Source organism: Akebia trifoliata, chromosome 10 (genome assembly GCF_017979445.1).
Source record: "Akebia trifoliata isolate Shusen 1 chromosome 10, ASM1797944v1, whole genome shotgun sequence".
In the NCBI taxonomy this organism is placed as follows: Eukaryota; Viridiplantae; Streptophyta; class Magnoliopsida; order Ranunculales; family Lardizabalaceae; genus Akebia; species Akebia trifoliata.
The window spans coordinates 21430067-21571387 of NC_141384.1; the positions used below are offsets into that span (position 1 = coordinate 21430067).

The 141321-nt window shown below is 35.1% G+C and overlaps 1 protein-coding gene across 2 annotated transcripts; it reads left to right on the forward strand.

Annotated features, from left to right (window-relative positions):
* Nucleotides 1-44239: 44239 nt before the first annotated feature.
* On the forward strand, nucleotides 44240-83260 carry ATZW10 (centromere/kinetochore protein, putative (ZW10)). 2 transcript variants are annotated; one of them, XM_086456289.1, is made up of 13 exons: nucleotides 44242-45069; nucleotides 45408-45569; nucleotides 47708-47860; nucleotides 48242-48475; nucleotides 48591-48710; nucleotides 58726-58818; nucleotides 72842-72937; nucleotides 79078-79206; nucleotides 79291-79368; nucleotides 79516-79674; nucleotides 81455-81608; nucleotides 81703-81785; nucleotides 82881-83260. In XM_086456289.1, exons 1-13 carry the CDS (start codon nucleotides 44377-44379, stop codon nucleotides 82968-82970), a joined length of 2244 nt encoding a protein of 747 aa, XP_086312415.1. In that variant the 5' UTR covers nucleotides 44242-44376; the 3' UTR covers nucleotides 82971-83260. The 2 variants fall into 2 exon arrangements, with proteins under 2 accessions (XP_086312416.1, XP_086312415.1); XM_086456290.1 differs by lacking the exons at nucleotides 81455-81608; nucleotides 81703-81785; nucleotides 82881-83260 and having other exon boundaries at nucleotides 44240-45069; nucleotides 79497-79625.
* The last annotated feature ends 58061 nt before the right edge of the window (nucleotides 83261-141321 follow it).

Genomic DNA, 141321 nt, shown 5'->3' on the forward strand with positions numbered 1-141321 from the left:
GGTCCAATTAAACCACACAAACAAAGGTATACATAGGGCTGTCAACGAATAGATATTCGATCGAATAGTGTTATATCCGAATTCGAATCCAAAAATTTTTAGTACTATCCGAATTCAAATTCGAATCCAATTGAATATCACTAACGAATATTCGAATTCGTATCCGAATAAATTATCGGATATCCGATATTATCCGATTCGAATATAAAATCTACAATTCGAAAATTAACCAAAAATATCCAAAATTTGTCTGAAAAAAAACAAAAAAAATCAAATGGGTTTTGAGAGAGAGAGATTTCGACCAATTCGACCTGTCAATGGACGCCAATGCCGAAGGTGAGCCTTTGAGAGAGATTCCGACAGTGATCACGAGGGGTTGAGATCGTGGAAAACGATGAGGGATGAGGGCTGAAGACGATTAGGTTTTATCCTGTGTGTGAGTAAAATTCCACCTATTCGAATCTGTACAAAAATTGATTTTCTTATTTTTTCAACTCCATTCGAATCTGAATAAAAAAAATGGGGTTTTATTCTACGTGTGTGTGTGAGAGAGAGAGAAATGAAGTATCATTGATGCTCTTCGGCCGGAGAAGACGATGGTTGCCGACCGGAGAAGGAGCTCGCAACCTCGCACGGTCGAAACCCCACCCTCGTTCCGTTTACTTTGACTGGTTCGTGTGGTTTAGGGTGAGAGAAGATTAAAACAAATTAAGTTTTTGTTGTAAAAGAGGAATACACAACATATATAAATGTTTTGTTGTAAAACATGAATACAGAATACATATGTCATATCGGAGTGGATATTATCGAATCAGATATCGCAATATCCGAATTCGTATCCGAAATTCATTCGAATTTTAAAATAACATCTGAATCCGAATCCGGTATCCAAATTTTTTGGATAATATCCGATTTTTTGAATTTGAATTCGAATTTCAGCAATCCATTGACACCATTAGGTATACATCTATCAGAAAAAAACATATCCATATAGTTCAATTCAAAATTAGAATATGCACATCTTAAGCATATATGAACGAATATAACATGGAACAACTGATCCAATCCAATATTGAAACAAGCACACAATTTTTTTTTTTCCAAATCAAATGGATTTCTTTTTTCTATGGTCCAATCAAGATGATAATTCTCGATTATGAAAAATTATGATCATCCTGAAACATTTGAGAAATTTCCATACCTTTTTTCCATTTTTTTTTTTTAAACAAATGTTTTTTTTTTTTTTTTGAAAAAAGAAAAAAAAAACTACTATTAAGGGAACCTAAAAATTGCCCAATAAACATAAGATTCTATTGCCACACCAACTTATACATTTGCTATTAAAGAAAGAATTAACCGTTGTGCTGTGTTCCATGTAAAAATCGATGTGACAATAGGGACTCAAAATAAATAATCAAAGAAGAAAACATTCTTAACACCCAAACAGAGAGGGTTGCCAACACACACAACCTATGCACCATGATTAGAACAACAAAATTCTTTTTTTTTATATGTGTGTTGCTATCAGCAACATCAATTCAACAATTTTCTGTTTCTTTTTAAACCAAACAAAGGAGCACGTTTGCTCTTTGTTTTCTTTAAAAGTATGGCTGCCAACACACACAACCTATGTACCATGATTTACAACAAAAAAAATCTCTTTTTTTTTATATGTGTGTTGCTACCAGCAACATCAATTCATCACTTTTCTATTTCTTTTTGAAACCAAACAAAGGAGCACGTTTGCTCTTTAGCCATGGAAGGCGACAGTGCCATTTTCTTTCCAATATTCGAGAATCGTGCACACGAATAATGGATTAAAAGAATAATCGAAGAAAACCTGGCCCTTTGGTGAGATGTTTTAAAGGTAGGAAACGTTGTTCCTTGAGTTAAAGAGATCCGGAAAAAAAAAGTTTGAGTCCTTGTTTCAAATCGAAAAACTAAATCCGATTTGTAGAAAAAGAAACGACACAAATTGTTTTGATTTTTTTTTTTTTAAAGAAAATTTTCCTTCGATTGAGATCTTACCCGTTCATTTAGAATCGAGAGTTTCCGGTCGATCAAAACCAGCGAAGTCTGAAGTTCTTTTCGATAGATGAAGGAGAGACCAACTTCTGGCGGGTCGTTCGAGATCGGGTCGGTTTTCAAAGAAATCGATGATTTTATGTTCTGTATCTTTCCATCAACATGAATCGAGAATTCTCTCCGAGTGTTTGAGGTCTTAAACCGATTAGGATGGAGGGTTCTGATAGATCGGATAAGGAGATTGAACTGATCGATCTTTAATTCAAACCGGCCGATTAATGGAAAAAAACTGGTTTTTTTTTTTAAATCAATTAACAATAACTTTAAACCGATGGGGCTGGTTTCAATGGATTGGATCAAAGAGACTGATCAGATTGAGTTGGCTCTCCAGCCTGATGAAGACGATGAAATGGGTATAAAATTAAGGAAGAAGATAGTGTGTACACTTTTAAAGACAAAGTTTTATTTTTGGCACACCAAACATGCCATCAAGTTGTTGTTGTTAACAGAACCTCAAAAAGAATTTTTTTTTAATTTCCGTCTTATTGTCAATTGTCAACACGCTAAAATTTAAAAAATAAAAAAATAAATAACAACTATTGTCGAAGGATACATCGCATCCCCTTAAACGAAAATTTTGTTTATATATATATATTTTAAATGCTTAAAGATAGAACCCTAAGACAATAAAAAAAAATTTCAAGATTCATTAGTCATCACTCTATCCTCAATTAAATCTGTTGAACTCTTTATCTATTTAGGGTCATTCTAAATAACCCTCTGTTGAACCATAGGAAAATTACGTGCCAAATAAAAATATTCAAAACTGAATCAATAGAGAATAATATAAAAAGAATAAGATATCCCGATAAATAAAAATGGGTTATCAACCATTCTCATGTCCTCAACCTCCTGATATCATGCCTTATTTGGGTTTATCCCAAATGTCCCTTAAACAAGTCATAGCAATTAATTCAAACAACGCCGAGAGAGTGCAATAGTCCTAACAAATAATCGAATCAAGTAAACAAAAAACAAAAATAAAGTAATAAAACACTAGGTATAAATGGCAATATTCCCAAACTTGGGGTTTTCACGTCTGATCCTCAAAAATCCCTAGTGGAGTCACCATTGAACGCTTCCTCGATCTGTTGGGTGCGCGGATCCGTTTATGACCTTTGAGGTTTGGGAGTCGCCACCTAGTTATTATGGTCTAGGAATCGAACTTGGACTTTAAACGGATAAATCAACTAATCTACTACAAAAAATACTTAATCCAGGGATCACATTACGGGATTGGAAGGTGTTAGGCACCAACCCCGCCCGGCAAACGCCGGTCTCTACTAATTCCCAAATAAACTATATTGCTAAAAGACCTTAGTAATAAATATATATATATACATTTTCGATGACAACGATCTTGTTCCCTCAAATCTGGTAGAATAGTTCTCTATATTATACTCCTTGCTTTGTTCAATCGTTGGATTCACTTCAGATCTCCAAGGCAAGGTATTTCTTTCTTAGATCTGGATTCTTCGGATTTTTTTATAGATTTCTGGGTGTTTTTAAAGGGCTTCTAGGTGTTTTTCGAGCTAAAATTGAGGTATGAGTGTTAGGCAAAGAGTTAGGACTTTAAAATTAGGGCTTATGGGAGGCTAGGAGAGCTTTTTGACCTACTTCTCTTAAGGTTTATTATTTGATACGAAAATAGGTTGTAGGGACCCCTATTTATAAATTTTTTGAGTACTTATTTTGATAGAGTTAGTGTTTAATTAGAATTGTTTTTAATAGAGTTATAATTTAATTAGAATTATTTTAGGTAGAGTTATTATTATGTTAGAATTCTATTAAATAGAGTTATTATTTAATTATGATTGTTTTAAATAGAGTTATTATTTAATTAGAATTCTATTAGGGTTTTGACTTTTAGTCACACTTGACTGACTTTAAAATTTTGACTTTAGTCTTACTTGATTCACTTTAGCCTTACTTGATTGACTTTAATTTCTTGACTTTAGTCTTACTGGATTGATTTTAAGATTTTGGAGAAACCCCTTTTATTATATATTTAATTTTTTGGGCCCTCAAATGGAGGGGTCATTTAATAAAGATCTGGGCAACCATCAACAATTTTGCCTAAGAGCCTCATTGATCGATTTTTTTGGTTAAAAATTTTAAATTAATTTTATTAATGTTTCACTTTACTTTATTTAATGTTTTATTTATTAATTTTAAAATTTTAAATTTTTTAATTGGAAAATTACCGTTTAAATTTTTTAATTGGAAAATTACCGTTTTGCCCCTGAAGAGAATTTTTGCGTTTCAAGTCGGTTTTTGATGTTCCAGGATGTTTTAGAATCGATTTTTCGTAAGAAATTCAATGGGAATAATGGTTTGTGTTATTTATGAAATTTTTTGTGTGAAATGGTGGTGAACTTTATAAGGGGCATTTTCATAATTTTGTCAAATTTTGTGAAAATTGGTGAAATGATTTCTTTGGTTTCGATTTGTTGTTTTATGTGTTTGAAAGGGTTTTCCTAAGCGTAACGTAGGCTCTAAGGATGTTTTGAGATTAGGGGTATTTTGGTAATTTGATCATTTTTAGTGATTTTTATCATGAAGCTTCTTTTTGTCTAAAAATGATGATTTTTAAGCTTTTGGAGTTATATTTTCCTAACGTAGCGTGGTTTCTACAGTTTTGCTAATTTGAGATACCTCATCCGGATTTCTGAAATATATCTGGTAATAAAATAAAGCATTGCAATAAACATCCATCATTAGGAACCGTTGCGATCGGATTGACGAGTCGATTAATCAGGCGGGTGCGAAAATGGGGTGTCTACAGACGGTCAAGTTATCGTCAAACAAAACAATAGGTAAACTACCAATTTCATCCCAAAATTTATATAAATAATTTTTTTAAATGAATTTACTATTTATCGTCACTTTAAATCATCCAAAAACCATCTGTGACTTCAAAAAAAATTATTTTTTTCGACTTTCAAATTCAGATTCGTCACAAATAGTCTGTCTTTGATTTTCAACATAGAAATGAAAAACGTCAACAACGTCGTTCTCTACAAAACCCAATAAATTTCCTTTTGTTTTCTCTTATTTTCATCTCGTATCATTAAAAATCAGTCGTATATGATACGAGGGTTTCAAAGCTTCTACCCTAGATTTCATCTATTTTAAGGCCAAATAGTCTTCCGTCGTAGAAGGAAGAAATGACGATGACATCGAAATTTTTGAAACCACCGAGTCAAATTCAAAAATCAATCATCTCGATGTTTGAACCACCTCAATTTTTATGTCGATCTTCTCGATTTTTGTGCTTCAATTCTATCACTTAAAGATTGTAAGGATTCTCAATTTCTATTAGTAACTGTAGATTTATGAAAATTGCATTTAGGATTTTTATCAAAAATTTGTATTGGATTTAAAAATTGTAGAACTCTTTTTGTTATTTCAAATTCATGCTAAAACTAAAACTTGTATATTTGATATATTTAATTGTATTTTATAACAAATTATAAGTGAGTAGGATATTTCACCGAGTTATTTTCATTAATTGGGTCCTATATATCGTTCGGACCCCTTTTTGATTTAAGTTTTGTATTTTTTTCAATATTATTGAAAAATGAATTTCATAATTGAAAAAATAATTTAATATTTAGTGAACTCATATTGAGTTGATGAATATCAGAAAGTGAATATTTTTTTTTGAAAAATTGATAACTACGAAAATTTGAAAAAAGAAAAAAGGGGGTGAAACGGCAATATGTCAGAATCAAACATAAGGGGTGATGTCTAAATTTTACATCCAAAAAGATGGGATGTCACATCCTGTGCACATGCCAAACTGGGTCCATGATCAGTTGGGATAGCGGTGTGGTAGAAATGCTACACATGGTAGGCTCCTAGAGCTGACACGTGGCTATAGGTAGAAAATACAGTCAATGAGTGATGTATGTATTTTACATTGTGTGTTGTGTGTAGATTGATGAACGGATATCCAGGGATAATATTATTTGTAACATGTTTATTTATGTTCTGTTAGCGCGAGGCGCTGTTTACTTTTCTATTCTGTTATTTATTTTAAGCCGAGTGACCACAATTGCATGGTAAGAAACTGGATATCCATTCTCAATCTTGTATTGTTAATTTCTCTTTTATTTTTAAATAAAAATAATATATATAGCTATTTTGTGAGTTGTTAAATAGTCTATAAATTTCTAAAGAGATAGTATAATATATCATCTATAGTGGTGTACTATCCTAGCATGTACGGTAGGGACAACCAAACTCATACGTGATATGGGATGCGTATGAGAGTGAAGTTACAACCAGAATCAAGATTTATTCTTCTCTATCTTTACCAGTGAACTTGTAATGTAAAGATGTTGTATACGAATGGATTGTATATTTAGGAATTACATGCACGCCTGATAGGCATAAACGAAGATGATTAGTCAGTGCTGACTAACAATCTATAGTAATCAAACGTTGTGACACATCGAAAAGAGCCTCATTGCTTACAGTCACGTCAAACGGCTAGTCTGAGTTGAATAAATAGTCAACCAAGCGGGATAAATACAGTGATCGATCACAAAATCAGGAACTAAAAGCTAGTAAGGAATTGTAACATCATGTCCCGATTGGGAGCGATCCAGTTGTGAATCCCAATTCTCTAATTCCACTATTCCACCATTGTGTATTATGTATCTATTACCTTATTTTGATATACAAAATGAAATACATGTTTGATGTTTTTATTTGGTCAATTATATTTGTATAGAAAGAAAATGTTATAGTAAGTATTGTTGATGATGTAATATGAGTTTTAAAATGTTTAGTTGCTCATCCCTAGCTATATGTATCAATTAATCATAGTTTCTTTTGTAAAACTTTATATATGTTAAAATGATTTAGCATATTTATTTATTCATGTTAAGAGAGGTTATTGGCAGAAATTTTTTATTTCCCTATTGGGTAACCATTGTTACTCACTATTTCCTTTTCCATTTTTGGTTTAAGATCCAGAGCTTGGCGAAGTAGGTGTAGAACACAAGTAAGGACTATCTGGTAGGTCAAATAGACGACCAGAATCTGTTACCTAGTGAGTATTGGGGCTATATCCCCTAGTAGTGTCAGTTCATCCAAGTAGTCTTATGGATTTTATCTTGAGTGTTAAGACTTCTATTAGAGTGAAAATTTTTGTATAATCTTGTATTTTGTTTACCCTTTCGCACTCTGATCTATTATACGTTATTAGATATATATAGGTTTCCGCTAGTTATTATATTTTGTATGTATATACAGGATATTATGAATGTTATTTATAAGGTGGAATAGGTTGAACATGTAAAACCCCGAATTTTTAATTCGTATCTCGAGGAAAAAATAAATAGTGGAATTTAAGAAAATCTTGAAATTGGGACTTAGGGTAAAACTGTGGGACCTTGTTTTGATCATTTTTAATAGAATCTGACCTCACCATTAGATTCAAAATGATCGAAAAACATAGTTTAGCCTATAAGCAAGTTCAAATGCGAGTCCAAATATAAAAGTTGCAAAATCCTCGATTATCGGGTCGGACTAGGCTAAAATAGTGACTTTTTATTAGAGCAATAATTTTTAAAATTCGATTATACCATTGGATTCATAACAAAAAATTATTCAACATGGACTATTTATTTTTCATTTTTAGAGATCAGGAAGTCGAATTATCGTCAAAAACGAAAACGACATCAAGTTTAGGGGTCACCTCAGGCCAAAAATGTAAATTTCTGCTAGAGACATAATTTTTAGAAATTGACTATACCATTAAATCCGGAATGAAAAATTAGGCGAAATAGAGTATTCATTTGTCAATTTTGGAGTCCGAATGGCCAAGTTATCGTCGATCAAAACAATAGGCGAAATACCGAATTCGTCCCATATTTTATATAAATAATATTTTTTAATTTTTGTTTTCTCTCATCTTCCCCAACGCGTCTAAACAGCCGAGACTTATACGAAACGAATTTTTTTTTTCTCTTCGACCTTCCACCTCAGATCTCGTGCAAACGGCTCGTCGTCGACGACCGACGCAGAAGGAGAAATGTCCGTAGCTTCGACATCTACAAAACCCACCCAACCTTTCTTCGTTTCACTTTCTATTTCACCCGATATCGTCAAAAATCAGCCGTATTTGGATACGGAAATTTTGAAACTTTGACCTCGGATTTCGTCCGTTTCGGGGTCAAACCGTCTTCCGACGCAGAAGGGAGAAACGTCTGCAGCCTCATTCTCTACATAACCCAACCAAATTCTTTTCATTTTCTTGCCTTTTTCACCCCGTATAGTCAAAAATCAGCCGTATTTTTATACGGAGGTTTCGTAACTTCAATATCGATTTTCATCAATTTCGGGGTCAAACAGTCTTTCATCGTAGAAGGGAGAAGAGACGAGCACATCGAGATCTTCAAAATCACCGGGCCGGTTTCGAAAATCAGCTGCTTCGAAGTTCGATCCGTCTCGATTTTCGTGTCGTTCGCCTCGATTTTCGCGCACGTGCTTCAATTCCGTCGCCTAGTGATTGTAAGGAACTCTAAATTTCTATTAGTAATCTATATTGTGAAAATTGCATTTATGATTTTATCGAAAAATTTTGGATGTATATCTAAAATATAGAATTATTTTTTTTATATAAAAAAATTCACACCAGAAATTGCATGTTTGATATGTTTAATTGTATTTTTAACAAATTATACGTGGGTAGGGTATTTTAACGGGTTATTTCCATAAATTGGGTCTTGTGCACTGCTCGGACCCCGTTTTAATATAAAATTTATTTTCTTTTTCAATATTATTGATAAAAATAAATTCTTTAGTTGGAAAATGTGATTTAATATTCAATGAACTCATATTGAGTTGATGAATATCAGAAAATTGATGTTTTATTGAAGAAATTGAAAATTTTAAAAATCGGAAAGAGGGAAAAAGGGTATGAAAAGGTAAAATGTCAGAGTCACACCCGAGTGGTGATGTCTGCATTTTACGTTGTTGTGTTGTGTGTAGGTTGGTGAACAGATATCCAGGGATAATATTGTTGGTTGCATGTTTATTTAAATTTCTGTTATCGCGAGACGTTCCGTTATGTTATTTATGTTAGGCCGGGTGGCCACACTTGCATGGTAGGAAACTGGATATCTATTCTCAACCTTGTATTGTTAATTTTTCTTTTGTTTTCAAATGAAAATAATATATATAAGTAGCTATTTTGTGAGCTGTTAAAGAGTTTGTGAATGCCTGAAGGGATAGTGCATCATATCATCCGGAGTGGTGTACTATCTTGGGATGTACGGTAGGGACAACCAAACTCATACGTGGTATGGGACGCGTATGAGAATGGAGTCACAACTGGAATCCGGGTTTATTCCTCTCTATCTTTACCAGTGAACTTGTAATGTAAAGGTGGTCGTATACGAATGGTTTGTATCTTTGGGAATCACATGTACGCCTGATAGGCATAGACGAAGATGATTAGTCAGTGATCACTAACAATCTATAGTAGTCGAACGTTCTGACACATCGAAAAGAGACCCATTGCTTACGGTCACGTCAAACGGCCAGCCTGAGCCGGATAAATGGTCAATCAAGCGTGGTAAACAGCGACCAGCCACAAAATCAGGAACTAAAAGTCCGAGAAGAATTGTAACATCATGTCCCGACTGGGAGCGATCCAGTCGTGAATCCCAACTCTCTAATTCCAATACTCCACCATCGTGTATTATGTATCTGTTTCTTATTTTGATATATAAAATGAAATGCATGTTTATTGTTTCCATTTGATAAATTAGATTTGTATAAAAAGAGAATGTTATAGTGAGTACTGCTGATCGATGTAATGTGAGTTTTAAAATGTTTAGTTGCTCATCCCTGGCTATATGTACCAGTTAATCGTAGTTTTCTTCTGTAAAACTTTGTTTATTTTAAAATGATTCAGTATGTTTATTCGTTCATGTTAGGAGAGGTTATTGGCAGAAATTGTTGCTTCCTTACTGGGTAACCATTGTTACTCACCCTTTCATTCTCCATTTTTTTAGTTTCAGATCCGAAGCTTAGCGAGGCAGGAGTAGAACATGAGTGAGAATCATCTGGTGGGTCAGATAGACAGCCAGAGTCCGTCACCTGGTAAGTATTGGAGTTATACTCCATTTGTCTAGGAGTATTATAGATTTGTATTGAGCGTTAGGACTCTTGTTAGAGTGAGAAAATTTTGTATAATCCCGTAAATTTTCTTCTTCCGCACTCTGATAATTCGTACGTTATTAGACTTATATAGGTTTCCGCTAGTATTATATTTCGTATATGTATGCAGGATTGTATGTCGTTTATCAGGTGCAGGTTGAATCGCCTTGGAATGCTAACATAAACAGAGGAGACCATGCCGAAATTTCGAGGTGCCACCTCGTACCTTGAAATCTGACATGAGGATTTGTGTTAGTGTTCGGCGGGGCGCCACATTACACCTCGGAATGCTAATATAAATAGAGGAGACCATACCGAAATTTTGAGACGCCACCTAGTACCTCGAGATCTGACATAGGACTTTTTGTTAGCGTTTGGCGGGGTGCTACATGGTGGCTTATGCACTACTAGTAGTTGATGATTATGTTTCTCTTAATTACAAAAAAGTTTTGAAAAATTTAGAAAATATTGAGTGGAAGAACATAATGGATGAGGAGAATGAAAGGATATATTATAATGAAGTTTTTTCTCCCATTAGTAAGCATTCCTCTATTCAAATTTTATTAGCTTTGACTATCCAATTTAATCTCGAGTTAGTATAACTTAATGTCAAAACTACTTTCTTGCATGGTGATTAGGAGAAGGAAATATACATGTCACAACTAGATGGATATAAGGTTGCTGGAAAAGAGAACTGGACTTGCAAACTGAGAAAGTCATTACATGGTTTAAGATAACCTTCAAGGTAATAGTTCAAGTGATTTGATCGATTTATGATGGGGCAAACGTACACAATAAGTCATTTTGATCATTGTGTGTATTTTCGTAAGCTTCGTGATGGTTCCTTATATATTAACTCTTATATGTAGATGACATACTCATTGCATCTAAAAGTATGATGGAGATTGATAGGTTTAATACTAAGATGCAAAATGAATTTGAAATGAAGGACCTTGGGAAAACTAAGAAGATAATCAATATGAAAATTAAAAGGGATAGAATGAATGAGACAATTTGTTTGACACAAACACATTATTTAAAAAAATGGCTACAACAATTTGGTATGGATGACAAAACAAAGCCAATGGGTACACCTTTGACTCCTCATTTCAAGCTTAATGCCTTGTTGTTTTGTCTCACAAGTAAGAAATGTGAGTATATGGCTCAAATTTTGTTTGTACATGTAATTTGTGTACTAATGTATGCTATGGTGTGTACTAGACCAAACATTTTTCATGTCGTTGGTATGGTAAGCAAATATATACATGACCCAGGTAAATGACATTTATTGGAAGTTAAATGGATTTTGTGATACATTCATGGTACAGGAGATGTTAGGTTGATATTTAAGAGGAATGTCATGGTTAGTCAACATGTGGTTGGATATGTTGATTCAGACTATGTTAGTGATTTGGATAAATATCGGTCAACTACATGATACGTTTTTACCCTTACTAAATGACCGATACATTGGGGATCAACCTTATAGTCGATAATTGCTTTGTCTACTACTGAGGAAGAAGAAATGACAGTAACAGAGGCCATTTAGTCAATATGGGTTGAGTGAGGAGTTGGGAATTGTTCAAGAGCACATTAAAGTCTACTACGATAGTCAAAGTGCAATTTGTTTAACAAATAATGAGGTTTATCATTCTTGAATAAAACATATCGATGTTCAATTCCATTTTGTTCAAGAAGTTGTAAATGAAGTTGACATTCTTCTTCAAAAGATTGGCACTGTAGATAACCTGCAGATATGCTTACTAAGGTGGTGATTGGGGTCAAGTTCAAGCATTGTTTGGACTTGATCAACTTCTCTCAAATTTGAGTACCTTGAAAATACGTGCTTCGTACCATATCTAGTCCTAGAGGGGGGTGAATAGGATAATTAAAATTTCTTTCGATTTATCCAATTTTAACTTAGATTGATAATTTGACTATGTGTTCTAAGTCATTCACCTAGCCTCGATTTGGCACTTATGTCTCTAAGATGCATTTAATGAAATACACTTGAAATTTAATCATTCATTTAATCATGTCATTCAATGACACATTCATATATGATTTACCTATTTGGCATTTTATGGCATCGCATGACATTCAAAACATTCAAGTGTAAATTGCGGAATTATAAACACATGCACAAAACATACGTCATCTAATGGATCGACAATGTGCTTACATCCATTCTTATGGCAAGTCTCTAGTTTGTAATGCAATTGAAATTTTCTTAGAATATAAACATTCATCGTATGACATACTTAGCATAGTATTCATTCATAGCATACATTCATCTAAGTATAAACTAATAGAAGCATTTTCACAAACACGAGACAAGCATTTTATAGTGGTTCGGCAACGTGCCTACATCCACTCTCAAGATTCCTACCTAGGAACTTGGTGTTCACTATCAAAGGGGTTTATGGTTCACCTCAAACCTTTTACATAGAATTTTTATACATAGGCTAAATTCTAAAACCTTAAGATCGAGAGAACGCATTCTCTCAAAATTGTGAGTTTTGTTCCTCGGAAACTCACAAACCTCTACTCTTGTCAAGAATCCTCGATTCTAATCAAGAGCTTGGTTTTTGAGGGCTGAACCAAGTAACGACATACATATATTTTTAAAATTAAAAACAAAGTCAAAGACTCACTCAACTTCATAAGATTTGTCAATGGAGATCTTGAGTTCTTGGAGTCCTTGAGCTTACAAGTACGTCTCGACGGTTGGATCTTCCAATCAAGCTTTCGAGTTCGTCGGCTACTTCTAATTACTCCTACCATCATCTCCTTTTTGCTCCTTGCTCTATGAATGTACCAATGTGTGTGCAAGGTGACGTTTGATGAGCGGAGAGGGATCAAATGAGAAGTCTAGGAATGTTGAAGGGTTCACCTAAGTTAGACTCTCATGAAAGTAAAGAAGACTCTCAAAATGTGGAGAGAGGAGAGGCAATCTTCTCTAGGATTGATCCAAAGGAAGGGCTAAGGGTCAAAAGGATTTTCAATGAAGGGCATGTAGAAATGGAGGGTTTACTTCTCTCAAGCTTCAACCAACCCAAATGAATGAGTTGGAGTTGTTATATATGAGAAGAGAGCAAATTCGCGGCTCAACGGTCATAAATATGACCGTTTGAGCGCTTGCTGTCGGTGGCACCGTCAGGACTGTCGGTGGCACCGTCAGCCACAAGTGAGGCACATCAGTAAATTACCAAAATGCCCCCACAGAGTGTTTTGACCATAACTTTCAAACGGTAGCTCCGTTTTGTATGCTGTTCGGGGAGTGATAGATATTACTATTTAGAATATCCCAAACTGCCACCAAGGGGTGGATCATGATAAAAATGGGTAAAATGACCAAAATACCCTTTTTATCATTTTTGGTCAAAACGAGCTTTCGGGAAGTCCGATGTCGAAATGGTTCGAAGGTGTGCTAGATTTTACCTATATAATAACACCAATAAAACACCAAGGACAGAAAATGGTTTTAGGGTGGTCAAATCTTTAATGTCCCCTCTATGTCCATATTCGATTCCCAAAAGGTCCGATGAGCGAACGGGTCGAGGAAAGAGTTTTCCTAGTTACAACGGGTCGACCTATCAATCATCTAAGTGTTGGAAAATGGTATTAGGTAGTCTCATTACCTCTTAGGCTTTGTGCACACACATGGAAGCTTTTTGTCGAGGTATGTACGGTTGAGCAGCTTTAACGGAGTCTTCATATGTCTTCAATGGTGAATCGATCCGACACTCAACATGTGTCTCGGGATTGACAAAATATGGAACTTACATACCTTTGGGTGCATAGTACTTAAGGACGCATTTGGAAGCAACTTTGAGTAATTCATTTATTTTGTTTTGGATGGTTTGGTGGAATTCAAACCAAGCTGAAGATTTGTTGGACAATTATCATGAATTCAACCTGGATTCTTGATGATCCGTTAACGCTCCGTATAACGGGGGCAAAGCCCCCATAGGGGTGTCAACGGGTCAGTTCCTAAGGAACTTAGAATCATAATCATTATATTTATTTTGGTTCCAGTTCTTGTTTGTTCCGAGTCCGATTCCAAAATAAATGGAATCAAACTGCCAAAAATCATGGGTACCCATCGGTTCTGATTCTTAATAATCAAATGAGAAAAAAAAGTTTTCAAATCATTATAAAAAATCCCTTTCAAAAACTTAACAAATTATCAACAAAATTATTAACTTGGTTTTAATTTGTTATACTTACAAATTAATGATTTTTTCCAAAATTTAAAAGTTATCTTAGTTAAAAGTATTAAATTTTTAGAAAAGTAACTTATTTTAAGCTCCAATCGATAATTTATATGAAAAATTGAAGAATTCTATATAACATGCATTTATTTTGAAATAAAAAATACCATAAATCATCTATAGTATGGAAAGAAATGACAAAATAAATAAGTTATGAGTACTCGTAGGTACCTATTAGATAGAATCTAATGGTTTCAATTCCATTTTAGACCCAACTTTAATTGGATCTAATAAAAAGGGAATCAAAATCAAAATCGGGGTTTTCAGTTCTGATTCGATTTTAGTTAAATGGGTATCCATTGACACTCCTAAGCCCTCGGCTGAAAGTCTGGACCTATTTGGTTTGGATTTTGATCCAATCCATTTTATCATCTTTGCAACCCTAAATATATAGAGGGTATTTTTAGGGTTCATTCTTTATATGTAAGAAAGAGAGCTACTAGAGAGAGTTGAGAATGGGTGTAAAAAGGGACTAGAGTTTTCTAATGAACTTGGTAGAAATCTCATTGCAAATAGTGGATTGATCATCGCTGCCCCTAGACGTAGGCATCTTGCTGAACCACGTAAATTGTACCTCCTATTTTTATTTTTTCTTTTATTTTCTTGTTCGTAGTTCATTTTATTTGATGCACGCTTTCGCACAACATTAAACTCATCCAATTTTCAAATCCATTCCATGTGAAAAAAAATCATGTGATATTAGGTTTTGCAATTTTACAGGTTTTCTAGCAATCTTTTCTTTTAATTCTCCTGTATTGTAAAATTTGAAATGGTTTTATAGTATCTCTAAAAGGGTAATTTCTAAAATAGTGTTATAAATAATCATAGTTTCTATGATTTTTATCAACAATGTTGATGGCCGTTTTTAATAGTTTTTGCCAAATCCATTTTATTTCTCAATTCATTTTATGTAAAAGAAAATCTTTTGTAGTTAATGGTGTTAAAGATAATGGGTTTTCTTGAAAAGATTAATAGTGCTATGTTTTCTTACATACTTTTGAATACATGTTTCCTATATTAGGTTTGAATTGTCTACAAAGATTCGAATTGGATAACTGTACTATTTTCAATCTTTGAGCTTTCAACTATTACACATTTTATTTGTTAATTCATTTATGAATATAAATTCGTTGCTATATTTTTTCTTAGCATAAAAAGTCATTTTTTTAAATTATTTAAGTTATATGTCTATAATTATTCAAGTTTATTTCATTCATTTCCCTTAATCATCAATTAAGTAAGACGAGTGTCAAAATAAGTTTTTATTTTTTTTTAAATAGAATGAATTTGAAAATGGATTTGTATTATCTTAACAATTTGAAAATGGGTGAGAATCAAATTCTATAATCAATAAGAAATGACTGAAAAGATTATACTAAATCATCCTACCTCATCTGATTTTATTTCTATATCAATCACAAATACTTTCAAAACTAACCACGAACTGTTTGAACTATAGATTATCAATTAAAATTAAAGAACAAAACTACACAGAGACAACATTAATTCACTATTCTTTTTTTACTTCAAATCTAATTCAAATTTAGGTAAACAATTTAAAAATGATTTACGAGAATAAACTATCTAAAGAAAGCAAAAAATTCAAAGACTTAAAATACTATGAAAAAGTTTAGATCAGTTTGATCCACCATCACAAGTTATATCAATGATTTTATGGTCCTCTATTTATCTCGATCCATTAAAGAAAGATAATGTATGTGGATCGGAAGATCAATTAGTTTTATTAGAAAGAAAATTTAACGTATGTGATTAATAGGATAAATATTAAGTGTTCTCTATGTAGCATGGGTTATTTTGAACTTATGAAAGAATAAACCATCAAAATTGAGAAATAATTAATATTAAATCCTATAATAATTACTTAAAATTATCACAATAAAACAATCAAGCATTATTGTGAGAGCAGTCAAAAGATTAATAAAAACTTGCTTAGGCTTCCTCGACCGATCTAACGGACAATTTAACTGATAGTTATTGCAAGAACAATAAAATAAAAAGGATATGAAAGAAAAAAAGTAAAGACGAGATAAAAGTAAATCTTCTTTATTGCTTGAACTCTGAAATCGACAAAGGTTCTTCAATTACAACTCTTTCTTCTAAAAAAAAATTAAAAATAAAAATAAGAAATAAAACTACTAATATTTTAAGATTAGATAACAGTCATTCTAGTTTGATTTCCTATTTATAGAAACCAAATTAGGGTTTCTAAGAGAATTAAGATTTTTAGAGTTTTAGAAACTTTGCGTAGTTACAAAATTTCACAAATCCTAATTCAATACAAATGATATTTAGCAGTCAAACTTCTACACAAACTTCAAGGTTGGACTTACTGACCTGACTATGCTGCCCTAGTCAACCTGGGCACCATGATCAAAATGGGTCCAACTGACTTGGGTCTTGTTCAATTAACTTTTCCAAGATCCTTGATTATAATGATGCTTCAAATCTTCTAAATTGTTCACGAAAATTTACGATATTTTTCTATTACATAAATCCATTATTTAATGAAAATCAATGATAGATATGAATTAACCATGCATTATGTCTAATAAGGGGATTTAGTGTGCAATTTACCCCCTAAAGTTCATATAATTAGGGCTCTAAAAATCACTTTCTAGACTTTGATCACACCCCAAACCTAGATTTTGCTAGTCTCGAGCAAAAGTAAAGTAAAACTAAAGTATAAACTACTTTCATAAGTTACACGACTACATTTAACAAATGCAGCAAGCCTTTACACCCCTAGTAGACAAGCTTGACTCATGAGGGTATGTAGTAAATATACCCATAAAATTTCAACACTTTACAAAAATATCTAAATCAAACTCAATAGATGTAAGGCAAACATAACGACATTTCACAAATTAATCATAGGTCCTTTATGTTTCCCTGGCAACGACACCAATTTATTCCAACTGTATTATTAATTAAAATTAAAAAATAAAACTACATTGGCGAGTAAGGGTTGATCCACAGAGACAATGTTAATTCGATATTTTTTTACTTCAAATCCAATTCAAATTTATGTAATCAGTTTAAAAACAATTTGCAAGAATAAACTATCTAAAGAAAGTAAAAAATTCAAAGACTTAAAATACTATGAAAAAGTTTAGATCAATCTGATCCACTATCACAAGTTATATCAATGATTTAAGGTCCTCTATTTATGTTGATCCACTAAAAAAATTAATATTTGAGGATCGAAAGATCAATCGATTTTATTATAAAGGAAATTCAAAATATGTGATTAATGTATTAAGTCAAGATTATAGGATAAGTATTAAGTATTCTCTGTGAAATATAAGTTATTTTGAGATTATCAAGGAATAAACCATGAAAATTAATAAACAATTAATATTAAATCCTATGATAATTACTTAAAATTATCACAATAAAACAATCAGGATTATTGTGAGAATAGTAAAAAGATTAATAAAAACTTGCTTAGGCTTCCTCGATCAATCTAATGGAGAGTTTAGTCGATAGTCATTACAAGAACAATAAAATAAAAATAAAATAAAAAGAATATAAAAGAGAGAGAGTAAAGATGGGAGAACAGTGGATCTTCTTTATTACTTCTTGAATTCTGAAATCGGCAAAGGTTTTTCGATTAAAACTCCTTCTAAATAAAAGCTAAAAATAAAAATAGAAAATAAAACTACTAATATTCTAAGAACTTGATATCTGTAACTCTGGTCTAATCTCCTATTTATAAAGACCATATTAGGATTTCTAGGAGAATTAGGGTTTTAGGGTTTCGAAAATTTTACGTAGTTACAAAATTTCACAAACCCAAATTCAATACAAATTATATTCAGTCGTTCTTTGAGGTTGAACTCATTGACCTGACTGCACCACCCTAGTCAACCTGAGTGTTGCAGTCGAAGTAGGCTCGACTGACTTGGATTTTGGTCAATTGACTTCTCCCAGATCTTTGATCACAATGAATGCTTCGAATCTTCTGAATTGTTCTTGGAAATTTATGACATTTTTCTGTTACATGAAAATAACAATAATTAATTATAATATGCATTATTTAATAGAAATCAATGATAGATATGGATTAATCATGCATTATGTCTAATAAGGGAATTTAGTGTGCAATTTATCCGTGAAATTATGCAATAAGGGCTCTAGAAACCACTTTCTAGACCTTGATTACGAACAATTCATTAGTATAATCCAGCTTTAATATATATATATATATATATATATATATATATATATATATATATATATATATATACACACACACAGTTATACATATCATAATAGAAATATAATTATTTCTAGTAGAAAAGAAATGTATACACACAAAAACATCTTAGGGTGGAAATATGAATGCATCTGAAGGTAAACAATTTTAACTCGTAATGAACACAGATAAAAGTGGATGACCAATGCCGTAGGCAAGGACATCTACTAGTGTATGTGTGTGTGTGTATAAAACACATCGGTAAACCCCACTCTAACTATAATTTTTTGGACGTCCCTTCCAACTATAGTGGAATAGGGTCCATACTATAATTGTCCTTCCTCTTCACCCTTTTTAACTTTACTATCTTTCTTCTCCTCCCTTCTCATTTTCAATAATATCCTCTAATCTTACTATTTTTCTTCATTTAACCCTTTTTCAATAATTCCCCCCATACTACGATTGTGATTTTTAAGTTTTAGCAATGTCTGAAAGATGATAGTGTTTCATGTTTTTATATATAAATAAATGAGTTATAATAATTTTTATCACCTTCTCAAAAAAAAAAAAAAAAAAACTAAGGTTAAGGTCCACATCAAACGTTTGACTTTTTGAGCACACACTCAAAAATTATCTAATAACTTGTAAAGTTGTTGCCCTGACAATTAAAATGAAAATCGAGCATATGTATAATTAAGCATTGTTAAAACTATGTAGAATAAGTGTTCTTTTATCTTCCTTTATATCTACATCCATTCATCTTTATTTTTGATCTCATCTCTCCCTTAAAGAAATTCTTTAAAAAAATATACCTTTTAATACACACTTTTTGGGATGTAAGGTCAATGAAAATGATGTGTCACTAATAAAAGATTTAAAATTATGACACATGACATTAAAATTAATCAATTATGTTGGTATTGAGTGGCTTTCTCTCGCATTCTAATTATTTATATTTTATTTAAATGTATTTCTTGATTTTAAAATCATTTTCATTTCTAGTTATGCTTGGTTTGTTCTTTTTAGTTCTTTGTAATTACATTTAAAATAAATGTTATGAAAGACTTATTTTTTACTTGTACTTCTCTTCCTATCTTGGATCGAGCTTTACATATAATCCAAAAAAATATTTTTCATTTCATTTTTCTTTGGGAAGAGGGGAGATAATTTCATGGAGGCTAAAGTAGGAGTATCAATGAGTATCCATTTAAGACGAATCAAACAAGAGCCATAGCAAATTGGATGGTTCTGGATCCCCTTTTCGTTAGAATTGATTGAAGTCGGGTCTATTGGAACTGAACAGATTGAGAACCAAAGCTAATAAGAACCAATAAAACTCGAGAACTAAAATTTTTTAAAGAGAATTTTTTTGACGTTCTTGACGCTAATTCCATAGATTTGAAATCTAGAACAAAAATCGATAAGAACCAGAATCAAGAAAAGTTAATCGTTTTATTTCCTATAAGGACTAAATCGGAACTGACCTATTGACACCTTTAAGTTAAAGTCATTTTTATCTCATTTTCCTATTGAATTAGATTTTATCCCTTGGACAAAACATAAGACTTACACCTTGTCCTTGAGTGAGTTCGTATTAATTCTACTCCAACCCATTTATCAACTTTTAGTTGTCTAACGTGAAATGAGAAAAAAAAATATTTCTTAAGAATTATTTTTTCATAGAATCTTTAGGAATATTATTTTTTAGGTGCTTGGTTACACAATGGAAACGATTTGCATCACAAAATATTTGCATGGTTCACCTAATTTCTTAAGAAATTTTAGCAAATGATTTGCACTATAAAAAGTAAGGCAAATTATTCGACTCCAACTTATACATGTCAAAAAGACAAAAATACCAATTGTCAAAAAAATTAATCAAATTATAAAAATACTCTTACTTATTGTAGTAATATACATGTAAATTAATATAAAGAAATACCCCTCATTAAAAATTCAATTATAAAAAAGCCCTTAGTACTTGCTACAATAACATGCATATGAATTCATAAAAACATCCCACATCAAAGATACCATTACTTGCTTATTAAAATTATTAAGTTACTCTTCACCAAAGTTATTACAAACTATCCCTTATCATGGGGGTATTTTTATAGATTTATATGCTTGTTGTTGTAATAAGTAATGATGATATTTTTGTAATTTAAATAGTTAATTTGATGATGGATATTTAAAAAATTCAACATGTACGTTACTATACTTTCAAAATAGATCATTTATAGCCTATTTTACATGTAATTCTATTTTGTGGTCCAGGGTATACTACATCATCAAGACAGTTACATCCAATCATTTAAATTTAGGAGTTCAATGACCATCCATTTTCAAATACTTGATCAAAGCAAATTTTTTTTTTTTTTTTTTGTAAAACTGATATAAACTTTGAGTCAAAAGAGGACTATGTTTTGTTTTTCTTAAATGTGATGTTCTATGGATTATAGAACAAAAGTTATAAGGATAACAAGCTACAGAGGATCCATTACACTTTTGACAAGGGTAGTTTTATAAATTCACATGTATGTTCATATAGTAAATATGGAGATTATTTTTGTATTTTGATTAGTTTCTTTAATGATATTGAATATAAACAGAAAAAAATCATGTTTATTTTAATATGAAATCATTGTAAAATCTTCACATTATAAAAATCAACAAGCACCCATGACTCCTAAGTAGGGTTCAAAATCAAATTCGTCGAATCTGAGTTTATCTATATTCAAATCCAATTTTTTTATTTGGATATGAATTTGACTCGGATCCTACTATATGAAACCATATCTAAATCATTTGGTTTTCACTTAATCCATATTTGAATCCGATCTAACCAAATTGGTTGATTCGCATCGGGTCTGATATTTTTGCATCGTTCAATATTATTTCTGTTATACTTCTTTGTTAATTATTATACTATTCTATTTTACCATTATAATCCTTTTATTTTATAAGAGTTCATGTTATTTAAAGTAGTAGATATTTTGAAAGATCTAAATTATAATCTTCAAAGTAATATAATATTCGGATCTAGGTGGATGTATCCCAACTGGATCCAACTTGGATCAAGGGATGTTAAACTATATTTGATTTTTTTTTTTCTATTCCAATCTACTCCAATGGTCCAAATCCGTTAAATTCAAATTTCAAATAAAATACAGATCCATCTTATGCCCGACTCTTAGTAAATGTTCTATCATAAAACATATGCAATGCAAACATTGTTGGAAACTAGAATTTAAATAAATTCCATACAACACTCATGTACGTTAGCCTTTTAGGCCAAATAACCTGTTTTTTTCTAATTTTATGCTTCATGATTTTAAAACTAGTCCAAGACTGAGACGACTTGTCCAATTCATCTCAGTATCACTCATAGACGAGATGGATAGACAAGTCATTTCAGATTTACAGTATCTCACGAGACAAACGACACGACTTGGGCGTTTTGAAATAATTTCTCCCATTTTCAGTGTTCAACAAATTGATTCTCAAACTTTAATTATTGTTCTCCTCTACAACAAAGAGAAGTAAGAAAGGTTTAATGAATTTGTCGAAACCTTCACTTTCCTCCTCCATAACAAGTCAAAATTCATAATTTTCTTTTGAAAAATAAGATTATTTTTTTATGGATATGAAGATATTCTACTTTGTCTAATCAAATTTTCTTAACAAAAGAAGACTTTTCTTGATCTGATTAAAATTGGAATCAAAATCAAGAAAATACAAAGATCGAGAAAATGTGTGATTCTCATTTTTAATCAATTTTCAGCCCGATTTCAATCTGATTGAATCCATTATTCTTTTGTTAATTTCTACAAGTTATAAGAATACATTAAAAAAATTCATTCCAATCCAACGGAAATTGACTTCGAAATTGCAAAAATACTAAAATTGATCAAAGTGTGATTCACATTTTTTTGCTGATTTCGGTCTTGATTTTAATCCAATGGAATCCATATTTTTTAATGTTAACTATTGTTGGTTCATACTTGTATGTGTTTTCTAATTTTCCTATTTGGGAGATTAGATTAGTAAAAATCAAGATTGAGTCCATTTTTAATATTTTCTCGAAATTCGTAAATAAAGATAATTTTCATTATATTAAGTTTTTATTTAGTAGGGTATATCTGTCAAGCTAGATTGGATTAAGTTGGATTGAAATCGATAGATCATATGGAATCGATCCTATTATACAATTTTCTCGATTTTTGTATTGTATCCTTATGAGATTCATTTGAACTCGAATTTTCACATGTAAATAATCTAATTGAAGATAATCCAGCGATCTACGTGATTTGATGAAAAAAATCCCACACTCAAACCTTTTTTTTTTTTTTGTAGAAGCCCCAACAATATCTAAAATTGCACATGGGACCCTCGAAAAATTTCAAATTCATTTTGAAACCCAATGCAAGTTTAAATGTTGTTTGGAAAACTTTTTTTTTCTTAGGGACTCTTTTGAAATTTAGAAGATTGTTTAGCATTTTGATCTTAATCCACTTAGGTTGACCTTAGTCTAGTCAATGGATTGTAGTAGAGACCGACTCTCAAGTTTGACAGAACTGGTGGCTAACGCCTTCTGGATTCTGTAACCTAACCCACGTACTAAGGATGCAGATTGACTCGAATCCAATTTGGAGTTAATTTTGGTTCCTAAACCTAAACTAGGTGGTGACTCCCGAACCGACCTCCCCGAGGGATCTTTTCTCAAGGTTTGTGTGGCGCCTTCAATGGCGACTCTACTGGGGACTAAGGTCAGGCTTGACCCGATCCATTAACAATTAGGTTAACCCTTTTGTTTGAGTCAACCTAATTGACTCAATTAGATTATATTTCAAAATGTTGCATGCTAGTTAAGGATATTGATTTCTTGATCATGGATTTGAGTTTGATTACCTTGATTATGATATGATTTTGATCTTAATATTAATTTTGATTTTGATCTTGATATTGCTTGACATTTGATTGTTGATTGATATCTTAATCTAATCTGGCCCACCTGTTCGAAAAACCACCCGAGCACACCCAGTCCCTATGCACACACAACGATCATATATATAATGATAAAGCTTGCATTAGCATCATACATCATCCCTAAAAGTCACTGTAATCAAAACATGATGGTCCGCTCCCCTAAAAAGGATATGGTTCCCATATGGGAAGCTATAATTTTAGTCTAGTACCTAATAGTATATTAAACTAGGGCACTATTATCATTTGATCGGATAAATCTGAGAGGTATATAGGTGTACTCAGGCTAAAATGGCCTAAGCCTGTTTTGTCATAAAACTAAACCCACATGGCATATACTGAACCTAGAGCCTTGACATACGTATTGTCCTATTATAGGTCCTAACTCGAATAAGACCAAAGGGTGTTCCTGGGTTGCATGTGCCCAATCCAATCCATCAGGTAAGTGGACAAACCGATCAAATTTGATCTATCTAGTTAACTCAATCAAATAATTTGACCCAATCTTAATAGTGGAATATATTGGTTCATGTTGAAATAGTTAATTAATTCAATCCATTGGATCGGATTGATCTAAATCAAATCAAGTAATTCAATGGAGTACATTAATCCACATTGAATCAACTGGATTAATTAGTGTGAACTATGTCATTAAAACCAATTTAATTCAATGGATATTAATCAAGATTAATCAAGTTCGAACTCAATAACTAATTTGGTCAAAGTTAGCTCGGGGTTCAAATCCAATTTCAATTGAGTTTTAATCGTATATCTTTTGGGTAAATCTGAGATCAATGAATGATAAATCTGGACTCAATAATAATTTCAAACTTAGGAAGATACACCAAATTTTCAAACTCAAAAGTTTTACTCGATGATCATTCACTTTGAATCGTGATTGCTCCAAAACGTTCGAAGTCTTTGTTATGTCATCTTAGGTTCGTCAGTCTGGACGTCTGAATAAAATACCTCCCATGGCTTCAAGTAGTCAAGCAAGTGAAAAGATAGCCAATGAGTCAAGAGTATCAAATTTCATAAGATTTAAGCGTTATTTCAAGCTCAGATTAATGAGATAAAAAAGTAAAAAGCCCCCCCCCCCCCGGATTCAAGGTCCTCCACCACCATAGCTTGAAGATCATATTCTAAATGAACATCAATACCATGAAGAAAATCCAGAACTGGCCAATAGAATTAGTCAAATGGAAGCTATTTTGAAATTTTTAAAAGGAACTAACAATCTCATATTGCAGTTAGAAGTTATGAGCCTCTTCCTAGAAGTTTGCTTTCTTGAAAAGTTTGCAATGCTCGAAATGGAGAAATTTAATGGGATAGGTTGTCCACTTACCAATCTCAAGGAGTATATTAACAATATGCATCTTTTAGGGTTGAATGATGTGTAGATGGCACAACTCTTCCAAAGGACTTTGTCTAGACCGATTTTACACTAATTCATATCATTAGATTCAAGCCACGTCCATTCTTGGGTAGATGTGTCAAAAGAATTTCTTCGATAGTATGGTTGTAACACTAATATAAATTTGACCAGGTAAGACTTATAGATTACCAAGCAATAAGATAATTAAGCTGTCATTGAGTTTATCGCTCGTTGGAGGGCCAAGGTAGCTCAAATATGGGAATGTCCACTTGAGAAAGAGCAGGTGAAGATCATACTAAAAAATCTTACCTCTGGTTATGCCCAACATCTTGTACCCCAATACCTTCCAACTTTTGAATCTTTATTAAAGGTTGGAAGCCAACTTGAAGATGCCTTCTTTTTTGGCCTTCTCAATAATCCAATAAATTATAAATCCGATAGTTCAATAATGACAAGTGAAGCACCAATTTCCTTCATATCGTCGATACTTCTATTATCCATGCTTGTCCTACCATCCGACCTATCTCTCAGTTGAAGCCTAGGAAAGTGTTTATTGATTTTGGTATGCCTTTAATGTCGTTTTCCAAAAACTTAGACAAATGCCTCATTTCCCCTTTATACCCCAAACTTTTGCCAAATTTGATCCCTCCACACCTAAATAGTACCCAGTTTAGGAATTTCATTAGATGCCAGGTCACCTCACAAATAATTGTATAGCTATTCATCATATCAGTCAAGATCTTATTGATCAAAAGAAGGTCACAGTACTTCACCCTTCACTATCAAATATCACAGTTAACTCCGTTGCCAAATTACCATAATCAACCATCTCTGACCCTAAACATGATATCATTCCTCGAGTCCCATCCAGTTGATCCAATCACTCTAATCCATTCAAATGAATCCAACTCACCCCTGTCATCAAATTCCCAAGCCTCTTTTGGAGTCAATCCCTTATCCTTGGAAGACAAGACAATCCCTCTATCGTTAGTGAAACCCTATTGCGAGAAAGATGTCCATTTGGAACTCAGTCAGTACGAGACAACAATAAATGTGAAAATACGAGAATGGAAATATGGACTAGCATAGGTCTATTATTCAACTATCCCATCATAGTGATCAGTTGGGGAAACAAAGAATTTCCAGATGCTCAAGAGCTACCAGAATTAAATCAAACAGACTCAAAATCTGATGAAAAATCAAAAGAAGAAGAAGAAGAAGAACATGATTGGCAATCTGAAGTCGAGTCATTCAACATCCATCAATTATTCTTTGAAGATACCCAGGGTGACACAGATCTCAATATTATAGTCGCTTTCATTAGATCAAATTGTTCAAATGCTTAGTGGGTCCTCTACCTCAATTTCGTGTAGTTGAGTCAGTCTTTTTAAAATTATTTTAGTTTTGTTGCAAAGGTCGAGTTAGTCTCTAGGTTTGTTTTAATTTTGTAGATTTATTTCAATCAAGTTTGCTAGAGTCCTTGTCCTAGTATGTTCTTGATTCTAATTATATGAAAGAATTTTTCGATTATACTGTGTACAATAATGAATTAAAATCTCGTTCTGAATTTGAAAATGACTTTTTAGAAAAACTCTTAAGCAAGTGGAAGAGCCCCTAGCTCACCCTTAATGGAAAAAATTCATAAACATTGAAAACAAAGACTATCCTCAAGAAGTGAGAATCTAATCTGCCTTACCATGGAGGAACATGAGGAAATTGTGAACTTACTAAAGAATTGCAAAGATATTTTCTCATGATCTTATGAGAATATTGTAGGCATAAGCATTGTTTAATACTAGATCCTCAAATATCCAAACATTTGGCCGATTAAATGAGAATCTTGTTGCATAAAGTTAGAAGAAATCATTATAAAATCAAAGTTGTGACGAAAGAGTTAAAATTATGCAACAAAAGGTGAAAAATCAGGATGGGTGGATGAAATTGTGAAATATGAAGTACCCATCATTCAAGCATCGAGGAAAGTTCAAGCCCAATAAGGGCATGACATCAATCATCAACAAGATATTTAAAGGAAAAGCATCAAGACCTTAACCTAATCAAGCAATACTTTGTTTAAGGAGGCCTTCATATGATCGATCAACTTTCTCACTTTTGTCCTGTCAAAAAGTTATCATTTTTCAATCCCTTGCAACCTATGCTAAAGTAAGCCGCTTTTTTCTAAACCACACTAATCTAGTCTAGGAAATGGTAGTTTAGGCGAATTACATTTAGACCTAATCCCAAAGAGAAAAAATTGGGTTACATAGGCAACCTGAGAAGTCTCAAACTTAAAAATAAATAAAATAAATAAATAAATAAAACCTAGAACATCAGTGAAAATCAATGCCAAACTAGTTGCATTTTTTAATTTTAAAACAAAATCTCATTTTCTTTGAACTAAAAAGCCAGTTGCATTTCAAGAAATCATTCGAAAAGAAAAAAAATGCCAAACTATGAGCATTTTAGGAAATTTGAGCCTTTATACCATTTCTTTTGAAACTTTTTCTAAGCCCACCTACAAGTCCTCCTAAGTATTATTTGACTTGGTTAAGGTAAAATGAATTCATGGTATAACTTAGCAAGATTTTTTAAGCCCAATGAAGGAAAGAAAAAATCTTTTAGGTTAAAAACCCAAAAAAGCGGCCAAAGAAAAAGTCAAGACATAATAAGAAAAAAATTCAAAGCCCGTTAGACTACAAACCTGAAAAAGGTAGTTTAAGCAAAAGGTACGACACCAAAAAGGAAAATATTCAAAGTCCACTAAAGGTCTGTTTGATTAGGCTTGGAAAATGATGAGGATTTGAATTTCCATGGAAAATAAGAATGTCAAGTGTTTGATTGTAAATTTTTCCATGGAAATCTATTTTCCAACCCCAACAAAAATCCACCATTTGCTGGATTTTAAAATCCCACCCTCACCCCAAGGAGTTTCCATCCAAGATGGACTTTTTATTTCATTAGATTACCCAACTCTCTTTACAAACGAAACCCTCTTCGCGAACGACTACAACTGCAACTTCATCTTTATCGTCACAGGTTTGTTGTTGTTGTTCTTCTTCTTCTTCTTCTTCTCTTTCTCTCTCTCTCTAATCTTCCCCCAAGTTACCTAATCTTTGTTTCTTTTTTAAATTAAAAAGCTCTCTAGATCTGTTTTGTGGCTCTCGTGCTCTCGCCCCCGTTCATGGTTCTTTAATCGAACCATAAGAGAAACCTATCGTTTTCCTCTAATCGTTCTTCTCAGTAGATTTAGAAGAGAACCCTAACTCTAGAGAATCTCTTCCATATCACAAGGTAAGCTCTCTCTAATGTATCTTTTAGATTCTTTGATGGAACCTCGAATCCATCTTAGAATGAAAGAAATTTATTTGGTATTTTATCAAATTCTGATTTGAGTTGTGAATGTAAGCTAAATCTGAATCTGAAATATTGATTCTAAAACTAAATGCGGAACTAAAATCAAGATAATCAAATCTGAAATTGTCCAAAATTCGTATAAATACCTCCAACCATTAATTTCACCCTCTTACGTTGCGGATCTGTCGATCTCGATTTGGTACTTCCAAATTCGGAATCACTCTTGATTGATAGTGTAAAAAATGAAGGAGAGATTAAGAGAGAGTGAGGAGTTTGGGGACCAAAACATATCTTAAATAACCAACCTTGAACAAAGCTTCCATCAAGCACTCGTTCACGATCTGATTAGTTGCCACACTTCAACCATTAGTGGGTCACGTCTCTAAGCCTTAAGAGACGTGATGAAGAAAACGTGGACTACCTCAAGAGCTCCGAAATTAAGGGGTTTTATGCGTACGAGAATGAAGGGGTAATAGAAAATAGGGGTTAATCGGGGCTAACATTCTCCCACTTGGTCCACAATACAAATGTCTTATCTTAAACCCATCGATGATCTGTATTAAGTAATAAATACATGAATCATGGCGATAAGTCCTCTAATGACGAGTATTATCTTCCATGTATTACAATGTATTTTATTTCTTAATATTATACTTTATGTGGTAACATTTCTTAATGAATAAACCCTATGTTTATTCTGGTCCTACAGAAATGAAGTTTCTCAAAATAAATTAAGGTGCACATAAATATGGGAAAACATCACAATTCATAAGAGTTTTCATTAAATAACATTGTACATACAATGAAAAAACTACATAATGGAACCAAGTCCCATATTCACTACATGATCTTTGAATTTCAACGGTGGCATGCCTTTAGTCAAAGGATCAGCGATCATCAATTCAGTGTTAATGTGCTCAATGACCACTTTCTTTTCTTTGACAAGTTCCCTTACAGCTAAATACTTAATGTCGATATGTTTACTTCGACTTCGACTTTTGTTGGTTTTAGCCATGAAAACAGCAGTTGAATTGTCGCAATACATTCTCAATGGCCTAGAGATAGAATCCATAATTCTAAGCCCAGATATGAAACTCTTAAGCCATGCACCATGCGAAGTAGCCTAAAAATAAGAAACGAACTCGGCTTTCATAGTGGAAGTGGCAGTCAAGGTCTGCTTGGCACTTCTCTATGATACAGCTCCACCGACCATCATAAAAATGTAACCTGATGTTGATTTGCGTGAATCAACACAGCCAGCAAAGTCCAAATATGAGTAGCCAATTACTTTCAGATTGTCCGTCCGTCTATACATAAGCATGTAATTCTTAGTTCCTTGAAGGTACCTCATCACTTTCTTTGCAGCTCTCCAGTGGTCTAAACCTGGATTACTCTGATATCGTCCCAACATTCCCACAACAAATGCAATGTTAGGTCTTGTGCAGACCTGAGCATACATTAGGCTTCCAACAGCAGAAACATATATAATGCTTTTCATTTGTTCCCTCTCAAGATCATTCTTCGGGCATTGGTTCAAATTGAACCTATCACCCTTCACAATGGGAGCAACACTTGGTGAATAATCCTTCATCCGAAATCTCTCTAAAATCTTATTGATATAGGTTTCCTGCGACAGACCCAAGATACCTCGAAATCTGTCTCTATGGATCTTAATGCCAATGACATAAGAGGCCTCACCTATATCCTTCATATCAAAGTTTTTAGAGAGGAATTGTTTCACCTCATGTAGCAAACCCTTATCATTAGTTGCTAGCAAAATATCATCCACATATAAAACAAGAAAACAAATTTTACTCCCACTGACCTTCTGGTATATACATTGATCCATAATATTTTCAACAAAATAAAATGAAGAAATTACATTATGGAATTTCAAATACCATTGGCGGGATGCTTGTTTTAAACCGTATATGGATTTCTTAAGTTTGTAAACTAATTGCTCACCATCACAAAAGGGGAATCCTTCAGGTTGTTTCATGTAAACCTCCTCCTCTAGATCTCCATTAAGAAATACTGTTTTAACATCCATTTGTTGCAACTCCAAGTCAAAATGGGCTACTAATGCTAAAATAGCACGCAAGGAATCTTTCTTAGATACAGGAGAAAAAGTCTCTATGTAATCGATTCCTTCCTTTTGAGTAAATCCCTTAGCAACGAGTCTTGCCTTGTATCTCTTAATATTGTCTAATGAGTCTTTCTTTGTCTTAAAGACCCATTTACAACCAATGACTTTTGCACTATTAGGCAACTCAACAAGGTTCCAGACTCCATTACTCTTCATAGAATTCATCTCTTCCTCCATGACATTGTAACATAATTTTGATTCATTGCAACTCATGGCTTGCGAAAAAGATTCAAGATCATTTTCGACTCCAATGTTATAGTTAGATTCTTGCAGATACACAACATAATCACCAGAAATTGTTGACTTCTTAGTTCTAGCAGATCTTCTTAATGTCGTACCATCTTCCTTGAAAGTATGAGGTTCAACTCATTGTTCAGAAGTCTCGGGCAACTCTTGAACAACCTGATCTACCGGAATATTGTCAATAGCTTGTGGAACTTCAATGATTGGTTGTTCAACACCAGTTTGTACTTAAGGGGTGCTGTGAACAATAACCAATCTATCACCTGAAGTAGAAGGTTGAGACTCTGAATGATCATTCTTAGAACCTATAGTTCTGATTTAATCGCTCCCACTGATCAAGTCATTTTCAAGAAACTTTGCATTTCTCGATTCCACAATCTCAATGCTGTAAGATGGACAAAAAAATCTGTAACCTTTAGACCTTTCGGCATATCCAATGAAGTACCCATTAATGGTCCTTGGGTCCAGCTTCTTTTCTTGTGGATTATAAATTCTTACTTCAGACGGACATCCCCAAACGCGCATATGTCATAAACTCGATTTTCAACATTTCCATAATTCAAATGGCATTTTAGAAACAGCATTAGTTGAAACTCGATTTAATATATACACTGCCGTCTTAAGTGATTTAACCCATAAGGAATTAGAAAGATTGGAGTTGCTTAGCATACTCCGTACCATGTCCAATAATGTTCGATTTCTTCTTTCTGCTACACTATTCTGATCCGGTGAACCAGGCATGGTGTATTGGGTAACAATCCCATGTTCTTGAAGAAACTTTGCAAATGGCCCAGGTGCTTGTCCATTTTCTATGTATCTACCATAATATTTTCCACCTCTATCTGATCTCATGATCTTAATTTGATTGCCGCATTGTTTATCTACTTCAGTCTTAAAGATTTTAAAGGCATCTAATGCTTCGTTCTTATTATGAAGCATATAGAGATACATATATCGTGAATAATCATTTATGAAGGAAATGAAATATTTCTGACCATGTGAGTCTATGTCTGGACTACATATATCAGTGTGTATGATTTCTAATATGGTCGAACTCCTTTTAGCACCTTTCTTTGACTTGTTGGTCTGCTTTCCCTTTATACAATTCACACAAGTCTCAAAATCAGTAAAATTCAGAGTACTAAGTACTCCATCATTTACTAATCTTTTAATTCTTTCTATGGAGATATGACCTAATCTCCGATGCCATAATATAGAGGAATCCTCATTAATAACACATCTTTTAGTGACAGTTTGAATATGCATAGTATTATAAGTGGTATTGTTTGTAAATTAATGCAGTAAAGACCATCAGACAAAATACTATTCCCAACACAATCAGATTTATAAAATAAATTAAATGATGTTTCCGAAAATTGAAAGGAATATCCAAAAGGTACAAATCTTGAAACTATAATCAAGTTTCTAGAAAAACTTAGAACATAAAAGGTCTTTTCTAATTCTAAAATAAAACCACTACTTAAAGTTAAACAGCATGTCCCTACAGCCTCCACATGTGAGCCCATCTTATTTTCGGTTAAGATGCTTTGCTCACTTCCTACTGGCTTCCTTAGATTTTACAAACCCTACAAGGAATTCAAAATGTGGATTGTTGATCCAGAATCAATCCACCATGTATTAATATTTACATTAACCATATTAGATTCATAACAAACAAATGAGATTGAATTACCTTTATCCTCAAGCCATTTCTTAAATTTGGAGCATTCCTTCTTCACGTGTCCCATCTTTTTACAGAAGAAACACTAGAAAATTTTTTTGATATCAGCTTGGGGAGGTATTTTACCTTTCCCTTTCTGATTAGCTTGAGATTTACCCTTTCCACGCGTAGCCAGCATTGCACTCTCACCCAATTCCATCATTAGCCTTCGTTCTTCTTGAACACACATGGTCATGAGTTCATTAATTGACCATTTGTCTTTATGTGTGTTGTAAGAGATTTTGAAAGGCCCGTATTGATGCGGAAGGGTATTCAGAATATAGTGCACCAGAAAGAATTCGACATTTCAACCTCGAGATTCTTTAATTGAGCCGCTATATTCCTCATATGCATGATGTGTTCACGCACACCTTTGACATTGGTGAGCCTTAAGGGTTAGAACTTCATGATTAGTTTACTTGCGAGTGCCTTCTCTGAAGTGACGAATTGATCATCAATGGCTTTCAACAAGTCCCGGACATTATCATGCTGATCTACGGAACCACAAATACCAGTAGAAATTTTTGTCTTAATGAACATTACGCTGAGGCGATTAGATCGCTCCCATATTTCATAAAGCGTAATGTCCGCTGTAGAGCTGGTATCGAAAATTGTAGGTGGTTCGTCTTTCCTAATAGCATAATCAATGTCCATCCATCCTAAGTGAAGGAGAATTCTCTCCTTCCATACTTTATAATTATCACCATTTAATTCGGGAATATCACATCGGATATCAGAAAATTTTGCAGTTTGTGAAATTGCAAAAATTAAAAATTACATGTTTATGTTAAATTGAGACCTAAATAATTTTATGTTTTACCAATGTAAATCATGCTTAAAAATTGAATCTAATGATCAAAATTGCCTGTGGGCTAAATTTTTAATTCAAAAGATTCAATCCTTCTTTATGATAGAATTTATCAAATTATTTATTTAATTCATAATTATAAAGGGTATATAATTATTATAAATTTGATATATATTCTATCTTAGATTAAACTTTATGATAAAACTACCAAATTATTAATTCATAATTCCTGTGGGTAAGTTATGAATAACTGATATTTTATCCTAATTAATTATATAAATATAATAAAAAAATTTGTGGGATAAAATTTATTATATTAAGTATAATTAATTACAATTGATGTCTAAATAAACTTTATGTGATTCTAATTAATTATAGTTTTATTTAATTAAAGATGTTGTGGCTATTCTCTAATTAACTAAAATTATATGGATCACTTAGACATTATTCATTTATGCTTAAAATTATTTTGCAAAAAAATTAACTGAACTTAACGTGTCATTATTATGCATAATCAATCCTATAATTTCAAGCATAAATATTCATCTAAAAAATTTACATAATTAATTTAAACAGAATAATTAATACATGCAAATATATAAATATGAATAAATTGCATACAATTAAACAAACTGAATATCATATGCAAAATAAATAAATAAATAAATAAAATGTAGGCATGTTGCTAAATAAATGCCTAAAAAATCTTAGAATTTATTTTATTTATAAAAATTTGTCTTCTTCAACTTTCAGTCTATCCGAAATCTATCCGATTTGTATCCGATTTAGATCCGATTTCTATTCGATTTAGATCCGATATCTATCCGATTTCGATCCGAATTGGATCCGATACAACTCATTAGATAAAACTCAAAAATATATATAAATATAGTTTAAAAAATACATAAAAAATATAAATCTAATCTCTCAATGATTTTTTGACTTTCTGATTTCGATCCGATGCAACCCAACAGTCAAAATCGATCTCCAAATCAACATTTTAACATTAAAAAATTTGTTTAAAGATACATAAAATTAGAAATCTAATTTCTCACTGATTTCTATCTCTTGTATGTATCAAAATCAAATTTTAAAATAAAATTTCAACAAAAATCATAAAGATATAAATATTTTTGGATGCACAAGAATAAAAATTAAATAATCAAGACAGAGATTTTGATGCTCTGATACCAAATGTAAACTAAATATGAATTTGAAATATTGATTCTAAAACTAAATGCGGAACTAAAATCAAGAGAATCAAATCTGAAATTGCCCAAAATTCGTATAAATACCTCCAGCCATTGATTTCACCCTCTTATGCTACGGATCTGTTGATCTCGATTTAGTACTTCCAAACTCGAAATCACTTTTGATTGATGGTGTAAAAAATAAATGAGAGATTAAGAGAGAGTGAAGAGTTTGGGGACCAAAACCTATCTTAAATAACCAATCTTTAACGAAACTTCCATCAAGCACTCGTTCATGATCTGATTAGTTGCCACACTTCGACCATTAGTGGGTCACGTCTCTAAAACTTAAGAGACGTGATGAAGAAAACGTGGACCACCTTAAGAGCTCCGAAATTAAGGGGTTTCATGTGTGCGAGAATGAAGGGATAGTAGAAAATAGGGGATAATCGGGACTAACAGTAGAAGGTTAGGATTCGAATTTGAAAAGGTTTACTTTGTTCATTTGTAGAATTATTTTAAGTATTTATGTAGGTTAGATGTTTGAGAAATTGCCTAATTGAAGTTGACATTTGGAAGAATGCTAGTTATTGAAACTTTGAAGGATTTAATATGTAGGATATTTTTTTGTTGAATTTTTATTTGGAATTGTGTGTGTTTGTTGTAAGATTTATTAATGTTTACTTTGTTCATTTGTGGAAAAATTTGAAGCATTTATGTACGTTAGATGTTTGAGAAATTGCCTAGTTGAAGTTGACATTTGGAAGAGTGTTAATTATGGGAAACTTTGAAGGATTTATTTATATATGATATTTTTTTGTTGAATTTTTGTTTGGAATTGTATGTGTTCGTTGTAGGATTTATTAATGTAAGATTTATTAATGTTTACTTTATTCATTTGTGAAAAAATTTGAAGCATTTATGTAGGTTAGATGTTTGAGAAATTGTCTAGTTGAAGTTCAAATTTGTAAGGGTGCTAGTTATGGGAAAGTTTGAATGATTTATTTATGTAGGAAATTTTTTGTTGAATTTTTTTTTGGAATTGTGTGTGTTTGTTGTAGGATTTATTAATGTTTACTTTGTTCATTTGCGAAAAAATTTAAAACATTTATGTAAGTTAGATATTTGAGAAATTGCCTAGTTGAAGTTCAAATTTGGAAAGGTACTAGTTATGGAAAACTTTAAAGGATTTATTTATGTAGGATATTTTTTTGTTGAATTTTTGTTTGAAATTGTGTGTGTTTGTTATAGGATTTATTAATATTTACTTTGTTCATTTGTGGAAAAATTTGAAGCATTTATGTGGGTTAGATGTTTGAGAAATTGCCTAATTAAAGTTCAAATTTGGAAGGGTGCTAATTATGGGAAACTTTGAAGGATTTATTTATGTAGGATATTTTTTGGTTGAATTTTTGTTTGGAATTGTGTGTGTTTGTTGTGATTAATGAGTTTCAATTGATGATTGATTGGCTTAATTGAAAGAATATAAAAGTAGTTATGAATTTTTGATTTCATTGTCCTTCATACCTCTTCAATTATATTATTATTTTAGGGTCAACTTATAAGTTTTGGATTAAGACGTGAAATAATAAGGATTGGTTATATTTCCTTTGGTTCATAGCAATTTTATTGCACCAATTTTAGTGAAGCATCCTTGTTGATTTCTATTATGGAATTGGTTGTATTTCACCCTTTTGGTCATAGTGATTTTATTACACCAATTTTAGTGAAACATCCTAATTGATTTTTATAAAGGAATTTATGGATTGTAAACTCTGTTGGAACCTAAGTTAGTCCAAGTTTGATGGTTTGAACATCTTATCTAAAAAAAAAAGTTAACCCCTTTTACATGGAGAAGGATAAAGGGATCTAAACACATGTGTAATCAATTTAAGACAAGTAAACTAATTATTCAATAAATATGGAGAAGTTGGAACTCACTCTTGCAAATTATATGTTTGATATCTGTGCAAGAGATGACATAGTTGTTCCTAATAAAGTGGATTAGACGTCTACAAATGTAGATGTGATCTAGAGACGACGACGAGAAATGGAGGTCATGAGAGATTAGATATGTAGCAGAATTTCCATTCATGATCGCTTACCTTCCTTTTGGAAGTTTTCCAAACTCACCCTTATTAAAAAAAATTTGAAAATTTGAGAGAAGGGGAGATAGACTTGAAGCATGATCATTATATAGAAATTTAGTTATTCATCTTTTACTTGGTGGTGTTTGTAATTTGCATGCCCATCAGTTTATTACTTCCAAAAAAAAAATTTCCATCTTTTTATTATGATTAATCAAGGCTGAATTTCTCACTTGATCTTATTTTGATAATCCATATCTTGGCTGAAGATAAGGCTCTAGACAGAGATATTGAGACATCCATTATGATCTTCTTTTATTAATCCTACTTTAGTTTAATGTTTTGGTGCCATCAATCTTGTACTTTGTAGTTAATCAAGTTTGGATTTTTTTTTTCACTTGAACTGGATTACATATCAAGATAAAAAACTAGGGGGAAACTATTCCCACATAATCATGATACTTTTCATCACTGCAGGACTATTTTCTTTTAATTTCCTTGCAACTAAATGTCAATCAAAAATAGAATTCAAGAACACATGACTATAAAAAATGGAATTCAAAAACACATGGCTATCACTACCAAAGTTCACACTCTATGGAATAATGCTTCTTATTGTTATATATAAAAGAGCTATTATTGGCACTCCAACTTTTACTTATTACACCCCAACTAAAAATAAAGAAAATAAATGAATGGGGTGTAATAAGAAAAGGTTGAAGTGACAATAAAAGCTTGGCCATTTCTTATTCATATATGACTATGCATTTCTTATGTCTATTGTTTAAATGCTTATTGATAGGATGTTGACTGCACAAGAAAATAATAGGATTGTGGTCATGACATTGATATTCAGTACATATGTGATTTTAACACATCTTAGACGTAGGCGATCTCTACCTAGAGCACCTATAATAAATAGAGATCATGAGAGAAAACAGATTTTGAATAGGTTATACAACGAAAGTGACAGGCATTGTCATGAGCAACTTCGAATGAATAGAACTGCATTTCATAGATTGTGTAACCGTTTAAGGATGCATGGATTGGTTGATCGTCGATCAGTAAAAGTCGAAGAACAAGTCTCAATGTTCCTATTAACAATTGGGCATGATTTGAGGAATCAACGAGCAAACTTTTCTTTTATTCGATCTTCTCAAACAATTAGTCGTTATTTTCATGTTGTCTTGAAAGCATTAATTAGTATGTACAAGGAGGTCATCAAGGTAGCAAAACAAACAATTTCTCCTAGAGACAACAACAACGTTAGAAATTGGTACCATTACTTTGATGTAATTGTAAAGTTGACCATGCTTACAAATAAATTTGTATCGATGATATGATATAATTATGAGATTTTGATTTAATATAGGATGCTATAGGAGCTATAGACAGTACATACATTCATGCAACAATTCCTGTGGATGAACAACCTAAGTACCGTAATAGAAAAGGAGATATTAGTCAGAATGTATTGGTCGCATGTACTTTTGATATGAAATTCACATATGTGCTTGCTGGTTGGGAAGGATCAGCACATGATGGTCGCTTATTAAGAGATGCAATTAGACCTAAGATTGATAGACTCATTGTGCCACTTGGTGAGTATAATATTTGAATTATTATATTATATTATTTCCTAATATGATGATATGTAAATATGATTATCGTATAATTTTATTTTATAAATTTGCAATATAGGTAAATATTATCTTGCAGATGCTGGGTTCGCAAATGTTCCTGGTTTTCTTACGCCTTTTCGTGGTACTCGATATCATTTAAATGATCATCGTGGGCCCCTTCCGTCGAATGTAAAAGAACTATATAATTATTGACATTCTTCATTGTGGAATGTAATCGAAAAAACAATTGATCTTTTAAAGAAATGATTTGCATACTTGAGATCTGCACCATTTTTCGACATCAAAACACAAACTAAGGTTATCTTTGAGTGTTGTGTTATCCATAATTACATTAGAGATTTTGACCCAGAGGACATATGCGAGGGTGAACAGATAGAACTAGAGGAGGAAGAACATGATGACATGCCCGAATAAGAAAAACAAATAGTTATTGTTACTACTCCGGCATGGACAACAAAAAGAGAAGCATTAGCCGAAGTCATGTGGGCAGAATATGATCAACCTCATCCATAGTTATTATTCTTTTTTTTGTTTTTTTTTTTTTGTTTTTTTTTTTTTTTTTTGTTGTAAATCCTTCAAATTCAATGTCTTTTTTTGAAGGTTTATTATAAAGATGAAAATTTGCATGTAATGAATCTGATTTGAGATTTTAAGCTTGCCTTTTATAATATATAGGATCTTGTCTCTTACAATATTGGAATTATAATAATGTTCTCTTTTTTGAAAATTGAATATTGCTTGCAAATGACTAATATTTATAACTGATAGTTTTTCTATCATATCTACTTTGCCTTTCAGCTTTAACTAATCTTCTATTCATTTTTTAAAGTTTAATACATTTATTTGTGATTGAATGTGTATGAATTTACTTATTATCATAGGAATGAAATCTTCTTCTAAAAAAGGCAGGCAACAAAAGGAGAAGCAACCAAAAGATAAACCATATTTGACATGGGACTTACCTATGGATAAAATTTTAATTGAAGTATTATTGGAGGAATATTGCTTAGGACAAAAAACTAACAATAGATGGAATACAAAAGCCATAAACAATATTTGTTTTGTCTTCCGTAACAAGTTACAAAAAGAAGTAAATGCCCAAAATGTACGATACAGGCTCAAGACACTTAGAAAGAGATATCTCAATGCAAAGGAGGTGATTTCACAAAGTGATTTTGGTTGGGATAAGGATACTCAATTAGTGACAACAGATGATGAGGCGTGGAAAGAGTATATAGAGGTATGTTTTCAAAATATTAAATTTTAAGACATTTTTTTTCTTCATACATTTATCATCCTGATTATTTTTTTTGTCTTTTCTTATTAGAAACATCCAAAAAATGCAGAATACCGTCACAAGTGCATCCCATTTTATGATGATCTTACCATTATTGTCGGTAATGATCAAGCAAGTGGAGAACAATGTACAATTGGAATAGAAACTGAACTAGAAATGTCTCCAATGGAAGAAATAGGTAAGAATTCTTCCTTGGTTTATGTAATTATTTTGAAAATTGCATATTTCATCTTTCAATGTATTTTTTAATTTTTTTTTCTTTGTGCTAGATCTTGATGAAATAGATGATGAGGTACAAGAAGCAATTGGACAAGGTGACGTACCTATACAACAAACATGATCTTTATCGGTGCCTTCTCGTGAAAATTCTTCTTCTAAGAGAAAGTGAAAGCGTAATTCTAAAGAATCTAATGATGCAACGATCTCCATACTTGCCTCTGCAACCATGCATATGACAACAGTAATGGAGATACCTAATATAGTCAAATTGCAAAAGAAACTCAATGAAGTTCCTGATATCTCTTGAGCAATCATGCTAGAAGCGATTGATTACTTGGGTGAGAGTCAAGAAGCAACACACATATTCCTTGGCTTGGCAAGTGAAATGAAGAGGGATTGGTTATTTAGGCGCTTAGGAAAGTTAGATGACATTTATATTGTTAGATGTCATATTTTTTTTTTGGGAGATATATTTACTATAATACAAAAAATCATACTGATTTGCAATGGTTATATGTTGCATTTTTTGGGAGATATGTCTTACATATATTTTTTGGGTATTCTTATTTTGTATTAATCATATGTATAACTAATTCATCATGTTTGTAAATTCTATATCATATCAATGTTATATATTATAATTTTTGCGGTGAAAGTATGTTTTTTTAAATAGACTTTTATTTTATAGGATCCATTTTATTTAATAACTAAAATGACAATAAACAGTGAAATTGGAAAATATTTAAATTTTCCAAGTTGCAATCTAACAATGGATTTGGAAAATGAATGCATTATCCCATGTGCAATCAAATAGAGAGAAATATTCTCTATGGAAATCCAAATTTCATACCATTTTTCCATAGATTTCAAATTCCATGGAAAATGAATTTCCATGTGCAATCAAACATACCTTAAATTGAAAACCCGAAAGGGAGCCTAGACAAAAATTAGGACACAATCAAAGATAAATGTGTTAGAATCTAGACAAGAATCAAGGTGAAAGAAAAGAATACCTTTGATCTATAACATTTGCTTCTCAACAAAGGATTCATATCGAGTAAAAGACAATATCGAAACCCAAGTCGACAAAAACTCAGAAATCATCAAAATCATCTCAGACTTTCTAAAGTTTGATCACTTTACTAAATGATATAAGAGGGAAAAGACATATCTAATCCAATCATCGAAAGGAAAAATATGAATTTCAATGTTTATCAATTTCAAATCCATCTTGAGATTTTTTAAAAAAACTGAAATTTTTTTTAATCAATATTGTGCATATGATAATCCTAAATATCTTGGATTTTTAATTGAATATCATCACTTGCTTCAATGTGTCATTTATCTGAGTCTTTGGTGTCTCATGTACATTCTCATAGTCTATTGCCTCAATAAGAATGTGCACTCTAACTAGGGGCATTTTTAGTTCTCAAAAGTATCAAAATGTGAGGTGGAATTATGTCATGGTCAACAGTCTTTACCTAATGTGAATAGATCATCAAATTGAGTCCAGAAATATCATAGTTGAGTTTAGCTCAAAGAAATTATTCCATTTAAAAAAAAAACTTTTAATATGTTTTCCACTACCATCTAACTAATTAGTCATGAGGCATAACATCCTTTCGTCCAAAACAAGTCAAATGATGTTTCAAATCAATTAGATCATCGAGGCATATAATCCTTTCATCCAAAACAGGTAGGATGATGTTTCAAACTAATTAGATTATTGAGGCATGACATCCTTTTATCCAGAACAGGTAGGATGGTGTTTCAAATCAATCAGATCATCGAGGCATAACATTCTTTTCATCCAGAACAAGTAGGATGATGTTTCAAACAAAACAAATCATCGAGGCATAGCATCCTTTCATCTAGAACATGTAGGATGATGTTTCAAACTAATCAGATCATCGAAGCATAGCATCCTTTCGTCCATAACAAGTAGGATGATGTTTCAAACAAAACAAATCATCGAGGCATATCATCCTTTCATCTAGAATAGGTAGGATGATGTTTTAGAGCAATCAGATCATCAAAACATAGCATATTTTTGTGTAGAACATGAAAGATGATGTTTCAAACCAATCGGATCATCAATGTATAACATCCTTTCGTCCAAAATAAGTAAGATGGTATTTCAAATCAATCAAATCATCAAGGCATAACATCCTTTGTCTAGAACAAGTAGAATGATGTTTCATACAAATTAGATAATCAATTCATAACATCCTTTTTTCCTAAATAAGTAGGATGATGTTTTAGACCAATCAGATCATTAAAGCATATCATCATTTTGTCCAGAACATGTAGGATGGTGTTTCAAACAAATCAGTCATTGAGGCGTAACATCCTTTCACCTAGAGCAAGGAGAGTTTTGCTTTAATTAATCATGACCACTGAAGATAAATCACCTTTTTGCCTAGAGTATCTAGGGTGGTAAATCAATTTTTAATAGCATTCGACGTTCACAAAGTCTGGCAATACCCAAATGTTAGCAACACGTTAGACTTATTGTCAAATCAAACTATAAAAAATGAAGCGTCATTTACTTTGGCATTCTGATAACGCAATGCTTACCAACACATATCTTGGCACTCGACCTGCTTGTATCCTCTGCCAAAGAGGGGTATCTATACAAACCCCATTTTTAACGTTCGTTTGATTCATCGACTTGGCACAATAATTATTTAAGAGTTCCAAAATGAGTTTAAACTACTGTAAATGCTCCAAGATGAGCTGTAAACTATTATACACTCCGAGATGAGTATAAACTGCCCCACACTTTGAAATGAGCTAAAACTATATGTAATCCAAAAAAGATAGAGAGAGGAGAGAGAAATAAATGAAAAATAATAATTGGGAGAGTGCCCTTTCTGAACGACCATCATTTCCCACGAAAATCGACACATTAACCTATCATGAGACATAGAGACCAAAAACCTAGGTCGTACGTCAAAAAACCCTCATCATAGATAAAATTACAAAAATACCCTAGGACCTCGTCCAACCACAAAACATTCTAAACAATCCCAAAGCACATCCTGTGACCTAAAAACATCTAACATAGGGTAAAAATAGACAAACCATAGAAAATGGTGCACTCAACCTCCAAAATTCATGGATTTGTACAAATTATCAAAATTTGATAAAATAGATAATTTGGAGTAAAACTGTGTCAAAAGATATCTGTCCTCGACGAAACTTGACAGATTATCACATTTTGAGATGTAGAATCCAAAACTCCCACATGCAAAAAATCCAAAATGATGAAATTACGAAAAGACCCCTCATGGGGCACACATCTCCATTCCATTCCCCAAAACGAGGCAAAGAAAATTTGAAATACTTTGAAAATACTACCTATTGCTCTCGAAATGAGATTTTGAGTCTAATGAGATCAAAATCGCTAAAATTTGTAAAATCTATGAAAAACCCCAAAATTTTGACAAAATTACAAAATACCCTCGATACTTTTTGACTTGACCTTAACTATCTATTTTTTATTTATTTATTTATGAAAATAACTTCAAAATCGGATTTAGAACATTGAAAATTTTACTTGGTCGTGTGGCCTAAGTTCTTGGTCTCTATGTCCTATGATAAGTTAATGTGTTGATTTTCGCTAGAAATAATGGTCCTTCAGAAATGGCACTCTCCCAATTATCATTTTTCCTCTCTCTATCATCTTTGAATTGCATTAGTTTTAAGCTCATTCCGGAACATGGGATAGTTTATACTCATATCAGAGTTTATAATAGTTTACAGCTCATTTTGGAGCATTTACAGTAGTTTAAACTTATTTCGGAACTCTTGGATAATTATCATGACGAGTTGATGAACCAGAAAAAAGTCAATTTCAAATGTGTGATCGAGAAAAGTAGTCAAGCAAGGTATTCATGGGAGGATTTATAGTGGGGACACTTGCCCCCACAAGAATTTTCAAAGTCTATGGACTAATGAGATATTTCGACAGATTTTAGCGGCGGATTAAAAAATCTGCCACTATTACCCCCATAATTCTTTTTTTCACTTTGCTTACAAATATTATTTTTCAATTCCAGTTGCTCTCACAAAAATTTTTCTACTCTTTCTTGCCCCACATGGGCAAAATATTGGCTTTGCTCGCGAAGATATTCTTCAAAATTTGTCAAGTCTTGCAAAAAATCAAGATAATTTTTTCCCTAGTTTTCCAGCATTATTTTTTTAATTTGTTAATAAAATCCATTGATTTGGGTGAGTTGTGACTTCTCAACAAATGGACTGAGGTAAAGATTTGAATTTTTGGAGGGGTATATATGCGTGTGTGTATTTTTTTCTTTCTTCATTTCTTAGATAGAATCGGTTCAGAAATTTTTGATGGCCGAGACGATATGACTCGTTCGAGACAACTCGGTCTCGTCAATGGGACGCCAAACCGAGTTTTGAAACCAGAATCTCTCTGTCTCCGAATGTGTCTTTTGTGCGATGGAAAAACCCTAATTCTGTACTCTGCTGCATCGAACTTGAGGATAAATTTTCGAATTAACAGAGATTGTGATGATCCGATAGTAACAACAACATGGACGTTCTCTTCGAATCGATCGACATTCGTGAGCTCCTCTCATCTCAAGACTTCGAAGAATCATCTCCTCTCTCTGCTCCAGATCTTCGCCTCCTCATCGATCGACTTCAAGTTCGATCTCTTCACATCAAGGAGAAGGTCCGCGATTACATCCTCTCTCACCACAAAGACTTCTCTGAAATCTTCTCTCGTTGCTCTGATGTTGTTTCGAAAACAAACGACATCTCAACGGACGTCTCCAATGTTCTCAGTCTCATATCCGACCATCCGATCGATATCGATATCCGAGACGCAGCGTCAGAGATTAGCAGGAAGAGAATGGAGTTGAAAGAGAAGAAGGAATTGTTGATTTTTTTACAAACGATTGTGAATTTGGTTGGGAGATTGAGGTCAGTGAGGGAGGCATTGAAGATTGGACGATTGATCGATGCAGCAGAAGCGATTAGGGATTTAAAAAAGGCGTTATTGATTCGTGAAGATCAGACTGTTAGCGTTAGAGAGCCAATGGTTTATGATTTGTTGAGGAAAGAGTGGATGGTTTGCTTTGATGAGGCTCAAGAGATGTTTGTGAGAATGATGGATAACGCAGTACAGTTTGAGCCTGGAAATGGTTATGTTAGAGTTAAGTTTAGGTTGAGTATTGGAGGGTTCGAAGGAGTTGAGCTTCAAACCGTTTTGACAGCAATGGAGGTGAATCATTGTTCCCTATACATTAGTCGCAAAACTCTCCGAATTTTAAAAAATATTCGTAAAATTCACCAAATAAGGGTAACAAATGTAACTTTTCAATCTCAATCTTCAACCTTAAAATTTCAAGAACAAGATAGGGATTTTAGGGAGGTTGAAGATGATGGGTTTTGAAAGGAAAGGGAAAACATCATTTACGAAACTTTCAGAAAATTCTCCAAATTAACCGAATTGTACCCACACTGAATACTTGCTGAATCCAAACATGGTTACTATGCCATATACATGAATGGAGTTTGTTTCAGCTTTACAAGTTTAATTTCTATTTTTGGTAATTGCAGGTTGCAGGTGTTCTTGATTATGGGCTTGCTAAGGTGGCGGACTTAATGGTCAAGTATGTCATGATTCCGACCATAAATAATGGGCCTCACTTTGATTTTGTAGAAGAAATAAATGGAGACTCTGAGGTGATTCTCAATTTTGTCCCATCTTCTGATGATAAGGTAAGTTTTACTACTAAAATTAGCAACATAATTCAAAAGTTTTTATTGGATGCTGAATTTCCATAATTTATGCTGGATATACTTGGTTGTAGGAGATTTTGGATCGTAATTGAGAGACTACAGTTTCAAATTGAATTATGACATGTATTTGCATACAAGTATCATGGATTATTTACATCCATCTTAGCTGAAAATTTCTCATTTCGGATATCAGACGTTAACACTAACTGAGCTAAGGACTTTTGAAGGCATCGAGGCTATCATGTATGACGTCATTTTGGCGGTTAAGGCCAATTTATTCTCTTTATTTTTTTGACTATACAAGTATAAGTATAAATTTATTAAAAACGGAAAAAGAGGATGAGATGACCACCTAAAAGTATAAGGCACTAGAGAAAAGAAAGACAATTATCAAGAAGACAAAGCAAACAAGCACTTTCACGGCTACAATAGCACAACTCATCCCATCTGAAAACGAAGTCCTCAAAGAATACTCCTTCAAATTCTTTGCTCAATCTGCTCTAGAAAAACAAAGTACTTCCACAATACCGAAGATCACATTGTGAAGTGAGTTCTCCATTTCTTGAAAGACTCTTCTGTTCCTCTCCTTCCAAAGACTCCAATATATTCCAAATACTCTTCTTTGAGAACTTTGTATTGGTATGAGATTTGTTCTTGGGTGAGACAAGCTAAGGGCAGTTTGGCTAGGGTTAATGTATTGGTATTTGTAGTTTATGTGGGTTTGCTTTTGTTGTATTCTATCTTTCCTAGCCCCCCTAGTAGGTCAACTCAACCTATAAGGTGGCTTCAATATTGTTCCCTTGCTTGTTTCCTCTTTATGATATGCATTATGTTTATAAAAAAAGCTGATCTATTGAGTCCTTTTGGCAGATAATATTCTCTTATGAATTTTTAAGTCTTTGATTGTGGGGTTTGGTGATGTTTCACTTCATTTTTCCTAGTCTCCCTAATAGCTCACTTCAATCTTTAAGGTCGTTTCAATATGGTTCTCTTCCCTGCTTTTTTATGAAATGGATTATGCTCATCAAAATAGAAAAAAGGAAACACTAGTTGGTCTATGAGGCAATTTTAGCTGGAAATATTCTCCCATGAATGTTCAATCAAGCATCTTGTTCCCTTTAATCTACTCGCATCTTCACACTTTTTTCACATCATATGTTTGTTGAACTTTGTTTCTTTAACAAAGAGAAAGCACGACAATACAAGAGAAACTTCAAGTTGACATGTGATATCCAATCTTGGTTGATGTGTCTCACTTTTCAATGGTGCGTCATTTCTTTTTTACCTTTTTTGTCTAGTTTCTTGTTTCATTCATCCATTGTTTAAATTTGAAGGTTTCTTCCTAACAGTTTAACTTATAATGTGATAATATTTGGTTCAAGTGTTTGGCACCATAGTCACCAAATTCAATGGCTTAAAAAGGTGTGATTGAATTGTAATTTTTTTCCTTCACCATTTTAATCACGACTTTTCAATAAGTCATGCCTTCTACGAACTTTGCAATTAAACCATGAACTCACAATTAAATCAGAAAAAAAATAAAAAAGGAAACGATCAATTGCACATGACTCACTAGTAAAGAGGAGATGGCATTTATGAAGATGATGGTCACAATTTTACCTATGTTGCGGTAGAGAATGAGGATGCAAATGAAGATGACATTAAATTCAATGATTTTGTTTGGTTGATGAATCTTAAATTGGATTTGTGATTGTTAACTTTTTATACGTTGGGCAATATAAACCTTGAATCTCTATTGGACCTGTGGTTATTTTTGTGGATTTATCATGTATGGATGATATCAATGTGGGTATGATATTTTCTGTTGTAGTTTAATATGGGATTTGATGATATAATATGGGAATATCACTTAGTAGGAGCAATTGTACAACCCTAACCCAAGCCCGTTGTCCCTCAATCTTTTGCCTGATTTTTCTCCAAAATTTTCTCTTGCGACTTATTCCTGAATCCTGACTTGGTGATTATGTTTGCAACTACCACTTGCATATATTCCTTATCCACAAGTAGTCTTATGCCGAAGATATTACTGCTTAAACAAAATGATTTGCTTCAACAACTTAATTTGTCCACCTCCTTTTATCTATGGTCATTTGCAGGTTGGAGCTGAAGCTATCTATTCAACGCTTCTTCAGGTCATACAGTTTATTTATAGATCCATTTGCTTAAAAAATAGTCGATGGATGCGGTGCATTGGACGATTGTCATGGCCAAGGATTTCAGACCTGGTTATTTCTAACTTCCTTTCTCAGGTCTGTTTTCCAACTCTTGAGGACAGTCACGGAGCTATATTGTCATTTTGTTTATGTGCATGGTGGTGACTTACCATTGCAAATAACTAACTAGTCTTAGGCTCTCTTATTGAAGCAAAATGCTTTAGTTGGTTGTTAGCGGCATCTTCTATAATGTATGTCGTCTTGGTGTAATTAAAAAATCTTTTTCCTTGATTGCATATTGAATGGATAACTATTTCATAAGATGTGTAAGATCTATGCCATATGTTAATTATACATTAGAAAAGGCTCAAAAGTCATCTATTTGAATGATAATAGAGTTACCATATTACTTTCTTTCTTATGGCCATGGAATTGATAGCTTGTGAATCATTTGTCTTAAAAAAATTCTTATTTCAGGCCGTTCCCGATGATGCTTCAAAACTAGCAGAGTTTCAGAAGGTCATAAAGTTGACAACTGAATTTGAGACTTCTTTAAAGGAATTGATGTTTATTTCAGTAAATGATAGCAGTGATGAAAGGCTGAGTAATTTTGCCCAAAATGTTGAGGTTCACTTTGCATCTAGGAAGAAGAGAGAAATTTTGGCAAAGGCGAGAAATTTACTTCTGCAATGCGACTTTGCCCTTCCGTCAGTGAGTATATTACATAGAAATGCTTCTTTTTTTTATTAACCACTTGGGAAGTTCATTTTCAGTTTATCAAACGATTCTTTTACATGAGAATATGAGGAAAGGCCCCACTTTTCAGGTTCATGGAGTTACAGAAAAGTCTTCTGAGCAGCTTGTTGACTTGCTTTTTCTTCCTGAGAGGTGTATTGTCTCTAAAGCAGGAGCGCAGCTAATGGAACTAGTCCATCAAACACTTCAGGTAATATTTGATTATGTTGGCATTTTTTACACTTATTAGAAACATAGGAAACAGATGTCCTGTTTTGTTGTAATATGCAATTTTATACTACCATGTATAGCTGTTGAAATCTAACATGATTATGGAGTATTGGATTAAACAAATCCCGAAAATTTGATTCGTGGGCAGAGCATCATATTTTACATAATTTAGGAGAAAGTAATCATTTTTATATAATAATAATGATGATTGTAAAGGATAGTAACGGTGCGTTATCCAAACTGTACATGTGTCCAAGCCGGTTAAGTGGTACATTGTGTATGCCAATACATCTGACCCTGTCCAGTATCAGGACAGACCAAGGAAGAGACGTCTAGCCTGGCTGGTAGGGCAGGCTTGGTCTGAGTATTCACGTAATCCTAGTTTACGCGTATCAAGTCCAGAGATCTCGGAAGAGATCTTGAAGGAATTATGGACTCAATCTCAGAGATCTCTATTCCCTTTAGGATCCTTGTAATTAGGGGATTTTCCGTGATCACATCCCCATGAAAGGGGAAACCCTGATTCAAAGAAAAGATCTATAAATCAAGGAATTAACAGAGGCTAAAGGATCTTTTGGCCGATTGAGGAGAGAGAGTTCTTATTATTATTCTTCTGCAACTCTAACTTGAGTGTCAGAGAGTTATTAGTAAGTACCACACCGGTGCTAATAGGAGGGACGAGGGAACAACTTCAGATTAGTAGGGCAGAGTCTATCAAGGCATCATCGGATTCCACTCCTACAAATTTGACGTCGTCCGTGGGAACACCATTCTAAATTGATTTCAGTCAAAACAATGGTGAGATCCACTACAACAGCCGAAGTCAATGCTCCTCTACCCGCTACACTAGCTGTGGATGCAAATCTCTTGACGATGCTATAGAAGGTATGAGAAAGCAGCAAGAGGAGATGGAGAAAAAAATGGATGGCTTGGTGAAACAAAACAAAAATCTGAATCAGCGAATAGAGAAGTAGTAGAAAGAGAGGCAAGATACGCAAAATCTTCCACTTCCTGTTGGAGGTGAACATGATCAGAGTATAGAAGCCAATTTTCATTCGCGAAACCTGAGTGTGAGGGAAGTCACTGAAACTGTGATTGCCACAACAACTCGAGTTGAGCCAGTCGTGGATTTGATGTGAGAGGAGGTCAGGGATATGATCCGGAGGGAAAATAAGACAATAAGGAGCGTAGATATAGGCATTGTGACCACTCAGACCATTAGGGGAATTTAGAGACCACCCTTTACGATTGAGATCTTGGTGGAGAAGATCCCAAAGAAATTCAGACCATCATGTTTCACCCCTTCTTTTGGGATGAAGGATCCAGTAGAGCACTTGTTCCACTTCCAACAGATGCTCACATTGTGGGAAGGGAATGAAGGCTTGATGTGCAAATTGTTCTCTTTAAGTCTGCAGAGAAATACCTTGACTTGATTCCACAAGCTGCCAAATGGGTTAATAGCTTCTTGTGAGGAATTTTGCGTTGCCTTTGTGGCGTGCTACATCGGCAATAGGTAGGTTAGCAGAGACATGGACGTTCTGCTCAGCATGAGGATGCAATAAGGAGAGAACCTTAAAGAATTCGCAAGGAGATTCAGGGAAGAGGCAATGGCCCTGGAAAGTTGCGACGAAAGGACTAGAGTGGTGGCTTTTAGGAACTCTTTGCCATTTGGCTCAGGGTTATACATGTCTCTTGTGAAGAGGAGGCCAGAAACGTTAAGCGAACTCTTCGAAAGAGTAGAGAAGTATATCCGACTAGAGGATGATCCTCGAAACGTAGTAAAAAAAACCAATGTAATACATATTGTGGCTAAGCCTAGGAAGCAGTAGCAGAAGAAGAAAAGGTAGCTTGAGTAGGGCATAAGGTAGAAAAGAGATGGGATGTACTTCCCCATGCCACCCAGTGAGATCTTACCCTCATTGTAAATGAGCCTTATTTTGAGTGGTCATCACTGCTTCCTCGAGATTAGATAAAACACGATGAAAGGTACTGTGAGTACCATAAGGTGCGGGCTTGCACCACTAACAGATGTCAAGCTTTGAGAGGTCTGTTATAGAGATTGACAGAGCATGGCTTGCTAAGAGATCTATCGAGGAGAGAAAGGCAATATCGTCCTCAAGACAGGAATAAGAGGAAATAACAACCTCTTGTTGAAGGTTAGGATGGAAGGGTAGTGTCGATTCCCGTTGTCCTAAAGTTGGAACCCAAGAGGTCAGGGCAGGGTTCATCAGGGAAATGCAGTTCCTAGATTGAATAATAAATATAATGGCAATACCAAAGGAGAATGGGAAGGTCAGAGTTTGTATCAACTTCACAAATCTGAATAAGGCCTTCCTAAAGAACAGCTTTCCAATGCCAAAAATCGATCAGGTGGTAGATGCCACTTCAGGTCATGAGAGGTTATCCTTCATGGATGGCTATTCTGGCTACAATCAGATTCAGTTCAGCCTTGAAGATCAAGAGAAGACGACCTTCATCACTGAACAGGGGCTCTACTGTTGTAGAGTCATGCCCTTTGGCCTAAAGAATGTAGAGGCAACCTATCAGAAGCTAGTGACAAAGCTCTTCAGAGATGTTAGGGAAGACTGCAGAGGTCTACATTGATGACTTACTAGTAAAGAGTAAGAAGAAGGAATACCACGTCATCGACCTGGAAGAAGTCTGCATGCGAGTAAGGAAGGTTGGAATGAAGCACAACCTAGAAAAGTGCACTTTAGTGTTGACATCAGGAAAGTTCTGAGGGTACTTGGTCACGAAGAGAGGGAGAGAGGCTAACACAAACTAGATCAGGGCACTGCTTGACATGCCCTCACTGAAGACGCAGAAGTAGGTCCAGAAGTTAGTTGGGAGGGTAGCTGTTCTTAACAGGTTCATATCCAGGACTTTTGACAAGTGCGAACCTCTGTACCAGTTGTTGTGGAAGAATATGAGGTTTGAATGGACAGAGAAATGTGAACGTGCCTTCGCTGAACTGAAGAGGTACTTAGGCCAACCGCCCATACTCCAAATCAGAGGCAGGGGAGGAACTTGGGCTCTATTTGGCAATTTTGGAGTGCACGCTCAACTCAATCTTGGTCAGAATAGGGATATCAATAGAGCAACCCATGTATTTCCTGAGCAAAACCTTCACGGACGCAGAGACTCGATATTCAAGGATTGAGAAGATGGGACTGACTCTAGTTTACACAGTTTTGGACTGAGGCCCTATTTTCAAGCACACGGGGTCCAGGTAAGCACAGAGTATCCCTTGAAGTCATTCTTGGGAAAGACAGAGTTTGGGCTGTGCAGCTAGCAGAGTTTGGGCTTGAATATAAACCTAGAGTTTTGTTTGAAGGGCAGGAAGTCGCATATTTCTTAGCTGATTTCCTGGTGGAAGAAAGGGTAGACTTGCTAATAGAAGAACTAAAGAGTGTTGAAGTTGGGCAAGAGACAAGCAACCAGCCAAGATGAAAGGTTTATGTGGATGGATCTTCAAACCTGGAAGGGTCTGGAATAGGGGTAGTGGTACTTATTCCTGACGATACCAGGTTAGAGAAGGCAATCGGTCTAGGGTTCAAAGCATTAAATAACGAAGCAAAGTACGAAGCAATGCTGCTTGGCCTCAACACTTTGATAGGGTTGGAAAGTAGAGGAACTATAGTCTATAGTGACTCTCAACTAGTTGTCAACCATGTCAATGGAATGTTTGAGGCTCGAGATTCCAGGATGCAGCTTTACTTAGAGAAGATTAGGTCTGCCATACTCCAAGCAGTGGAAATAAGAGTAAAGCACATACCTAGAACGTATAACAGACATGCAGACGTACTAGCCTTCATAGTCTTGATGCTGGCAGGGTGAGACAAGAGAGAGCTACCATTTGGCTACTTGGAAAGGTCATTGATCGATGAACCCAAACTAGTCAATGTGGTGGTCGTGGTAAGGGATCAAGGGTGGATGAATCCAATCATCGCCTTCCTTCAGTCAGGGCAACTGCCTGATGATCCTAAGGAAACAAGATGCGTGAAAGCCAAACAGAGAGATACACTATCCTGGATGGGCAGTTGTATAGGAAATCTATGGGTGGACTATGCTTACGTTGCGTAGCGTCAGAAGAAGCAGAAGAGGTGCTAAGTGAGATCCATGAAGGAAACTGTGGTAATCACTCCGGTGCAAGATCGTTGGCACGTAAAGTACTCTCCCAAGGGTATCTTTGGCCATATTTGCAGAAGGATGCTGCCTTGTATGTTAAGCACTGTGACAATTGCTAGAGGCACGGAAGGATCATCTGTCAGCCAGCCGTTCAACTCAATTCCCTAATCAACCCATGACCTTTCACACAGTGGGGAATATATTTGGTAGGTCCGCTGCTCAAAGCACCGGAGGATCTAACCTTTTTGCTAGTGGCTACGGATTACTTCACGAAGTGGGCATAAACACTCCTTCTGGCTAGGATTCGTCAGCAAAAAGTATAGAAATTCATTTGGGAGAACATAATCTACCGGTTTGGTCTGCCTCGCACAATTGTATAAGATAATAGGAGACAGTTCTCAGGTGAGCAGATCAAGACTTTTTATAAGGAATATGGGATAACGCAACTTTTCTCTTTGCTGCAATATTCGCAAGGTAATGATCAAGCCGAAGCCACAAACAAAGTGCTTATTGATATGTTAAAGAAGAGACTAGGAGAAAGAAAGGGTAGATGGACAACTGTCTTGCACAAATTATTAGGGCTTACAGGACAACTGCTAGAACCTCAGGGTAATCCCTATTCACCATTGCTTATGGAATGGAGGCAGTGATACTCACAAAAAGCAGCTTCCCCACGACTCGATCAAAAGTGATCTAGACTGATCAGAATAGCAAGCAAATAGTAGCAGAGCTAGACTTGTTTGAAGAGAAGTGACAAGCAGCACTGGTAAGGCTAGAGAGTTATCATCAGAAGCTGTAAAATTACTTTAACAAAAAGGTCTGCCACAAGTAGTTTAAGGAAAGAGAGTTAAGTGTTACGTAGGGTATTCTAGAATACATAAGAGCTGAACAGTGAGAAATTAGGTCAAAACTGGGAAGGGTCATACAAAGTGATAAAAGTTGGTAAAAAAAGGGTTTACTATTTGTCTACAATGTCCGATCAGGAGTTGCCTATACCGTGGAACATGTGTAACCTCAAAATATATTACCAATAAAAGAAAGCATGCTGGCAGCTTGTGCACTGAGACACTAGTTGGCCCCTTTGGGGGTTAGGGTCTTCCTGGTTTTGTTCTGTCTTAATTGATAGAGAATGGAGCTGGTCGTGACCTTGCTTTGTACCGAGTGGCAAAACACTGGTTGGGTGCCTTTGGGGGTCAAGGTCTTCGTGGTTCTGCTCTGTTTTAATTGACAGATTATGGAGTTAGTCGCGACCTTGCTTTGTTTTGAGTGGCAGAGCATTGGTAGGGGCCCTTTGGATGTTAGGGTCTTCGTGGTTTTGCTCTATCTTAATTGATAGAGTATGGAGTTGGTCACGACCTTGCTCTGTCCTGAGTGGCAGAGCATTGGTTGGGCCCTTTTGGGGGTTTAGGTCTTCGTGGTTCTCTTCTGTCTTAAGTGACAGAGTATGGAGCTAGTTGTGACCCTGCTCTGTCCTTAGTAGCAGAGCACTGAATTGGACCCCTTTTAGGGGGAAGGTCTTAAAAACATCTCTCCATCCTAAGTGGTAGAGCGATATATTGCCTAGACCTATGTTGCCTAAGATCTTAAGTGATCTACACTGCACTAAGTGAATAATTCAATGCACATACTCTCAAAAAAGGTTGTACCTAAGATTGAAAAGAAACTCGAGGTAGAACTTGAGGGGAAGAAGTAGGGGTGCAGAGGTTAGAACAAACTTGTGCAAAGCTCTGTAGAACAAACTTGTGTTAGAAAGTTTGCTAGAGCAAAGTGTGTGAAGCTCTATAGAACAAACTTATGTTAGAAAGTTTGTTAGAGCAAAGTGCAAGCTTAGTTTGTTCAGCGCGAGGTTTTTCTTGAAATGCAAGTTTGTTACAAAGAAGATTAAGATTTTTCATATGAATTTTTTTTTGATTAATTGCACTGTAGTGATTCAGCTAAGTTACAACAAAGAGCAGAATTGTTCATGTGGACAAATTTTTATATTGAAAATTAAGTACATAAAGAAAGATCACAGTTGTAAGCAAAATTTTTCATTAAGTATGGAAAATATATACAACGAAGTCCTAGGAAGGGAGAGTACAAAAGAAAAGCAAAGTACAGTAAGACCAGAAAAAAAGTAGTATTCAGCAGGAGGAATCTGGTCAGAAGGAGGCGAGCCCTCAGTAGGGTTGGGTCGGTTGGTCAGGTCTGCTTGATCAACATCGATGACCTGAGTAGGAGGCAAGTCTCCAACAGGGTAGATCGGGTGTCCTGCTCGATGTGATCCATATCAATGACTTGACTGGGATCCACAAGCTCACTAGGAATGCGACCCAGGTGGGAACCGGATTCTTTCGAAGGGAGGGACTCACCAAAAGTCACCCGCTTAGATGGGTATCTCCTTGTAAGAAGAAAGGGTAAGACCATCGAAAGACTCATCCTCCTCCTCATCCTTTTTGTACTGGAGTCGAGTATCCTTGAAGCCTTTATGGTAGGCCTTGGTGGAAACTTTCTCTGTTGCCCAGGAGTATTGAGCCTGTAGTTGACCCAACAACTTCTTGGTCTCTACTTTGTCCTTCTTGGCTTGCGTTGCCCTAGCCTCTGCCCTTGTTGACTCAAGCTGAGTCCTCAGGGCAGAGTTGAGGTTAGCTTCCAAACGCTGTTCAAAACCAGCCTTGAGAAAGCTCAGTTTGAGGTCTTGTTGTTTTACTTTTTCCTGGAGATCCGTCAGTTTTGCATCTCTTCTCTGTACTTTATCCTAGTAGCTCGTAAGCTCCAATTGCAGTTGGGTTTGGGAGCTTGTTAGCTGCTTATTCTTGGCGTCCAAGGTTTCGTTTGCCTTGGTGAATTGGGCCAAGTCCACCTCCATCTCCTCCTTGGCCTCCTTGGTGAAGCGGCTAAAGGAGGCTAGCTTGCCTTGGAGCAAAGTTAGTTTCTCCTCATACTCCTTGGTTAGGGTATCTGCGTGGTTCTTAGCTTCGCACCATTTCAGGAAGGCTAAGGATCGGTAGGCTTTGGCCAACAAAGGAGAAAAACAGTTAAGAGAAATTACATGATAGTACTAGAAGAGCAGTATTTTACCTGGTAGAGACCATGTGCAAACCTCCCAAAGGCCAGATCAAGATTGGCCCGGTCTAGAAGATCCTAGTCCTTGGGAGGAATGGAGTGGGAGAGCAGAGAGGTAACAATGACAGGGTCCCTCACCTCATTACTCCTGTTGTAGATGTGGCAATGCCAACATAGAAACTAGGCTAGAAGTTGTTGTTCTCATTCCCATCCTGGAGGAGTGTCCCGCGACTCATCCAATAAAAGGTCGCTTCCTCCAGCAGGGTTTTGAGGTCATTGAGTTCCTCCCGCTCTGATCCATCTGGTGGTGAAAGGCTTCTCCTCCTGAGGCTGCGCCTTTTGCGTTGTTGGAGTTGAGGAGCAAGGCTAACCTCCTTGTTGGTGTCGGAGCTCTGTACTGCCTGGGTAGAGGTCCCTTCAGGAAGCTTAGAAGAAACAGAAGCAGGAGCCACCTGATTAGCATGAACCAGGGCTAACTGCTCAGCCCTAGTAGACTGAGTAGGGCCACGAGGGGTCAGATTTTTCTTCTTCTTCTTCTTCTTGCTCTGTTCAAAGGGAGGAGTAGCGCTGGTAGGATGAGAGAGGGAGGGGGAACTCTGAGAGGTCAATCTTCATGACGTCGGAGGAGGTAGAGGGAAGTTGAGGAGAAGGAGAAGTAAGTAGTGGGATAGGTGGAGAGGACGTGCTCACTGAGATTTGCTCGGCCTGATCAACAAGAGTCCGTTGTGCAAGTGGCCGAGGTAAGGAAGAAGGGGAAAGGCAGGTCTGCTCTCCTTCGATCACCCCGTTGGTCACCCTTGTTTGGGGACTCACTTTCACTACCCTCCTTTCTTTAGCGGCTTTGCGCTGCTCTTTCCTAGCTTCTACAGTAGAAAGGGCAGAAGAATCTGCAAAAATAACTAAGATTAGATCAGATTGACTTGCACAAATTAGAGTATAGAAAAGAGACGAATACTGTCGAAAGCCTAAAGCAAGGCTTACCCTGGAAGGTTTGAGGGACCTTGAATCCCTCACGAGAGACACCAACCAAGGACGAACTCCCAGTTCCTGGAGATGATTAGGGGTCCTTGTACCACCCTTTGTCAACACTGGGAAGAGATGGTACTAGAGCAACAACTGCACTTTTCCAGTAGTAGGACAGACCAAGGAAGAGACTTCTAGCCTAGCTGGTAAGGCAGGACATCATTAGTGGAGACCTGGCTTGCTTGGTAGGGCAGGCTTGGTCTGAGTATTTGCATAATCCTGGTTTACGCATATCAAGTCCAGGGATCTTGGAGGAGATCTCTTAGGAATCATGGACTCAATCTCAGAGAGCCCAAGTCCGTTTAGGATCCTTGTAATTAGGGGATTCTCTGTGATCATATCCCTAAGAAAGAGGAAACCTTGATTCAAAGAAAGGATCTATAAATTGAGGAATTAATAGAGGCTAATGGATCTTTTGGCCAATTGAGTTGAGAGAGAGAAAGAGTTCTTATTATTATTCTTCTGCAACTCTAACTTGAGTGTCGGAGAATTATTGGTAAGTACCACACTGGTGCTAACAGGAGGGATGAGGGAGCAACTTCGGATCAGTAGGGCAGAGTCTATCAAGGCATCGCCTGATTCCACCCCTACAATGATAATAATGAATTATGTGATGGGTTGTCTTTCCATATCATATGGAATAACTCTTTATTTTCTAAAAGGAAAATCTTGACTGGGAAGGAAAGAAATCATAATATGCATACATGCTTGAAATTTGATCTGTCTAGCACAGGTATTTCAGCCTTTTGGAGGAGTCCATGCAATAGGAATCATCATATCCTTACTTGAACCCTTGACAGTTGAAACCTTTCCAGATAATGTTTTCTATAGATCATTATATATAAACAAACTTGAAATTCTATGGACATTACCCATTCAACATAAAAGGCTGATTATGGTCTAATTCTGAAGTTCTCCACTAATTGGTAATAACCCTTTCAAATGTTTCATGTTATTTAAAATGGTTCTTGCTATCCTTTTTCATGTTTCCTTTTGATAAAATTTAATTACGAAACCAAAAGTAAAAGAAGAAAATTAATGGCAAGCTCTACTAGTACTTCAGGAAAGTTCAAGTGTTCTACTAATCTAGAATAACTCAGTTGTTTTTTGTAGATTCAGTTAGTACTTTCCCTGTTTCCCTTTATCTACATATTGATTTATTGCATATACAGAATCCACTTGTATTATATTTATCTTTTTTTTTTTCTGAGTAATTAATTATATTTATACTTGGTTTCACTTTGCAGTTCCTTTTAAATCATCATTTTCCCTTCTAATGCTTGTATCCATAGTCACCAAAGTTGCCGACTTTTTCAAAAAATCTTGTTTAAATCGAGATTTAAACGAAAGCTACGATTTAAACGCCGGTTTAATCCTGACTTTTTTGAAAAAGTCGTGATTTAAACCCAAAAAAATGTGATTTTTTTGGTTTTTTTTTCGGTTGAGCAAACTATTTTAAAACGGTTTTTTCAAATACCACTTATAGATTAAAATAGGATTTGATGATATAAATGACAACACCACTTAGCAGAAAAATATACATTATCTTAACACTATTTTGATTTTTTCCTGATTTTCTCTTGATTTTTTCGACTTTTTCCCTTGTCGACTAATTCCCAAACCCCTTGGTGACTATGCTTGTATCTCTTAGGCTCATAGATCACTGTTAAGTAAGCACTTGGGAGATATGTTGTTTAATGTTAAATCCTCTTAAATATTTTCTCACCCTTTTAATTCTGATAATATGGCCTGTCTAGCTGGTCTCTTTGAGGAGATATGATTCTAACTGATCATTTCAGGATGTTTGCGTGTCATCTGCCAGAGTGGCCGTGGAATTCTATCATGCTGCCAGGGATGCTCTACTTTTGTATGAAGCTATCGTGCCTATCAAGGTTTGTGCTTGCGCTGCAATTTCATAATTCATTGATGGAAGCATTATAGATTGACAATTTCACTCAGTTATCGGATGATGGACTAATTTTTATTGCCATAGCACTATCTAGATTCTTTGTTGATAATTGCACGATTTTTACAAATTTTTAAATGAATTTCTTCTTTAAAATGTGTTGTCATTATGTATATACCATCACTATATGCATTTATTAGACAGAAGGAACAAGTAGTTCCCCATTTTTTCTATTTTTGCAGACTTTAGTAAATGACTTGAAAATGGCATTTATGGAGATAAAATAAGTCATCTGCTTTATCAGAAATTTAGAACATGAATTAAGAATGGATTGAAATGTTACTGTTGGCACAGTCACCAAGTTGGGGTTTGGGAATAAGTTGGCAAGGGGAAAAGTTGGAAAAAAGGGGAAAAAATTGCAAAAAAATCGAAATGGTATTAGGACAATGTAATTTTTTCTACTAAGTGGTATTATCATTTATATCATAAAATCCTATTTTAAACCATAAGAATAAATCATAAAATCCCTAATTGATGTCATTCATAAATCCACAAAAAAAGTAACACCCACTCACCCACTTAAAATAGTTCAAACTTCAAAATACGAAAGCATTACAATCATAAATCATCAACTTGAATATCATCCTCCATTCCATCCTCACTCTCTGGTGCTCCATCACTATGATTGTTACCATCATCTTCATCAACATTATTCCCTCTTACTTGTTCATCATTTGGGATATCTAGGAAGGCTTAAATTTTGTCTAAGATGATTGGTTCTGAATTTTTTTGTTCTCTCTTTTCGCATGTCTTCATAAAATGCATGTTCATCCGAACAAATACTAAGTCATGCAACATCTTCGGTTCCAAATCTATTTCTCTTCTTAGTATGTGTAGTCTCAAAAGCATCTCTAATTTCTTTCACATCCAGAAGTACTACATGGCTGGCTATGCAATTTGATTGCTAACTTCTGAAGATTTGGGACCTCACTCCCTCACATATCCCACCAAATTCCTAATAAAGAAACAAATACATTATTATTTTTTGATTATGAAAATAAATAATCTAATTGAAACTTTGATATTATAAGAAATAAAATAAACTTACGTGAATGAATATAAAAAATGTGATCAATTGCCATATCACAAAAGATTTTTATATCTTTTGTGTGATAAAATGTAAGCTCTCTACCAATTTCTTTCTTCATATCGGGGGTTACCATCCGTGTTAATACTTTCTCAAGTCCCAGTTTCACCTCTCTATCTAATTTGACAAGCTTTGCATGAAACAAGTATGGGTTCAAGTAAACCGCTATTGCATAGAGAGGACTATGAAGGATACGATTCCTCCTTTCATCAATTATTTTTCAAATCACTTCATATTTCTCAATGTTACCCTTATAAAAGTCTTTAGTAGCCTCATTTGCCCTATCCATGCTTTCATACAAGTAACCCATGGTACAACCATCTGCATCCGCTATCCTCAACACTCTCACCAAAGGTTCAACAGTGCACAAAATTTGTTTTGCATTTTCCCAAAATGTATTGCTCTAAATGGTGCTCATCAGTTCTATTCCATCCCCTTGTCTTGCTTTGAGGCAAATTTCTCCATTCAGTTGAAGCGATTAAAAGTCGCTTGTTCTTCTTTCGTAATAGATTGTATACAAAGAAATTGTGTTGCAAATCTAGTTACTCCTGACCTCTTTAATCCCTTCCATTCGTATGTGATCGCATCAAGTCAAACACATGTTGGAATTTGTAGAAGAATTTTACCATATTTCGTGCATTTTTCAAAAAAGGGCTTTACATTTGGAAGCTCATCAATACTTTCTAAAATGAGATCCAAACAATGTGTGGCATAAGACGTCTTAAAGATGTTTGAAAATTTATTTTCAATAATAAAACCCGCTGCACTGTAATTTGAAGCATTATCCAAAATAAATTGGACACCATTTTTTGATTCAATTTCTTCAATTCCAAAGCAAATAAAATTTATTGTGTAATTGTCATCCTTCTTCCCAACAGTACATTCGGATTTCAAAAAAATTGTCCATTTCGGACAAGATGCCAACAAATTAATATGTGGCCTTTTCCTCCCATCGGTCCACGAATCTGACATAAGGGTACATTAAGAAACAATTTAAGATTTCTTGATTTCTTCAATATATTCCTCTACTTCCCCCTTTAAAGTCGTTAAAATTTTGGATCTTGCTGTTTCATTACAAGGAGGGACTCCTAGACCATGATTAGAAATTGTAGTCACCACTTCTTGAAACTCTATCGTTCTCAAAAAGTTAAAAGGTATATTATTTGCGATAACCATTTTAACTATGGCTTTGTCGGCAATCTTCTTTTCTTCCTTATTCAGTAGCGAAATGATTGTCAATTGGTGCAAGCTTCCTAGTTATCTTAAACCGGTAGATCCCGTCGAATTACCCTTGCCTCCAAATGCATTACCACTAGATGGTTTCGTAACATAATCCGTTATCTGTTGCTTTTTTCTTCTCGCTTCTATCTCTCCATTATAACATCTAATGCTTTACTACTGACCGAATCGGGGACTGAAGGACATGGACGAATATATATATATTTTTTTTGGGATAAGTAAAGATAAAATCATTCAAGAGAAAAAAACGGAGGTCGAGTTGACCATCCGAAAGAAAACATTACAAACCTAACAAAAGGCAGCCACAACCAAAAAAGTTGGAAAAAAAAATGTTGGAGTTACACCATACTTAACATTGCACACCCTCTCCCATCTAACAAGGAAATTTTCGAAAAAAATGCCCATAAATTCCTTAAACCTTTTACATCAAAAGAATAACAAAGCTAACACCTCCAAAACTAACTTGTGCTCATTCCTAGCATTATTAGCAAACACCGGTTTGTTCCTTTCCTTCCAAATCAGCCAACACAATACAAATGGAAGTAAATCCCTTAACAACCGCTTTGCCTTTGGAAGATGCTTACCTCACTCCATCCAACTATCTATCAATACTATCACCGAGTTAGGCAAGCAACCCACCACCCCAAACAAATTTAGATAATGGCTCTAAATCTTGTAACCATAATGGCAATGTAAGAACAAATGATTTATTGATTCCCTGTCTACTTGACAAAGACTACAAAAACTTGTTAAATAGAAACCTCTATTTTTCAACAAATCGATGGTCGGCAATCTTCAAAGCGTAGCAAGCCACATAAACACCAAAACGAAGGGATATTTGTTTTCCATACCATAGGACATAGAAAGCTAAGATTGCTAACTTGGGCTCCCAAAGAATAAAAAGACCACTTCGTAAAATTTTCATCTTTAGGTCCATCCCATGATCGTCTATCTTCCATATTTGGATCAAGTTGTGCCGCCTCTACACATTCTGTAAAACTCGCCAAACTTTCAAACTCCCAATCATTAAAAGAACGTCTAAGCCTATAGTCCCAACAAATCCTTTCCCCCTCTTTATGAATAAAAGAAGAGATGAATTTTCATTTTTTCGAGGACAGCTCGTATAACTCCGGAAATGAAAGGTTCAAAGTCCAATCTCCACACCACCAATCCTTCCAAAATCTCACTTTGTCCCTTTTCCCTACTTTAAATTTAACCTTCTTTCGAAACATCAAAAGTCTCCTCATAATGCCTTTCCATACTCCACACCTGTACGCCTCTTTAACGGTGCCGCTTTCCCACCCACTATTAGGAGCCCCAAACTTGTCCCTTATTACCCTTCTCCACAAGCTATCACTCTCATTCCCAAATCTCCATAACCACTTGCCTAGAAGAGCCAGGTTCATAGAGCCAAAGTTTTTTATGCCCAGATCTCCATATTTCTTAGGCATGCATACTTTCTTCCAACACACAAAGTGCAATTTCCTACAACCATTTATGTCATGCCAAAAAAAGTTCCTATATAATCTATCAAGCTTAATACTCCATAAATTTCGGTAAGAAAAAAAGAGAAAATAGTTAGGGATTGCCGATAACATGCTTTTGATCAAAGTCAACTTGCTGTCTTTAGAGAGATAATTTGCTTTCCACATGCTTAATTTCTTCACAATCTTTTCTATAATTGGATCCCAAATTTCCTTACTATTATACCCCGAACCTAAGGGAAGGCCTAAATATGTAGAAGGTAAACTTCCAACCTGAAATCCGATGGAGGGTGCCAATATCTCAACCCCTATTGAAGTCCCTGTGCCGAAAATTGTACTCTTCTTGAAATTAATTGGAATGCTCGATATAGCCTCAAAGCAGCTAAGAACACCATTCATAAAGTGCACCTGTCTTGGGGAGTTATCTAGAAAAATAAGTGTGTCATCTGCGAACTGAAGATGTGAAATGGAGATACCTCCCAGACCCGCCTTGAACCTAGAAATTTGCCCAAGCTCTGAAGCTTTGGCAAGCATGTGACCCAAAGCCTCCACAACGATAATAAAGAGAAAAGGTGATAATGGGTTACCTTGACGAAGCCCCCTCGAACTCCGAAAAAAGCTGGAGGGGGATCCATTCATTAAAATTGAGAACGTGTACGTCGTGATGTATTTCATAATCCAAATAACCCATCTATAACCTAACCCCATCCTTCTCATCAAGTACTTAAGAAAATTCCAATGCACATGATCATATGCCTATGAAGATCCACTTTGCAAATTAAATCGGGTAACTTTGTCTTTCTTCTGTAATCGATACATTCGTTAGCTATAAGAACCCCATCTAATATTTGTTTACCATGCACAAAGGCTCCTTGAGTCACTTTGATGATGGTGGGAATCACGTTTCTAAGTCTCACGGAAAGCACTTTAGAAATGATCTTGTAGACTGAACCCACTAGACTAATTGGTCTTAAATCCGATATTTCCTCCATACTCGATTTCTTTGGAATAAGAGCCACAAACGTGCAATTCGACCTAATATCTAAGAACCCTTCTTCATAGAAGTCTGCCAAAATTGCAATCAAATCCCCTTTTACAACCTCCCAATTGTTTTTGAAGAAAGCAATCGGAAACCCATCCAGACCCGACGCTTTGTCACCATTCATACCCAAGATAGCCACCAACACTTCATCAAATGGACGTTCCAACCACTTCTTGCTTTCATTAGAGGTTGAATCAAAAGATAGATTATTTAAACGAGGTCTATCAATATATTGCTCGGTATACAACTCTTTGTAGTAATTCACTATGCCTTCCACCACCTCCTCTTCCCCATCTCTCCACTCCCCTTTCAAACTTACGATGAGTAATCAAATTTGTTCGACCATGATAATTTGCCATTTTGTGAAATTTTTTAGTATTGCCATTTCCTTCAACCACTTAATTCTTGACCTTTGCCTCCAACTAATCTTTTCTAACTCTGCCACCTTTTGAAATTTCAGTTTAAAATTTATCCCGTCTACACCTCTCCTCCTCATTTAAACCACTGACTTCTTCCTTTTGATCAATGAGCTCCAATTCCTTAAGTAACTCCTTATTAACATCTAAGTTGCTAAACGTAACCGCATTCCAACCTTTTAGTTTTTCCTTGACCCACTTCAACGTCAAGCTGAACACTGAACCAGGTCTACCCTCAAATTGATTTTCATTCCACCAAGATGCTATTAAATCCTTGAAATTAGGATGAAACAACCACATGTTCTCGAACTTTAAAGGGATTGGACGATGCCTAGTTACTCCTGTTGTTAAAAAGATCGGGGCATGGTCCGATACCGGGTTCGAAGCTTTCTTTTGAATCACTCTACCGAAATTGTCCTCCCAACAAGGAGTTACTAAAATCTGTTCAGTCTGCTTAATGCTAGGTTTACTTGTTGATTAGACCATGTGAAACTTCCTTCGCATAATGGAAGATCTACTAATTCATTCTGACCCACAAACTGAAAAAATCTCATTCTTGAAGTAATCCTAGCTCCCCCACTCTTTTCGAAAGAAAAACAAATGACACTAAAATCTCTTCCCAAGCACCAAGGCCAATTCCAACAAGCTCTAACATCATCCAACTCATTCTAAAAATGCAATCTTTTCGAGTCGAGATTCGGATGATACACACTTGTAAACACTTGAAATCCTTGCCAATTAAATTACACATCACCGATACAGAAAAAAGCACCTATAAGATTGTCCTCGACTTCTAGAACTGATTTATTCCACATAACTAACACCCCACCCGAAGCACCCCAAGAAGGCAACAAAGACCAACCAATCTGATTCGCACCCCAAATCTCGCTAATATCCTGCCCTAAGACAGAATTAAGTTTAGTTTCTTGTAAACAGACTAAATGAGGCTTATTAATTCAAATAAAAGTCTTGATAGAAGCTCTCTTCAAATTGTTGTTCAGCCCCCAAACATTCCAAGATAAGATTTTTATCAACATTAAGAACCTGTCTGTTTACGCCCCTGTCTGGCTCCAAATTTAGATTTAATCGAAAAATTAACCACTGATCTCTGAAGGTCTTGGACTTCCCTCTGAAATCTAAGCTTCTTAAGTCTTTCGTGATTGCATCCAGCAACGCTTTCGTAATGCTCAAGCTTGCCATTTCCATCTCAAATGTAGCCTGAGGAGAGCTATTAGTAACTACCTTCGCTCTTGGATCTACAGTAATGGGCCATCTGCTGACAACCTTTTACATGTGCGCTTGCGCCTCTTTTCCAATTCTAACAACAACCTCCAAGATCATAAGAGTCTCCTTCTCATTCTTGAGCGACATGCCAACCGTGAGACCTGCCTCTAGCAAATTCACTAACAATTCTTCCAACAGAGCGGCATTTCCCCCAAGGACCTCAATAGTTTGGTAGTCCGAATTTGTGATGACCATGGCTTGACCGACATTTCTGAGATTCTCCTCTTCATCTAACAATTGTGTTTCTACCTCGTCCAGACCTTTCAAACGAAACCTATCTATGTAACCTTGAATCATACAAACTTTCTCGAAGGATCTAACCCAAGAAGATCCCCCCCATATGAGAAACACCACCACGTACCTACTGCCATGCCCGACACGCATTGGAATAAGATCCTGCCAGGTCAAATAGCCTCTGTGATAAAAACCATTGCTCTCGTACCCACAGAGACACCTTTGCTGTTGATTTCTGTAGGGGCTACGACCCCCAAATCCTTAATTGAGACACAACTTCCGAAAGCCTGTACGAGCTGCTGCTGCTGCTCCACAACCCGTCTCATCGAGTATTGTGCAGCTATAGTAGAGTTCATCATGCAAACAGATTGTTGGGTTGCATCTTGGGCCTCCAATACACACCCAGCACTAATTGTTACACTTAGACAGCCCATCACGTATTGGGCTGCTGTATTAAAGTCCAACCGTAAACAAATTGCTGGGCTGCATCTTGGGCCTCCAAAACACCCTCAGGACCAACTGCCACACTTAACCAGTTCTCCATAAATGGTTTTTGGCCCTTACTACTAAATGGGTTTAAAACATTCTTACCTTGGCTCATCTGATTTATAAAATTATAAGGATCTAAATCCAGATCTGCAACTGAGTTATCAGTCCAGCCCACCTCAAAAGGCCTATCCAAAGAGTACACCACAAAGGAACAACTGTCCTCCACCACAATCACACCCACTGACCTTCTATCCACATCTATTGCAAACGTCTGCTTAGCATTAAGTTTATCTGCTGAATTTTCTACGTTCTCATCTGCTTAATTTGACAAGTCTCGGACTTCCCGCGCACTTAACACACCCTCTACACAATTTCCATTGTAGGATCAATAAAACTTGCTGATGAAACAAACTCGACATTGTCACTTGGCGCTACGCCAAAGCTTGCATTCAAACAATCGAAACCCTTTCCTTGACTTGTTATCTCTAGACCCAAAACTCTAGCTACAGGTTTATCGTCCCCATTTTCCCAATTACCAGTGTTCTCATCCTTATCCAACATGCATTCCTCACCCACCTCTCTGACCAATGGGCACCCAACCGAGGTCTCTTCCTCAGCCTCCTCGATCATCCTTGACACCTATACCGAGTTTAGGATTTTTTTTGGAACTCTTCTTCCTCCACTCTTCTTTTCTGCCATTTGCACCCCGATCTGCTTCACGAACTCTAAATTTGACCTCCCCTGCTTCCTTATCCACTAAATTGATGCCGATTGTGTATTTAAAGTCTCTCAAACACACCATCAGCACCCTCGGAATTTTCCATTTCTTTCATCCCACTCGAATTCTCGCCACATCCAGTTCGTTGAATTTCTTGGTCTTCCTCGCAACTTCCAACAACCCACCCATTTGGTCTGTAATCTTAGTAAATACTAATTTTTCTCAAAGATAAAACAGAAGAACTGAGATCACCACCCAGCATCCTTTCTCCTGCCACTCGTTTCCAACTTATTGATTCTAGAGAATCATTGTTTAAGAATAATGTTCATACTGTCGACTACCATTGATCCAAGAGAGCAAATCATTTTGCTGTCGATACCGGAGTTCAGTCGAAGCACTATCTTGTTGTTGCCCTAATATGAAATCCCACACCCTTGTGGAACCTGTAGAGCCTCTTTCACTAAGTTCTAGTCTACCAAGTTGCTTTATAATTCACAGATTACCCCCCATCGCCATTCTCTGTAAGCCGACGCATCAAAGCCTTTTTGCTCTCTTTTCGACGCTTCTGTTACATGCTTGACTTTCTTAGGGTCAACCTTGACTCCCTCTGGTTCCTTAATTGCGTTATCTTTCCTCCTAGGTCCATCAAACCTTGCATTCATCCCTTTTTCTGACCCTTTATCCACCAAGATAGTTTACCTTTCTCCTAGCCTCGAAAAACCGCCTGGAGAAAGCAAGCCTCCTCCTGATTATGGGGCGAAGGTTCCATTTTCTCCTCTGGATCTAGAAGGTTTAAAGCCGATGTACGAAGTTCTCACCACCTTTTGTTATCAGGCCCTTTCGAAATCAAAAGAGGTCTTGCTGACCCTTTCCATGCAAAAACCTGGAAGTGGAGGAACCTCCCATGCGCATTCTCAAACCCTGTCGCTACCAACACCCTGTTGTCTAAAGCACATTTAGACCACAAAGACTTCTTACTTGCCATTGTTTCTTGAAGAGCCTTTCAAAACCACAATGCCTTCCCTCGAGAAAACACAATGACTACTGAACCTCTACCTCTTGATTCTCTAATCTTGATACCTTTGGCTCGGGATACCCTCATTTCAAAATTCTTCTTTTCGATTTTAATCAACCCCTTTGAAGTAATTTAGATAAATGAGTCTTCATTCTTGTTATCGTCCTTATGAAAGATTCTTGATTGTACCCTTTTTCGATTAAGTATTCCCAAAATGGATCCTTTCCTCTCAGCATTCTATAATGAATAAAAAATAAAAGTTAAAAACAACATATATATATATATATATATATATAGGGGCGGTTCAAGGGGCATATGTAAAAACATATGAAAAAACAATGGTTTTTCAAAATATGGGTTAGAGGTTTTGGATTGAGCTGATTTTTTGCAAGGATGGTCACTATGATGAGAAGATCATCCTCACAAAAAATCAGCTCAATCAAAAACTTCTAAATCCATCAAAAGTGATTTACAAATTATTGACAAAAATTGGTAAAAAATCAACGGTACACATTCTAAATCACTTTTAATGGGTTTAGAAGTTTCAGATTGGACTGATATTTTTTTTCGGATGATCTTCCCATCATAGAGATCATCCTCACAAAAAATCAGCTCAATCCGAAATTTCTAATCCATATTTTGAAAATTTATAAATGTTACATTGTTTTTACATATGTTTTCTCATATGTCCCTTGAACCTGACCCATATATATACTTAAATATATATTAATTTTTGATATACATTGAAAAATAAACCTTGATGTTTCTAATATATAAATATAGCCTATAGAGAGTATTTAAAAAATACAAACATGATTGACATTAATTTTGTCACGCCCCGAAATCCCAACACGAATCCCTATGATTCATCAGTCAGAATATCGAGGTGTGAGGTAACCAATCACACAACCTGTTAGAACATTCATAAGTAACAATACTTATGGAAAATAAAATATTCGCAGCGGAACAACAATAAACTAACATCTATACAAGAGTCTAGAGTAAACGGAACAATCGCCAAACACTGATGTCATCAAAATTCTCAATCTCATAATACTTTAGATTACAACAATTTCAAAACTAACATGTTTCCTATCTACAAGCGAAAACCGGTAAGATCCCTTACTAATCTTCAAAGACACGGTGATGGCAAGACATCAATTTGATCTTCCTCGAGGACCTCTTCAAAAGACTCCTCAAAGAACGGCTCTTCAATAGCTGAATAATCTAAAAGGGGAAGGATAGGGTGTGGAACAGGGGAATGTTACTCAGCATGATGAATGCCGTTCTAACAGCAAGTTATACATGCACGAGTAATCATCTGAACAGTTAATTAATACAAGTTTTTCATAATGTAATCATACGATAAATGTTTAAACATATACAGTAAATAGTTATCGTAAGTTCAATCTATCATTTAAAATAATCTATGCATCTTTCAAATAAAAACATCTATCAAACATTACAAAATAAGGAAAAGATACATAATAAGAACACGACGGTGTAGTCGATAAGAGAGCAGATGAACACGTCGATATAACCGCCTCGGCTATGGCAATTCGTTATTTCAGACTTCCAATCCGACATGGAATCTCATCGTTATAATCTAATTTTGTGGCCGATCTAGCATACCACAGTTGGATGATCATTTATTCGGCTCAGACTGGCCGTTGACCAAGAACCCAATACTGAGTTCAACTAACGGTGAAGTCGACCGTTTGACGACTACAGACTAAAAGTGATCACTAACTAGCCCAGGAGACCCCTCGCATCGAAGCCTATCAAGAGGCAATGCATGTGAACCCCGCCTGCTTCTACACTATACAGAGACCGCCTTTACATACATCGTTCCCCAGGAAATAAGTAGAAGAAATTCTCATATCTCATGAGCTGTAATTTGCTCTAAGGTAGCCTATACTACCGAAGAGCATATGACATCTAGCGCTATCCTAGATTGACTTGCCGCTTTCGGATATACAGCAGTGTTTCACTCTTTATGGGTTTTCTACGAACCTTTTCTAGTATAGTATATCATTTTTTTTAATCAAAAATACTAACAAGGTCTGATAGTGTCCTCCAGTGACAATCATCTCTCATTTCCATCCATCAACCATCCCATACCTCTATCTATCTATCACGTTTTACGTGGCATGGCCACTACATAGAACTGGAGGTACTGTCCCATCAATCAGTTGAGAACATACGTTCTCTCTATCCATTAATCAATCAAATCAATCAATCCATCATCTAATTTCCTACATATTTATCAAAGTAATTTCACCTTTAAAGTAATTCGAAACTCATAAGGCATTAACCAATTCCATTCGATGGCTTTGGTTAAGTCGAAAGATTCGAAAAATGTAGTAAAATCATAAGACGTAAAAGCTGGAAATCTGTTACAATTTGGCTAAATGTTAAAAAAATGATTTTTCAAAGTTGTTGAAATTGAAAACGGGTTTTTGTACATGAAAGCCCTCACATGAGGAACACCATAGAATTTTTTATTATCTAATTCAAAGGAACGTTTAAGATATCACATTTTGAAAATCGGGAGAAAACGTCGTATTTTACGTTTTGTTTTTAAAATAAAAAATCACATTTATATACAATGAGATTTGGATCTTAAAATCATTCCTAACATTTCGAAATGGGGGGTAAAACTTTAACTTCATTAAATAACTTAAAGTAATTGGAAATTACTTCAATGTTTTTAATGAAATAAAAGTAGGAATGAATATACATACTATATGGAAGGAAAACAAATAAAAATTGGAACTAAACTCAACATTTAGATTTATTTATTTATTTATTTTTGAATAGTTGATTTTTCGTCGAAACTTGACAAAAATCAATACAAATCTTATGCTATTCATGAAATACATCAAATAAATTAAAATAAATAAAAAAATAACCATACAAATATGATCCAATACGTTCAAATATGTATAAATGTAATGAAACAATCGATCTATCGAAAGATCGCATGGATTTTCTATGAAATTATTGCATGACTAGAAGGTAGAAGGGAAGACAATCTACTTCGGACTATATTCGACAGTTGAACGGAGTTTAAGATCGCCTCCGGCCAATTTCTAAATTTTCTTCTGACGAAAATTGAATTTCTTTGCGTCTACGCATTGTCCTTGACGACGTATACGACTTTCCTTCTTGCGACAAAGCTTGAATTGTTTTAGTTTGGCGTAGATCTGAGTTGCAAATTTAGAGGGAAAATGGACGAGTTTTGTTAAGAGAGGAGAATAAGAAAAAATCAGATTTTTCTAATAGAATTAAGATATTTATAACTTAAGTGGGACGTAAGTGTCATTTCGGGAGTTGTTTTTCCTGAATATCGATTTAGATAATCTTATATTCTATTTCGGATTATTTTTCGATATGAATCTAATGGTATAATCAGATTCTTCAAATTATATCTTTGAAGTGTCGTTTACTAATTTGGTAATTACTTGATGCGAAACTCGAGGGTTTAGTAACTTTTTCGATCAACTTTTGATTAAGTCTTGCTTACAGGCAAAAATATATTTCTCGACCCTTCTGAATCTATTGGTAAAGTTAATTTTCCTCAAATATTGAAAATTAAAGATTCATACTTTTGAATTAATGTAAAAACTTAAAATTCTTTCCTCGAGATACATATTAAGATTTTTCAAGTCATTGCAAATTTAAATTCAACAACAATAACATTAAAAAATAAATTTGCAGCAAAAACTAATACATAATAAATTCAGCAATAATAACATACCAATAAAAACATACAAACATAGAGAGTATTTAACAAATAAAGACAATTGACAGTTATTTAAATTTAGCAACTATAATATTAAAAAATAAATTGCAGGAAACTAGCAACAAATAACACATAATAGATTCAACAACAATAATATTAAAAAAATTAAAACAACAAATAATACAACATCAAATAATACAATATGTTTAGCAACAACGAATAACACAATATATTTAACAACCATAACACTAAAAAATGCAATAAGAATGAATATATTGTAGCATTAAAGAGGCTAAATAACAAAACACTTGTGGCTTTGGAATTTGATCAAACATCTAATATGTTTTTAAGATGTATAATCTAAAAGAAGAAAACCCTTTGAGTTTTATTGAGTATGCATAGCATAAGGAATAAAATCCAACTTGAAATCCATTCGAAGAGAGAGAGAAAGAGAGAGAGAGAGAGAGAGAGGCACATGTTAGGTTGCACTTCTTCTTCTTCAAAGCAAAGACCAAGAAGCAATTAGTGGCTGAGTTTGAGGAAGAAGCCGAGAAGATGACAAAGAAAGTCGTTGTCAAGAGTCGAGACAGGGATTTGTAGCTACGAGAGTTGTCGTCGAAAGTTGCAGGCTTGTAGCGGCAATTGGAAAGAGGAAATTTCTAGGGTTTCATTGCTTCGATTCTCTTTAGGTTTCATCAAAGACAAAAAAAAAAAAATGATTTGGGTTTTAATGTTGGAGATAGTTTTATTAATTTCAACTTAACCTTTTCTATTTTATCAAATATTTAAGACATCCCTCAAGTTTAATAAATTTTGAAAAAGTATATTTTTTTTTAAATTTCTTACCAAAAAAAACCTTAGGAAAACTAAACGATTTAATCACGAATTTTGTGATTTAATGGCATTTTTCGTGATTAAATCGCAATTTTTTCAAAACATTGTGATTTAATCACCAGTTGAAAAAAACAACGATTTAATCGCGTGATATATTCAAAAAATCGGCGACTTTAGTGACTATGATTGTTGGTGAACTTCGAAAAATTTATCATTGGGGGCAAATCTCAGTTTTCTTATAATGGGTTCTGTACATAGTTTTATTTTACTTCATACTATGTTTGTAGAGTCATGGCATGCATATGTGGAAAATTTCTTAATAATGACTGGTTATATTTTTTGTTTCTTTTTGACATATGAAGCTAGAGAAGCAACTCAATAGCATCAACCAAGTTGCTATAGTTGTGCACAATGATTTTCTCTTTCTTTCTCAGGAAATTCTTGGGCTTGCATTTGAGGTATGTCTTAACAGTTGGAATTCATCCTTGAAATTTTCACCTATTATCGATGTATTTCATTGTATTATTTGCTTGGCTTCCTGCTTTTATAGATTCATGTCTTGTTTTTATCTCCTTTTTCTTATGTTAATGAGATGGACATAAAAATGAAAAGAAGAAATAGGGAAAAGAACATTACAAGGAAGCCCAAAATATAGAAGTACTCAATATTCAAGACAGGGCAGGCTCATTTGTTTAAAAAATGAAAAATATACATTGAATCAATGACCTTGGAAAAGACCCCTACATTATTCTTAAAAAATTCACGGAAGTCATGATTCACCTTTAACTCCTTGAAAATGATGGCCAATGCAAGAAGTTGCTTTTATCTCCTTGACCAACTCTTCTATTTTAGGATCTTGAAATACATCTTACAACCATGTATAAATTAGTATCTATTAATTCAATTATTCTATATATTAAAGGCAGAGTAAAGTTGAACCACTCAAAGCCTTCCTAAATTCATGTTTGGGTTGGTATCGAGTTGGCCATAATGCCAAATTTGAAAAGAAATGCAGGTACCATCTTGGACCTAAGTTTCTGCCAATTCAAAATGCAAGGATAACCATTGTTGAAACACTTTAAAAATTAACTTAGGGAAAGGGTCAAGAAATTTGAAATACAGTTAGGAAATTAGACCACATGACTCTAGAGAATGCACAATGAAGAAGAAGATGATCAACAGATTTACCATCACATTGACATGAAGGACACTGATTGACACATGATATAACCTATCCATGAGTTGGTCAATCATTAGAGACCCACCTGGGGATGTTGACCTGATTAAAAATGCCAGCTAAGATGGGACTTTAGGACTCCAGATGGCGGACTCTAGACACAAGTAGAATCACTAGACACCAAGGCTGAATAGGCGTATTTAATTGCAAATAAACCACCCCGACACTTATTCCAAATTCTTCGGCCATTTATCTATGGAGAAACATAGACCTTAGAGATTCTGCTAATCAAGTCAAACAAAGGCTCAATCTCCCAGTCGTTGAAATTCCTCCTAAAGCCACCCAAGAAGCACCTTCTGATGTGAAGTTCTAAATAGAAAGCAACTTCTTTGAAGAGATAGCATAAAGGTTAGGAAATTGCTCCTTGAGAAGAATTGATCCATACCAACAATCCTTCCAAAACATAACTTATTGCTTCTCCCATTTTTGAATGATGTCCATTTGGGAAATTGCAGCAGCACTTTCAAAATCCCTTTCTACATTGGACTTATGAGGATCTCACTGTTGTAGTTCCCCAATCCAAGCTGTTAGATGCATACTTTTTCTTGATAATTACCCTCCATAAGCCATCCATCTCCTCTCCAAACGTTGTCCATGAGGCATTTTTCAAGTGGTAATCTCTACACCTCCTAGGATAATGCCTGAAGTAATAGTTTACAAGTTTCATAGAAATCTGGCCTTTAGTTTAGGTCCACAAATTCCTACTCCCTAGTAGCCTGTCGGTGGACATTTTCTAGCTCATTGACTATGGTCTACATTTTATTTGTATGCACAAACATAACCATATAAGTTTCCCAAAGTGTAATTAAAAGTATGCAGATGTATAGTTGTTGTTCTCAGGCCAAATACTCTATGCGAATTCCACCTTATTTTCCAAATGAATTTCAAAAGCACTCCAAGTAAGATTTTTTCATAATTAACACAAAGTTATTAGAACAAGAAACAAATTACAAAATCCAGGATAGAGAATTCCCTATATATATCTCTATTTTCACTATATCTTGCCAAGCAATTTGGCACTATGATATATGATGGAAAACAACTCTTCACAAAAACTTTGGTCTCTATGTGTCGGCAAGCCTCCAAGATTCTTCTACCAAATTTACTACTAAAGAGATTGTGCTGGAAAATTCACCTCCTGTAATCAAAGGGCCATGAAAAAGTAAGGTATAGGTAATTCTTACAGCCACTCTTATTGCCAAGGTTTAGTTTAAACATTTTGGATTCAAATAGAAAGTAAGGGTTCGTCTGGATACAGGAGCCAGAAGTACTTAAAACATAAGTACTCCCAGAAGTATTTTTTGAAGTACTATCTGAAGTAGTTGGATACATGTTGTACGTTTGGATGCAGGAACTAAGAAGTACTTCTCATAGAGTTTTGTGTTTGGAAATTATTTTGGATTCTGTTAAAATGACCAGAATGCCCTTATATGTAATAATTACTATTTTTAACATTATAACTCAACAACTTATGCTAAAAAAAGTAATAGTTACTGCTTTTGTTAAATAAAAACATTATAACATCATTTTAAACTCAAAATATACTTATTCTTATTTTTTTTTAAATTCGATAGAACCTCCCTTAAATATTGGACATCTAAAAAATAAAACTTGTATAAAAACATGACAGCTATAATATAATAATTGTAAGTGCAATTACGTATCATTAAGTGCAATTCAGATCAATTATGAAACTTCTAACCCATCATTAATGAGTTGCAAGTATTCTGGACTTCAGATCTGGAAGTCTCAGATTGAGCTGATTTTTTTTGGGGATGTTATCCATAGTGAGTTATTCTTTGCCCAAAAATTAGTTCTAGACTTGTATTGATGGGAGATCCCATGAGCCTATTATGAATATATCCCAAATCCTGATGAAATGCAATACAATTGATGATGAAAAGGATAGTGAAAAGCTCCATGGACAGACCTTTTTCAAAAATTCACATTAGCAGATAACCCTGTATGCATCATGTAAGAGTTCCAACAATCTCGCAATTGTACCTTATCTTTATAAATTATAATATATAGAAATGAAGTTTGTTTTGCATTTTTTTTAAATAATTGATAAAAAGGCATTCTTAAAAGGTCCAAAAATCAATGTTAAGTGATGTGTGAACAAAAGAATAGTGGAAGCTCCATCTAGTTTGATAATGTTCACAAAAATTCTGATTGGAACTAGTTTCTTATATTACATTCTGTATAAAAGATGTGAACAGGGAATGGTTGTACACTCTTGAGAATCTTAATCTGATTCAGAGGAAACTTGAGAATGAGGATTCAATGCCATAAGCATCCTAGACAATGACTCCCCCATGTCTTGCACATCATCTTTTTCCAAACCCCAGCTTCGAAGTAACTCAACACCTGATGTTCCTCTCTCAATCCCAAACCTTTGAAGGTTTCCCAACCGTTTCTTTATGAATGTCAAAACAACAGTGCTAGAACGAAGTCTTGCTCCTTGTGTTGCCCTACTAGGTTCCCAAAAATTTTGGGAAAAGGCAGGGGTACATGAAGAGGACAGAGGGGCAACAAAAAGATGGGAGAACATTGGCCTAGTCACCGCACTTTCATAAGATGTGACAACTAAATCTTTTACTTTAGAAATTGTGGCCGGAAAACCTCCTATCAACCAAAATATCAACATAAATAAATCAATGTTATTAGAGCAAAGTCGACACTCATACCTCGACTTATTCTCAAACCTTGACTTCGTGAATATGATGACACTCAACAACATATGCATTTTAACTTAGTAAAGATTTTGTACCACTAAAGATCTATTTATAGGATTTTTGTTTCCCATAAACTTCCATGGTGTCAAATTAGGCAAACTGATATAGAAGGTTCCAGCTATTACTAATATATCAAAAATATCTGAAACAATCAGTCTTGTGTGAACCTGTTTTGAGGGATCTAGAGCCCCCTTTACTCCTTGGACACACTACATCTAATGTAAATGGCCTCCAAGATGTATTCTTATGTCAATAAGCATCAATGGATCTTAAAAAAGACCCAAACCTGATAACTTTTACAAAATTTTGGGGTTCCACGCTACCAAACCCATGGAAAAGGTCCTATGAAATATTAAACATATTCGATGGCATTGACAAATCTGTCTTCTTTCAATTGACAAGCTCTAAATTGTATTATCTAAAACATGGTCTTGTTTCCATCAGCAATCTCATTCTTCATAATATTTTCAACATTCCGAGGTCAAGCAATCATTTGTTGAAACATTAAATTGCAACAAACCAACAAAAGATAAAATACCATAACATTTTGATGTCAATATCTGCAACTATTATGTGCAAGTAAAAGATGATACAAACAAATAATTTGATAAGATGCTTCCAAGGATTCATAATCAATATCACAAATGACTCAATATCACAAATAAATTACCAATTCCTTAAATAATAAAAAAAACAGCCCAGATTTCATGAATATGATGTCACCAACACAGCCCTATCAACTAACATAACACTGTCTCATAATTACTATGAGGACAATCCAAAAGGCCTATGTGAAAACAGTCCAAAAAGGGAACTTGGTGTGCCATAAAGGTGAGGCACTTGTGAGTCAAAGACAGTTCTAAAGCTGGGGTTTTGGTGTTATAAATTAAGTCCTAGAAGAAAATTTTCATGTGAAAGCAACAACGAATATTTTCATGGCTCTAGACCACCCCAAACAACCCAACGAAATATGATTTTTCATAGCTTCCGAAAATTACACAAATTCGTCCATATCCACTTTAGAACCTTTTACTCTCCCTGCAAAGCAATGGATTAGTAAAAAAAAAGTAAAAACTTACAAAGCTAACACATCCATTTAATCATATGATGCATGAGCTGTTTTCACGCCAAAATCCTTGTTGAAATTCCCAAAGGAGGCTTCAGATTGATTCAACTCAACCAAAAATTAAATAAATAAATAAATAAGTAAATTCAATCTCATCCATGAGCAAGCAATATTCAACCACTCTAATTAGTTACATAACATACTAGCTCAAGCATGCAAGTGATGAACTACAAAGTAGGAACCCAATTCACCTCAAAACATTTATAAAAAAACACTTTACAAGAAAACAAAACAAACCCTAAAAGATTTGAGTGAGTATCTGCATGGATTACTTAGTAAAAATAGGGAGATTTCCATCAACAAAAAGGGATTGGAAATCAAAGAAACCAGATCAATGAATCTGATTCCAAGCTAAACCCCAAACCAAAAACTAAAAAACACAAATCCTAAAACTGTTCCAGAATGGTTAGAGAATCAGTTATAGAAAAAATACCCAATTGATAAATACAAAATTGGACTAAATTCATTGAAGAACAGATAGAATTCAAGATCTTTCAACATTTTTCAAAACAGAAAGTTTACCCTCTCTGTCGAGGTTCAGTCGACAAATCAATTATAGAAGAAAATTGGACTCAATCCATTGAAGAATAGACGAGGGTTACCTCTCTCTGTTGTGTTTTCAGTCGAGAATTTCAAAGTGGAAATAAAAAAATCAAAAAGAGAATAAAAAGAACTCTTATAAAAAGAAAGTTCAGACGAGGGTTACCTCTCTCTGTCGAGGTTCAGTCGGAAGGTTTTAAAGATCAGAGAAATCTCGCTACCATTGAGAGTTCTGTCAAGGTTTCGCTGAGGGTTTCCGTCGATGGAGAACCAACCACCGTAGTCACCCGAGGGTGGAGACAGTCGGAGGGAGAGAGATCACTCTCGAGGGCTCTATTGAATTAGTTTCCTCTCGATCTGCTTCGCGATTTGGTGTGGAGTTGATTTGTTTATGCTTTGTTAGGTTAGGGAAAAAATAAGATAAAATAAAGAGGGTAAAATTGGAATCGTGTGTAAATTTTTGACGGAAAAATTGTTCGTCGCAAAAACGAAATTGATAAAGTATCAATTTCGGTACTTCTCATAAAAGTACCATTTTGACTCTTTTAAAAAGTTGCTCTTTCAAAGCATTGGATGCCCAAATGATAGAGTTAGTGCTTTTGACTCCCCGCAAGAGTCAGAAGCACTTAGAGAAGTTAATCAAAACAGGCCCTAAGATTTGAAGCATCCCTTTTCATTTATAAAAACAATCAGGAAACAGTGAATATTTTTAATATGCAGAAAATGTTTTACAATTGAATGAATCAGAATGAAGCCTCCCATTCAAACGTTTTGCCATCTTCTGGTTGTGGGTTAAAAATCATTTTCATTAGTGATATATTTGGAAAGGATGCTAATATTTGAAGTTTCCAATGTATTATACTAATACCTTTCAGGTGTATGAAATTCTTTGACCTGAACTATGCCATAAAATTAATATCTATTATGTGAGCTAAATATGTATGCCTTGTGTTCTTTCAGTATCGTTCAGACTTTCCTAGTTCCATAAAAGAACGGGCAGTATTTGTTGACTTGGCACCAAGATTTCATCAGATGGCAGAGGAAATTCTGCAAAAACAAATTCAGCTAGTTAGTTATAACTTGCAAGAGGTACATATTCTCGGAATAATATCCATCAATTGGAGTTAATTAAGAGAGTTGACGTTTAACTCATCTTGCCTTGTCACCTATCAGGCTATAGATGGCACTGACGGGTTCCAGAATACCCACCAAATGCAGCAGTACGAATTGGCAAAATTTAGTATCGATCAGGTAGCTTTTCTTTAAGTTAGCATTTTAGTTTTTATTTTTGGTAGTCAAGCAACCCAAGTCTGTTGTATTGATGCACACGGACTTTCCCTGCTTAATTGCAGACACTTGTTTTGATATGTTTTCGAAAGTTGAATGTATCTTGATCAGGTTGTTTTCATCGTTGAGAAAGTGCATATTATATGGGAGCCACTCTTGCTGCCATCAACATACAGGAGAGCCATGTGTGTGGTTCTGGATTCTGTTTTTTCTAGAATAGCAAAAGATATACTTCTTTTAGACGACATGGCAGCCGAGGAAACATTACAGGTACAGTCTCTACATCCATTTTTTGATACTAGGGGTGCCACTTGGTTTGGTTTGGTTCTGTTTGAGGCCAAATTGGAACCATACTGACATGGGCCAGTTCCCCTAAATAAGAACCAGAACCGAACCAAAATGCCATTGGAATTTGGAACCAAACCAGCCTAAACCGAACGATGGTTGGTTTGGTTCTCTTGGTTGCCAATACTCTATAAATTGGAAGTAACATATTTTTAATGAAAAAGCAAACATATAATAAACATAAAATTTCATACAATAAATCATTAAACTATCCATAAAAAAAGTATTAATTTATCTATAAAAAGTCATGAATCTATGTACTATGACAACTCCTAATAAATATATATATGGGAATCTATCCATCTTCCATAAAGGAGCTGAATGAAACCAAAGTTTCATGTTCGGGTTTGAATTAGAGACGTTAAAATCTCTTGTCTGTGGTTCAAATCTAATTTCAAATGAAGGAATTACAGAGATATTTAGACATAGATAGATCTCGACAACAAGACTTCCTATATCCACTTCTCTTTCAGGAGTATATTTATGCACTTGCTCATATATATACATATATATATATGGGGGGTGTTCAATGGCAAACTTTTTAGCAAACTTTTTGGCAAAACATTTTTCAAAACATGAGTTAGAAGTTTTGGAATGGGCTGATTTTTTGTGAGGATGATCTCTACGGTGAGGAGATCATCCTCACCAAAAATCAGCTCATTCCAAAACTTCTAACACCATCAAAAATAGTTTACAAAAAATGAACGGTCCACGATTTTTCAACTGGTAAAAATGGGTTAGAAGTTTTGGAATGGGCTGATTTTTGGTGAGGATGATCTACTCACCGTAGAGATCATCCTCACCTAAAATCAGCCCATTCCAAAACCTCTAACCCATGTTTTGAAAAATGTTTTGCCAAAAAGTTTGCTAAAAAGTTTGCCCTTGAACGCTACCCTATATATATATATAGGGTCAGGTTCAAGGGACATATGAGAAAACATATGTAAAAACAATGTAACATTAATAAAATTTTCAAATATGGGTTAGAAATTTTGGATTGAGCTGATATTTTGTAAGGATGATCTCTATGATGGGAAGATCATCCACAAAAAAAAAATGTCAAATCTGAAACTTCTAACCCCATTAAAAGTGATTTAGAATGTGGACCGTCGATTTTTTGTCAATTTTTGTCACTAATTTGTAAATCACTTTTGATGGATTTAAAAGTTTCTGATTGAGCTGATTTTTTGTGAGGATGATCTTCTCATCATAGTGACCATATTTGCAAAAAATCAGCTCAATCCAAAACCTCTAACCCATATTTTGAAAAACCATTGTTTTTTCATATGTTTTTACATATGGCCCTTGAACTGCCCCCATATATATATGGATTCGGTTCTATACAAGCTTGATCTGACAACTGAACCGATTTGATTGTTCTCCATTTTCTTAACCTGGAACCAAACCGCAACTTGTTAAAAACCAAACCAAACCACCCCAAGGATCTCGGTATATATGGATTTGGTTCTATACAAGCTTGATCTGAGAACTGAACCGATTTGATTGTTCTCCATTTTCTTAACCTGTAACCAAACTGCAACTTGTTAAAAACCAAACCAAACCACCCCAAGGATCTCGGTTTGGTTCGGTTCTCATTTTGAACTGGAACCCCTAGTTGATACTGCTTTTAAATGATAATTAAGAAGTCCTATGACATGGAAAGTTTCATTTGTTAGAAACTTATTTCTTCTTAATGAGTTTTCAGCTTCAGAGGCTAATCCAAATGACGTTAGATAACCTATCTTCTTTATTTGAGTCGCTAATTGCCATCAACTTGAAAAAGAAGTTACGTGAGGATGCCATACACATTCAGCTAGAGGAGCTTATACCATCTTTACCTAAACTTCGCAAGTTGGCAGGCATGGTCTCTTTATCCTGTTTAAATGTGTTTGAGACTAACAAAGCTTTATTGATAACTATAATAGATATTGATGACTTCTTTTATTTTACCAGATTTACTAGACATGCCTTTAAAATCTATTACAACAGCTTGGGAAAGTGGAGAACTGGTTAGTTGTGGCTATACAGTATCTGAGGTATGATATGATCTCTTTAATGTTATTTCTGCTTTCTGAATTTTTGCCCAAATTAGTTTTATATTAAATTAAATCATGGTGGATATTTCTAGCAACTATTCTGCCATTCAATGAGTGCCACAAAGAAAATATTCACTTCCTATATACTTAAAACCTATAAAAAGGACTAGACTGACCTTATTGGGTGCCTATGTAAAACTATTATAAATTTCAGAAACCTGATTTTTTTTTCCCTTCAAAATTTGAATTATCTGAATTATTATTTTAGCTTCCTTTCTCCCCCTCTATTCAAGAGTGGGATATTGTAGATGATTATAGACAAAATTAGGTTCTCAGTCATGGTTTAAAATGTTGGAATGTATTGTTCGTTACGTATCGTTATCGGTTGAGACCAATATGAAACATTGACCCCGAAATATTGAATGTTTTGAGAATGTATCAGTCAATATCGTATTGGTTTTTTCATTAACTGAAACATTCAATTGATACGACATTTTAAGCCTTGCTATCATTAATAGATGTTTTCCACAGTGAATTATAGGGGTGCAACTTGGTTGGTTCCACTAAATAAGAACCAAAACCAAACTGAAATGCCAGGTCAGTTTGGTTCGGTTCTATGAGTGCCAATATTCTATAAACTTACTTGGAAGTAACATTTTTAAATGAAAAAAAAAAAAAAACAAATATATGATAAACATAAAATTTCATATAATTAATCATTAACCTATCCATAAAAAAGGCATTAATTAATCCCCAAAAAATAAGTCATTAATCTATGTCCTAACTCCTAAAATAATTCATAATAAATTAACATATATTTATTTATTACATGAGGGTTCGGTTCTAAACAAGCCTTGAACTGAGAACCAAATTAAATTGATTGGTTCTCTATTTTCTTAACCCAAAACCGAACCGCAACTTATTCCAAATCGAACCAAACCAGCCTAAAGCTATCGGTTTGGTTCTGTTCTCAGTTTCAACCAGACCAAGTTGCACCCCAAGTGAATTATACATATATTGTATTTAACTTCAAAATGGCATTAAAAAATTGAATATTTCTTCCATGAGGTTGAATTGATGTGTTTATTTGAGCAGGTAGAAAATTTTATCAAAGCAATATTTACCGACTCGCCTTTGAGAAAAGAATGCTTATGGAGGATAGAAAGTGCAAATTTTTACAAGTAAATTTTCACTGGTAATAACCATCTTATCGCACAGCAGGAGGCACCAAGTGGTATCACATAACTGGTTTCTTTTCTTTCCCCAACCCTTTTAACAGGAAGGAAAATTTACAGTTTGTTGATCTTTATTCCTTGGTAAGTTTTCTTCATTTATTTCTTTATAAATGATAACACATTCTAATGAGGGTGTTTGCTTGTAAATTTCAAATGTAAAAGTTTAGGAAACAAATAGGAAATGTAAGACAGTTGTGGTGGATATACAAAAGAAAGTCAAGAAGAAATATTTTGATCTTATTGCCAAGTGAAAAGCAAGCTTAAAAGTCTATCCAGGTATGTGTATCCTTGATCCTTTTAACAACCTCTCTCTCTCTCTCTCTCTTAATATGTGTATATATGCATGAGAACCCATATTTAAATAAAATGTCATTGAGAAAGATATTTCTAAAGTAGCTTACACCAGAAAAACAAGAGGTGGCATGTAATAATCACATCTTAAAGGGAATGCTCATTCCATTCAAAGATTTACAGTAAAGGGCAGTTAGGTCACAAAATCCTCTCTATTATGTGAGGTGAGGCCTTAATTTTCCAAGTTCGAAACAATGCTAAAACTAATATAGGAAGGAGTATTAAAAATGGATAGAAAGTGAGACGACTAGACAGACTTTAATAATTTTATTTAATATTAGGGATGGAAAATCTTGAATGATTTAATGATATGTGGTAAGAATTCTATCCAAAGTGGCCAATCAAAAAGAAAATCCTACCTTCGACGAGGTCTATGGTTTCCACACTACATCCACATGATGGATTCCAAACTACCACCACATGGAAATTCCAAGAAGAATTGAGCACTAGAGATTAATCATAAATAGATTTAATCAAATTTATATATCTCAGCAACACATCCTCACCCGCAGGAGCAGAGCAACAAGGATGAGAGATGTTCAACTAATAAGAATAAAAGATTAGTGATGTCTTGGAGATATCACCTAATAATCGAGGCTTCTTCCAAATCCAAAATCTCATCATGAATTTTTCCATTCTGAATCATCAGTATGTAATTATTTAGTCATTTTTTGGATTATAGAAAACAAGACTGAATTTGCAAATGAATGTGTGAGATCCAAGAGTAGGGCTGCTGCAACCATGGCACTCAACCCAAGTAGCAGAACCCTCAATCCAACAATCAGCCTAAGCTCAGTAGCCCAAGTTTGATCTTCTAAAATCAGATTGAGTTTGGGTAATTTTGGACGGTTTAATCGGGTTGGGCTCGTTGAAATTGCATACAACCTTCAAATCCATCATTGTGCGTATGTTTAGACAAATCATACTAAACCAAGGTTCACATTAATATTGAATAATTGTCCACAAGTCTCAATAATAACATGGAATAAAAAATCTATAATTAATATGAAAATATTTATATATTAGCATATAACATTGGGTTTGGGTTGAGTCGGTTTGATCGTACCCTCAACCCGAATTGAACTTGGGTTGAGATATTCTAATCCAGGCTCAATTCATCTTCTACCCATAACTCAACACAGGTGCCCATTGCCCATCAATCAGGTTGAGCCCGGCTTGAGTTCAGGCCAGCCTGCCCAAGTTGCATTCCCAGCCACAAGACATCACGATGGTGATCCGCCTAGAACCACACTCTCATGTCCTTTCCAATCATAAAAGCAATCTTCGGCAAGATTTTCAATAAGCTAAGTAACTAGGTCTGTCGGGATTTGAACCTAAGTCAAACTTTACCAACTAAGCTAGCTGGCACTTGCTATCTAACTTCATACTTTTTTTAATCTTAATGACCATCTTCCACAAACTCCTATTATCATCACCAAACCTCCGAAACCATTTGCTAACTACGCAAAATTCATTAGTTTACAACTCCTGAACTTTAGGCCACCATTACATTTTTTGCATGACCACCCTCTAGCATGGTTTTTAAACTCGTCCGGGACCGAGATGTATTGCCCGAATTAACTCGATATTGGAATTGGACGAGACCAACTCACAAAGTATTTTGAGACAACTGTGTATCGTGAGATAAGCGAGTCGTCTCGGATAATATTTTCCAATATTTCGGACGATATAAACAAGACAGTGCATAAAATAATTAACTCACGAGTTAAATGGGACGTATCGAACGAGATTTTGAATATCTCGTCCAAGTCAACTGAGACAAACGAGTTAAAGCCTCAACCTTCTATTCTTTCACCCTAAAATCGATTTTTTTTAATTTTATATTTTTTTTAGGTTCATTTTTTAATAGGAATCATTGAATTTTTTCAGATTTTTTAAATGGTTAAAAACCATTGTCTCAATGTCAAACGAGACAACTTGAATGAGATGAGACGTATCATCCGAATCAACTCGGTATCGGAGCTGAACGAGACGAGACGTGATACCGAGTTTAAAAACCATGCCCTCTAGTACTTGTCTGTATGAGTGATAAGGATGAAGAGAGATTCTACTAATAAGATTAGTAATGTCTTGGACCTTTGAAAGGTTAAAACCTCCTCAAAATTCAAAATCTCATGATAATTCTTATCCAATCTTGAACAAGCAATTTCTTTCTCGATGAAAATATAAAACAAAGTGGAAACTGGGGATGCAAGTATGAGACACAAACCCAATGATCCTCACTCCATTTTCCCTTCCAATTTTATATGTCATCTTCTTACAAAACTTCAGCAAGATTTTCATTATTCCTTTATGTTAGAATTTATATTATTGCAAGAATGGCATATTGGTCTTTTTGAACAAATTTAATATAAATAGGGAGAGAGGAGGCCTCTCTCTATAATCTCTTCTCCTATATTTTTCTTCTTCTTCTCTCCTCTTCTCTATTAACCTAGATTTCTACTTGGTATCTAATCTAAGATAAAGATCTAGGGTTTTTCTTTCCTTCAATTTTTTTCTCTCTTGGTTTTGATTTTGGTGCGAACAAAACCATATGTTCTAGGGTTTATTGGAGTTTGTTTTAAACCTAGATGTATATCTAAGGTTTGATTAAAGGTTAGTTAGTTTTGGTATAAAGTTTCAGCGCGGATGAAGCTAGTTGAAAGTTTAAAGGCTAAGACCCTAATTTTTGGATTTTTAATATTCTTCACAAACACATGCATCTAGGCATCCTTACCCAAATCGCACCACTCATAGGGTTATTTCTTATCATCTTCCACTTTATTTTGTTTGTTTGGTGCTTCGATAAATTTTCAATTTTTTTTTTTAGGATTTCGACTTCGATAAATTGTGGTTTGTGAGTTGAGTTATTTCTTATAGCATCTACTACTTTTGGTGAGGGTAAATAGTCATGAGATGGTGTTGTGACAACAGTTAAACTGAATGACACTAATTATCATCATTGGTCATCCTCTAAGATGATTGTATTAACCTCGAAGAAGAAACTGAAATATATCACCTCTGATCTTTCAACTATAGATGATAATCTTATGAAGACTGGGTGAGTGAAGATGCTTTGGTTATGAATTAGATATTGGCTATTGGCTAGTATGGAGTCAGTGATCAATGTTAATATGGTATTGTTGTCTTCAACTAAGGCTATATAGGATCTCTGTAAAGGACATGTATTCTAATGAATGAAATGTCTCAATAATTTATGAGATATGAGAATCTATCTTTACTCTAAAGCATAATGGAAAACATGTTAGTGGGTATAACAAAACTCTTCGGGGACTTTGGGAAGAGTTAACTAAGTATCAACTTCTCAACACAAGTTTAGAAACACAAAAAAATATGGTGAATAATTTTGTACTACAAATTTTTTGTCTAGATTAGATGTTGAATTTGAACCTATAATGTCAAATATTGGTTAGTGAAACTTTACCTACAATTGCCAATGCCTTTTCTCAAGTTGTACGAGTTGTACTTACCTAATTTCTGACTTTGGGTTCTTCATCCCCAACTAGTACAGATTCCTTCGCTCTCACCACAAATAGTCTCCACGGTGGTGGTATGGGACGTGGTAATCCTAGTGGTCGTGATGGTCATAATGGTGGTAAAGGCACTAATAGTAATATGAAGTGCATATATAATAGTTTCTATGGTCATATTGAGGATTTTTGTTGGGACAAGTGGAGTAAGCCTACTTGGGCCAATCAAGTTGTTGAAGAATCTCAGTAAACTGGAGAGTGTGCTATTTCGTCTGTACTGGTTCAACATGGAGTATCTGTTGGTTCACAATCTCAATAAGATCTTATTTTCCAAATGACTCAACTTCTTCATAGTTTCTCTGTGCCATCTAGTACATCCAATATAACTATGCTTGCCAACATAGGTAATAATGCTTTTGTGGTTGCCCAGTCACAATTTACATTGACTCAAAAGTTATTACCCATATGTCTGGTATACCTTCTCTATTTTCTCAATTTCGTTCTTCCAAGTCTAATATTTTCCTAGCCAATGGCTTTACTAGACCTGTTTTTAGAGTGGGAACTCTCCATCCCACTCCACCTATATCACTATATCACTACCATCTAACTTGTATGTACCAGATTTATTTAATTTGTCATCTGTGAGTCAGCCTACTAAATCCCTTAATTGTTCTATGACATCCCTTCCATCTTCTTGTGTTATCTAGGACTTCAAGACAAAGATGACAATTGGTTTGGAGCATGAAGTTAATGGTATATATTACCTATATATGGGAAAGGCTAAATCGGTACTGAGCACATCTGTCTCCCCACTACAATGGCATTATTTTTCGGATCATCCATCTTTAATTAAGTTGCATAAATTGTTTCTTAATTTTAAGTAGTAGTTTTAAATGTGAGGTTTGTGTAAGTTCCATGTTTTGTCAATCCCGAGACACATGTTGAGTGTCGGATCGATTTGCCATTGAAGACATATGAAGACTCCGTTAAAGCTGCTCAACCGTACATGCCTCGACAAAAATCTTCCATGTGTGTGCACAAAGCCTAAGAGGTAATGAGACTACCTAATACCATTTTTCAACACTTAGATGATTGATAGGTCGACCCGTTGTAATTAGGAAAACTCTTTCCTCGACCCGTTCGCTCATCGGACCTTTTGGGAATCGAATATGGACATAGAGGGGACATTAAAGATTTGACCACCCTAAAACCATTTTCAGTCATTGGTATTTTATAGGTGTCATTATATAGGTAAAATCTAGCACACCTTCGAACCGTTTCGACGTCGGACTTCCCGAAAGCTCGTTTTGACCAAAAATGATAAAAAGGGTATTTTGGTCATTTTATCCATTTTATCATGGTCCACCCCTTGGTGGAAATTTGGGGATATTCTAAATAGTGATATCTATCAGCTCCCCGAACGGTATACAAATCGGAGCTACCATTTGAAAGTTATGGTCAAAACACTCTGCGGGGGCATTTTGGTAATTTACTGATGTGCCTTACTTGTGGCTGACGGTGCCACCGACAGCAAGCGCTCAAACGGTCATATTTATGACCGTTGAGCCTCGAATTTGCTCTCTTCTCATATATAACAACTCCAACTCTTTCATTTGGGTTGGTTGAAGCTTGAGAGAAGTAAACCCTCCATTTCTACATACTTTTAACCCTCTCTCTAGCCATGGAAGGGCTCAAACTTCATTGAAAATCCTTTTGACCCTTAGCCCTTCCTTTGGATCAATCCTAGAGAAGATTGCCTCTCCTCTCTCCACATTTTGAGAGTCTTCTCTACTTTCATGAGAGTCTAACTTAGGTGAACCCTTCAACATTCCTAGACTTCTCATTTGATCCCTCTCCGACCATCAAACGTCACCTTGCACACACATTGGTACATTCATAGAGCAAGGAGCAAAAATGAGATGATGGTAGGAGTAATTACAAGTAGCCGACAAACTCGAAAGCTTGATTGGAAGATCCAACCGTCGAGACGTACTTGTAAGCTCAAGGATTCCAAGAACTCAAGATCTCCATTGACAAATCTTTTGAAGTTGAGTGAGTCTTTGATTTTGTTTTTAATTTTAAAAATATATGTATGTGGTTACTTGGTTCAGCCCTCAAAAACCAAGCTCTTGATTAGAATCGAGGATTCTTGACAAGAGTAGAGGTTTGTGAGTTTCCGAGGAACAAAACTCACAATTTCGAGAGAATGCGTTCTCTCGATCTTAAGGTTTTAGAATTTAGCCTATGTATAAAAATTCTATGTAAAAGGTTTGAGGTGAACCATAAACCCCTTTGATAGTGAACACCAAGTTCCTAGGTAGGAATCTTGAGAGTGGATGTAGGCACGTTGCCGAACCACTATAAAATGCTTGTCTCGTGTTTGTGAAAATGCTTCTATTAGTTTATACTTAGATGAATGTATGCTATGAATGAATACTATGCTAAGTATGTCATACGATGAATGTTTATATTCTAAGAAAATTTCAATTGCATTACAAACTAGAGACTTGCCATAAGAATGGATGTAAGCACATTGTCGATCCATTAGATGACGTATGTTTTGTGCATGTGTTTATAATTCCGCAATTTACACTTGAATGTTTTGAATGTCATGCGATGCCATAAAATGCCGAATAGGTAAATCGTATATGAATGTGTCATTGAATGACATGATTAAATGAATGATTAAATTTCAAGTGTATTTTCATTAAATGCATCTTAGAGACATAAGTTCCAAATCGAGGCTAAGTGAATGACTTAGAACACATAGTCAAATTATCAATCTAAGTTAAAATTGGATAAATCGAAAGAAATTTTAATTATCCTATTCACCCCCCCTCTAGGACTAGATTGGTACGAAGCACGTATTTTCAATTGGTATCAGAGCGGGTTACTCTTAATAGGCTTAACATCCTAGAGTTGATCCCAAGTCTTTGAACCATGTCTAAGTCTGTCAATGGTCATCCTCTAGACCTCCATCCATCCATCAGCTCCGTTATGCATATATGTAAATGAGGATGATGATCTTCATCAATTCCCTTGAGTTGTGATTTTTGATTCTTAGTAGAGGAAGGGTATGAACCACCCAAACAATTAAAAATCGATATTTGTCATGATATGTGAATACTAAATTCTATACACGTTGGCATTGCCCCAAGTGAACTCAAACATATTGTCACATATCGACCGGCTAAACAAGCTTGGCTTCCTTAGAAACCTACGTTGTCAAAACTTCAAACTTCGAATGTTTACAAATTGTTTTGAGAACATTAGGATGGAATAAAACAATTTTGTCTGAGAACTTTATGTAAAACTTAAAGACTGTTGTATTTCCATGTACTTCCTAAGATAGCTTGTTCCGGAAGGAAGAATTTATATGAAAATTCTTAGGTCCCTTCCCAGGAGGTTTGGTCTTATTACGACCTCGAATATAATTCCGAGATGTGAACCATGAGTATTGAAGAACTCATTGGTTTGCTCACCATGGTTAAGTTCCATCTTGAAGTCCTCCCTAAAAGGGGTAGACGGTGGTCCTTGTTAGTACCTCGTTTTGTCAATCCCAAGTTAGTCATATGATTGTCGAGTTGCAATCATTGGTAAACCATGTTCAAGCCACATGGAGACACATCGTCACGAAACAACCTAGCGACAAATCATTCGTGTGTCAAACCCAATCAAAGACATGGACCATCATCGAAATCACTTATACATATAAGTGGAGCTTTAGAACATGCCAGTATTGTACATCACTTTGTGTTCAAAGCTCACCCCAGAATGGCTCGATTTCAAGTGAAATTGAGGCTGTCGGCAGAAGTGGAGGATCCACCGTTAGCCACCGATAGCACAAACTGGAAGACAACTTGTCGGTAGCAGAAGCTTAACACTGTCGGTCCCACCGACAGAATGGTCATCGGTTCCACCGATGAACAACTTATCGGTCCAACCGTCATCTACCGATAGATCAGAATGGGTAAACCTTTATCGGTGGCAGAAGCTCTAACTCGTCGGTTCCACCTACAGAATAGTCATCGGTTCCACCGATGAATAACTTGTCGGTCCCACCGCCATCCACCGTCAAAACTAATTGAGAAATCATCCTTCGGTGGCAGAAGCATAGTTCTGCCGGTTCCACCGTTATAATGCTCATCGGTCCCACCGATGACCCTTGGAGGTTCCACCGACAGTGCTTCCGATAGTGTTCAACGGTAAGATTTTTGACCGTTATTTTTGGTCGGTGCCACCGACAAGAAGCGGTTGAAATGCAATTTATATAAATTAGAAGCACTTGACTTCTTTGCTCTTGATCAACAACTCCTTAACAGAGCTATCCTCTAAATAGGTAAATTTCATGTCATCTCATTCCTTCTCCCATCCTTGAGGAAAATAGTGAGAGTGATCTAGATGTTGAGGTCATGACTTTGATGGGGACAAATTTGTCCATATGAAGAGAGGTTCACATAGTTTCAGTAAAATGAGTTATTCTGATAATGGAAGGTGATCCATCGGTAGACCTCCATATATGTCAAAGGATGATACTGAATGCTATCACTATGGAGGTATTGGCTAATTTTCCACAGTTTCTTTCTCGAAGCCTAGAACAATCGATTTCCAAATATCTAGGTTCAACTGAACAACTGGCTACACAAACTATGTGGGTTGACTCAAATGAGTCAGAGGGTGTTGAACAAGCATCTTCAAAAGTTGAAGACTGTAACACATCAAGATCCATATGGCATCCACCACAGTCTCCATCCTTTTTCTGGATGAAGTTGAGGATGAACAGATATTGGTAAATCAATCTTGTCCTCAAGTAGCCTCTTTTTCTAATGAAGAAGTCGAGAAAGGCACCTGCAATTTCTCTAGATAAATTGGTCACATTAAAATTGAATTCAAGACCATTTACTCCAGAACCACCCTAATCTCTATTGGTATATCTTCAGTGGTAGAGTAAAAGTTGCATGGGTTAGGATAACTCCCTTACAGAAAGTTGGATCATCTGTAGAATAAGAAAAGTCATCCATATCCACGAGAGTGTGATATTCTTCACCTCCTAAAGTGAACAATTTTATGAGGGACTTATTCAAGTTTAAGATCACCAAAGAAAAATAGGTCCCCCACTTAATACTCACTAAGGAAGTTGAAATCTGAACTTTATAGGTAAATCCCTTCTCTTCCTAAAATCAATCCTCCATCCCAAAGAATGTGTTTTAAACTGAAAAGTTAAATCAATGGATAACCAGTACCACGTGATTCACACCCTTCTTAAGGTAAGATATTTCACAAAATGGTATTTGGATAGTGGTGACTCCAAACACAAGACCAGTGCCAAAGTTGATTCAGTCTCTTGGCAAATTTTAATGGAGGTTCTGTCACCTTTGGTGATTGTTGTATCGGTAGGATTGTTGGGTGATATGGTCAATGGATTAGCAATGCCCAAGGTTGAAATTATTTTCTGTGTGGATGGTTTGACATATAACTTCCTCAGCACATCTCAAATGTGCGACAGAGAACAATCGGTGAGTTGCAACTGCCAGGTGTGTAAGATCTCAGATATTAATTGAAAACTGATCATGAGAGATCTCTGCACATCAGATGACTGTTATGTTATTGAAGACACCAGAAAAACCACCATTCTGTGTGTGAGTAATGTGGCTCAAGTTGACGAGGTCCAGTTATGGTGTCAAATATTGACCATGTTCACTACAAGAACCTGTCTCGACATGTTTCAAAAATATTAGTTAGAGGTTGCCTATGTTAGGCAATAAGTTAGATAAGTCTGTGGAGGAAGTATCATATTGGTAAACAAGTTTGTAGTACCCACAAAAAGATAAAAATTCTAGCTGTCTCAAATCCTCTAGCATTATTTTACATGGATCTTATGGATTCCATAAGATTTCAAATTCTAAGAGGTTAGAGATATTTTCTTGTAGTAGTTGATGATCACTTCAACTCTGTTGGGTTGCATTCTTAAAGGATAAATTGGATACATTTGATGGATTTGAGCACGTCGTTAAGCTACTTCAAACAGAAATAGAATCCGTTGTTGGACGGATCTGAAGTGATCATGGTAGAGAGTTTGAATAGTCAGCCCACTTAACTCTGTGATAATTACATGTTCTGACAAAAAATTCTCATCTCTATAGGTCCCTTAGCATTATGGTGTTGCTGAGAGGATCAACTCTGTTCTGCATGAAATGGCTCGTTATGCTTCATAGTAAGATTTTTGAGTCAAGGTTGTAAACACTGCCTGATACCTTATCCCTTTGAATATCTTAAAGCAGGGTTGATCAACAACCGAAAAACTATGGAATAATTTTCCTTCCAGTGTCAAGTTTTTCAAGGTCTTTAACAATAAATGTTATACTCTTTAGAGACCATGAAAACCTGAGAAATATTGACTTGAGAAATGACAAGACTCATTCAATGATTGAAAAGATTTTTTTTCTTAACATTAAACTTGGTTTGAGTTCGAGACTCTCGAGTATATGTACTTTTATTGGTATATCTGAGGTTCAAACCTCATTTCCGTGAATTTCTTCTTTTTAGAAATTTTCACATTGTTGGAGTCAGTGTGGCCACATTATCCAGAAATCCATCTTATTTCAAGAACATGTTGTTGTTTATTGGTAAATTTGGATACATGTATCCTCATATTGTTCTTAAAATGAGACTATTTAAGGATGATGGAGCCTCATTGCTTCCCGTCAACCATTGCCCTAGTGAACATACATATGATGGACAATTTTTGACTCTCAATTTTTACATCAACCTTGTAAATCTTGAGTGAAAACCACTTTCGTGTGTCTATTAGTATATTTGAGGATTTCAAGCCTCCTTGTTTCGCATCAAACATTGATTGGATGCTTGTGTGCACCACGGAACTCCGTTGGTCCACCAAATTTGAGCCAAAACTGGCAAATATATTTTGTTCCACTCTTGGGCTCCCAAACTTAATTCTCTTACATATATTCCTCATATTTTAATTATTTGGTGAGCATAATAATCAAATGTGGTCACGTGGCACAATTCATGCATTTAACTGCCTCGTGTGAGTATTCAAATTGGTAATTCTTTAAATCTGCTCACACGTTTATTATGCTACAACTCCTATACTTTTATTTGCATACTTTATTATCTTGCTAGCATACTATGCCAATATTTCAATAGTTAAATCATTTTGGCATTTATTTTTCATACAGTTGTTCCTTAATAGTAACATCATTTACAACTGTCACGTGTGCATTCGATTGCTCATTTGCATATCTTCTATTATTTTGCACATGTTGGCATGTTACGACCATGAGTCATTGAGTCATATTTTTATGTGTCGTTTATCATGCCATGCCAATGCTTAATATTAAAACATTTTATTATATTTTGTGTGCATTTGATCGATTATTGGCATATCATTTAAATTATGCACACTTATATGCATGGTCTGACACTGCTTTATTTAGTTATATTTTCTTTGTGCCAATCAACATGCCATGCCTCATAGTTATATTTTTTTGACATGTCCTTGTTTGCTTTCATCATGCATTTCGCTCTGATAGTGATACTAATTGCGTGCATGTGTACTATTCCCCTGTGTTTATTGGTATATATTCTGTATCGACATTGGGTTGATTACGCCCTTTGTCAAATACTGACAAAAAGGGGGAGAATGTACTTTTCACCCGTGTGTCCTATCTCAGTTGAATTTTATAGGTAAAGCATTCAGGGGGAGCAGTACCAAAGGGGGAGCAAAATAGTTAGAATCTTAGGTTTTTAATTTAAACACTTTTGTAAGATTCTAATCGGATGTAAGTTGTGTTGGTCATTCCGGGAATGTTTCCCAGCCTTTTTGGTCTAGTTAGGATTTTGTCTCGTAATTGACAAAGGGGGAGATTGTAAGTTCCATGTTTTGTCAATCCCGAGACACATGTTGAGTGTCGGATCGATTTGCCATTGAAGACATATGAAGACTCCGTTAAAGCTGCTCAACCGTACATGCCTCGACAAAAATCTTCCATGTGTGTGCACAAAGCCTAAGAGGTAATGAGACTACCTAATACCATTTTCCAACACTTAGATGATTGATAGGTCGACCCGTTGTAATTAGGAAAACTCTTTCCTCGACCCGTTCGCTCATCGGACCTTTTGGGAATCGAATATGGACATAGAGGGGACATTAAAGATTTGACCACCCTAAAACCATTTTCAGTCATTGGTGTTTTATAGGTGTCATTATATAGGTAAAATCTAGCACACCTTCGAACCGTTTCGACGTCGGACTTCCCGAAAGCTCGTTTTGACCAAAAATGATAAAAAGGGTATTTTGGTCATTTTATCCATTTTATCATGGCCCACCCCTTGGTGGAAATTTGGGGATATTCTAAATAGTGATATCTATCAGCTCCCCGAACGGTATACAAATCGGAGCTACCATTTGAAAGTTATGGTCAAAACACTCTGCGGGGGCATTTTGGTAATTTACTGATGTGCCTTACTTGTGGCTGACGGTGCCACCGACAGCAAGCGCTCAAACGGTCATATTTATGACCGTTGAGCCTCGAATTTGCTCTCTTCTCATATATAACAACTCCAACTCTTTCATTTGGGTTGGTTGAAGCTTGAGAGAAGTAAACCCTCCATTTCTACATACTTTTAACCCTCTCTCTAGCCATGGAAGGGCTCAAACTTCATTGAAAATCCTTTTGACCCTTAGCCCTTCCTTTGGATCAATCCTAGAGAAGATTGCCTCTCCTCTCTCCACATTTTGAGAGTCTTCTCTACTTTCATGAGAGTCTAACTTAGGTGAACCCTTCAACATTCCTAGACTTCTCATTTGATCCCTCTCTGCCCATCAAACGTCACCTTGCACACACATTGGTACATTCATAGAGCAAGGAGCAAAAATGAGATGATGGTAGGAGTAATTACAAGTAGCCGACAAACTCGAAAGCTTGATTGGAAGATCCAACCGTCGAGACGTACTTGTAAGCTCAAGGACTCCAAGAACTCAAGATCTCCATTGACAAATCTTTGAAGTTGAGTGAGTCTTTGATTTTGTTTTTAATTTTAAAAATATATGTATGTGGTTACTTGGTTCAGCCCTCAAAAACCAAGCTCTTGATTAGAATCGAGGATTCTTGACAAGAGTAGAGGTTTGTGAGTTTCCGAGGAACAAAACTCACAATTTCGAGAGAATGCGTTCTCTCGATCTTAAGGTTTTAGAATTTAGCCTATGTATAAAAATTCTATGTAAAAGGTTTGAGGTGAACCATAAACCCCTTTGATAGTGAACACCAAGTTCCTAGGTAGGAATCTTGAGAGTGGATGTAGGCACGTTGCCGAACCACTATAAAATGCTTGTCTCGTGTTTGTGAAAATGCTTCTATTAGTTTATACTTAGATGAATGTATGCTATGAATGAATACTATGCTAAGTATGTCATACGATGAATGTTTATATTCTAAGAAAAGTTCAATTGCATTACAAACTAGAGACTTGCCATAAGAATGGATGTAAGCACATTGTCGATCCATTAGATGACGTATGTTTTGTGCATGTGTTTATAATTCCGCAATTTACACTTGAATGTTTTGAATGTCATGCGATGCCATAAAATGCCGAATAGGTAAATCGTATATGAATGTGTCATTGAATGACATGATTAAATGAATGATTAAATTTCAAGTGTATTTTCATTAAATGCATCTTAGAGACATAAGTTCCAAATCGAGGCTAAGTGAATGACTTAGAACACATAGTCAAATTATCAATCTAAGTTAAAATTGGATAAATCGAAAGAAATTTTAATTATCCTATTCACCCCCCCTCTAGGACTAGATTTGGTACGAAGCACGTATTTTCAGTTTGCCAATTAGGCAAGCATCACCGTAGTTCTTTTCCTTATAGAGTTGAGAACCGTTAATTAAATAAATTTGATGTAGTCTATTCGGACATTTGAAGACCTTCAAGAATAAAAATTATTCCTGATTTCTCTTATTTTCTTATCTTTGTGGACAATTTCTCTCGTATGACATTGTTATTTTTATTAAATGACAAATCTAAATTTCATTATGTTCTTACTACATTTTACAATGAAATTCAAGTTTAGTTTGGTTTACCAATAATTTTTTTTTTTTTCATTTTGACAGACCTTGAATGTATATAGACTTTAGTTCAAAATTTTTGTTCATCACATGGCATTATTCACCAAACCTCATGTACTCATACATCCCAACAAAATGGGGTGGCTGAGCGCAAGCATCGCCATTTATTGGATGTTGCTCACATACTTATATTTAACATGAATGTGCCCAAAACTTATTGGTCTAAGGTTATCATCATTGCTTGTTTCCTAATTAATTATATGCCATCTACTATTCTTAGGGATGAGATATCATTTTCTGTATTATATCCTTCTAGTCAGTCCTTTTATTTTCTATTGTGTTTGTTTTGTTGTGTCATTTGTTCATAATTTGGAACTAGATCGATATAAGTTGGCTCATTGGGCTATGAAGTGTGTATTATTTTGCGATCGTACATTAATCCAATTGTAACAAAAATAATAATTAATTCATGGGTCCCATTCAGCAACAAACATTTTGGCAAAACATTTTTCAAAACATGGGTCAGAGGTTTTGGAATGGGCTGATTTTTGGTGAGGATGATCTCTACGGTGAGGAGATCATTCTCGCCAAACATCAGCCCATTCCAAACCTTCTAGCCCCAGTTTACAAGTTGAAAACTCGTGGACTGTCCATTTTTTGTAAACCATTTTTGATGGGGTTAGAAGTTTTGGAATGGGCTGATTTTTGGTGATGATGATCTCCTTACCGTAGAAATCATCCTCACCAAAAATCAGCCCATTCCAAAACCTCTAACCCATGTTTTGAAAAATGTTTTGCCAAAAGGTTTGTTGCTGAACATCTCCCTTAATTCACATATTGATAAATATTCATAAATAAAAATTGATGTCATTTTAGTCTTGATGAGAATCAACCACAAATTGGAAGATACTTGACAAATCATCGAGTAAAATTATGAACTGGGATGAGTAGACTTGAGAACAAACAGAGTTGAATTAGAACTTAGAAGCGCTATAATAGACACCCCAATTTTGCAGTCACCTAATTAATCAACTCGTCAACTTGATTGCGAAGATTCTCAATGATGGATGATTATTCCAATGCTTTATTTATTACTAGTTGTGTTTCAAAAATTTGGATGAGGTATTTCAAGTTAACAAAACTTTAGAAACCACACTACATCAGAAAAATATAACCCCAAAAACATATAAATCATCATCTTGCAGACAAAAAGAAGATTTACGATAAAAATCACTAAAAAAATGATTAAATTACTAAAATGCCCATAACCCCAAAACAACCCTAAAGCCTATATTATGCTTAGGAAAATCCTTTCAAACACATAAAACAACAAATTGAAATTAAATAAATCATTTCGTCAATTTTCACAAAATTTGACAAAATTACGAAAATGCCCCTCATAAAGTTCACTACCATTTTGCACAAAATTTTTTATAAATGACACAAACCAATATTCCCATTGAATTCCTTATGAAAAATGGATTCCAAAGCATCCTGGAACATTGAAAAGTGACTTAAAACGTAAAAAATCATCTCTGAGGGTAAAACGATAATTTTACAATTTTAATAATTAAAATTTTTAAAATTAATAATTAAAACATTAATTAATGTAAATTGAAATCCTAATTAAAATTAAAAAAAAAAAAAATTTAAGTCAATCAAGTAAGACTTAAGTCAAAATCCTAAAGTCAAGTCAATCTAATAAGATCAAAGTTAAAACTATCTAATAGAATTATAATTAAACTCTAAAACTATCTAAAAAAAATTCTAATTAAACTCTAAAACTATCTAAAAGAAACATAATTCTAATTAAACTCTAAAACTATCTAATAGAATTCTAATTAAACTCTAAAACTATCTAAAAGAAACATAATCTAACTCTAACTCTATCTAAAAAGCTCTTAAATTTTTTTATAAATAAGGGTCTTTACAACCTATTTTCGGATGCAAGCAAAAACCCTAAAAAAAAGTAGGTCAATGAGGCTCTCCAACCTTCCCAAAATCCTAATTTTGAAGTCCTAACCCCTTACCTATCATCCTACCCCCAACTTTTGCTTAAAAAATATCTAGAAATGCTTCAAAAATACCTAGAAATTCATCAAAAATTAGGAAACATTTACATCTAAGGAGAAGATACTTCATCTTGGAGATCCGAAGCAGATCCAGTAACAGAAATGAAGCAAGAAATTTCTCTACCAACTCTGAGGGAATTATCGTTGTGATCATCTAGGTATATTTCATTCTTATTTTTTTTTATTTAGGTCTTTTAACAATGTAATTTTATTTCAGAAAAGTAGAGATCGGCGTTTGCCGGGTGGGATTGGTGCCTAACACCTTCCAACCCCGTAACGTGATCCCCGGACCTGTATTTTCTTTCGTAGATTAGTGTTATTTATCTTTTAGAATCAATGTTCGGTTCCTAGACCGTAATAACTAGGTGGCGACTCCCAAACCTCAAAAATCAAAAGTGGATCCGCGCACCCCGTGGATCGAGGGCGCTCTCAGCTACCGATACATATATCATGGATTTACTATCACGGCCCTATTCTTTCGAAGCGGGGTCGTGCGGCGCAAGGGGGTCAAATCCACTTGCAAGCCTGTAAAATGATCGTACACCACACACACGTAGCTAGCATACAAGTAAACGAGGCAACATGAGATAAAGCCCGGAGGCAACTTTGTTGATATAATATTGATTACACGGTGCAACGCGTTACAAAAGCAAATAGATGCGTTACAAGCAATTGATGATCCTATGACACGCGGGACTTCCACGGAGCTGGGCTTCAAGGCTTCAACAACGTGGGTGTAGGCCGGGGATTGGGATAGCACTGACACCCTTCCTACAAAGTGTATGCTAAGTCTTTACTAGGTTTCCAAAAGGAAACATCAAAAGTAGAGGCCGGTCATACTCCCTTATTACGAAAATGCCACTAAGCTAACAAGTGTGCCCTGGCACGGGGCTGACACGTACCCTAAGCTAACAGATATGCCCTGGTACGGGGGTTGACATGGCTTCAAAACGAGCTTGATCCACTACCTATACAAAGGCTGAGTTAGACTTTGAAATTCCAAGTTAAGTGTATCATATCAAATAATTTTCATAAAAATTAGTAATGCAATATGCTTTTTTAATTTTAAAATATTATTATATTATTTTTTTGTAGTGATAAGTTAATATTATATATTAATAATTTTAATAATACAAATTATTAATCTTGGTTTTGATCAACAAAGTGGATAAAATGTTTCCAGCCCATAAAGGTAATGTGAATTATGGACCCACCTCCTGTAAATACTTGGGCAATAAAGTCATATTTCAATTTGATATAGTTGAAGAGTTTGAGTAAGGAAGTTTTTTGTTATGAGCTAGGTTTCGAAGTTCATATTATTCGATGCATTGTCCAATTGTTTCAAACTATGTTGTTTTAATTTAAGTGTTTGAGTTCTTTATTTGACTGGATCATATGTAATGGGTCACGTGGTCCCTTTGTTTGGTAATTGTATGCGTTTGTTGGGTCAGTTATGGGTCAATTAAGTGGTATGAGTTTGTTGGGTCAGTTATTTAACTTCCTAGTTAATGGGCTATGCCCACATTACGTAATGATCAGTTATCACCTGACCTATTTATGTTTGTTATTATTCAATCGGAAGAAGGGAAGCATTTATTCAATTACAGAGTCTTAAAAGGAGGCCTGGTAACCTCGAATTACCATAACATTTTTTTGTCACTTTGATTACATAACTTTACAGTTATAACAGTGGTATCAGAGCCTTGGTTCTGCGACAAGGGTTGAGGGTACTAGGCATGCGCAGATGACTGAAGCTTTGGCAGTATTGAAAGGAGAGAACACCCACCTGCGTGAAGAACATGAGCAATAGAAGGAGATGTTAGCCACAGTACTTAAATAGATCAATAATCTAGCATCTAGCTATGAGGCTTTAGCAGCATATCACAATTCTGGGGAAGGTTCTTCCAACTCTAAGGTCAGTAACAATTCTTTCCTTGAGGGAAATGGGGGAATTCAAGCTAGGTCCTTAAGGTTGGATTTTCCTAAATTTGATAGTACTGATCCGAATGAATGGATTCAAAAGGCACAACAATTTTTTACGTATTACAAAACACCTGATGACCAAAGGCTTCAAATAACCTTTTCCATATGGAAGGAAAGGCCCTATCATGGTATAGTTGGTTAAAGGAGTCCAGCCCAGTCCAATCTTGGGATAATTTTATTGCAGCCTTAGAAGTGAGATTTGGACCCTCAGCCTATGAGGATCCTGTAGGGGAATTTACTAAATTAAGGCAAAATGGGATTGTAGAAGCACATTAGACACAATTTGAAATGCTATCTAATAAAATAACTAGATTATCTGAAGAGTTTCGAATTAATACCTTTCTCAGTGGCCTTAGGGATGATTTGAGGATCACTGTCACCATGTTTAAGCCATCTACACTCTGAGTAGCCTTCGGTTTGGCTAGGTTATAGGAGGAAGAGGCGTGTAAGGTCAAATCCAAACAAGTTCCAAAACTACCAAAACACCAACCTAAACAACCAACCTAGATTGCCTATACCAATCCCTATTTTGATACTTCCAGCACCTCCAAATAGACCCAACCCGAGACCTCAAACCTTTAATAACCCCGGAAAAACCAGCTTTCCCTTCAAAAGACTTTCTCCTACCCAAATGCAAGAAAGGAAGGAAAAAGGTTTATGTTGGTTTTGTGATGAGAAGTACCATCTCGAACATAAATGTAGCAAACCCAGGATTTACCTTTTAGAAGGAATGGAGGGAGAGGTAGAGGAAACCAAGGAACTAGAAAATGAGGAAGGTACTTTGGTTGTGATAGAAACTAATGACGAGGAAGTGGGTGCATCGTTAGGAATCACCCTGCATGCTATTGCTGGATCTTTAGCCCTTAAAACTATGAAATTGTTTGCTGAACTTAATCACCACCAAGTCTTGGTCTTAATTGACATAGGAAGTACTCATAGTTTTATAGATCCAAATATAGAAAGGAAGGCCAATCAATCAAAGGAAGATAGCCACTTAACAGTTCAGGTGGCTAATGGTGCTACTCTTCCTTGTCTTGTTTACTGTAAGGTAGTTCCTTTGAAGCTACAAGATTACACATGTAAGGCTAATTTATATGTGTTGACTCTTGAGGGTTGTGACTTAGTTTTTGGTGTTGATTGACTAAGAGGATTGGGATCAATTTTATGGAATTTTTCTGATCTAATTATGCGGTTCTAGTGTGATGAAAAGCTTGTAGAGTTGCAGGGAATCAAGAGACCAGCAATAAATATGACTGAGGACGACGACATTAGCGACCTCAAGAAGGGAACAATAAAATGAATATGGCTGCAAATTATAGAAGGAAATGCTACAAGTCTCACTCCTAGCATTTTGGGAGTAGTACAACAACTTTTGGACAGATTCAAAGGGGTGTTTGTTGAACCAAAAGGGCTGCCACTTCCCGGGATTTTTGATCATAAAATTAAATTGCAGAAGGGTTGTAAACCCACATGTGTAAGACCTTACAGGTATCTGTATTACCAAAAGGAGGAGATAGAGAAACTAGTGGCTGATCTAATCAAGAATGGTAGCATACGGAGCAGCCAAAGTCCCTATTCTTCACCCGTGTTACTAGTAAGGAAGGCTGATGGAAGTTGGAGGATGTGTATGGACTACCGTGCTCTCAACAAGGATACCATAAAAGATAACTATTCCTAATATTGATGAGTTACTTGATGAATTAGGAGGGGATGAAATTTTCTCAAAGTTGGATTTAAGGTCAAGATATCATCAGATAAGGATGCATTTTGATGACATCCCTAAAACTGCCTTTCGTACACATGAGGGGCATTATGCATTTTTACTAATGCCTTTTGGGTTTATTAATGCTCCCTTGACTTTTCAAGGGGTGATGAATGAAATGTTTAGGCCTTATTTGAGAAAGTTTGTGTTGGTATTTTTTGATGATGTCTTGGTATATAGCAAATCAATACAGGACCATATAGAACATCTTTCATGGGTTCTAGAGGTTGAAATCGCCTCGACCTTTTTTCACTAAATAGTTGATAGGGGTCCGATTTATAAATGGGGACTTTTGAAAAATGGGAGCCGCCACCTAGTTTAGGTCTAGGAACCATAAATAACTCCAAACGGATATGGATCAGTCCACGGATCAAAGATATGGGTAAGGGGTCAGATTACGGGTTTCAAAAGGTGTTAGGCACCGAACCCGCCCGATCAAGATGATCGGTCTCTACTACGATCCAAAATCATCCTATGGTCAACATACAAAGATTACAGTCAAGGTCACAGTCCAATCATCATCATCAATTTGTGTTGGATTTTTAAACCAAATCCTATGGCTAAAAATTGTCCCAATTATCACATAATCCTTCTTTGAATTCCACAAAATATGAAAGGGTTTGAAAAAGCCCTAATTAGCTCCATGACCTAAAATCAATTAAGAAACTCCACCTACAAGTGTACCTCAAACTGTCCAAAATAGAAAATCATGAAAATATTCTAAATAGGAAGATCATAAATAGAAATCTGTTAAATTGGGACTTATAATATTTCCAAATTAGGAGCGTAAGATTTCCTAAATTAAAATTCAAGAGATATATGCTGAATTCCCAAATTAAAAATTTAAAAAGATACATTTTCAAAATAGAACATTCCAAAAATGTAATTTTCTAAATTTGAAATTCCCAAATCTCCATGAACATGAACCCCCTAAATATAAAAATGCAGAATCTTCTAAATTGGAAAATTGCTAAAATATGAAATTTCTGAATTAGATATCTATGAACATAGTCTCCCAAAATAGGAAACTATGCAATCCCAAATTAGCTAGTTTTCAAATATGAATTTTCTAATGTTCCACAAATAATCTCCAAAAAGAAAATTATATAAGCAATGAAGTCCCAAATTAGAAGATTATGAATTTGCCAAAAATCACCAAATTAGAAATTCACCAAACAACAAAGAATCCAGGATATCATACTTACTAAAGTGGAGATTGCCCAATATCATCGCATAAAATTTTCAAATATGAAAGAAAAAACCACAAGAAAAATTTCATGTCCATCGAATCTTTAAACTGACCAAAACAAGCATGCATACATGATTTTTGATTTAGTCAAAATAGGAGTCATTTAACAACATGCACATTTGTTAAAGCTAAGTGTCAATCAACCACATGGAGAAATCTGAAAATAACACGAAGAGTTTGAATATCATCACGAACCATGAAAATCTAATTCGAGCATAGTGATCATGATGTTTGAAAAAAAATCCCCTAATCCTACTGACATGCAAAAAATAATAAAAAATAACAAATAAAAAAAAACAACATGGAGAAATAAAAACATTTTCCTAACCTATCACCATGCAAAAAAAAAAAAAACAAAATAAAAGAAATAAAGCATACGCAAACAAACATTCTCCTCGACCTATCGATCTAAAAATCATAGAAAAAACTACATGAACTAAAAAAGGAAAAATAAAAGAGGCATACAAAATATTCAACCTATCTCATCATTAATAAAAATAGAAAAAAAAACTTTATTGTGTAGGTAAATAAGGGAGAAAAACAAAAAAACATGTATACTCAAAAGGTTTTCCTAATCCTATTAATGCAAAAACAAAAGTAAAAAAACTACACACACACACAAAAAAATAAAAAAATAATTCTCTTATCCTAAAGATATGCGGAGATAGATAAAATTAAAAAACAAACAAACAAACAAAATACCAAGGGAGCAGATTTTTCCTCTACCAATATGCAATTAATATAGAAAAAAATCCTAAGAAAACGTATGAAAAGTGTAATAAAACCCTCCCATAGCATCATAAATAATCCATCTCATACCAAACTTCATGATGATCATGACACTACAGATCAACGTAGAATTTCAATGTAAAGGTGAGTGTTAGCACACAAACAGAGAGAGGAAAGGAGGAAAATAGAGAATAAAAAAAATCACCTGTAGATGAAACACTAGAGTCGTTTCCTTCAGATAGAACTCGAGGGCTTGTGCGCGCTGTAAAGAGAGAAAGAGAGAGGCTGCTAGGTGTTGGATGTTGCAGCCATGAGTTGAAGAGGGGGCTGGGCAGGAAGGTTGTAGTAGTTGTTGCTGGTTTGATAGAGAGGAAGAGAGGATGGTTGGTTGTGTTGTGTGATGAAGGAGAAAAAAAAAAGAAAAAGACTGCTATGTTGCAGGTCTGATGGAGGCGTGGATGAGGATTATAAGAGAATTATAGAAGAGAGCGAGCTGTGAGTGCAAAGAGAGGAGACATCCTACTATTGCAGCAACACTGCTGTGCTTCTAGTTCAGCCCAAGGACCTTGAAATGATGATGAATCAGATAGGAGAGCTCAAGGGCGTTCTGATATAGCAGTAGCCATGCCGTGTTGCAGTTCAAAGACGTTGGAGGAGTGATGAATCAGCGAGGAGAGCAAGCATTCGTTCAGCCCAAAGAGCAAAGAGAGGAGAGAACCGAAGAAGAAGATCGTTCAGCCCAAGTACTTTCAACCTAAGGAGCCAAGAGAGAGACCATGAAGAAGGAAACGTCCTTCTTTATATAGCCAAGACTTTCTGATATTTTCTTTCTAATTCTTTTTTCCTCTTTCTTTTTTTTTCTCTTTACACGTCCTTTCCTATGGGAAAATGGGGAGTCACGTTCCCACAGTACTCGTACCACTATAATCTCGAGTTGTGATTGGTCAATTCTAATTTTGATTAAAAAATTTGTTTTAAATTTTATTGACTTGAATTTAATTTTAATTTTATTTGTTAAATTGTTTAACTTTTGATTTGATTTTAATTTTTATTTTGAATTGGATTTAAAAAATTTTAATTTTAAGTTTTAATTGCTAAATTTCGAATTAGATGTTAATTGTTTAATTTTGAATTACATGTTAAATTTTAATTGTTTAACTTTGAATTGGATTTTAATTGTTTAATTGTGAATTAGATTTTAAATTTTTTTTAATTTTGAATTAAATTTTATTTGTTTAATTTTTAGTTTTAATTGTTTAATTTTGAATTAGATGTTAAATCTTTTACTTTTAAGTTTTAATTGTTTAATTTTGAATTAGATGTTAATTGTTTAATTTTAAGTTTTAATTGTTTAATTTTTTATTTGATTTTAATTTTGAATTTTAAGTTTTAATTGTTTAATTTTTATTTGATTTTAATTTTTATTATATTTTCCTAAGGATCGAGATCTCTAAGTTGAGTTTGGAGGTCGAGGGGTATATCGGTCATTTTTATGATTTTTCTTAAATTTCTCTGTTTTCGTCGGTTTTGGTCCCGTTAGACTCAAAATCATGTTATGAGTGCAATGCAAGTACTTTTGAGGTCTTTCGGAGGTCCAAAATTTATGAGGGGTATTTTCGTCATTTTGTTGGTTTTTGCAGATTTTTACGAATTTTGGCGCAAGGTTTCTTTTAGTCCCAACGTGATTATTTCTATGTTTCAAAGTCGTATTTTATTAGCGTGGCGAGGTTTCTCGATTATCGAACTGTGTTGCGAGCCTAAGCGTACGTGCTTGCTAGATCGGGTGTAACGTGTAGCGATCCTAAGCATGCGTGAATTTCTATGTCGAGTCGTAACGAGTAGGAGAGATGAAAAGAGTGGAAACGAAAGGAATCAGGGACAATACTCACAAGCCTTCGAGTTCTTTGTGATCATCATTAGGAGTTCACGGTAACCGGGTGATGAATTGTCGAATTGGGCAGATACAAAAATGGGGTGTCTACAGATGCCCCTCTTTGGTAAATGATGGGAGCAAACTAGATGGCCAATCTATTGTGATAAATAGTGCGACATCTGAATGCCAAAGTCAGTGACAGCTCATTTTACAGTCTGATTTGATAATTTGTCAATGCGTCCAGATCCTTAAAGGTAACTTCTCCTTGGACTAAAAATGTCAAATCCTCGAATTTTTGAAATTCTCCTTGACTGATGCAAGTGCATGTGTGTGCAATAGTGTAGTGATGATTTTGAAAAGACGCATCTCTATTCTGCGCATTCATGTTGGGAGGATAACAAGTTTAACAATAGAAAACATGTGTAAACATAAAATCTAAGCAAACTCTGGGCATAATCCGAGAAAATCCTCGTTGGCATCTGAGAAAAATCTGAGCATATCTGAGCATAATCCGAGAAAACCCTCGGCGGCATCTGAGCAAAATCTTAGCATATCTGAGCATAATCCGAGAAAACCCTCGGCGGCATCTGAGCAAAATCTGAGCATAATCCGAGAAAACCCTCGGCGACATCTGAGTAAAATCTGAGCATGATCCGAGAAAACCCTCGGCGGCATCTGAGCAAAATCTGTGCATAATCTGAGAAAATCCTCGGTGGCATTTGAGCAAAATCTGAGAAAAACCCTCAGCAGCATTTGAGTAAAATCTAAGCATAATCAGAGAAAAACCCTCGGCGGCATCTGAGTAAAATCTGAGCATAATCCGAGAAAACCCTCGGCGGCATCTGAACAAAATTTGAGCATAATTCGAGAAAGCCCTCGGCGACATCTGAGCAAAATCTGAATGTCTTACTCTACATACTCGAGGTGGAAGAGTAATGAATTATTTTAGGCAAAACAACACTTTCAAAAAGTTGAATTTTATGAAGGTTCGGTCAACTTTTTAACTTTCTTTAAACCCCGGGAGTTTCAAAAAAATGTTATCAAGAGGGTAACCTTTAATTTAGAGTGAACCTTATCCTTTGGGGTCAAAATCAACTTAGCTTCAAAAAAATGCCCTAGTTTGATGGGGGACGTTGTATTGAGGATAATTGAACATGTTTGAAAAAGAAATGCCCCTAGTGTAGGGGAAAATATACTTCTAAAGAAGAAGGAATACCCCTCAATGTGAAAATTAGAAGTCTTAGATTACCACAAGTGCAATAAGGGTTTACTCTTAATTTCAACTTTATTGGAGATCATGAGTCGGGCTCAACTGTTGGAACCAAGTCTCCACTCTTGAGATTCATCTTGGAGATCACATTTTTCTCCTTTTGGTTCATTTAGGAAAATAAACTGTTCAGATCAATCGTAGACAAGATACATGTGGTTTCTGAGTCATTGCTTGGTTTGAGCTGAGAATAGAGGCTTGGTCGTTCGGACTTCTGATGCTCTAGTTCGCCTTACTTTTCAACTCAACAAAGATTTTCTTTTACTTTTTTTATTGCTCTAATTTTTGCCTATATTGCCTTTTCAGATTTTCAATCTAGCGAGCATGCTCAAACTTTTGCCTAGATCGCCTTTTCCACCTCGCGAGCTTGCCTTGATTTTTGCCTAAGTCGCCCTCCTAGGTTTTCAACTTAGCAGGCTTTATTTTCCCTTTTCTTCCTTTTTGAACTTCTGGAGTTACTGTCTTATCAAGCTTTGTTTCTTTCCTTGACTTTTTCGCACGGTACTTAGGAGGACTTTCATAGGTAAGCTTAGGACTGGGCATAAAAGAAGGGATTTTAAGGCTCAAAACCCAAATGCCCCTTGTGTGACATTTCTTTCATTTTGCTTTGAATTTTTCTTCCCCATTTCGACAATATATATTTGTTTAATTTTTTTTCTTTTTGGATTTTTTCTTTGTGGGAGAATCTATTTTTTTTTATTTTGATGTGGTCGGGCCTGAAGTAACTTCTCAGGTTGCCTATGTACCCCAAAATTTTGTGATCAGACCAAAACGTAGTTCAAATTACATTCCCTCCCCTAGGTTGGATGATCGGGCTAAGAAAGAAAAAATATAAGATTTTTACTTATTATTTTTTCGAAAGGACTACGAGGGACTGAGAAGGGAGATATTTAACTGGGTAATAGAAAACTTGGTTCGGCCAAAAATGGCCTCCTTAGATGTAGTACCGTTTGATCTGGTCAAGGTTCGTCGGTTCTGGTAATTCAACACCATCATGATTTTGAAGTCTAACAGCTTTCCCAGGCAGTACCTCTTTAATGATGAAGGGACCTCCCCAATTGGGCTTGAATTTGCCTTTAGGATAAAAAATGGGTGCTCGATTCTCTTTAAGTACTAGATCCCCAATTTGCAAGTCACGAACTTTAACTCTTTTATCAAATGCCCGAGCGACTCTTCTTTGATAAGCTTGCACGTGGTACAGGGCTCTAAGTCATTTTTCATCAATTAAATGTAGCTCTTCGTACCGATGACGTACCCAGTCTGCTTCTAATAATTGATTTTCCATTAAGATCCTGAGGGAAGGGATTTCCATTTCGACTGGTAAGACAGCTTCCATTCTGTACATAAGTGAATATGGGGTGGCTCCAGTGGAGGATTGTATTGAGGGGCGGTACGCCCAGAGCGCAAATGGTAATTTTTCAGACCAATCCCTGTGCGATTGACACATTTTTCTAATAATCGTCTTGAGATTCTTGTTGGCTGCTTCCACTACTCCATTAGTTTGAGAACAGTAGGGAGATGATTTGTGATGACGAATCTTGAATTTTGAACACAGTGTAACGACTTCAGTTTTGAAATGTGACCCATTATCCAAAATCAGTTCAGAAGGTACCCCATATCGACTGATGATATGCGCTTGGATGAACTTGGCAACTTTAGATGTAGTGAGAACGACGTACGAAACGGCTTCTACCCATTTGTGAAATAATCAATGGCCACTAGAATGTACTCATGTCCATTCGATGCTTTAGGTGTGATTTTGTCAATTATATCAATTCCCCAAATAGAGAACGGCCATGGAGAGGTCAAGCCAACTAGCTGAGATGGGGAAACGTGTATGAGGTTAGCGTGTATTTGACACTTATGGCAGGTTTTCACCGAATGGTGACAATCTGTTTCCATTGTCGGCCAATAATACCCTTGCCTCATGATTCGTTTGGCTAGCATTTTCCCACTCATGTGTGGTCCACAATCCCCCGAATGCAGTTCTGACATTATACGTTCAGCTTGATTTTCGTCAACACATGACAAATAGATTCCGTCATATGATCTCTTATATAAATTCCCTGTACACAGTATGAACTGGGATGCGAATCTCTGTAGAGTTTGTCGTTCTTTCCTAGATGCTTCAATTGGGAACTTTTATTTTTCTAGGACTTTCTTGATGTCAGTATACCATGGCTTTCCGTCAGGGAGTCGAGCAGCGATGTTAACCTGGTAGCAATATGCGGGTTTATTTTTTATTTCAATTGTGATGGGCCTTAGTTCCATGCCTAGAGGTAAATGGATCATTGAAGAGAGAGTAGCTAGGGCGTCTACGAATCTGTTATCTTCCCTTGCTAGATGTTGAAACAAGATAGTTTTGAATTTCCTCACCAGATTTAACAGATATTCATGATAAGGTTTCAGTTTCACATCCTTGGTTTTCCACTCTTCCAACGATTGATGTATGACCAAAGCCGAATCTCCAAATACTTCAATTTCTGTGATGCCCAAATTCAATGCAGCCTCAAGCCCGGCGATACACGCTTCATATTCAACTGTATTATTCGTATTAGAGAAAGTCAGCTTAACAGCGATCAGAATGTGGCATCTTTCAAGAGATAAAAAAACCGCCCCTATTCCATACCCATTTTGATTTGCAGCTCCATCGAAGTATAGTTGCCATACTTGGTCTCGTGGTTCTTCTTCGAGATTCAGGATATTTTCATCTGGGAATTGATCGACAGGTCTTATTCCCTTTATTACGGGATGATCGGCCAAGTACTCTGCTATTGTTCTTCCCTTAATAAACTTTTGTGTAACATTCGTTATATCGAATTCTGATAACAGAAGTAACCATCGTGCAGTTCTTTCTGTCAATGCCAGCTTTTCAAAAAGATATTTTAAAGGATCCATCCAGGATAACAGAATGACTGAATGGGTGAGCATGTAGTGTCGAAGCCTTTGAGTAGCCCATACTAATGCTAGGCAGGTCTTTTCAAGAGCTGAATATTTTCTTTCGTACTCTAACATCTTTTTGCTAATGTAATAGATGGCTCTTTCTTTATGATTGCCTTTGTCGTATTGTGCCAACATACATCCCATAGCTTCTTCTATGACTGGCAAGAAAAGGAGGAGAGATTCATCCGGGGTAGGCGGAACCAGAATAGGCGGATTCGCGAGATACTCTTTGACTTTATCAAAGGCTTTTTGGCATTGCTCATTCCATACTGTCGGTTCGTTCTTTTTGAGAAGTTTGAATATAGGCTCGCATACATTGGTAAGATGAGCGATGAATCTACTGACATACTAAATTCTACCTAAAAACCCTCGAATCTACTTTTCAGTCTTAGGCGGTACCATTTCCTGTATAGCTTTGATTTTCCTGGGGTCCACTTCAATCCCTCTTTGATTGATCACGAATCCTAGCAATTTTCCTGAAGTCACTCCGAATACGCATTTATGTGGATTGAGACGTAACTGGTATTTCGGAATCCTTGTGAGAAACTTTTCTAGTGCAGCGGCGTGTCCCGATCGTTCCTTAGATTTGACTATCATGTCGTCCACATAAACCTCAACTTCCTTGTGTATCATGTCGTGCAATAAGGTCGTAGCTACTCTCTGATATGTGGCCCCAGCATTTTTTAGATCGAAAGGCATGACCTTATAACAAAAGGTTCCCCATTGGGTAATGAACGAGGTTTTTTGCATGTCGTGCGGATCCATCTTTATCTGGTTGTATCTCGAAAAACCATCCATAAATGAGAGCATGGCATGTCCTGCAATGTTGTCGACCAGTACGTCTATGTGAGGCAATGGAAAGCTATCTTTTGGACATGCCTTGTTTAGATCTCTGAAATCCACGCACATTCTGACTTTTTCGTCTTTTTTAGGAACTGGGATTACGTTAGCGATCAATTCTGGGTACTCTACCACTTTCAAAAATCTGGTATTGATCTGCTTGGTGACTTCTTCCTTAATTTTTAAAGTCCATTCTGGCTTAATATGTCGGAGTTTCTATTTTACTAGTCGAGCGTCGGGATACAATGGAATTCCATGTCCTCATACGACCACGCGAACACGTCTTTGAATTTTCTAAGCAAGTTTATTATTCCCTCGCGTTCCTCGGGAGTCAAGGTGACCCCAATTCGAATCTCTTGAGGGTTTTCTTTAGTCCCGAGATTGACTAATTATGTTTCCTCCATTACAGGTTGAGCCCGACGTTCATTCTCTTGCTCAAGTAATTTGATTAGTTCGATAGGGGTTTCTTCGTCAAAAGATTCCTCATTCGAAGCAAGATTATTAGTTAAATCATTATTGTACTCGGGATAATCAAAAACTTCTTCTATTTCATAAAGATGGATGGGGTGACAGGACTGACTACGGACTCAACAAGACTAACTTGACTAGACTCAACGTAAAGTAAAGGACGCATTACATGGTAATTAGAAAGTGACCCAACTGTGGGTTTGATTACAGACTGTAGGCTTTGAGCATCACCTTCGACAGACAGGACTGACACATTGACTTTTTTGAGAAACATTTGGGCGATATTGAGTGAATCGACGGTTATCTGCCAATCGTCAGCTTCTTTCAGTTCTTTAGATGCCTTATTTTCCTCCTCGTCAAGCCAACTCATCCCAAAGAAGATCTCAAATCCTGGTTGGTGAGTACCCGTGAGGTGGTTAATGAAAGGTTCTGGTAAACCACAATAAGGAAAGTCTTCTCCTGCTTTCACGAAGTGCCCATTAAGGGTTTTTTGATAGGGCTTCATATTAATCAAATCGACGATATGCCCCTGTCTTTTCGCATTTGCCTTGTCTCTCTTTATCTTCCAATATCGGGCCCAATCTTCTTTGGTAGGTTCATACCCTAATCCAAAAGTCCCAACTACTTCTTGAATAACCGGTGTAGTTCTGATCCCTTGTTGTCTACAACCTACGCCCATGCCCGGGAAGAATCTCATGTCTTTGAACATACTGGCCACACAACAGTTGAATGTGTTATTGATAGGAACAAACTCTTTTGTAGGGTTATCCCATTGGACGGCATTAATTTTTTCAAATTCGAACCCACTGAGCTGTATTTCTTGTTGCTCGGGTTGGATTTCAGGTAGCGACTTGTCCTTAGTTTCGATGTCATTGACAATCTCCATGATTTCAGCATCTCTATGAAGTATGATTACCAAACCGTCCTTGATGAATTTAATTTTCTGATGTAAAGTAGACGGTACGGCTTTGATCTGATGCAGCCATAGTCTCCCTAGTGATAAGTTAAATGATGACTGGATATCCAAGACTTGGAATTCCACAGGGAAGTATGTTATACCCGTGGATATTCGTAGGTGCAAAGTTCCCAGTACATCTCTTTTCGTATTGTCATAAGCTCTGACACCTTGGCTAGTTGGTTTGAAGTCTTCTGCCTTGAATCTGAGACAAGTCGCGGTCTTCAAGGGACAAACATTTAGTGCGCTTCCATTGTCTACCAAGACTAGAGGAACTATCATTTCATTGCAGTCTACTGTGATATGTAATGGCTTCGTGTAGCTTGGTCCTTCTTTCGGGAGGTCTGAGTCTAAAAAAGAAAAATTATTCTCAACATGTGTTGCTCCTACTAGGTTGACCAATTGATCTGGGAAAGTGTCGAGTGAAACTTGGGCTGCACTTAATGCTTTGATAACAATTTCCCTATGAGCTGTGGAAGCCATAAGTAGACCCCAAACTGAAATGTTGGCACCTGCCCTTTTTAACTGTTTTATCACGGCGTCATCTTCTTCCATAGTTTCCTTAACATGGTCCATTTTTTCCTTTCTTGACAAGACTGCAGGGTTGTCAACACTGAGTTCTAGTGGTTTAAAGACTCTTCGTCTTCGGGTTACATGTCTGACTTCATCACAAAAGAGTGAAAATGACTCATCTTCTTCGGCCAATAAATAAGGGTCTTCACTTGTTAAGGAAGATGCACTTTTTAGGACCATTTGTGCTAAGAGGTAACTGGTATATGATGGCTATCGTAGCGGGGTGGGGATAAGCATTACGTCTCGTCCTCAGCTAGGTCAAATGGTTCATATTTTGTGGCATTGACCTCGTAAATGAAAGCTATTCCGACGAGGAGGTAACTGGGTGGCTTGATGTAGACTGGATGGATGAGGGAGACTGGGTCAAATGGTAATTGGGTTTTAGATACCATATTCAGGGTATGAGGAGGTTGATATACTGGTAGTGGATTGGTGGTGACGTTTGGTGGTGTTGAGGTAGCGACTGTGATCTTTTTGGCTTCAATGAGATTTTGGATGGAGTGGCGAAGGGTAATACACCGATCAGTATGATGACCAGGGTTTTGATGGAATTCACAGAAGAGGTCAGGGTTGTGCGATGTTGGTAGGGGGTTTGGTAGAGGTCGAGGTTGAAGAGGGGTGAGAAGCCCTTTCTTCAATAGTTTTTGGAAGACTGCGGTGAGGGTCATTCCTAGATTCATGAGCTGTCGAAAGGGGGTTCTACCTGAATTTGCTTGATTATTGGTTCACGCTGGGGGTTGAACTACGGTAGTGGAAGTGTTGGCTATATAGGCATGACTGATGTTGGGCTTAGGATTGGTGAAATGCTTCTTGGGTTTATTATCAGAAGGGTTAGACAAAATCCCAGAGGCAAAGGCATCTTCGAGTTGGCTTCCAGCTTGTAACAGAGATTCAAACGTGGGGAGGTATTGGGCGACCAAATGTTGAGCATACCCTTGTGTGAGGTTTTTTAGTATGATTGCCACCTGTTCCTTTTCTGATGGTCTGTCCCACATTTGTGTAGCCTTAGCCCTCCAGCGGCCAATGAAGTCAGTAAACGTTTTCCCATTCTTTTGTTTAGTCAATTCCAAGTCCCTCCGAGAAGTTTCAATCTCGGTGCTACATTTGTATTGATGCCAGAACGACTTTGACATATTTTCCCATGTCCCTATTGCAGCTGGATCCTGAGACATTAACTATCGTAGCGCAGATCCCAATAGAGTACGTTGGAACAACAATGTCATCTGTTCATCACTGAGGCCCATGGTGCGCATATTGGTGACATATACCTTGAGATGCGTTTTTCCACAACCCACTCCACTGAATTTTTCCATTTATGGCATTACGAACTTCTCGGCCAAACGAATCTTAGGGATCTGATTTAAGGCCTCGATGCCTGCTGCGATTTCATCAATCACTTTAATATTCTTTAAGGTTGTTTCCAACTGAGTCATTCTATTAGCCAGTATCAGACTTTCATGGAAGTGTTCTTCATTTCCATCAAGCTCGTAAACATCTTCCAGATTTCCGGTCCTTTTCCTCTCTGATCATCAGGGGGATTTCTTGTCGATTCAGAGATCTGTTCTAGTACTTCTACCTTGCTCTTGATGCTGTTTATGTCCATTACAAACACTGCTAAGATCTTACGGATTTCTACGAGTTCGGATTCAGAGGCCATTTCTGATGGTTCACTTGGTGTTGATGTTCGCCCCAAACGACCTGACTCTCGACTCCAACTGGGTGGTGGACGCTTAAGTTTGGGCACAATAGTATCCTGTAACCCCATCAAAGGTGAATTAATAACTGGTAAATGTTCCCTCTTGATAGCATTTTCTTTCGTTATTACCTCCTTTTGTAATTGATGAGATGTATTGGTCAAGCTTATGTCTGACGAGGTGATTTATTATCAATTAAGATATTATTTATGCATTAAAATTCGTACCAATTTCTGAATTGTTTTTGTAAACAAGATAAAATCAAATTCAACAAAAAGAAATGAGGAGACTCTCCTTTTATTACAAAGAATAAAAATGACTCGATCTAGGACTCTACTTTTTCAAACATGTTCTTCTATCCTCTTTTCTACTTCTTGAATGTTTGCTAGTCCTCTAATTCCACAAATGATCGCTGATCCCAAGCTGTAGCTATATGTTCCACTAGTTACTTGTTCAGTTCTTTAATGGGGTGTCGATTTCTCGGGCGTATGGGGATCCATGAAGGGAGCCTCATCTGTCTTGGTATCATCCTCGGGCAATAAAAAGATGTGTTCAATAGTCCGGTAAGTGTTACGTGATCATATCCCTTTGAAGCAAGCACGATGCCTTCACCTGTCCTCGATTCCAATCTATCCCAATTAACATCCCGAGCAATCAAACTTGAGAGCCAATTTCTCCAATCTCCCACAGATGCAAAATCCACTAATATGTCATTTTCTATGAATTTATCCCATTTATCTTTCTTAATTTGTGGGAATTCTGCAATGCGGAGTCGAATGCACAGCCATATACAAAGTAAGTATGGGCTTCCTCTAAACCCTGCTCCTTCTGGTGCGTTCTCATTAGATAATCCCTTAAAAGTCTCGGCGAGTATTATAGGAACTGGGTTAGCCTTATTTTTGAGTTGTCCGGCCATATCCGCAAAGAAACCAGGTAACTGATGACCCATCCTAAAGGAAACCAAGAAGTATGTAGACAATACCCCCAAGCATAAGGTAAAATCTCTAGCTCTCCTATGAGATTCTGGAACGAAATCCCCGGGATGCTCAAGTTTAGGAGTTCGGTACACTTCTAAGAGTCTTCTCATGTTTAGTGAACCATGATTGATGAATCTTCTTATTTTTTTAGGCTTAACCCCTAATCCTCTTGCGAGTTCTTCTGTATGTTGAGATGGTAATGACCGATGGGCCATTGGGCCTGACGTATTATCCCCATGATGCTACGGAAATCCTCGTGAGTTGGACAAAGTGTGACTGAACCAAAGTGAAATATATGATAGTCCTGATCCTAAAAATTGGCTGCGGCACATAAGAGGTTCTAATTGACATTCACTGACTTGAGGGAGAATATGCTTTGAAGTCCATATGCACCAAAATTATACTTTTTGACAATAGTGAATGTTTCTAAGGCTTGGTCCATCAACAATCGTACATCATCATGAGCCATCTATACAAACAATTACTTTCCATTTTTGACACATTAAAAGAAATCAAGTCTATTTTTTTATTTGGTATGATCTTTAATGTGAGTCATCCATTTTAACTTAAAGGAAGGTTGATCCATTGAACAAAACTGGTAAGGTAGAGAAATTTGATCGTCAGATTTGGACCGGCTCTACCCAATGGACTCAAAAGAATAATATATCACCTCATTGACATTTTATTATCAATTAACTCGATCGGCCAATATATTGATCTAAAGATTGATTTACCAATCGGGCTAATGGGTTTTAAGAAATTGGCCTGCACATCTTGTCAATTACATCCCTTGGGTTGGACCATTGTTGCGAGTTTAATTTGAACGGTGTGGATCGGTTCACCCACTTTCCTTTTGGTTAAATTAAATAAAACAACTCGGGAGCACTCTTGGTCATTTCGAGTCGTGGCCTAGTGGGACCGTACCTAAATTCGACGTTCTAAGCTTACTATATGATTGAGGCTAGGTTAGGACAAAGCTTAGGTCACTTCAGCCCGAAACACCGATATATTATCCCAGTTTTACTTGGTCAAGTAGTACGTGGTACTCCAGTTTGATATACCCGAAGGTACTGTACTGAAGTTGTAGTGTTCACGGTCATCCCCTGTGTTCCGAAGGACCAGGTTAGCTTGGATCCGACTATGGGGGTTTATAAGGACATGTCGTGATGCAAACATATATATGCATGCTCGTGAGTGTGTGCAAAGGGACAAAGTGCGCCCGGGGTGTTTTCGCGAATATACATTCATACAAACCACATTTATCCCATCATCAAACCAATCACAATGAATACAATAATTGATTACATCCAATCACAACCTAATGAAAAAAAGGATAAAATCTAACCTAATATGAGAGTCACATTGAGTCAACCAGGTTGACTTGAGCAAAAGGTCAACCTAAGGATAGTCTTGGATCGGGTCAAGTTTGTGTAGACACCCCATTTTTGCACTCGCCTGATTAATCAACTCGTCAACCCGATTGCAATGATTCCCAATGATGGATGTGTATTCCATTGCTTTATTTTGTTACCAGATGTGTTTCAGAAATCCGGATGAGGTATCTCGAACTGATAAAACTGTAGAAACCACGCTACGCTAGGAATATATGACCCCAGAAACATAGAAATCATCATCTTGCAGACTAAAAAGAAGCTTCACGATAAAAATCACTAAAAATTGACCAAATTACCAAAATACCCCTAACCTCAAAACAACCTTAGAGCCTACGTTATGCTTAAGAAAACCCATTCAAACACATAAAATAACAAATCGAAACCAAATAAATCATTTCGCCAATTTTAACAGAATTCAACAAAATTATGAAAATGCCCCTCATAAAGTTCACGACCATTTCACACAAAAAATTTCATAAATAACACAAAATAATATTTTCATTGAATTCCTTATGAAAAATTGATTCTAAAACATCCTAGAACATTAAAAATTGACTTAAAACATGAAAAGTCCTCTCCGGGGGTAAAACGATAATTTCACAATTTTCATAATTAAAATTTTCGAAATTAATAAATAAAATATTAAATAATTAAAGTGAAACATTGATGAAATTAATTTAAAATTTTAAATTAAAAAATCGATCAATCGGACTTTCAAGTAAAATTGTTGAGGGTTCGTGAGATATTTCTTTAAGAACCCCTCCATTTGGGGGTCAGAAGAATTAAAGAAATAATGGAGGGGGGTTCTCCAAAAATTAAAAGTAAATCAAGCAAGACTGAAGTCAAGGTATTAAAGTCAATCAAGTGAAACTGAAGTCAAAATTAAAGTCAATTAAGCAAGACTGAAGTCAAGATATTAAAAGTCAATCAATTAAGACTAAAGTCAAAACATTAAAAGTCAATCAAATAAGACCAAAAGTCATAATAGAGTTCTAATTAAATAATAACTCAATCTAATAGAGTTCTAACTTAAAAACAATTCTACCTAAAATAATTCTAATTAAAACACAATTCTACCTAAAATAAGTCTAACTAAAACACAACTCTAATTAAAAGAACTCTAATTAAATACTAACTCTATCCAAATCAACCCCTAAAAACATCTATAAATAGAGGTGCTCACACCCTATTTTCGTATCAAATCATAAACCCTAAGAGAAGTAGGTCTAGAAGCCTCCCATAAATCCTAGTTTTAGAGTCCCAACTCCTTACCTAACATCCCTCCTTCAATTTTAGCCTAGAAACACTTAAAAGTCCTCCAAAAACACTCCTAAATCCGCAACAAACTTGAAGAGTTCAGATCCAAAAACAAGGAGATGCCTTAATCTCGGAGATCCGAAATCAAATCCGGAGACAGAACGAAACAAGGAAGTACGGTACAAAGAGCTATTTTTGTCAGATCTGAGGGAGCAAAATCCTTGCTATCGGAAAGGTATAAAAATTTTTATTTTTATTTTTATTTAGGTTTTTAGCAATGTGATTTATTTGGAAAGTTAGTAGAGACCGGCTTTGGCCGGGCGGGGTTGGTGCCTAACACCTTCCAACCCCGTAACGTGATCCCCGGACTCTTTTTCTCTTTCATAGATTAGTTTGCCTTTTTTAGAGTCAGTTTGGTTCCTAGACCTTAAAAACTAGGTGGCAACTCCCAAACCTCAAGGGTCAAAAGCAGATCCGCGCACCCCGCGGATCAAGGGCACTTTCAGTGGCGACTCCACTGGGAAAATTTGAGGATCAGACTTGAAAAGCCCCAAGTATGGGAAACATTGCCAGTAGGACCTAGTTTTTTTTTGTTTTTTTATTTTATTTTTAGTTATTTGTTTAGTTATTTATTTTATTTTATTTTTTTTATCATTCTTTTTGGTTCAATTATTGAGCATTGGTTTGGATGTTGAATATTTTGTTTTGACATTTTTTATGGATCATCAAGGGTTATTCGGAATGACCTTAAAATCATGCAGGATTTCAGGAAGGTAATGGTCTAAAATAATGGGTGTTAACTCATTTTTTATTTTGATTATTATTATTATTATTATTATTATTTTGTATTATCCTTTATTAATACCCTTTGGTTCAATTTTGGATATTTCGGATTTGGCATAATTTTTCTTTTTGATTCAATCTAAGGTCATTTTGGGATGACCTTAAGTAATGAAGGATTCAAATTGACATAAATTGAGGATGGAATGATGGTGGTTGGGATGAGAGTTATGATATTCTTTTAAAAAAAACATTTGGATGATTTTTTGGCATGTTAATAAGCATAGGTGGCTATTGGTGAAAAAAATTATTTGTGAATGATGCACTAAGAAACAGAAAAAGTGTCTTTTTTAATGTTGTTCACGATGAGGAGAGGATTTCAAAAAAATAAAAAAATCAAATTTTTTTTTTCACGTGGTGTGCCATTAGCAGAAAACAGCTTTTGCTGTTTTCTATCATCTTCTCCACAAAGAATGACGGAAATCAGCAAGAAACAGAGAGGACGTCCTCTCTCTCTCTCTCTCTCATCTCTCTCTCTCTCTCTTTCTCCTTCCTCTCCCTCTCTCTCTCTCTCTCTTCCTCGTTTATTTGTTGGGTTTCTTGAGATTAGCAACAATGGCATCTACTATCTTTTTCGCCAATACAACCCCATCGGTGCTGATGGGAACTGATGGAAGTATCGATCAGCAACCATAGATAAAGCTTTCGCCGAACTTCGACCTCTATTTATTATGAAAGAATATTTTGGTGAGGCCAAATCGGTTTAGGCTTATAGAGATTTATAGAAAAATAGAGACTCCCTTAATGGATTAAGATTCAATGTTGGGTCTTGGCCTGTTGCCGATCAAAACCTTATGAACATTTTCAGACACAAAGAAACCTCTATGATAAGTCACAGTTTCATGGACTTTCTTCGTGTTCCACTTGATCGAAACCCTAATAGTGATGTTCCATGTTCAAGACTGTGATTTCTCTGATATAGTTTTGAAGTACATAAGCCAGATGCTTATGGAAGAAGATATGGGGGAGAAGAGTTGTATGTTTCAAGTGTCTTCGACTCTTCAAGCCGCAACCAAACCTTTTTATGAGATCCTTGGAGAGAAACACTTACCTTTGCTCGACCATCACCCAATTTCCAGATTCCCCATCTCAACCTCGAACTCTCTATGTTGCTTCATCAGCAAACTTTTTTCCCCTCCTCTTTCTTCGTGTCCATTAGTCTCGAATAAATAGTCCATTCACCTCGAATTCAAAATTTTCGTATCAGAAGCAGAAATCTCAAAGCCCATCCAAGTCTGGTTCGGGGGGGAGGTTTCAGTTCAGATTGTTGATGATTTGTTTACAAATCAAGTTTTAGAAGATTATTGTTGGGCAATTTCGTTTAATTCGTTGAGAATGTTGAGTTTTTCGAAAGTGAATCCGATTCACATCAAAGAGGCTCGGATTGATAATCTTGCAGAAGAATTTTCCACAATTGAAATGGAAATCATTTCTTGATCATCAGTTACTGCAAATTGGGTCGGATGGATTTTAGTTTTTCTTTAGAAATGTTTTAAAACACGGGTTTGAACCAGATCGGATAACTTTAAACACTTTTCTTAAGGGACTTTGAATGGAGAACAAATTACAACAGATGATGGAGTTGATTAATTAAATAATGAGTAATGGGTATCCGATCAATATACCCACCTTTCGTGTTAAAATTAACAAGCTTTGCAAGATTGAGAACACGAATGAGGCTGTTAGGTTGTTAGAGTGAGAGTGAAAAAGAGAATGAAAAAAAGAAAATTTGTATTGTCACACCAATTTTTTATCTATAGCATATCAAATTTGGATATTTGTTAAATTCTTTACTTGATCCAAAACAAGTTGGGGTGACAATAGAATCTTTTTAGGGTTGTATTTTTAGTTAGTAATAGCTTTTCTTTATATTAAAAAAAAAAAATTTATCATTTTATTTTGTTTTATTTTTAAATCAATTTCTTTAAAGTTAAAAAAAAAAAAGAGCTTTTGTTTTTGTGTTTTGGTAAAATAAAAATCAATTAAAAAAAAAAAGGTTCATAGCCCTTATCTCCACAATTGCCATTTTATCCTCAATATTCATTGAAATCTCAACTTAATTAAGGTCACCTAAAGTGATATTTGATTGGATTATGAAAAAATTATTTCGGTTCATAAAAAAATTTGGTGCCTTTCAATATTGGATTTGATTGATTATCTTTTGGTGACATATTCATTGATTGCCCTCTATTATTCCATGATCTCAATAGATATATTTCTGATATAATTGCTTTGATTGTAACATGTTGGATTGTGCAGTCTGTGAAAATTTTGATATTCTGTATTGTGATTATATGATCATGGCCATGGGCCCATTTGTTTGAAAAAGGCCCCGGGCACACCCCACCCTATTTTGCACACACCACTAGCACGTTTATATTATTGCATTGCACGTTGCATGTCCCTTATAGCCAACGTGGCACTAGTGCGTGACCCGGTCTCTTCGGAGATGCGATGTCATTCATGAAAACCACAACTCCAGTCACGTACCTTAGGGTATATCAAACTGGGAATCAATACTGTCTGATCAGGTGATTCTGAGAAGTATATTGGTGCACCCAGGCTGGAGTGACCTGAGCTTTTGACCTATTATGAGCCACACAGTCACATGTCCCGATTGCCAACGTAGTACTAGTACGTGGTCGGTCCCCTCGTGGGATGCCAAACCATTTATGAAAGCTACAACTCTTGACTCGTACCCGTTGGTATAAAAGATAATCTAAGTATATCAATTGCACTTCTTGGTCAAAACTGATGCCTAAGCAAGATCTTGCCCCGTTGTACCCTACTGTACGAGGGGGATAGACTACGTCTATTCTAGACGAGAGGTATTTAAGTGGGCCATTGCTCAGCATTGTGCGCCACCTCTCAATTGGAGATCAAACTGGCTGTTTTTGGCTTCAGAGAAATGAATTGAGATTTTGGATTATCACCTGTACGGTATATCAAACCAAGTCACCACGTATCGAAAGGTATATAGGTGTACTTGGGCAAGGGTGGCTAGATAAAAATACATTGCACGTAGTAAGCTTAGAATCTAGAAACCTTCCCAGTAGGTCACGACTCGAACTTATCGTGGGTGTTCCCGGGTTGTTTATTGATTGGAACCTGTTGATTGATAAATGTATGTGAGTGTTGTGAATGATGAGATCAGAGTGTATGATTGTCCTCAAGGATCAAAATTTTGTTTTGAAAATTAAAATGGGTGCACCGACCCAATAAAGAATCCATTCTTTTACAATAATGACCCAGTCCATCCCGATCCAATAATCATGGTGGATTGGGCCATTTAAATTGAAATAGAAATCAAATTTTCAAAGAAGAAAAATGGTTTACAAAGGGAAAGTGTTTTCTAGAAAAAGTGTTTTCCAAAATAAGTGTTTTCCAAAATAAGTGTTTTCCAGAAAAAATGTTATTCTCTAGAAAATAATGTTTTCTAAGAAAAAGTGTTTTCCAGATGAACAAGATTTTCCAAGAGAAAATGCTTTCCAAATAACAAACTATTTTTCAGAAGAAAATATTTTCTGAAAGAAAAGAAAATGAAGGAAAAATGATTTACAAAAGATCTATTTTTACATGAAAAATTATTGAAATATGTTTGTGGAAGTTGTTATTCAATGAAAACATTATTTGTCAATATTTTTCAAGAGTGCAATAAAATTATTTTTCTGAATAATCATTACATTAATGAATTGTTTAATGGATTGGTGCACAAAATTCAATAAAATCTCAAGGTTCATTTAAAATGTTATCAAGGGGGTGACACTAAAATTGGTTAAATTCACCTTCAAAGAGGTTTAAGTGCTATCATTGTGTATAAGCTCAATCGTCCATCGTCTAGCTAGGTTTGTAAATCCGATCAGTTAGAGTAAACGTCAATATCAAATCAACAGTCAGAAATGACCTCAAAATTTTTCAACATCGTTCAATTGTTCTTTGAAGATCATAGTGCTTCAATCCTACCGGTTATAAGCAATATCTCAGTCCTCAGTCCTAATCAAACTCGTGTGGGTACTTGTCTTGAGTTTTCATGAGTCATTTGGGTTAGCTCGAGTCCTTTTTTCCAGCAAGGTCATGTCTTCCTTAGATTGAGTCTACTCTTTCCTATTGAGTCAAGTTAGTTCATCGAGTCATAGAGGTGTCTGTTGCCCCATCTGAAATTGATCGGATAAAGGAAATTTTTGAATACCTCGAGCGCATTAACGAATTAACTAATAATTTGATAGATTTCGTTTCTGAACAAGAAGATAAGAGTCGGACTTAACCTTTAATCGAGAAAGGAAAGGTCTTTGACCTCGAAACAAAAAAATAATTCCTAAAGAGATTCAAATATAACCATCTTATCCCTAAAGGAACACGAGGGGATAATGAATTTACTCAGAAATTTCAAAAAACTTGTTCGTGTGATCATATAAAGGTATGTTAGGCACAAGCTTGGGTGTTGTTCAACACAGAATAGATACTCGTCTATATCAATGGAATCAAAGAAGATGTTATAAAATGTATTAGCACTATCCTTACTACATCTTGAGTTTTAAATCACATATTATCAATCGATATGAGGATACATTTTGAACTGATCTTTGATAATGGGTCGTACTTCAAAGCATAAATCATTACTCTGTGTGCAAAGTTGAAGATCTGGAAACACAAATCATCCCCCTACCGTCCTCAGATCAATGGAACGGTTGAAGCAGTTAGTAAGAGTCTCAAGACTATCATCAGGAAAATGTGTCAATCACATCGAGATTGGTCAGAAAAATTATCATTCATGCTATGGACATATTGAACTTCAATTCGATCCTCTACTGGAGCTACTCCCTAGTCCTTAATGTATGGCATGGAAGCAGTCTTGCCAGTTGAAATGGAAATTCCGTCTCTTGGGGTCTTGTTGGAAACTCATTTGTTAGAAACAGATTGGGTTCGTCAGCAGTATAAAGAATTAAACTTGATCAAAGAAAACGAGTTAAAGCCCTGTACCACGTGCAAGCTTATCTAAGAAAAGTCACCTATGCATTTGACAAGAAGGTCAAAGCTCATCATTTACAAGTCAAAGATTTAACTATCAGACTTAAAAAAAAATTGAATACTCCTCCTCGACTGTAAGAGAAAGTCTAAACCCAATTGGAGAAATTCATTCATTAAGGAAATACTGTCTAGAAAAGTCGTCAGACTTCAAGATCATGATGGAAGTGAACTACCAGAACCAACCAACCTTGACCAAATCAAACGATACTATATTTAAGGAGGCCATCTTTGGCCGAATCAATCCTCATATTACCCAGTTACCCAGTTCAACATATCCTTTTCTCAACTCCTTTGCAGCCTTTTCAAAAATAAAAATTATGCCTTTTTCTTTCTCAGCCCGATCACCTAACCTAGGGAAGGGAAGATTCGAACTACGTTTTGGTCTGATCCCAAAATTCTGGGGCACGTAGGCAACCTGAGAAGTTACCTCAGGCCCGACCACATCAAAATAAAAAAAAATCTATTTCCCCATACAGTAAAAAAAAAATTCAAAAGAAAAAAAAAATATCTTCAAAATAGGGAAGAAAATTCAAGAAAATTTTTAAATGAAATGCCACACAAGGGGCATTTGGGTTTTGAGCCTCAAAATTCCTTTCTTTTTATACCCAGTCCTAAGCCTACCCATGAAAGTCCTCCTAAATACCATGCGGAAAGTCAAGGAAGATAGCAAAGCATGATCAGACAGCAACTCCAGAAGTTCAGACAGGAAGAAAAGAAAAATAAGATAAAAAAATGATGAAGCCTGCTAAGTTGAAAATCCGAAAAGGGTGACTTAGGCAAAAATTAAGGCAAGCTCGCAAGGTTGAAAATCTGAAAGGACAACTTTGACAACAATCAGAGCAAAGAAAAAAAGAAAAGAGAAGAGCTCGCTAGATCGAAAACCTGAAAAGACGATCTAGGCAAAAGTTAGAGTAAGTTCGCTAGATTGAAAACCTAAAAAGGCGATCTAGGCAAAAGTTAGAGCAACAAAGAAAAATAGAAGAAAATCCCAAGCTGGGAGCGGTACGAGCTGAAACATCAGAAGTCCGAATAATCGAGTTCAATACTTAGCTTAAATCAGGCATAGACTCAGAAGCCGCAAGTATCTTGTCTACGATCGATCTGAAAATTTTTACTCTCCCAAGTGAATCAAGGGAGATAAGGGTGAATTCTATGATGAAACTCGAAAGGAAATAATTTTGTACTCTTGAGATTGACTCAAAAACCTTCAATAAAATTAATCAAAATTAAAAGTTGAGTCTTTATTACGTTTGTGGTAATCAATTATTTCAAACCTTCATACAATGGGCATTTTCTTTCTTTTTTAATGTAATTTTTCCCCCTTATTCTAGGGGCATTTTTTTTATGATGTGTTCAATTATTTTCAAGGCCATGGTCATTGTCAAACTATAGGCATTTTGCTTTTGAGCAATGTTAATCCTAAGAGATAATGAGAACCCCAAATTTAAGGTAACCCTCTTGATAACAGTTTTTCAAAAAACTCTTAAGGTTCAAAAGAAATAAAAACTCAGGTTTTAAAACTTTTTGATAAATCATTGAGGTTCAAACAAAAGTATTTTGGATCTCACATAAGGAGATATGGCATTCTTTCGTTCTCCAGATTCTTTTCAGATCCGATCATTCTTGGAATCGATCATTTCTCTTCCAGATTTATTCATTCTCCGGTTCGTTCTAATCAGTTTTCTCCAAATTCGTTCATTCTTTCCCAAAATTCATTCATTCCTCTGCCAGTTTTGCTCAGTTTCCGCCAAGGGTTAACTTGGTTTTGCTCAGTTGCCGCCAAGGGATATCTTGGATTTTGCTCAGTTGCCGCCAAGGGTTATCTTAGATTTTGCTCAGATGCCGCCAAGGGTTATCTTGGATTTTGCTCAGTTGCCGCCAAGGGTTATCTTGGATTTTGCTCAGTTACCGTTGAGGGTTTTCTCAAAGTTATGCTCAGTTTTACTCAATTATGCTAAAATTATACTCAGATTTTACTCAGTTTCACACAGTGCACACACTTGCACATTTGCACTTTTTAATCAGGGAAAATTTTTTAAAATTCAAGGATCTGACACTGTTAGTGAGAGTTTGCGCTCAAGGACCTGACAACCTTTTAATTCGGGGAGAGCTTTACCCTTAAAGATCCGAACACCCTGACGAATTGCTAAATCAGGCTGCAAAATGAACTGTCACTAGCTTTGGCATTCAGATATTGCACTATCCACCAAAATAGATTTGCTATCTAGTTTGCTTCAACCCTCTGCCAAAGAGGGGCATCTGTAGACACCCCATTTTTGCACTCGCCTGATTAATCAACTCGTCAACCCGATCGCAATGATTCCCACTGATGGATGTGTATTCCATTGCTTTATTTTGTTACCAGATGTGTTTCAGAAATCCGGATGAGGTATCTCGAACTGATAAAACTGTAGAAACCACGCTACGCTAGTAAAATACGACCCCAGAAACATAGAAACCATCATCTTACAGACCAAAAAAAAGCTTCACGATAAAAATCACTAAAAATTGACCAAATTACCAAAATACCCCTAACCTCAAAACAACCCTAGAGCCTACGTTACGCTTAAGAAAACCCATTCAAAAACATAAAATAACAAATCGAAACCAAATAAATCATTTCGCCAATTTTAACAGAATTCGACAAAATTACGGAAATGCCCCTCATAAAGTTCACAACCATTTCACACAAAAAATTTCATAAATAACACAAAATAATATTTCCATTGAATTCCTTACGAAAAATTGATTCTAAAACATCCTAGAACATTAAAAATCGACTTAAAACATGAAAAGTCCTCTCCGGGGGTAAAACGATAATTTCACAATTTTCATAATTAAAATTTTTGAAATTAATAAATAAAATATTAAATAATTAAAGTGAAACATTGATGAAATTAATTTAAAATTTTAAATTAAAAAATCGATCAATCGGGCTTTCAAGTAAAATTGTTGAGGGTTCGTGAGATATTTCTTTAAGGACCCCTCCATTTGGGGGTCCAAAGAATTAAAGATATAATGGAGGGGGGTTCTCCAAAAATTAAAAGTAAATCAAGCAAGACTGAATTCTAGGTATTAAAGTCAATCAAGTGAAACGGAAGTCAAAATTAAAGTCAATTAAGCAAGACTGAAGTCAAGATATTAAAAGTCAATCAATTAAGACTAAAGTCAAAACATTAAAAGTCAATCAAATAAGACCAAAAGTCATAATAGAGTTCTAATTAAATAATAACTCAATCTAATAGAGTTCTAACTTAAAAACAATTCTACCTAAAACAATTCTACCTAAAATAAGTCTAACTAAAACACAACTCTAATTAAAAGAACTCTAATTAAATACTAACTCTATCAAAATCAACCCCTAAAAACATCTATAAATAGAGGTGCTCACACCCTATTTTCGTATCAAATCATAAACCCTAAGAGAAGTAGGTCTAGAAGCCTCCCATAAACCCTAGTTTTGGAGTCCCAACTCCTTACCTAACATCCATCCTTCAATTTTAACCTAGAAAACACTTAAAAACCCTCCAAAAACACCCCCAAATCTGCAACAAACTTGAAGAGTTCAGATCCTAAAATAAGGAGATACCTTAATTTCGGAGATCCGAAATCAAATCCGGAGACAGAACGAAGCAAGGGAGTATGGTACAAGGAGCTATTTTTGTCAGATCTGAGGGAGCAAAATCCTTGCTATCGAAAAGGTATAAAATTTTTTATTTTTATTTTTATCTAGGTTTTTAGCAATGTGATTTATTTGGGAAGTTAGTAGAGACCGACTTTGGCCGGACGGGGTGCCTAACACCTTCCAACCCCGTAACGTGATCCCCGGACTCTTTTTCTCTTTCGTAGATTAGTTTGTCTTTTTTAGAGTCAGTTTGGTTCCTAGACTTTAACAACTAAGTGGCGACTCCCAAACCTCAAGGGTCAAAAGCGGATCCGCGCACCCCGCGGATCGAGGACACTTTCAGTTTGACCCTAAAATTCCCAGTAGAGTTGCCATTGAAATCGCCTCGACCCTTTTTCACTAAATAATGGATAGGGGTCTGATTTATAAATAGGGACTTTTGAAAAATGGGAGTCGCCACCTAGTTTAGGTCTAGGAACCATAAATAACTCTAAATGGATATGGATCAGTCCACGGATCAAAGATATGGGTAAGGGGTCAGATTACGGGTTTCGAAAGGTGTTAGGCATCGAACCCGCCCGATCAAGATGATCGGTCTCTACTACGATCTAAAATCATCCTATGGTCAACATATGAAGATTACAGTCAAGGTCACAGTCCAATCATCATCATCAATTTGTGTTGAATTTTTCAACCAAATCCTATGGCTAAAAATTGTCCCAATTATCACATGATCCTTCTTTGAATTCCACAAAATATGGAAGGGTTTGAAAAATCCCTAATTAGCTCCATGACCTGAAATCAATTAAGAAACTCCACCTGCAAGTATTTCTCAAACTGTCCAAAATAGAAAATCATGAGAATATTCTAAATCGGAAGATCATAAATAGAAACCTGTCAAATTAGGACTTATAATATTTCCAAATTAGGAATGTAAGATTTCCTAAATTAAAATTCAAGAGATATATGTTGAATTCCCAAATTAAAAATTTTAAAAAGATACATTTTCTAAAATAGAACATTCCAAAAATGTAAGTTTCTAAATTTGAAATTCCCAAATCTCCATGAACATGAACCCCCTAAATATAAAAATGCAGAATCTTCTAAATTGGAAAATTGCTAAAATATGAAATTTCTGAATTAGAAATCTATTAACATATTCTCCCAAAATAGGAAACTATGCAATCCCATATTAGCAAGTTTTCAAATATGAATTTTCTAATATTCCACAAATAATCTCCAAAAGGAAAATTATATAAGCAATGAAATCCCAAATTAGAAGATTATGAATTTGTCAAAAATCATCAAATTTGAAATTCACCAAACAATAAAGAATCCAGGATATCATACTTACTAAAGTGGAGATTGCCCAATTTCATCGCATAAAATTTTCAAATTGGAAAGAAAAATCCACAAGAAAAATTTCATGTCCATCAAATCTTTAAACTAACCAAAACAAGCATGCATACATGATTTTTGATTTAGTCAAAATAGGAGTCATTCAACAACATGCACATTCGTTAAAGCAAAGTGTGCATCAACCACATGGAATAATCTGAAAATAACACGAAGAGTTTGAATATCATCACGAACTATGAAAATCCAATTCGAGCATAGTGATCATGATGTTTGTTTGAAAAAAAAATCCCCTAATCCTACTGACATGCAAAAAATAATAAAAAAGAACAAATAAAAATAAACAAGGTGGAGAAATAAACATCATCCTAACCTATCACCATGCAAAAAAAAATAAAAAATAAAAGAAATAAAGCATACACAAACAAACATTCTCCTCGACCTATCGATCTAAAAATCATAGAAAAAACTACATGAACTAAAAAAGAAAAAATAAAATAGGCATACAAAATATTCTACCTATCTCATCATTAATAAAAATAGAAAAAAAAACTTTATTGCGTAGGTAAATAAGGGAGAAAAACAAAAAACATATATACTCAAAAGGTTTTCCTAATCCTATTAATGCAAAAAACAAAAGTAAAAAAACTACACACACACACAAAAAAACAAAAAAAAAATTCTCTTATCCTAACGATATGCGAAGATAGATAAAAAAACAAACAAAATACGAAGGGAGCAAATTTTTCCTCTACCAATATGCAATTAATATACAAAAAATCCTAAGAAAACATATGAAAAGTGTAATAAAACCCTCCCATGGCATCATAAAGAATCCATCTCATACCAAACTTCATGATGATCATGACACTACAGATCAACGTAAAACTTCAATGTAGAGGCGAGTGTTAGCACACAAACGAAGAGAGGAAAGGAGGAAAACAGAGAATAAAAAAAAATCACCTGTAAGATAAAACACTAGAGTCGTCTCCTTCAGATAGAACTTGAGGGTTTGTGCGCGCTGTAAAGAGAGAAAGAGAGAGGCTGCTATGTGGTGGATGTTGCAGCCATGAGTCGAAGAGGGGGCTGGGCAGCAAGGTTTTAGTGGCTGTTGATGGTTTGATGGAAAGGAAGAGAGGATGGCTGGTTGTGTTGTGTGATGGAGAAAAAAAAAAGACTGTTGTGTTGTAGGTTTAATGGAGGCGTGGATAAGGATTATAGGAGAGTTATAGAAGAGAGAGGATTGTGAGTACAGAGAGAGGAGACGTCCTACTATTGCAGCAACACTGCTGCGCTTCAAGTTCAGCCCAAGGACCTTGAAAGGATGATGAATCAGAGAGGAGAGCTCAAAGGCATTCTGATATAACAGCAGCCATGCTGTGTTGTAGTTCAAAGACATTGGAGGAGTGATGAATCAGCGAGGAGAGCAAGCATTCGTTCAGCCCAAAGAGCAAAGAGATGAGAGAATCGAAGAAGAAGATCGTTCAGCCCAAGTACGTTCAACCTAAGGAGCCAAGAGAGAGACCATGAAGAAGGAAACATCCTTCTTTATATAGCCAAGACTTTCTGATCTTTTCTTTCTAATTCTTTTTTCCTCTTTCTTTTTTTTCTCTTTACACGTCCTTTCCTATGGGAGAATGGGGAGTCACGTTCCCACGGTACTCGTACCACTATAATCTCAAGTTGTGATTGGTCAATTCTAATTTTGATTAAAAAATTTTGTTTTAAATTTTATACACTTGAATTTAATTTTAATTTTATTGGTTTAATTGTTTAACTTTTGATTTGATTTTATTTTTATTTTGAATTGGATTTAAAAAAATTTTAATTTTAAGTTTTAATTGTTTAATTTCGAATTAGATGTTAATTGTTTAATTTTAAATTAGATGTTAAATTTTAATTGTTTAATTTTGAATTGGATTTTAATTGTTTAATTGTTTATTAGATTTTAAATTTTTTTTAATTTTGAATTAAATTTTATTTGTTTAATTTTAAGTTTTAATTGTTTAATTTTGAATTAGATGTTAATTCTTTTACTTTTAAGTTTTAATTGTTTAATTTTGAATTAGATGTTAATTGTTTAATTTTAAGTTTCAATTGTTTAATTTTTTGTTTGATTTTAATTTTTAATTTTAAGTTTTAATTGTTTAATTTTTTTATTTGATTTTAATTTTTAATTTTAAGTTTTAATTTTTTAATTTTTTATTTGATTTTAATTTTTATTATATTTTCCTAAGGATCGAGATCTCTAAGTTGAGATTGGAGGTCGAGGGGTATTTCGATCATTTTTATGATTTTTCGTAAATTTCTCTGTTTTCTTCGGTTTGGGTCCCGTTAGACTCGAATCATGTTATGAGTGCAATTAAAGTACTTTTGAGGTCTTTTGAAGGTCCAAAATTTATGAGGGGTATTTTTGTCATTTTATCGATTTTTGCGGATTTTTATGAATTGTGGAGCGAGGTTTCTTTTAGTCCCAACGTGATTATTTCTATGTTTCAAAGTCATTTTTTCCTAGTGTGACGAGGTTTCTAGGTTATCGAACTGTGTGGTGAGCCTAAGCGTACGTGCTTGCTAGATTGGGTGTAACGTGTGACGATCCTAAGCATGCGTGAATTTCTATGTCAAGTCGTAACGAGTAGGGGAGATGAAAAGAGAGGAAATGGAAGGAATCAGGGACAATACTCACAAGCCTTTGAGTTCTTTGTGATCATCATTAGGAGTTTACGGTAACCGGGTAACGAATTGTCGAATTGGGCAGGTGCAAAAATGGGGTGTCTACAGAGGTTTTAAAGGCTGAGCAATTTTTTGCCAAGTTGTCTAAATGCATAATTGGCAGTAAGGAAGTAAAGTATTTGGGGCATCTTATTTCCAAGGAAGGGATCAAGGCGGATCCCCAAAAGCTGGTTGTTATGCAAAAGTGGCCAACTCCTAAAAATCTCAAAGCTTTGAGAGGTTTTTTAAGACTCACCGGATACTACAGGAAGTTCATCAAAAGATATGGAGCAATAGCAGCCCCACTGACTTGTCTACTAAGAAAAAATGTTTTTTCTTGAATGACAAGGCATAAGCAGCATTTGAAGAATTAAAAGAGGCTATGGTAAGTCCCCCTGTGCTTAGGTTACCTAATTTCACTAAAATGTTTGTGGTGAAATGTGATGCTTCAGGAGAGGTATTGAAAGCAATGCTGATGCAAGAAGGGTAGCCCCTTGCCTATTTTAGTCAGGCTCTAAAAGAGAGGATCCTAAATGTCTCCACCTATGAAAAGGAACTACTGGCCTTGGTGATGGCAGTGAGGAAATGGAGGCACTACCTATTGGGACAATCCTTTAAAGTATGCACTAACCAGCAAGCACTTAAATACTTACTGGAACAAAGGGTGAGATCCTATGTTCACTAGCAATTTTTGGAGAGAAATGTTCAGGTTATCTGGAATAGATCTGTTACTCAGTACAGCCTGTCATCCTTAAACGGATGGACAAACAGAATCCATGAACAAAGTGCTCGAGTGTTACTCAGGTACTTCTCAAGTGATTGACCAAAAGATTGGGTTAAGTGGTTACTTTTAGCTAAGTATTCTTACAATACCTTAGTCCATACATCAACAAAGGTATCCCTTTCAAAGATGTCTATGGTCAAACCCTCATCGAATGCTACCATACGAATCAGGAGCTACCAAAGTTCAAGCTGTGGATGAAGAGCTACGAAGCCGTGAGTTTATAGCCAAGTTCATCAAGGAAAACCTGCAAGAAGCACAAGTGAAAATGAAACATTTTGCTGATAAGAAAAGAAGAACTCAAGAACTCGAGATTGGAGACCTTGTATACCTCAGGTTACGGCCTTACAGGCAAATAACCGTAGCGGTGCGAAGGAATTTGAAGATCGCACCAAAATACTTTGGACCTTTTAGAGTTAATCGCAAGGTGGGTCAAGTGGCTTACGAACTAGATCTTCCTCCCGATGCTAAGATTTATCCCGTATTTCACATCTCATGTCTTAAGAAAAAGCTAGGAGAAGGAATTCAAGTTTGCACTACTCTGTCGATTCTCACGCCCGAGGGATCTCTTGAACCAGAACCTAAGAAGGTACTTCAACGAAGGCTAAAGAGGAAAGGAAACACCGCCAGAGTTGAGATCTTAGTTCAGTGGAGTGGAACCAATGAGGGAGATGCGACTTGGGAGGATCTTGAAATTCTAAGGCACCATTTTCCTAATCTTGAGGACAAGGTTTTCTAACGAGGGGATTCTTGTTATGAACTAGGTTTCGAAGTTCATGTTATTCAATGCACTGTCCAGTTGTTTCAAACTATGTCATTTTAATTTAAGTGTTTGAGTTTTTTATTTGACTAGATCGTATGTAATGGGTCACGTGATCCCTTTGTTTGGTAATTGTATGAGTCTATTGGATCAATTAAGTGGTATGAGTCTGTCAGATCAGTTATTTAACTTCCTAGTTAATGGGCTATGCCCACATTGTGTAATGGTCAGTTATCACCTGGCCTATTTATGTTTGTTATTATTCAATTAAAAGGAGGGAAGCATTTATTCAATTACAGAGTCTTAAAAGGAGGCTTGGTAACCTCGAATTACCATAAAACAATTCTGTCACTTTGATTATATAACTTTACAGTTATAACATTTTTGTACCTGACAACTGAAGTGTTTTGTCCCTCTCTAATGAGGTCTGTATTATATAGTTCTGCCACTCCATCTTTGGTTTCCATTAAACAATTTTTAACAAATAACTTGCCAAACAAACACTTTTTTTCCTTTTTGACTTTTTTCTTTCAAAGATAGCGTATCTTACACGTAATGGGCAAGATTATCTTTTAGTATGACAAAAATGACCTTAGAATTGATCAAGTTTGAACAGGTAAAGATCACCCCAATTTTGGGAATGTCAATCCTAGTCCTTTTAAAGGAAGATTCTTATTAATTTGTTTTTTAGCATTAGAGCATCTTCAACCATGATTCAAATTTTCACTCATATTTAAGTAAGTGTTTCACTCAGAATCCTCCTCTTCCTCCTTCACGATGTTTCGACTGAAACCCTTCCTTTGCGACATGTGTCTACACCCGTGCTTGGTTGTAGCACTATTGAAGTCTTTCTACCACTCCTTGTAAGTCTGCCATAGTTTTCGCCACGCTAACAATCAAATCTTTACGAAATTCCGTGGATACTCCTCCAATAAAGGCATTTAATATGCTATGTTTAGATATATCGTCCATAAGTTTATAAATGGACATTTGGAAGTTGTCAAAATATGTAGTCAATGATTGTCTGGGTTCCTGTAGACATTTCCGAAGATCCTCAATTGTTACAATTTTTCTAGAGGAGAAGAATCTATGAAAGAATAGCTCACAAAAATCTTCTCAGATCCCTACATTGTTAGCTAGAAGGCTTGAGAACCATGTAAAAATTTGACCATTCAAAGATGTGAGAAATAGTTTGAGCATTAATATCGGTTCCATGGCATACTCTTCACATAAGATTTTAAATTTATAAATGTGCTCATATGGAGCGGTGGATCCATCATATTGAGGAAATATTAGTGGAGTAAACTTCTTTGGGAAAGGGTGCAAAATTATTTCTTGCTAGAATACATCAGAGTTTTTTTCCTTCTCTTTTCTTCGAGCTAACTATATCCTTCATCATTGTCTGCATTACATTTCTAACATCGGTCATACTATTCAAGGAAAGACCCATCTAAAATTGTATTTTTAGCGAATCCTCCTGATATTTTGGAGGCTCAATAGATTCATATTCATTTTCTAGTATTATTTGCTCTTCCTTTTCCTTTGCCATTTTATTCATGGTTCTTCTCATTTAAACCAATTGCGATTCCAAAGCTTTATTTTCCTCTAAAATATCACTGTCAGACCCTTGATCAACTATCAGTGCTTTAAAAATAGTAATAGTGTCTTTGATTTGTGCAGCTTCTTTATCTTTGTTTCTTTATTTCTCACATTCATCCATAAAACATATTTTTAAGTGCTTCCATATCCCGTCCTGTTAGGGTGCTTTACTAGTTTCATTGTCGACCATCTCACTGGTCAATTCCACTGGATAATCATATTTTTGAGTATTGCCTTTATGCCATTTGGATTGACTTGGAATTTCTTTTACTTTTAAATTCATATCATCCATGCTGAAAATTTGAAGAATTTTTTATTTTTCTATATTTTTAGTAAAAAGAAATATATTCTTGACATTAAGGTTTTGAAAATTGATAAACAATTTAATCAAAACAGTAACATGTCATGTAAAAAGGCTTAAATTGATAATCTAAATATTCCAAAGATATTGAGCAAGTTAATAGAATAAATGAGGCGTCTAACAAAATAGTCACATGTTGCGCAATAGATGATTTAAATCAATAATCCAAGCATTCCAAAGATATCGAATAAACCATGACGATGATTAGAACAATATGAAAATCACAAGTCATACTTGATTTCTAGACAGAAAGCTTGTACAAAAGAAAACTAGAACATAATAACAATATTGGCAGGAAAAAAATTGGACAACATAATGCCTTATAACGGATGAAATGTTATTGTATAAGATGACCTCAAACTAAATTTATAATCCTCCCAACAGAGGAAAAGAAACAAAATACCGATATCACTTGTGTGATAATATTTTTTCGAAGAAAAATATGAGGTGTTACTTAATCTACAATCTTTAACCAAATCAAAACCATAAAATGAGAACAGAGAATAAAAGAAAAAAATAATTAGAATATGCTAAGAAGTCATGAGAAAAGAAGTACAAATATAAGTAAAAAGAAACCAGAAAACATGGATGCAAAACTAAAAATAATAAGAAAACAGTGTTGAAATTGCTATATAGCGATTGTACAAAAGCTAAATATAGCAATATGTAGCGAGGCTGACAGTTAGAAAATAGCGACTAAGAAGTTATTAAGAGGAAAATCATCAAAAGTAAGGTTTAGAAAATAGTCATCATCCAAATAATGCTATATGATGATTATAAAATTGCTTTAAACAAAATTTGGTGAAATAGGGGTGTTGCCAACATCTCTCCAAGGAAAGCAACAAAAGTATTAAAAGTGCATTAAAACAAAGAAAATTGCAATACTGAAGTTAAAAAAATTCAACAAAGAACAAAAAGAAATGAAAAAAAAGAGAGAAAAACACATCAAAATTTTCAAGAACAAAAGAAAATAAACAAATGGATCCAAAATTGAATCAAAAGCAAATAATCAAAACACAAGTTAAAGAAAAACAAAAAAAAATAAAAAAAGAGAAAATGCTAAAGAAAGAAAAGTATAATTAATTCAAAACAAAGAAAAATTCATAATCAATAGAAAATTAAATAGAAGAAGAAATAAACAAAGAAATGAATCAATATGTATAACAAATACATATAGAATATAGCAAGTTAGGAGAATAAACATAAACAATAAACTAAATCTTTTGAGAGAGAAAATGACAAAGGAACATAAACAAGAAATAATTTGGAAATTCAAACTCGGAGAGAAAATCAAGGAAGCTTATAAAAAAAAATCAGAAAATGCAAAATGGAGTCAATCACAACCAATATCCTCTTAATGAAAGTACCATTTTATTTTCCCCCTCTATTGAATGTGTCCATGGTTGGTTGCTGTGTTGTGAATGATTTGATTAGTTAATTAATGGTAATTATATTGGAAATGTATAGTGTAGATGATCATGGATGAATGATTCATAGATCTGAAATGAATTAAGGGTTAATAATTCAGATTTGAATTGATGTTGTAAATAATTCATTGAATTAGATATGAAAATTTGTTTAACTCATTAGATATGAATCGGGGGGCAATGATGAGTTATTTGCTGATCTCGTCCCCACTATAAGGGGAAGGACCTAGGATCCAATCTCGCAATGGAGCAAGGTGATTGGTTCTGTCTCAGATTTCGAGATTTTCTTAAGTTTCCAAGATCCATATTAAAACAAGATCACATTTCAATCAAATTCAAAGTAAAATTCTAAATTGAATCGAGAAATTTCTCTAATAAATAAAATTAGATTTTAGGGTTTAGAATCAAGATTAATGATAGAAAACTAGATTCATTAATTTGAAAATTCATTTTGATCAGTGAAAATCAATTTTATGAATCAATATGTCAAAATCCATGGTTAAACTTGAACTTTAATGGTGTAAATAAAAAATAATCGATGTTGAACTAAAACTTGATGGTGGAAATCAAGATAATTAAAATTCTTATATGGATTAAGTCTCATCTCTTCTCGATTGAACAGATCTTGTAAATTTGATTGAACTTCCTTCCTTTGTTCATTCTTTGTGGGAATTTATCTATAATTACAACGAATCTCCTATTTAGATGGAGAGATTTCATCCTCTCTCTCTCTCTCTCTCCATTTAAAAATCTCAAATATGATATTGTTCGATTTATTATTTTATTCTCATCCTCCTCTAAAATAAGAGTTCATCCCCTTTATTTATAAAATCGTAGGAGGAGAAAACTTACAAATTAAGTCATTATAAAAATAGTAAAAACATACAAGATAAGTAATTTTCAATCATAGTAAGATTTGGAAAGTAAGTAATCTCAAAAATGAAGAGAATCATAGTGTATTAAAGATGCTGGGAGGCGAAATTGCTATATAGCGATTCTGATAGTCAGAAATCACTACGAAGTGATTTGTTCCATCTACTTCATCCAAAAAGACATTTTAATAGTAATTTTTGTGTCTCACTATTTGATCCTGAATTTCTTCAATTGCTTCGATTAATTCTTCAAATCTTAGGCTTTTCAATTATCAAATTTTATAAATACATTGCTCATAGGACTAATCATTTACGTCGGTGTCTGATTTTCAGACAAAAAGCTTAATCATGGTTCGTGATATGGGCCCAATTTGACGTATAATAATAAGATGATATACACTTTCTAATAGTCCGTTTGGGGCTACATCATAGGCATTATAGCACATTTAAAAGATTTAAGATAAAAATTAACATAATCGGATCAAAATAGGGAGATCCATAGAATTTATGGTCTTACATGTTTTTTCTTATTTTCATTTCAGTTAAAGTACCAATGATAAATTTAATCTATTCCAAATATAAAGCGGTATGTTAGTTTGTTTTATCTTAATTATTGGATGAAATAATGAAATTCTACCAATTGTTGTATGGTGCCATGATCCCATCCTTTGGTGTCTAAAATAGATACAAATTTGGCCAAGTAGTGGAGTACAAGTAAGACTATTGCAAAGGAATTGAAGAATAGGGAATTATCAACAAGAATTAGAAGAAAAAGATCAAAAGACATATGCTGATAAATAACGAATGGCCATTCGCTATCTCGACAGAACTTCATACAGGGGTAGTTTCGTATTTGCATATAGTTTCTATAACAAACCCCTTATAATTCTATAAATAAGGGAGTCTTGTGAGGTTCTAACAATGTTTTTTTTTATTTTATTTTTTGCAAAAAAGAGCTTTAGTTTTCTAGAAAGCTTTATTAATAAAAAGAGAAAAGAGAGAAGGAAACTTAGGGAAGAAGAAGATGAACTAGAGAGAAATGAATTCTCTCATCGTGAGAGAGAACTTCGATTGATGGAGAAACTTTAAAATTTGTAAATATTTTTCACTTTCTTTCTATTTTTCTAATGAAATTTTTTATTTTCTTGCATTTCTTCTTGTTTCTTATTCTCTAAGTTTTCTATTTTTCTAGTAAGTTCTTCTTGTTTTTCTTGTTTCCTTGCTTTACAAGTTATAATGGATAAAAGTTTAAATCTAAAACTTGATCTAACCACCTCATCATGTTGAGATTGGATCCTTGATCCATTATCTTCCTGATGGGAATAATAGGATGAACTCAAACTAAATGTTTCTCTCCATAAGTTTCGAAATGCTCCAAATCGATTTATTGCCTCGAAATGTCCTGAATCGGATAGAACTTTTGGAGGGACTAGGGAGAAGAAAATGGTGCTAGTCTTGCTTGTACTCCAAGCTCAAATACACCACCTTCTAAAGTGGCACACAATAATTATTTGATGCTTGCTTCTTTGGCAAACCTAGCGAGATATATACTACCCTATATTCTTCTTTAGAAGTTCTACATCATTTTATGATTTCAATATATTTTTCTTCCTTAGATTTTGTATTGTCTCCATAAATTAGAATCTTTTTTTTGGTTGAAAGTTGGTTTGGAGTATTACCCCACATTTTTCTTTGAAAAAATAATATCACTTTTGTGATATATTTCTTTGGTCCCATCTTGTTTTTTTTGCTCGGGGGACCTTAAATTGATCTTCATTATGTGATGTTGCCTTTTCCTTTTTGTGAGGCCTTACGTTTTTCAATGTTTCTCTCATCTTTTCCTATAAAATTCACACACTTACTTTTGTCACCAAAGTTGATAAGGTTGTATCTGAGCTTTCTTTGTAGTTCTTCGGTTTGTCCTTTCTAGTGTCCATTCATTTTTGCTATTTTATTTCTTTTTCTTTATTTTTACCTATATATCCTCCATTTGTACACTCTCACACATCAATTTTTTCACTAAAAGTTGATAGGATTGTATCTGTACTTTTCATAGCTCTTTGATTTGTCATTTTCGGTGCATATTTCTTTCTTTTGATTATTTTTTGTTTCTCTTTCCAATGTTTTGTAATGTGCTTGTTTGCTTCGTGTTTTCTTCTTTTGTATTTAATGTCTAAAATAAATATTCTTTTATTTTTCTTTTCATTTCACTCTTTTTCAAAATCAAAAGACATACTTTTTCATGAAAAATGTACTTTCAAAAATTTTTAAAAAAAATGTGTTTTGAAGAGAATGTTTGCAATAATCTACCTTAGGACTTGGGGTTCCTCCCCTTTTTGTTTAGAACTTGGGGTTTCCTCTATTTTGTGTCATATGTCTTTATATTTCCCAAAAGACAACAATTTCACTAAGTTGTAGTTTATATCTTTCCATAATAAAATATCTTGTGTTCATAATTATTGCATTCTTCTTCCATTTTGTTTCACCGATCTTTTATTGAAAACATCTTGAGTGATTCCAACAATGCTAGAGACACGCCAAACAAACATACGTCCTAGTTACGTACTTTTCACTATTTAGCATAAAAGAAATTTTGACACAGTTGAATGCATTTGCAATATATGTTGGCACATGTAATGTTCTATGTGTTTCAAATTGGCTAGTACCGTCAGAGGTGCTCCTTTTCACTGGATGATGACGCTCTTCAATATAGTTAAACACATCTGCAATGTATAGGATGCTAACGCCTGCAATGTTTAGGATGTTCCAAATTAGCTAATGTAGTCGATAGTAATTCACTACTTTTTTTTTATGATGATGGATTAAAACTCAGATACACCTTTTATGATTTAAGACATTTTTTGACATAGTTGAATCTGTAATATATAGGATGTTCCAAATTGGCTAGCGAAATTAGAAGTGTTCATTACTATTTTTTCCAAGGAAGGTTAGAACACTGAGGCAC

Coding starts and splice junctions, on each gene's coding strand:
- ATZW10 (XM_086456289.1), top strand. CDS start 44,377: ATGGACGTTCTCTTCGAATCGATCGACATTCGTGAGCTCCTCTCATCT. Junction 79,675..81,454: donor CAGCCGAGGAAACATTACAG/GTACAGTCTCTA, acceptor ATGAGTTTTCAG/CTTCAGAGGCTAATCCAAAT. Junction 81,786..82,880: donor GTGGCTATACAGTATCTGAG/GTATGATATGAT, acceptor TTATTTGAGCAG/GTAGAAAATTTTATCAAAGC.